The sequence below is a fragment of the Phaseolus vulgaris genome, chromosome 5 (genome assembly GCF_000499845.2).
Source record: "Phaseolus vulgaris cultivar G19833 chromosome 5, P. vulgaris v2.0, whole genome shotgun sequence".
NCBI classification, from domain to species: domain Eukaryota; kingdom Viridiplantae; phylum Streptophyta; class Magnoliopsida; order Fabales; family Fabaceae; genus Phaseolus; species Phaseolus vulgaris.
Window position 1 is genome coordinate 13,745,275 of NC_023755.2, and position 124,508 is coordinate 13,869,782.

At 46.5% G+C, this 124,508-nt stretch overlaps 3 protein-coding genes and 1 long non-coding RNA gene across 4 annotated transcripts in view; 3 read left to right on the forward strand and 1 right to left on the reverse strand.

Annotated features, from left to right (window-relative positions):
- The window catches only part of LOC137835199 (putative pentatricopeptide repeat-containing protein At3g15200), a 3,410-nt gene extending 2,135 nt beyond the window's left edge, over positions 1-1,275 (forward strand). The window contains exon 2 of the mRNA XM_068643587.1: positions 1-1,275. This exon is cut by the window's left edge and continues 139 nt beyond it. Coding sequence (XP_068499688.1) covers positions 1-696 — 696 coding nt within the window. The 3' untranslated portion in view covers positions 697-1,275.
- Positions 1,276-20,888: 19,613 nt separating this feature from the next.
- LOC137835200 (uncharacterized) lies at positions 20,889-23,821 on the forward strand. Its single transcript, XR_011085037.1, has 2 exons — positions 20,889-21,603; positions 23,286-23,821. It is a non-coding gene; the product is annotated as an uncharacterized lncRNA (long non-coding RNA).
- Positions 23,822-58,261: 34,440 nt separating this feature from the next.
- On the forward strand, positions 58,262-62,842 carry LOC137835201 (E3 SUMO-protein ligase MMS21-like). The gene is made up of 7 exons (XM_068643588.1): positions 58,262-58,474; positions 58,551-58,622; positions 58,708-58,818; positions 58,918-59,028; positions 60,680-60,819; positions 62,362-62,447; positions 62,531-62,842. The coding sequence occupies exons 1-7, from the start codon at positions 58,382-58,384 to the stop codon at positions 62,656-62,658; spliced, it is 741 nt and encodes a 246-aa protein (XP_068499689.1). The 5' UTR covers positions 58,262-58,381; the 3' UTR covers positions 62,659-62,842.
- A 14,625-nt stretch (positions 62,843-77,467) lies between these two features.
- LOC137833992 (uncharacterized) lies at positions 77,468-113,329 on the reverse strand. The gene is made up of 2 exons (XM_068642059.1): positions 112,982-113,329; positions 77,468-77,545 (listed from the first exon to the last, which is right to left on the reverse strand). Exons 1-2 carry the CDS (start codon positions 113,327-113,329, stop codon positions 77,468-77,470), a joined length of 426 nt encoding a protein of 141 aa, XP_068498160.1.
- Between the last annotated feature and the right edge of the window lie 11,179 nt (positions 113,330-124,508).

The window sequence follows — 124,508 nt, forward strand, 5'->3', positions numbered from 1 at the left end:
ACGTTCACCAAGAAAGGAAAACTTGGGATGGCACTGAGGTTGTTCCGTGGCATGTGGGACAAGGGTTGTAAGCCAAATGTTGTGATATGCAACTGCATCATTGATGCTCTTGGTTTCAAGAAGAGGATTCCTGAGGCGTTGGAGATTTTTCGTGACATGAGTGAGCGAGGTTGCGAACCTAATGTTGCTACTTACAATTCTCTTATTAAGTACATGTGCAAGATACGACGAATGGAGAAGGTATATGAACTGGTGGATGAGATGGAGAGGAGGAAAGGGAGTTGCTTGCCTAATCTTGTTACTTATTGTTGCTTGCTCAAGAGCTCGAAGGAGCCAGGGGAAGTTCACGAGGTTTTGGGGAGGATGGAGAGAAATGGGTGCAGCATGAATGATGATGTTTATAACTTGGTGTTGAGGTTGTACATGAAATGGAATTATGAGGATGGAGTTAGAAAAACGTGGGAAGAAATGGAGAGGAATGGATGGGGGCCAGATAGGAGATCATATACCATCATGATTCATGAGCACTTCGAAAAAGGGAGGGTAAAGGATGTTGTGCGTTATTTTGAGGAGATGGTAGCAAAAGGAATGGTGCCAGAGCCAAGGACAGAGAAGTTAGCAAGTTCCTTAAACATTCGGGTGAAGGGGAGGACTGAAAAACAGGAAGGTGTGGAAGAGGAGAGAACTACGCTTTGAGGTCTTGGAACTTGGTCCTATTGGAATTGGATATTCTCTCTACAATCTCTCTCCTGTAGTTTTATGTAGCGTTTTTTGTCTCATGTCATGGTTGCGACTAAAATTGGGTGGTATTCATTGCCAATTCTCCAACCCTCTACAACTTAATTTGCCATGTTTGTACATTGAAGTGCCTCAACCGAATGGCACCACCAACATGGTACTGCAACTGCCAGAGATTTTGCAAAATGAACGAGGGTTTCTGGCCTTGTGGATGACCCATTTTTGCCTCACTATCTGTTTGCAGAGGAATTGGTCCCCAGGTGGCAATGGGAGAAACAGGGCATTTTTTCAGAGTCAGTTGAGGCAACACGTTTGATTGCATCTTCCTATTCATTTACCTTTGCTGAAATTTGTTTGCAATGATATGGAGTTCTTGCTGTTATTCTCCTAATCACTATTCCAAGAGTCTCCAAATTGTAAGTGTTCTTTATTCCATAACTTGCTACTGAAAATTTCACAATATTGGATAACAGAAATTTCTTCTATGAAGTTGTGTTAGAGTATGCAGCTGAGAACCAATGAAAACATGTTTTTTAAGCATTGTGTTAATTGTGTTTTATCTCACTTGAAGGTGTTTAAAAACACTCAAGATTGTTAATGACAGTTAGTTAATGTCCTTTTAAGGGAATAGTTAGAAACTCAAATATAGTTAGCATTAACATTACCGATATGTATATGTATTTATCATTTAAGTAATTTTTATTTTTCAATTTTCACTTGGAATTGTTTTATTGCCTATCACATGTGAAATGTTTAGAATGACTGTGTAAACAAGGTCTTTATTTTAATTTTTTTTTTTTGCAATAATGGAAACCTTTTAAGGAAATACATATAATGTTACAAATATCACTTTGGCATCCAAGGTTTCATTTCCAGCCCAAGCAAGCAACCTACTCCACCAATTCGGTTCCATGATCCACGCAATCAAGTGACTAGGGTATTAAAGATGTTTATGTACAGTAATATATACTGTTAAAAGTTGCTATGTTAGAAAGTCAATGCAGTTGCAGACACCACTGATGGAACTTGAGATAACTAGCAGTTAAAAAAACTATAAATTGTTTACGGTACTCAATAATAACCATTAGTAAGAAAATCATTTATTAAGATTTTAATTAATTTTCAATTTTGATAAATATTTATTTGGTTTTATTACAATTTTTAAGTTAATTTTCTAATTAGTTCACTTTAAAAGATTCAAATCCTATTTGGTAGGGGTGACAAAACAAGTTAGTCCGGCCTGTTTTGGCTTGACTCGTCATTGACTTGTCAGTTATACGGACTGAAATTGGTAACTTGGCTCGTCATAGGGTGAGTTGGTAGGTTGACTTGCCACTTTTTTAAAAAATAAAAATAAAAATTCTTTTATTTCTTTTTACGTTTTGGATATATTTATTTGGTTGAATTCATTGATATCACTTTTTGGACAATAAAAATGTAAGGAATAGCAATAAAATTGAATCAAACTTTAATATTCTAATCAAAGAAGGTTTAATGTCTAACAAAATACCGTAAATATCAACAATACTTCAATTGATCAAATTATGTATAAAAAATAATCTAAATAAATTTCTATATTAAACATTGTTACCACCAATTTTAATTTCAAAAGCATAAGATTCCTTTTTATAAGTGCCAAAAATAAAGAATGGCGGATTGGCAGGCTAGCCCGCTTTGTTCTGCCTGTGGACCGTTGGATTGACGGGTGATCCTGCCGGCAACTCGAACGTGGAGGAATCGCTCCGTAGCACTCTCTGCCCTGTCTACGCGACTGCGTCTTCTGCAGAATCACCCTCAGAACCTTCTCTTGCTTCTCCAAACGTGGCCTGCAAAACACACAGACGGCGCCTCTAGCGGCCGTTTGCACTCCGACGATCAAGTTAGTCCACAGAACCACCAAAGACTAGAAAACTAGTAATGTGTGTGAAAAACTCTTGCTCTCTGTTTTTCGTCTCCTCCACTTCTCTCCTTGATTCCTCCTTTTATCTCTCTGTCTCTGTTTCTGGGCATAACAGAATTCTGTTATGCTTTTCTGGCATGTGTCAGAAACCTGTTACGCTTTTCAGAGACAGTGTACCTGCAGAATCAGAGAGTGTGGGTGTCTGTGCGTGTCCGCGCGTCTCTGCGCTGGGCTGCGCCTGTCTGTACCCTTAATGGTACGGAGTGCACTTTTGTCTGGACCGCACCCCTCTCAGATGGTGACACGTGGAGGCCTGCAACTCACATCTAACCACACACGTGTCATTTACTGGAAGGGCTCTAGCGCTTCTCTTTGTGTGCCTAAGTTACGCCCTCGCGGAGTAGCTTAGGATATTTCTCTTATCTGGGTAAATCGCATACTCTTAGGAGAACGTCGGGTGTGGCTGGTCTAGGCACACTCACTAAACGTTGCTCTCTGCGTAGGCGACTTACCCTTCACGATGCCACGCACGTAATGGGTTGAGGGAATCACCAATCACTGACTGGCTTACTAGTTCCCTCAGGCCACTCTCGTGCATGATTCCCTGAGGTGTGCTCATGCGAGATCCATGCGTAACGCTCTCGCTGGGAACCTCAGTCCCAGTTTAACTGCGTGTAACACGAGACCCCGATGACAATACACTCGATGACTGATCAGTGTTTATTCGCTTCTCGCGCTCTGCCTCCAGGCGCGAGTCTGGGAACTGGTTTGCTGGTGGCCACTTGGCTACTGACCACCGATCACCATTCTGGGTGATCTATCCCCCGACCTCTCTGCCGCCTGATCTGTCGGTGGTAACTTGGTTACTGACCACCGATCACCACTCTTGGCGATCGTCCCCCTGACCTCTCTGCCACCTGGTCCACGTGTCACCCTGCGAGTGGTCCACGTGGTTCTTTGTTGCTGACGTCATCGACTACCGATGACCGATCGGATCACAAGCCCCCCAGTCTCGAGTCGAGAACTCGTTCTCAGCGAAGAGACTAAGTGGTCGTGCCCTCAGTCCACGTGGCAAGTGGGGTCGCCTCACGTGCCACCTCACGTGCTGCGTCTTTAACGTTTGGACTTCTTCTCTTAATCTCGCGACACGTGGCCCCATCAACGGCCAGCGCTGTGCGTCGCTAGCGCTTCTCTTATTCAAATTGGCGCGCCCTTTCACTGTTCCTCCATCTTCTTCATTCGACTCCCAGACTCTCTGCGAACTTCTCCTCTGCGCACCCATCTTTCTTCAAATTTTTTGCTTCCCAAACTCTTGCGATCATCCAAAGGTATGGTTTTTCTTCTCCCTGGCCCCTTTTTGGTCATCTTTACCGATTGCATTTATCATTCTGGTTATCATGCATTCATCTTCTCTATTTCCCTCTCTCGAACCCGCGCTAGGGTTTTTCATGCCCTCGCTCTGGCTTCTGCTTCTTCTTCTTTCTCTTTTCACCTGGGCATCTCCTTCTCCTTTCCCCTCTCTGTTTTCACCGAAACATTCATCATTCCCTCTTCTTCCATTCATTCTGACCTTTTCGTTTTTTCTCCATTTGCAGCTATCTCACGATGGCTCGCTTAAAACAAACTACGCGCATCATTGCCCCATCCTCTGGTGCACAGCCTTCCGCGAGTGCGCCATCTTCTGGCGCACAGCCTTCCGCGAGTGCGCCAGCTCCACCACCGCCTGTGGCTACCTCCTACCACGACAATGCCAGAGTCTACGAATGGGCTCCCTTGGCATTGCTCGCTGAAACCTCCACCCTGCTGCCCAAGGGTCATCTCACGTCTCTGCTAAGTCGCAACCCCGATGAGCCTTCCTGCTCCATCGACAGGGAGAATGACTTCAACATCCAAATCCGCATTCCTCCCCAAGGAATGCCTATCTGCGCGGATGACAGGGCCACCAACGGGGTGCCCTTCGTCTTCATCTACTCCGCTATTTTCAAGAGGTTGAAGCTGCGCCTCCCTTTCACTTTCTTCGAAAAGGAGCTGATGATGGAGTTAAACGTCGCGCCCTGCCAACTCCATCCAAATGCCTGGGCCTTCATCCGGGCGTTTCAGATCCTCTGCAGCTATTTCGGGCACAACGCCTCCGTGGACGTGTTCCTCTACTTCTTCGAAGCGAAGAACCCTGGGGACAGGTCCTGGGTCAGCCTGAACGGGGTTGCTGGACGGGTGCTACTGGGCCTGTACCAGCAATCCTTCAAAGATTGGAAGGGCAGATTCTACATGATATCTGCTACCCCTCAAAGTCCAAATCTGCTCGAGGGGTACCCCCTCTACTAGGTTCCTGGAGTCGAATTCAAGAAATCCAGGGGCCTCGAAGCTATGGCTCCCTATGAGCGCGAGCTGTGCGGGCTGCTCCTGGGGGCCAAGTACAATTCTGCTCGTCTCATCAAAGACGAGTTCGATGTGGTGGCCTTGAAAAAGTATATAGGTAGCTCTTCATTCTCCTCTTAGGATACCTGCACCTTTCCATGCATGCTTTTATGTGTTTTTTAACTTACTTGCATACCTTGGTCAACTAACCCCTCCTTTTCTCGTCTATGCAGACTCAATGACGGGGAAAGACAGGAAGCTGGCCCTGCTGGAGCTTGCCAAACGTAGGGGAGCCAAGGGCACTAGCTCCTCTTCTTCTACAACTGAGCCCATTGCAGCCCCTCCACTCTCGGTCGCGCCAGCTGAAGGCCCCGAGCAAGGGAAGAAAAGGAAAAGGCTGGTGAAGGCTTCCACCTCAACTGCTGTTGCTGCTGCTGCTTCAACTGAAGAGGAGAGCTCAGGCTCTCCTCTTGTACACCGCCAGAGGAAGAGAGCAGCAGTTGAGGGGGGCTCATCTCTCCTGCCTGGAGAGATTGAGGTGGTGGAAGTAGAGGAAGGGTCTTCCCCTCCTCCCTGCGCTCAAACTGCCTCAGAGCCCATCAACCTTCCTTCTCCAGGCCAGCAGTTGCCTCCAACTACCAAACTGCCATCTTCCCCCCCAGCAGGCCAATCACCTGGTCCATCCGCTCATCCTGCTGGGGGTGCTTCTGCCCAAACTGGGGGTGCACCACCACCACTGCTGCCAATCCCTACCGCCACTGCTGAATGTGGTGGGTCTAGCTCGCGCCCAAGCGCTTCTGGGGCCACCCACGAGAATTTCAGCAGGGTCATCACCCTAGTTCGACAGCTCATAAGTAACCGGGAGCTTGTCGAGTGGAATGGTGATGAGGTTGACATGCACCTGGCAAGGCAGGTGGTGCTCTCTCTGGAATTCTCCACCTAGCATCGCAAACAAATAGCCCTGGAGAAGAGGGTGAAGGAGCTTGAGCACGACAAAGAGTCATTGCGAAGTGACTTCGAAGCTGCTCAAGGGTCCGTTGAACTGATGCGAGGCATGGTGGAGAAGGCTAGGAGGGAATACCTAGCGCAGGTCCCAGAGACCATCAAGACGGAGATCTTGATGGGGCAGATGGTGAGCTCTTTGGACTGCGAGGTGGTGGAGCTTAGGGCCGAGACTTCCTCCCTGCGCCAACAGAACACTCAGCTATTGGGGGAGCTCGAGTCCACCAAAGAAGCAGCTGCTGCTGGGGAGAAGAGACTCGAGGAGGTGGTAGGCAAACTGTCTGAAGCTGCCTCCTCCCTTGCTGCCGTCACCACTGAGAGAGATGCTGCGGAGGCTTCAAAGCAAGAACTGGAGGTGGAGAAGGCTGATTTGATGAACGTGGGTGCTGATGCCCTTACAGATGGATTCGAGCTAGCACTCGAGCAAATCAGATGCGTTCTCCCAGACCTGGACCTCTCGCAGTTCAGCATCTACCATGAAGTGGTGGATGGAAAGCTCATCCCTCCTGCCCCTTAAACCTTTCTCTTCTCTGTAAATTTAACTTCTGCACAATTTTTCTTTGTACTTTAAAATTGTATAAGACTTGGCTATGAATGTAATATCTCAATGCTTCTTTTCTTGCATCAGTTTCTTCCCTTGTATTTTCTTTGAACTTCACTTATCTTTATGTGCGCGACTAACTGTTAGCTAGCTTAGGTTCAGCGCGATCTTGGGCTTTACCTTTCCTTTCGCACACGACTAAGTGTTAACCAGCTTAGGCTTAGCGCGATCTGCTTCTCTCATTCTTTCGCTTCTACTTGATCACGACTGGCTATTCTCTCAACTTGGTGTTTAACAGTCCTCGTGCGCTGCTTTGCACCACTAGCCAATTACTGACGACTCATCAGTGATCGTTCTTTAGTCTTTACTTAGCTTTCTCTGTCGCTCTAGCGCTAAGTGCATAGAGGACTTTGACACCGATCGCTCAAGGTGATGCCTCGTCTTGGGGAAAGAAAAGTGTTTCTCGCTAACCCCTCTTACTTTCCCCAAGGTCATCACCCTTTGGCGGGTTGAGTCGCTCATTCCCTGCCTCACTCCTGGGGTGAGAAGGGTTTCGGACTAAGAGTCTTACTGGGCCAATATTGGTGTATGCCAAGTGGGTAAGGACGTTTTGTCAAAACCTTTACTTTCCCTTCCTTGGTCTTACTAGCACCCCTGGCTTTTCAAACCTTTAACTGCTTGCGCTCACACCTGGGGTGAGGAAGACTTAGATCGGTGCCAGTACTTGCGCCTAGGGCAAGTAGGGCCCAACCAATCACCTGCACTTGCACCTGGGGCAAGGAGGATTTTAACTTTAATACTTGAGCACACTTGATATGCTGGAAATTTTTCTTTAATTGGGTGGCCTCGTTAAAAACCCTCCTTAGGGAAAAGAGTGCCCCCTTGTCTGTTCAACTGTTTCCACCACATACAAAGCATGTATCTTTTAGCGCGAGAACGCCATTACTGTACAACTTTAACTGAAATAAAATTTTAAATGGGTGGCGTTCCACGTTCTGGGGATTGCTCCTCCCTCCAAAGTCTCTAGGCGATAGGCTCCGTTCTCCAATGTCTCCACCACTCTGTACGGGCCTGTCCACTTTGGGGATAACTTGTTCTGCATGTCATTCTGATGCGCCTTTCTCATCACCAGATCACCTTCCTGGAAGCGCCTGGGCCTCACTTTAGAGTTGTGCCTCCGCTCTACTCTTCTCTTCACAGCTTCAGCACTGACTCTGGCCTCTTCTCGCACTTCGTCTAGCAGATCCAGATTCACCTTACGCTCTTCATTGGACTCTTCAGCAACGAAGTTCAAGAATCTGGGGGAGCTCTCCTGTATCTCCACAGGAATCATGGCGTCTGTCCTATAGACAAGGCTGAAGGGTGTCTCATGGGTGCTGGACTGTGGGGTGGTGTGATAAGACCATACAATTCTGGGGACCTCCTCTGCCCAGCCTCCTTTGGCCTTGTCTAGTCTTCGCTTCAGCCCCCTGAGCAGCACTCGGTTTGCTGACTCCACCTGCCCATTGGTTTGTGGGTGCTCCACTGATGCGAAGACCTGTTGTATCTTTAACTCTTCACACATCTTCCTCAGCTGATGACTTGTGAACTGGGTGCCATTGTCGGAAACCAGCCTCTTGGGTATTCCGAAGCGGCAGACAATGTTCTTCCAGACGAAGTGTTCAACTTTCTGTGCGGTGATGTGTGCGACTGGCTCTGCCTCCACCCACTTGGTGAAATACTCAATGGCCACGATGAGGAACTTCATCTGCCTTGTCGCCAGGGGAAAGGGTCCTAAGATGTCAATCCCCCATGTATGGAATGGCCACGAGCTATGGATGGACCTCAACTCCTCAAGGGGTGCCTTGTGCCAGTCTGCATGCAGTTGACACTGTTTGCATCGCTGAGCAAACCTTATGCAATCTTCCTTCAGCTTTGGCCAGTAGTACCCCGCGTGGAGTACTCTACTTGCCAAAGCGCGACCACCTACGTGGCTTCCGCACACCCCCTCGTGCAGCTCAGACATGAGCCTGGTGCATTGCTCGCCGTGTACACAGATATGCACAGGGTGAGAGAATCCAAATCTAAATAGGCTTCCATCTATAAGAGTAAACTTACTTAAACCCCTCTTTATTCTTTTTGCCTCTGCCAGATCAAGCGGGAGTACGCCATCTTCTAAGTATAGCTGGTATGGCGTCATCAAGGTGTCGGGTTCCTTCTCCGCATGGACCTCCATCGACTCATCGGTCTTTGAGGGTCGCGACCTCACCCTCGGTGCTCTTAGCGTTTCTTGGGTCAACGACCGATGACCGATCGTTAGACGCTCCATTGACCTGTATACATGAAGCACCTGGTTGTCTGATACGAACGCGCGCGGCACCTTCAGGGTCTCCTGAATGACGGTCCTCTGCTTCCCCCCCTTGCCTGAGCTGGCCAGCTTGGCAAGCAGGTCTGCTCGGGCATTTTGCTCTCTTGGCACGTGCACTAACTCAAACTCGGCGAAGGACGTCTTCAGGAGCTGCACATACTCCAGGTAGGCTGCCATCTGGGGATCCTTTGCTTGGAACTCCCCCGCAACCTGCCCGGTGACCAGTAACGAATCGCTCTTGGCCAGCAGATTTCTTGCTCCCATTTCTCTTGCTAGCAACATTCCTGCGATCAGGGCCTCATACTCCGCCTGATTGTTGCTAGCTTTGAAGGCAAAACGGAGGGACTGCTCGATCAGTACCCCATTTGGTCCTTTCAGGATGACTCCAGCGCCGCTTCCCTGCTGATTAGAGGAGCCATCCACCGATAACACCCATCGGAAATCTAGCCCTTCTGCAGGTGTCGCGATTGATGATAGCTCGACTACAAAGTCCGCGAACACCTGCCCCTTGATCGGTCCTCGGGGCTCGTACTGAATATCAAATTCTGACAATTCTACTGCCCATTTGACCATCCTGCCTGCTACATCAGGTTTCTTCAATGCGTTCTGGATAGGCAGATCAGTCATTACCACCACTGTGAAGCTGTGGAAGTAATGCCTGAGTCTTCTGGCTGAAAACACCACCGCCAGAGCAGCCTTCTCGAGGGCTTGGTACCTCGTTTCAGGGCCTTGCAGCACTTTACTCACGAAGTAAACAGGCCTCTGGGCCTGGCTCTGCTCTTGCACCAGGACCGAGCTGACTGCTCTCTCCGTCACAGCAAAATATAGACGAAGAGGGATGCCTACCTGGGGTTTTCGCAAGACTGGTGGGCTCGCCAGGTACCCCTTTAACTTGATGACGGCCTCCTCGCACTCCTGTGTCCAGAGAAATCTGCTGTTGCGTTTGAGACACTGGAAGTATGGGTGGCCTTTCTCCCCTCCAGCGGACATAAACCGGGACAGAGCTGCCAAGCGACCGGTGAGCTGCGGCACCTCCTTCACCGTCGTTGGGCTCCTCATTGCCACGATCGCCGCACACTTCTCCGGGTTAGCTTCGATTCCCCGCTCTGTCAAGAGGAAACCCAAGAACTTCCCAGCCTCCACACCGAAGATGCATTTCTCAGGGTTGAGCTTCAGCCTGTACTTGGCAATGGTGGTGAATAGCTCTTCCAGATCAGCTGCATGATGCTTCTTCTCTACGGACGTAACCACCATATCATCTACATAGGCGTGTACGTTCCTTCCCAGCATGGGCGAGAGCACCCTGTCCATGAGCCGCTGGTAGGTAGCCCCTGCATTCTTTAACCCGAATGGCATGACCTTGTAGCAATAGCACGACCGTTCGGTCATAAACGCAGTCTTGCATTCATCCATTGGGTGCATCCTGATCTGGTTATACCCCGAGAAAGCGTCCAAGAAGCTGAGTAACTTTCCCCCGAGGCGCTATCAACTAGAGCATCTATGCTGGGTAAGGGGTAAGAATCCTTGGGGCACGCCTTGTTGAGGTCAGTGAAGTCCACGCACATTCTCCACTTGCCGCTTGCCTTTTGAACCAGTACCACATTCGCTAGCCACTCGGGGTACTGGATTTCTCTGATGTGCCCTGCGGCAAGGAGCTTCTGCGCTTCGTCGTGGATCACCTTCCTCTTTTCCTCGTTGAATTTCCTTCGCCTCTGTCGCACAGGTCGAACCATGGGGTCCATCGACAGACGATGGCAGAGGAAATCGGGGTCGATTCCTGGCATGTCGGATGCTGACCATGCAAAGGCATTCATGTGCTTCTCAATCACACCCATGATCAGCCTTCGCTCTTCTTCAGCGAGGGATCCCCCTATCTTGAACTTTCTTCCCCCGACGTCCACTTCGACCCATCCTTCAGCTGGATGGGGCCTTCTCTCGCTGGCGATGACCGCCCTCGCGATCCCTGACTCGCGAGGAGTGATCGCGCCTTCCTCTTCTTCTTCAACTTGGGCTACCTGGGAGCCCCCCACCGCAGCATCCTCCATCCTCCGAGCGCCCTGTGTCTCCCTGACCACCGATCGCTCTTCGCGCACGCCTGGTGGTGGTTTTGTGGTGACGTGGCACACACTTCTCTTTTGCTTCAAGCTGTTCTCATAACAGCGTCTTGCCTCAGCCTGATCCGACTTGATGGTTATCACGGTCCCCTCCATCGACGGCAGCTTCAACTTCATATGCCTTGTCGACGGTATCGCGCCCAGTCTATTGAGTGTTGGCCTTCCCAACAAGACATTGTACGCAGAAGGGGCGTTCACCACCAGGTACTTTATCTTTTCAGTGCGGGCTGTCGTTCCGTCAGTGAACGTTGTCCTCAGCTCGATGTATCCCCGCACCTCTACCTGATCTCCTGCAAAACCGTAGAGACAACCAATATACGGTCTTAACTGATCAGGGGACAACTGTAGCTTGTTGAATGTTGGCCAGAACATGACATCCGCCGAGCTTCCTTGATCTACGAGTACTCTATGCACTCGTCTTCCTGCTGTGATGAGAGAAATGACCACAGGGTCGTTGTCGTGCGGGACAACGTCCCGTAGGTCAGCTTTCCTGAAGATAATGTCCGCTTCAGGGTAATGACTCTCATTCACTGCATCTACCGCCATCACCGATCGAGCGTATCTCCTTCTTTGTGAAGCTGTGCATCCCCCACCAGAGAAGCCTCCCGCGATCGTCTGCACTTCCCCATGCACAGGGACTTCATGCTGTTGTTCTTCGATCTGGGATCCTGACGCGCGATCACCCTGCGGCTCACGTAGGTAATCTGCTAGGAAACCAGACTTCACCAACTCTGCCAGTTGGTGTCCCAGCGCCAAACAGGAATGAAGTGTATGGCCAAAGGCCTGATGAAACTCACACCATTCATTCTTCTTCCTTCCAAGTACCTTATTTGTCTTCTCTGGTACTCGTAGTCTTGCTGCTACAGCAGGAAGGGCGATGAGATCCGCCAATCCTACCATGAAGTTATATCTCGGGGGTGCGTTATTCTCCCTTGCACGCCCCCTGCTCTGGTCTTTGCCTGGTGCATAGGGACGAGGTTTTTCCCGCACCTTCTTCCCCTCCTTGGCCTCATGCACCCTTGCTTGCTGTGGCTTTCCTTGCCCTCAACGCGGTCTGGGTGGTGCAGCACTTCCCCTCTTCTCAGAAACCTCTGTTTCTGCCACTATGTGCGCCACCGCACGTCGTCGAATCTCTGCAAAGGTGCTGGGATGGCTCCTGATGAGAGACTCGCTGAAAGGGCCAGGCAGCACTCCCTTCTTAAACGCGTGCACCAGCATATCTTCATCTTTGCTGGGCAGTCTAACCACTTGTGCCCCAAAGCGGTTGAGGTAGTCCTTCAGCGACTCCCCCTGGTATTGGCGCACGTCGAACAGATCGTAGGACACCACTGCAGGTGCCTTGTTGACGATGTATTGTTCAGTGAAGAGCTTCGAGAACTGAGAGAAAGACGTGATATGTCCTTCTGGCAGGCTCACGAACCACTCCATGGCGATTCCGCTGAGCGTACTCATAAACATTTTGCAGTAGACAGCGTCTGAACCCCCAGACAACATCATCTGGGTGTGGAACGCCGTCAGATGTGCCTCCGGGTCTTCTACCCCCTTGAACGATGCTTTCACCCCCACCAGGTTGGGAGGCACCATGGTTCCCATGATCTCAGGGGAGAATGGCATGGGGAACGCTCTTGGAGGTGAGGGCTGCCTAGACACCCTTTCGTCAACCATGTGTTCCCTCTGCGCCTGCAGCGTCCTTCTCAACTCCTCGTTGACGCGATTCAGCTCGTCGTTCCTGCTTTACGACGCAGCTAGCTCCGTCTGCATCCTCTCTTGTTCAACCTTTGACGCTGCGGCGTTATCCTGCAGCGTGCGCACCATTTCCAGGACCTGCGCCATTGTCACAGCTCCTTCGTCAGCGGATGGCGCAGGTGATGGTTGTCTGTTTCTAGGCATCTTTCTCCATCAACGAAACTGATAAGACTCTGGTAAGTCTTTAACACTGCGGTATATATGGGACAACGATTCACTCGTGTCCCACCGTGGACGCCAAATGATCCTGCCAACAACTCGAACGTGGAGGAATCGCTCCGTAGCACTCTCTGCCCTGTCTACGCGACTGCGTCTTCTGCAGAATCACCCTCAGAACCTTCTCTTGCTTCTCCAAACGTGGCCTGCAAAACACACAGACGGCGCCTCTAGCGGCCGTTTGCACTCCGACGATCAAGTTAGTCCACAGAACCACCAAAGACTAGAAAACTAGTAATGTGTGTGAAAAACTCTTGCTCTCTGTTTTTCGTCTCCTCCACTTCTCTCCTTGATTCCTCCTTTTATCTCTCTGTCTCTGTTTCTGGGCATAACAGAATTCTGTTATGCTTTTCTGGCATGTGTCAGAAACCTGTTACGCTTTTCAGAGACAGTGTACCTGCAGAATCAGAGAGTGTGGGTGTCTGTGCGTGTCCGCGCGTCTCTGCGCTGGGCTGCGCCTGTCTGTACCCTTAATGGTACGGAGTGCACTTTTGTCTGGACCGCACCCCTCTCAGATGGTGACACGTGGAGGCCTGCAACTCACATCTAACCACACACGTGTCATTTACTGGAAGGGCTCTAGCGCTTCTCTTTGTGTGCCTAAGTTACGCCCTCGCGGAGTAGCTTAGGATATTTCTCTTATCTGGGTAAATCGCATACTCTTAGGAGAACGTCGGGTGTGGCTGGTCTAGGCACACTCACCAAACGTTGCTCTCTGCGTAGGCGACTTACCCTTCACGATGCCACGCACGTAATGGGTTGAGGGAATCACCAATCACTGACTGGCTTACTAGTTCCCTCAGGCCACTCTCGTGCATGATTCCCTGAGGTGTGCTCATGCGAGATCCATGCGTAACGCTCTCGCTGGGAACCTCAGTCCCAGTTTAACTGCGTGTAACACGAGACCCCGATGACAATACACCCGATGACTGATCAGTGTTTATTCGCTTCTCGCGCTCTGCCTCCAGGCGCGAGTCTGGGAACTGGTCTGCTGGTGGCCACTTGGCTACTGACCACCGATCACCATTCTGGGTGATCTATCCCCCGACCTCTCTGCCGCCTGATCTGTCGGTGGTAACTTGGTTACTGACCACCGATCACCACTCTTGGCGATCGTCCCCCTGACCTCTCTGCCACCTGGTCCACGTGTCACCCTGCGAGTGGTCCATGTGGTTCTCTGTTGCTGACGTCATCGACTATCGATGACCGATCGGATCAACGGGTTAGGTAGGTCGGGCCAATACGAGTTGACGAGTTGAAAAGGTTGACTTGCCTCGTCTAAATGAGGCTGACTGGTTGCCCAACCCATCGAACCCGACCCACATTGTCATCCCTATTATTTGGTATCTAATTCTAAAAAAGAGTTGTATCTTTCACTTAAAAAATGTCAGTTTTATTAGAAGCATGAACTACTAGGTTAACCTATAGATTCACTAAAAGAATAATCCTACGTGAACTTCAACCTACTTTTTCTGATAGCTTGAGCTCTTCATCTTGCGGTGTTTTGTAGTGGAATTGGCGGAAGCATCCATGGATTGAGGTGGAATAAGGCTCTCCTAAGAGTTGTGTAAGCCTTAGAGGTTCATGAAGAGTGTGAAAGTGAGAGAGGTTCGGCCAACTCTCTTTGAGGTGCAGTTTTGGAAGATTAAGACCTAAATCCTAAGAGATTTTAGGCAAGGAGTAAGAATGACACATTTTGGCAGCATTTCATTACTCAAAATAATCTTGTGAAAACATGAACCAAGCACCTCCTTATATAAGCTTGGAGGGCTGGAATTGGAAAAGCCAAATACAAATGAAATGAGAGCCAAATTCAAAGTGTTGGCACATGTGAAAAGTGGCGCCTATTTTCAACCCATGTGAGGTAAGATTCTAGAATGCTTCCATGTGCTAATTCATCTAGAACTTACGCTCATCTAGGGTCAAATTGGGTCGGTCCTAAGTTTAATTAGAATTTAGGAAATTCTAATTAAACTTAGGTTAGCTCCTTAGGTACCACTTTGCATGTTTCAACAAAAAAAAAAAAAACTATGCTAATTTTCACAAAAAAATGTAAAAATTATTCTTCAGTAGAGTTTATGACATGAAGAATGTGTCCTCTTGACCCCTCTTTGACTATGACTCTAGTGGTTGCCTCAATGTAGCTTTTTGGTGGCCTCTCTATGGGTTGGTGTTGGGGCCTCTTCCATCATCCCCTCCCTCTTGAAAAAGGATTTGTCCTCAAATCCATTGCTTCTTCTTCTTCATGGCTAGGGGGATGGATGTGGCTGGATGGTGTCCATCATCTCCTCCTTCTTGAGAAGATCTATCCTCAGATTTACAGATTTGATCTCGGATAGCAGCCTCTTGCTTCTTCAACTATGCTTGCCCTCCCGGATCGAACGTCCACCTATGGGAATCATCAAATAAAGCAAAGGTGTTAGTTTGAAAATCAATTTTACTATGTTTCCATTTCTCCTGTTTTTCTTTTGGCAACTTTTCACAAATATTTAAAGAGGAATACAAAAAAAAAAAATTCTAGGTGTTTCCTCTTTTGTTCTAAATTTTTATTAACTTCTTTAGGAATTTTTCTAAGTGTTCCTTTAACAAAACTTGAAGGTTGTTCAACAAGAATCATATTTTCAAACGTATTTTTAATGTTTTCTTCTTGTTGAATGACCTTTTCTATTTTTGTTATTTTTTCTTCCTTTTTTTTCATTTGTACTTATCCTCTATCACTTGTGAAGGTGATAAGGGATAAAGTATAAAATTCTTTTCTTGGTGAGTGAAAGTTATCTCATTAGTTAGACCATAGTGCAAGGTTTTTTTGTCAAATTGTCATGGTCTACCTAATAGAATGTGGCAAGCTTCCATAGGTACTACATCACATAAAACATTCTCTTGGTAGTTACCTATAGAAAACTTGACTTTCACTTGTTTATCTACAATTAGTTCCCCATCTTCATTTATCCATTGAAGCTTGTAAATTTTAGGATGAGGGACTACTTGTAGATTTAATTTTTCAACCAATCTAGTGCTACAACAATTGCAGCTTGAACCACTATCCACAATGAGAGAACATATGTTTTCTAAAACTTTACATCTTGTGTGAAAGATGTTCTCTCTTTGTGTTTCCATGGTTGCACTAGGTTGATTGTTGAGGGTTCTTTTAATCATCATTAATTCCCCCTCTAAAGGATACACTCTTTCTTCTTCTCCCCCTTCTTTTTTCTCACTAGGTTCGTCTTCACAACTAGTATATTCATCTTTTCCTTTCAAAAACAAGGTTCTTTGGTTTGGACATTGTGCTTGCACATGTTCTCTTCCAAAGCATTTAAAACATTTAACATCCCTAGTGTGAATGGGTGGAGTGAAGGTATCCTTGCCTAAGGGTTTAGGAGTCTCTTTTGGTGTTTCCGTAGATGTACTCTCCTCCCTTTTAAAATCTCTCTTGGGATAGAAGTTAGGATATGAATCTTCCCTTTGACTTGAAGTTTTCCTTAACTTTTGTTGTTCAACTTTGATACAAAGTTGAACCAAGTCATTCAAGTCTTGACAAGGTAGAAGTTCAACCCTATCTCTTATCTCAAGATTGAGCCCACTTAAGAATCTAGCTATGGTGGTGGTCTCATCCTCCCTAATGGAGGCTCTCATCATGTATAGCTCCATCTTTTGCCTATACTCCTCTACACTCATAGTTCTTTGTTGGAGTCTTTGGAGCTTGTCCATCAACTCCCTATTATAGTAAGAGGGTATATGGCGACGTCTTAGGGCTCCCCTAAGGTCATTCCAATACTCTATGGGAGGCTCCCTATGAAGACGCCTATCTCTTTCTAAAGATGTCCACCATTACATAGCATTTCCTTGAAAACTAAGAGTGGCTAGGGGCACTTTTCTTTCTTCACTCACTGTATGGCAAGCAAAAAGTTGTTCTACCTTCATTTCCCAATCTAAGTATACTTCTACATCTTCTTTTCCATGGAAATGGGGTAGGTCTACCCTAACCTCTCTTAGGCTCTCTTGTTCTCTTCTATCTCTTCTATGTCTCCTAGGGGGTGGTTGATAATACTCATTTATCCTAAGGCTTTCCTCCCCCAAGAGAATCATGATCTTTAGAGATAGATGCATGAGAATGCATTTTATTTTATTTTTGAGAATTCTCATCCTTTGCTTTAGTCAATTCATTAATTTTGGCCTCATTCTCCAATTGTCTATATGAAAGTATTTGAAAGTCCTTGGCAAGTTGTTTTAAAAGAGATTTAATGGACTTCATATCACTTTCATTAGATTTAGAGGAGTGAGAAGACATGACTAAAACTTTGTGTTTAAAAGTGTTTTACTTCAAGAAAGAAGAGGAAAGTTAGTGAAGGTAGCTTTCCAGGTAAGAGAGGTGAGTCACTTAGGACTTCTTAAGTACCAAGTCTCGCCTTTGCCAAAAACTATCCCTCAAAAACTTCACACAATTCTTTTTCTAAGTAAATTACTTGGAACACAATGAGGAATGAAAAATCAAATTTTATGCAAGGAAAAACAATGCAAAGCTATTTAACAAATAAAAAAATTAATCAAAGCTTAAACAAAAGATAAACGTAAGCAGTTTTAAGCAAAGCTAAACAAGGATTAACGTAACACAATCTAGCTAACACAATTAAAATTTGCTAATCTACAAAGCTTTAAACTAGTCGCTTCCCAGGTGAGGCTTCTTAGACACTTTGAGCCTTTGAAGACACACTCACCGTCTAATCGTGATTAATCCACTAATTAACAAAAGTGAAATGTAATTACAACTCAAGAAATGCAAAGAAATTGAATTGCACAAATTTAATTTCAGCTTGCTAATCTATGCACTCCTTTGGCTTGTTTTTGCTCTTCTTTGTTGTGTCCTTCAAAGTGTATGGTTTGTTTTTTGTATTTGTATTTGCTGCTGCTCCTTGCCTTGAACCTCTTATGATTTAAGCAATCAAATTCTCCAAAACAGTACCTACTAAGTAGAGCTAGACTCTCCTCAAGTCAATTTCCACTTAACAAGCCCCAATAGAAATTTATCCACCAACAATTTAGAGGTCAAGGAAAGAAAGCAAGAAACCAATTAAATTTTAAAAACAGTACCACAACAATTGGATTTAATGATATAACACAACTAGAAAGAGTTCAGAATAATATTGGACAAACAAATAAAAAAATAGGCACTCAACAAAGGATAACACACAAAAGGAACCTAAAGAATGAAACTAGAACTGATTTGAAAAACCAAAACAGCACTACTGGAAAATTAAGGTTCAGAAAGCGTGACTTCAAATATTTATGCTGAGCTGGATATTTTGAATTTGCTTCTGAAAATTTAAACACAAACGATTCAGTTTCTTAGCAAACTTTTGGCCCTGGAATCACACCAAAAACATGCACCAATTAATTGTGATACAATTTTCAAAATCACTGTCCAATTACCGCTAATTTTAGCTCCAGAATGCACACTTTTTTTGTGTGATTTATCTTTTTTTTTCTATTTTGCCTTTTCAACTAATTCTTTTTTTCTTCTTTTTCTAACACATCAAACCACTGAAATCCAGAGTCTCAGAATTTTTCTTCAACTTATTTAATTTTCATAACACAAAACAGCCAATACAAAATTTGTAAAAACAGAGGATCCTAATTTTGGAATTAAAAACAGAAAGAGAAACTTCAAAAACACAATGGAGTGAATGTTATATGAATTTATATGGATCTATAATACAAATATGAACTCAAACTAAAAGGAAAAATGCACCAAAGGATCAAATCAAGTCAGAATTCAAATTAAACACTCAAATCAAAACAAGAAACAAATGAATCAAGAAAAGTACTACTAAGGTTTGTTGACATTCTTGGAATTACATGACTAGCCAAAACATATAGATTCAGAAAATAAAATGACTCAAGAACATCATATTGCACCAAACAAAAATTCAAACAAGACTCAAGTAACCTAAAATCAAAACAGCAACACAATTCACCATAGATTCCTACACAAAATGTGAAAATAGGAAGCTCAAGAACAATTTGAACAATTTGTACCGATTGAAATGCTTGGAACAACATCTAAATCAAAATTAAAAATGTAAAAACAGCAAGACAACATGAACAAGAGATGAACAAAACGAAAATAAGAAGAACTCAAACAAAAAAATGAAAAGAGACACTTATCTCTTGAAGACCATAACTCTAGATACCAAATGATGGCTTGATCTCTTCATCTTGCGGTTTTTTGTGGTGGAATTGGCGGAAGCATCCATGGATTGAGGTGGAATAAGGCTCTCCTAAGAGTAGTGTAAGCCTTAGAGGGGCATGAAGAGTGTGAAAGTGAGAGAGGTTCGACCAACTCTCTTTGAGGTGCAGTTTTGGAAGATTAAGACCTAAATCCTAAGAGATTTTAGGCAAGGAGTAAGAATGACACATTTTGGCAGCATTTCATTACTCAAAATAATCTTGTGAAAACATGAACCAAGCACCTCCTTATATAGGCTTGGAGGGCTGGAATTAGAAGAGCCAAATACAAATGAAATGAGAGCCAAATTCAAAGTGTTGGCACATGTGAAAAGTGGCGCCTATTTTCAGCCCATGTGAGGTAAGATTCTAGAATGCTTCCATGTGCTAATTCATCTAGAACTTACGCTCATCTAGGGTCAAATTGGGCCGGTCCTAAGTTTAATTAGAATTTAGGAAATTCTAATTAAACTTAGGTTACACTTTGCATGTTTCAACAAAAATACAAAAAGAATTAAACTATGCTAATTTTCACAAAAAAATGTAAAAACTATTCTTCACTAGAGTTTATGACATGAAGAATGTGTACTCTTGACCCCTCTTTGACTATGACTCTAGTGATTGCCTCAATGTAGCTTTTTGGTGGCCTCTCTGAGGGTTGGTGCTGGGGCCTCTTCCATCATTTTCTAAGGCAAGGTAAAGCATTTCATACTTTACTAATGTTTGGACATCACCTAAATAGGTGATGTTTTGGGTTGAGAAGAGTGGTTTGGCTTTAAAGACCTATTACAAACATTAGACTAAAGGCAAATTCTCCCTTCACCTTTATACCTTCTCGTAACATCTCCATATTAATTGTAAAAAGTTAGTTTTAACCTTTTTTAAATTTTTGTTTAACCCTAAATGAAGTATAATCTCACTATTTTAAATAACTTGCACCCACACACCCTCATTCCTCCCTTCTAGACACATCACTTTCATTCTTCTCCAGCCGCAACGTTTGAGAGAGCAATTACATCATTTGATCGTGTGAGAGAGAGTTGACGAGAAAATTCGTTGTATTCGACATTCCTCAATGCGAATATACTTTTTCTTAGTTTTGTACTCCATTTTTACACATCATTGGGGTTTTTTTTGTGTTTTGTGGCTTCAAAAAAATGAAAAAACTAAGCAAACAAAAACACAACCACCACCACTAGTAAAATCATCACAAAACTTACTTCAACCACCAACGTTCACCCCAACCATCACCACCACTTGAAAATGAAGAAGGCACGACACTTTCCACCATACTCAGAAGAAAACAATACGAAAGAGCAGGGAGAATTTTCCGGAATAAAACATAAGATGACCTATCAAGGAACGTAGTCCTTCATCGGTTGTCCTTTCTACCTCTTGGGTCATGTTGTATCAATATCATCCGCTAGAGGAGAGACTTTGTCCACAAAGTGGAGAGAATGTGTGTTTTGGGTCGAGCTTGGGGTTTGTGACTGATTCGGTATGAGATTAAAGGTGGTATGAAGTGTTAGTGGAGGGTTCTGGAGTGCTAGGGAAGTGAGGGGCTCGAGGGACCAGTTCACGTGGGTCTCATGACGTGGATTTTAGGTATTTGTGGATTTGGGGGTTGGTTAGGTGAGAGTGAGTGTGTGTCAGTTGTTGGTTAACTTTCAGTAGGCAGAGAAGTGGAATTGGAGTTTAAGGAGTGTGAGGGTGGGGAGCCCCTGAAAGGTCAAAGAAGATAGACATGGAAAACGGGATGGATCCTCAAGTTTGCTGGCAACCGGAGTTCATATGCCACCGTGTCGATTCGGTGAAGGATTTGATACAACCTGGAGTAGAGTGGTGCGATCTTAGGAGATTATTGTCGCTCGATAGATTGTTGCTGGTACGGTTGGAGATGGAACATGAACCTTGGAAGACATGTTTATGCGATGATGATCTGCTTGCTCTCGCATAAGTTGGTGCGTGCGTTGGAGCTGTTGTTTCACTTCGTGTAAGATGATGGTGTGAGATGGTGGTTTCAGACCGTGATGTATGGAGCAATTCTAGGGTGGATTGTGGTGATCAGCTATAAAGCGCTGTGAAAGGCAAGGTACTGATGGCGGAGTGGTGAGAGATATTGTGCCACAGTTCCGCGAGATGGAGATAGTGATACCATGAGTTGGATGGTCACTAGTAAAACAACAAGATAAGCTTCTATTCCCCAATTTAAAACACAGGTTCCTTCAAAAGGTTCTAGTGAAGTTGAGGTCACGGTAAAAAATTATGGTCTTTGGGACTCCGTGAAGGTGAAAAACTTCACTAGAAAATCTGCATGCAAGGCTATGGGTTGTGTAGTGGGTTGGTAGGGCAAGGAAGTGAGCGTCTTTATTGAGGCTGTCAGAGATTACCCAAATGGTCGTGTGCCCTGAAAATGACGGTAAGTGAGAGATTAAATCTATGGAGATATCTTCTCATACTTAGGACTTACTATCCCTCAAAGATTTACCAAGAGCAACACACGTAACAAAGGACTTGAGAACCAACTGTTTTCACTTTTTTTTGTATTGCATTAGAGTAGGTATAAATAGCATAATCATGGGCTGCTTGTGGCCCAAGGTGGAGCTTCTAGATGACCTAAATGTGTCTCACATGTAGTCATGCTTTCAACATTAGAGTACATGCTTAAATGCTAAAAGTATGACCGACCTAGATCCATGATTAGTTGCATAGGATTAGAGAGTTAACCATATTTAGATTGAATTTGAATTTCCCTCCATGCACATAATCACACGACACCTCATCCTATAAATAAGTGGTCATCCCTCTTGTATTTCACACTTGATTTTGAGTAAAGAAACATTTTCTGAATATTTCTTTAGTGTTCTATTCTCTTGTGAGTCTTATCTTGAGAGTTCTTCAAGTGGTGACTCCTTCATTCACTCATCTTCCAACCTCCATCCTCCATGGACACCAAGTTCACTCCTTCAAATTAAATCATCTCTTCCTTGTTTCCACTTTCTCTTATTTTTATTATGTTATTCTTTACTTGTTGTTGAGTTCTTATTCTTCCTTAATTCAGCATACACCTTTCTTCTCTTGAGTTTGTTTTTTTTTTCTTTTGCTCTTTGAAGAGAACATTCACACTTACTTAACAACTTGGTTAAGTTCGTGTCTAGTGACAATCCTCGTTGAGTTTTCACCTTAATTGCTAATTCAATTCCTAACTCAAGTGAACTAATAAAACAATGTGTCTTTCTACTAATTAAACTTATATCATTTGATATTCAGAGAATGGTCTAATTCAAGTTTAATATGAGTTTAAAATAGTTTTTTTTACTTTTTCTCCATGTTCACTTGAGCTTATTTCAATTCGACAACTGCTTGTTTAATTTCAAGAGTTTAATTTCATCTCATGTCTTATTTAAATTTTCATAGCTTAGTTTGCTTGAGTCCTATGTTCTTTAAATGTTCTAGGCAAGTTTAGTTTTCGGCTCACTTGATTTTAATTGTGAAGAATTCAAAAGAAATATAAGTCATCTTAGTTAGAAGTTGATTTATTTTCAATCATAGAGTGCAAGTGTTCATATGACTTGAATCCATCTCAATTTGATTCTAAGTTTGAAAAGTGAATCTAAATGTGTATGAGCTGCATTTTGAGTTTTGATTCAAGAAAACAACAAAATGAAAAAATGAAGATGTATGCATTCACAATTCAAACTATTTTGTTCAAAGAAAAGGATTCTTGATGTGTAGCAAATTGTATTCATAACTTGTGAAGTTTTATCCTTCTATCTTTGGTAAAATTCTATTACTTCATAGTTGAATTTAAGTAAGTTTTTTTTAGTCTTAAAATATGCTTTATTGCTTGTCTTGTTTAAAGTTTTGTCTCCATCTTAATTCCACCTTGGTTTAGCCTTCTTGCTTTATTCCTTTTCTTGCTTGTCTTTAATCGACTAAGTTTTGTTTGCAATAGGATCCATTGATTTCTTTAAGTGAATAAAAGAGTTGTGTCCTATTTCATTTGAATAATTTTTCAAGATTTGAACTCATTGGATTTACCTCACACATACTTAAGTACCGATACTTTTAAAGTTAATGATTTGACTCCTTTTTTTGCAGGTGTTTCAAATTTGTGGTTGAATTCTCTCCAACTTGGGGAGCATGATAAAATCTCACAACACCTTCCAAGTCAGTCCAACCTTCTAAGAGGATGACCAGAAGCATGACACAGGACTCAGGGTTTGGTAAGACAAACCCTACAGTTAGTGACTCAAGACCTACTATCCCTCAAAGAATTACCAGGAGTAGAGCACAAAACAAAGGACTTGAGCACCAACTGTTTTCACTTTTTTGTATTGCATTAGAGTAGGTATAAATAGCACAATCATGGCCTTGCTTGTGGCCCAAGGTGGAGAATGTAACCCTAGCTTCTAGATGACCTAAATGTGTCACTCATGTAGTCATGTTTTTCACATTAGAGCACATGCTTAAATGCCAAAAGCATGACCGACCTAGATCCATGATTAGTGGCATAGGATTAGAGAGTTAACCATGTTTAGTTTGAATTTGAATTTCCCTCCATGCACATAATCACATGTCACTTTAACCTATAAATAGGTGGTCATCACTTTTGTATTGCACATTTGATTTTGAGTAAAGAAACTCTGTCTGAGTATTTCGTGATTGTTGTATTCTCTTGTGAGTCTTATCTTGAGAGTTCTTCAAGTGGCGACTCCTTCATTCACTCATCTTGGATTCCTCCTCTAACTGGTGTGAGCAACCTCCATGGACACCGAGTTCACTCGTTCTAACTAAGTCATCTCTTCATGTTTCCACTTTCTCTTATTTTCATCTATGTTATTCTTTACTTGTTGTTGAGTTCTTGTTCTTCCTTAATACCACATACACCTTCCTTCCCTTGAGTGTGGTTTTCTGCTTTTGCTCTTTGAAGAAAACATTCACACTTACTTAACCACTTGGTTAACTTCGTGTCCAATGACAATCCTTATTGAGTTTTCAACTTAATTGCTAATTCAATTCCTAAATCAAGTGAACTATTAAAATAATGTGTCTTTCTTCTAACTCAACTCATATCAATGTTGGTGGCAAGGAGTTGGCAAAAGTGATGGTAGGTAGCATGGGTTGGGTAAGGGTTGTCGTGGCTTTGAGAGTGATATGTTGATTTATGTGGGTGAAGGCTATGCTTAGAATAGATAAGACAGTTGTAATGGGGCATAAGGTGCGCAACCAATCTACCTGTAAAACTACATCAGATCATTCGATTGGCAGAAGGTATAAAGGAAGTGTGAAAATAGAGTTTTGGAGAGATATCTCCACTGAGGGACATATGCCCAAGCATATGATAAAGGCTCCATTTTCGACCATGACTGTAAAATGTGAGCTGGGTGAAATGGGTAGATGGAGTTGGTAGGCAACGTGGGGTTGCAAAATGTTGTGTGAGCGACCTAAATCTATTAGGATTGTGATTGAGAGGTTTTGAATAATTCCTATGAATTTTAGGGTTCGTGGTGATAGGTTACATGCGAGGGTCTGTGAGTATAGGTGGAAATGGATAATGACATCGGTAGTACTCAGTTCCAGGGTTTTTTCTTTGAAGTATTGATTACAATCTATGTTGTCAAGGAGCAACACAAATCTGGAGGTAGAACATTTGTGGTCTGGATAGAATTTCTCGTCGTAGCATAAACCTAAAACTCTGCGTTCCTGAGTTGTGTAGCTGTAAGACATTTAATGGGCAGGTTAGTGGTTGGTGGAGGAATGGGAATGGGATGATAAGTTGCCTCATTAGTGATAAGTTGTGTTCCTTAATTGTGGATGGGGGAAGTTGTGCAAATGTGGCAAGCACAAGAATGGTAGACAAACTTGGGTTACCTACCATCTCTCATGCAAAGCTCTATAAACTTCAATGGTTAAGTCAAGAGGGGGAAATAATAGTAACAAGCAAGTCCGCAGAGCCTTTTCTATTGGTAAATATAAGGATGCGGTCTTGTATGATGTTGTCCCCATGTAAGCTACACATATTCTCTTGGGTAGGCCATGACAATATGACAGGATGGCCTTACCAACAAAATCTCTTTCACCTTCCATGGGCATAAAATCACACTAAAATCTCTCTCACCAAAAGAAGTCCATGATGACCAACTTAAAATGAAAGAAAAGAGAGAAAAAGAGAAAGAAAAGATAAACCGAGGCACAAAATATCATCTTACGCAACTAAATCCACCGTGTTGACTCGTGCCATGCTACAAACTGCACCTCCAAGGTGTCCTTCTTCTTTGTCTTTTTCATTACCAAATAAATCTAATTACTTGACATCTTGGACAAAGAAAATTTAGGATAAACATCAAACACCTCCTAAGGGTTCTCACCTTTTGAGAGGATTTTTTCCATCAAGCCCTTTCATCTCCAAATATTTTTTCCCAACATGGCTTGTAAGAAGAGTTTACCCCTTTTGAACTCCCCAAGCTCAAAGAACATAAGTTTGTTTCACACCCACGCCCTGCACTATCTTATATCCGAACAAACTAACTATGTTATCTGCAAGAGTTCTAAATTTGAGGACGAATTCTTACCAACCTGAGGGGCATGATCCAAACCACAACAATCAGCAGAGGACTAAGGACACGTCAAACAATTCACAAAAAGGTCAGTCATCTCAGTATACAAATCTGAGCCCCACCAAACATCAAGAAAGCATCAGCAGAAGAAGAACCAGCTATAAACCAGAATATCAGAAGTTCTTCCTTCTGGTCTTTTTACAAGAGAAAAGTTATGTAAATAATTTGGGCTCATTTCAAGGGTCCAAAATAGCAAGATATGTTAGAATAGGTGCCTATAGCATAATAGAGGGGTGTAGTTATCATTTTAGCTTGTTTCTAGCCCTTTAGGAAGGAAATTTGACCTAGTTTCTAAAAAAATAAGCCTAGAGTGCGATTTTGACTTAGTCAAACCCTAAAGGCAGTCCCCTCACACACTTACCACCCTACCCTTGCCCTTCTTGCCCATCAAGGCACCCATTCCTATAAATAGGATGCCTTACTCTATGTATTTACATGTTAATTTTAAAGAGAAAAGTTACTTTGCACAAATTGTGTGAGAAGTTTATGAGGTTTGAGTCCTCTTGGCTAGGTCTTATCTTGAGTAGTGTGAGACTCTCAAGTGGTGACCCTTCACTCATCTTGGTGGCTACCACACCCAAGTGGCGTGAATCCCTTTCACAACCACTCTATAAGCTACTCTTCTTCCACTCTTTTCGTTTCATTTCAATTTCATATATGTCTTTGTTTTTCTTTTGCTAAATGTTTAGGTTCATCATTTGATTCGTCCATGAAAACCATTAATGTTTACCTTATTGCTATTTCCATTCTTCATTGCATTTTATCTATCACTTTGTATTGATTTTCATCTTTTCCTTTGTGAAGTGAACCTTCACACTTACTTAACCATTTGGTTAAGCTCGTGTCCAGTGGGAATCTTCCTTAAGTTTTCATCATAAATTTCTAAAATCCCAACTCTAAGTAAAGTGTCACCATAAAATAGAACCATCTAAAAACCAACTCACATTATGTGGTTATCAGAGCTTAGGTTCTTGAGCTTATTTTGATTTGAGTTGATTTGGCACTTTACTTTTCTTGCACCTTTAATTCTTTGTCTTTACTTATCTTGCACCTTTAATTCCTTGTCTTTACATTCAAGCACCTTTAATTTCTTGTCTTTACATTCAAGCACATTTAATTTCAGCCCTTTACTTTCTTGTTTTTCAATTCGACATTTATCTTATCAATTAGCTTTGTTTTCTCTTTTGGATGATAAATTGTGTCTTCTTTTGTTGTTGTCTCTTTTGCTTCGAGTCATATGTTATTTAGTGTTTTTGGAGTCCTTATATTTTGCATCTACTTACTTTGCTTTTAATTGTGAAAGTTTAAAAGTAATTCGAAATTTGTTTTAGTAGGAGTATATTTAAGTTCCAAACAAAAAAATTTCAAGTGATCAATTAAATTGAATCCTAAAATTTTGTGCTAATTGGTGGTCTATGAAAATATGCATGATCAAAACTATCGAAATCTTATTTCCATAATCCAAAAACAAGTTAAATATATATATATATATATATAAAAGAGAAGTGGAACAAGCTTTTGTTCCAATCTTTTCTGTTCCGTTCGGTTGACCGAGACGTCTTCGTGCGCAACCTCAACCGTCAGCTAGGGACTCCTTCCCACTGATTGCCTGTGGATTCCTGAAAAAAAGAGGACAAAGAGGCGCCCTAGCGGCCGTTTGCACTCCGACGCTCAAGTCAGCCAGCAAGAAACACCAAAACTATTCACCTCCGTCTCTGAGCACCGCGTATGGCACTCTGAAGGTGGTAAGAAATAACTGTGTACTGTGTATCTGTGTTCTCTCTTTCAGGCAAAAATATTCCCCAGTCCCTTGTTCGTAACTAATGAAGCACGAGCAAGCAACTAGAGAGCTCTGGTAAATTTGCAGAAAGTTCGAACCCTTTTTCCAACATTCTCTGCGCTATTTAAACTACCCAAGCATTTAAAGCGTCTTAAAGCGCTTTTAATCACAATCGTAACGCACTCATTAAAGCGCTTAATTAGAAAACGTAGTGCACTTAAGACGTTGAAACGCTCGGGAGCCATTATAGTACCTGAATGCTCGAAAGGGAAACTGTATTGAATGACTTTTAATTACCTGGCACCTGACTAAAGGGTGTTTCTATTCTGGCATGGCTGTCGTACACGTGGAGGGCCTCACGATGCCATGACCCCATCTGGGGGCGTTTCTGCCCATCTGGGGACGTCTCTACGTGTGAGTCCTCCTGCTTGGGAGTGCTACTGCGCTAGGGGTGACTTTTTGGGTGCCAACTCATGCACCCAAGTATCTAGTCACTTACTTCGAGAGCGTATCTGCCTTCCTTTTGTACTCTGCACCCGGTTGCCCTGGGCGTGACTTTCCTCTTGAGTCGTATCTGCCCCACAGGCGTCTCTGGGGCGAGAGGAGCACTTCACGAGTCAGGCTGCCCTACACTGGTACTATTACTATGGCCTTGAAGCCACATTTTCCTTCTCTTTATCGCTGCCCCGTGCTATTGGGACCTGAGGCCTTCCCACGGCGTCGCTCCCTCCATGGTCTTTCCTACCCATGGGTATCGGGGAACCACACCGTGATTGCCTTGCTTCAGCACTGTTTGATCTGGCGACGCCCTGGTTGGGCGACGCCTTTGCCTAGGCGACGCCTTGCCTTGGCGACGCTTCCTCTTGGCGTTTCTCCACCTAGGCGACGCCTTGCGTTGACTTTGACCCTCCAGCCGTTGACTTTGACTTTGACTTAGTCAACGCCCCGGATACGGGACGGTACACAAGCCCCCCAGTCTTAAGCTGAAGACTTGGCTTCAGCGTAAAGACTAAAGCCTCGCCCACGCCGTCCACGTGCCATCCTGATGACGTGTCATTCCCTGCTGACTCAACAATTCTCGAATTGTTGACGTGACGCTTTCTGTACCCTAGGAGCGCTCTTACTGATTGATTTGACCTCCTCTGAAACGAGGATGATAACACCTTTTGGGCTACCCTTGATCGCGCGCCACGTGGCCCATCGCGCGGCCATCCTCTAGAGACCTTTGCGTTTCCCTTGGGCAATTGATCCTCTGACGCGTGGCACGATCCCACGACCCTCAGTTAGCGCCTCTTGAGTTGCGAAATGTAACGTTTAAGTTACTCCAAACCCCACGCTCACCCTACTGTTACATTCATTCGCTCTGCAACTCCGCACTGTTCATCGCCTTCAAAACCCTTTTTCTCTGCAATTGCGATTCTCTCCTTCCTGCGCTCTTCTACTGCCTCCATACCAACAACAAAGGTACGATTTCGAGTATTCACGACTCTTCCCTTTCGTCGCATTATAGGATTTATTGAACTGCCTGGGACTGTTGTTATTCACGTATTACTGCATCTCTCCATTTCTTCTTCCTCCTCTGATTTTTCTCGCGTGGGTGACGCTTCCTGGGGCTCTTTCCCCTTCTTGCCATGGCTACACTTGCTAAACCCTTTTTCCTCTCTTCTTTCTCCAGCTATCTATTTTCACCATGACGCGCGCGAACGCGGAGCCTGATTCTTCCCCCACAACCCCCAAGTCCAACTACAAAGCCTTCTACCCCTGGGCCCCCGACGAGCTCCTGAGTGAATGCACCAGCCTGACTTCCTTCCAGGACCTGGAAGCTCACCGGGGGGATCCCCATTTGTACAACTTTAACGCCTTCTGCCGCACACACGACGCCCACATATCCGTCCGTCCCGGCAGGCCTGGGGAACCTGTTTGTTTGGACGACAGACCTAGAAAGGGGAAACCCTTCTTCTTCATGTACCAGACCGTGTTCAAGCGCGTAGGAGTGCGTCTCCCGTTCACTCCCTTCGAACGGGAGCTTCTCACTGAAATCAACACTGCCCCCGCCCAGCTTCATCCCAACAGCTGGGCATTCGTGAGGGGTTTTCAAATTCTTTATGGACACCTGGGCATCCCCCCTTCTGTAGATGACTTCCTGCATTTCTTTGAGGTGAAGAAGCAGGGGAAGAGCTTCTGGGTAAGCTTTTCCGGGATCGCAGACAGGATCCTCCTTTTCCTCTTCCAAAATTCTTATAAGAACTGGAAAGGGAAGTTCTTCAGGGTGTGCAGCGCCAAGCACGATCCCACAGCTTTGGATGGCTTCCCCCTTTACTGGACGGAGCGTCCTAAATTGCTCAGGGCCAAAACCCTGGAAGAGCTATCTCCCGCCGATAGGGAGGTAAGCAAAGCCTTGGCCGGGTTGGGGATCGTTTTTGATACCTTGAAGCTGGTCGCTAGCGAGTACAATGCTCACGCCCTGACCACCTACTTTGGTAAGGGGCTCTCCCCTCATCTTTTTTGTTGTGAACAGCCTGCTATCGAACGTTTGTTCCCCCGGGCTCTTATACTCATTTTATATTGTGCTATGTTACTTGCATTTCACGCCTCCATGTGTGTTGTAATTTTGTATAGCTGCTTTGGTCTTAATTCTTGCTGTTTGGTCTGTCTTGATGTAGGATCGGTGATGGGCGCTTCCAAGAGAATGATGCTGGCGAAGGCAATGAAGGAGGCACATGCCGCCAAGGCGGGCGCCTCCTCCACCCTTGCTGCTGATCCGGTTCCCCCACCGACTCTGTCGCCGCCTCCTCCGATCACCGCCGAGGCTATCTTGAGTTCACCTCACAGCCTTGCAGCACTTCAGACTCCTCACTCTCCTCTACCCATCGCCGCTGTTCCCCTAGCCGCGGCCTCGTCACCGGCTCCAACCCCCCTTGACAAAGGGAAACGGGTTTTGGAGATTCTATCAGATGATGAGGACTCAGAAGGCGTGGCTCCCTTCAGAAGAAGAAAATCTGCGCGGGTTCCTCTTTCGGTAGAGGCGTCGCCCCAGGGAGGGAACCCCTTCATGGATAACCCCCCGAGCGCGACCTCACTCCCTCCCATGACACTCCAAGAGGAAAGGGGCGAAGGCGCCGAATCTGCCTCGCCTCCGCCGCCGGCAGAAACCATTGTTTCCCCTGCTTCCGTCGCTGCCGCCCCTGACTTCATCGCCATCCCTCCTCCGATTATGCATCTAATGAGGGGCTTCAGCGGCGGGACTCTGCCAGAGGGCACCGACAGGAAGGAAGGCATGCTCTTCTACTTGGGGGCCTTCTTGGCGGTGGCCCTTGAATGGCGCGCCCAGGCCAGAAACGCGGTTATGCAAGCTCAAACTCTCCAAGCCTTGGAAACAAAGGCGACTACTCTGGAGGAGGAAATGAGGACCCTGGGGCGCCAGAACGAAACTTACCAAACCTCTCTGAAGCAAGCGCAAGAGTCCAAAGCAGAAACTGAGAGGCAACTGGCAGAGGAATTGGAGCTCCAGGCTGGCTTTTTTACTCGTGAAGTCGCCCTCCAAGTCCAGGTAATGGGCCTTCAGGAATTGCTCAAAGCTGATGCAGAAATTCAAAAGGACCTGAAGGACCGTTGCCGTGAGCAGGCTGACAAGACGGAGCGGATGGAGGGGGAAATGGCCACCCAGGCCAAAGCTATGGACCTTCTCCGGGCTGACTACGACAAACTACAGGTCGAGGTTAGTCGACTTCGCGTTGAGAAAGAGGCTCTGGAGAAGCAGGTGACCTCTGGGGATGCCGCCGTTGAGGAGCTGGAGAAGGAGAAAAAGTCCCTTATCCAGGAGATGGCGGGTACTTTCGAGGAGGGGTTCCAGGAGGCTCTGACCCAGGCGTCCTGTGAGAACCCTGGCATCAATATTTCGAACTGCGACCCCATGCACCATGTCGTCGACGGGAAGGTCGTGCCCATGGACGTGGATGACTGAACCGCTGCCTCTCAACCGCCACCTTCACTTTCAAGCTTAATTCCTTTATTCTTTACGCTTGCTTTTGACTTTCTCTGTTCAAACTTGTAATCCGTACTCTTGCTACAAATTTGGGTGTTCGTATGATCGCTTTTGTGTCTTTGCCATATACGATTCTGCTTGTGCGATCTTATTCTCATCTTTTGCCTTCTTATGCTTCGGTTGTTCTGTTTGTATCATATTCGCTTCTTTGCTTCGTCGGGATCGCGTGCCAACCCTCACGCCCATGGAGAGGCTCACCTAGTGACGCCGTATCGTCCACGGGGTGTCTCTAACACCGAAACGGTTCTCTCCCTGATTCTTAGCCTCCGGCGCCCACGCCTAAGGAGAGGCCTGCTACAGTAGTGTCGTATCGTCCCCGGGTGTCTAAAACGTCGAGTGCTTTGGGGGGGGGGGGTCGTTCCCTCTATGGTCTTTCCTTCCCATAGGTATCGGGGAACACCCTGCCAGCAATTAGCTGGCGTTTGGCGATCTTATCTCCCTCCACAGTCTTTCCTACCCGTGGGTATCGGGGAGATAACGCCAGCAACTAACTCTGCCTCCTTCACTTTCGTCTCCCTCCACAGTCTTTCCTACCTGTGGGTTTCGGGGAGGCGATCCTGCTGATATTTGGGTTGGTGACGCCCGCGACGTCTCATGCCGGCGTCGTCCTTTACGTCATTCCAGGCGACGCCTCGGGGTCTCACGCTAGTGTCGCCTCGGGCGTCGTCCCTAACTTGACATTTGACTTTGACCTTGGGCTTGGTCGATGTCTGGGGGCGACGAAGAGCTCAAGGCCCTTCCCGTATCTTCCACGAGGCGCTCCCTGTATAGCTGATGAGACGTTCAGTCATTCAACTTGATCCACGTGGCGCTTTCTGTATGGCTGATGGGACATTCAGTCATTTCACTGAGTTCTGACTCCTGCTGTGCCCCTGACCCACTTTCAACGGCGCATCGTACCCCTGGATACTCTATTGATACGACGCGCTTAGATCTTCACCAGTGGTGCCAGGGTCATCTTTTCATCTTGTGCCACGTGGATCAATCGTGCGGTGCATCCATTCGCGTCGTTTGGCGCTCTAACCGCTTTATTTAACTCTTCAAACTCTGAAACTATCCTCATCATTTTCCCACTCTTCATAACCTACTTACGTTCTCTCTTCTTGCACCCTTTCTTTCTCACGAAGGGTTGTTCCAGCAATCGCTCCCCTCGCTCGACTCTTGCATTTCCGGCAGTCCCCACACCCTTGAAACCCCTGATCTTGTTAAAGAATGTCTTCTCATGCTGCTTCGTCCAGGGTCAGTCCCAAGGATTTGTACCCCTGGGCTTCGAGTGAACTTCTTGATGAGTGTTCATGCTTACTCTCTACCAGGGCCATACGGGAGCACAAAGGGGAGTCGTGTTCTTATGACCACCGGGCCTTCGCAAGGAGGCACGATGACGATATCGCTGTGCTCCCTTGCACTCTAGGGGAGCCAGTATGTGGAGACGAACGGGGTCCCTTTCTTTTACTTTTACTAGGTGGTGTTCAAGACCATCGAAGTGCGCCTACCCTTCTCCTGGTTCGAGAAGGAACTGCTGTCTGAGATCAACGTTGCTCCGGCCCAGTTATACCCCAACAACTGGGCCTTTATCAAAGCCTTCGACATTCTCTTCGGGTTTCTAGGTTGTGCACCCTCGGTTGACCTCTTTCTTCACTTCTTCGAGGTGAAGAGGCAGAGACACAACCTCTGGGTAACTCTCAGTAATGTTCCCGGGAGAGTTCTCTTTACACCCTTCCAAAGCTCGTTCTCCGGGTGGAAAGGCCGGTTCTTCAAGATCTGTCGTACTGACCTGGTTCCCGACGCTCTGGATGGGTTTCCGTTGTACTGGGTGAGAGAGACGAGGACCCTCAAAACCAAGCCCTTCAAGAAGCTGGCTCCAAGTGGTCAAATAGCTTGCCAGATTCTTGCTGAGGCGGAAGGTTTTGACTCTGCCACTTTGATCAGCCTGGAGTCCAACGCTGGGACTCTCGAAAAGTACATAGGTGAGAGTCGTTGCCCTAGAAACTCCAGCCCTTGTTGTTCTCTGTACGTGCATGTCTTGCCTCATGGCGTCTCTGACACATTTATCTCCCTTGGCGCAGGTTCGAAAATAAACCGAGAAAGGAGGACACGACTTACCCGAGCTCTGCGGGCTGGGAAAGGGGCTTCGCCTTCCTCCAGTGCTGATTCTGATGACCACTGACAAGTGGCTCTTTTGTGATTTGCACGATTTGTAATATTCGCCCCATTTGAGCTACTTCAATTGTATTGATCACTGCTTGTAGCACCAACTTTTTCTATATCAATTGATTTTTTGCAACGTCACTTTACTCTGCATACCTTTCACATATTGCGCGCTTTCCTTCGCCCTGCTCATCAGCGGCGCCCGCCTCCATCCAGGCGACGCCCTCTTTCTTGACGACGCCTTGACCTAGGCGGCACCTTCTTTCTTGGCGACGCCTTCTTTCTTGGCGACGCCCTCTTTCTTGGCGACGCTTTCTTTCTTGGCGACGCCTTCTCTTGGCGACGCCTTTCCTTACTTCAAACGGAGAAAGATACAGGCTAAAAACCAAGGCACTTCTTTTTCTCAAATTGGTTTTACCTTTATTAGGGTGACCTCATTAAAAAACCCCCGAGAGGGAAAAAGAGCGTCCCCTTCAACTAAAAAGTTACATAACTGGTTACATAAGTCAACTGAAATAAAATTTTAAGTTGGCTGCATTCCAACTGCGCGGAATAGGACCTCCATCTAAAGTCTCCAGGTTGTACGAACCGTTGCCCTTAGCCTCAGTAACTCTGAAGGGTCCGGTCCACTTGGGAGACAGCTTATTCTCCAACTCGTATGGGTGAGCTTTCCTCATCACTAGGTCGCCGACCTGAAACTGTCGCGGCTTCACCTTAGAGCTATATTGTCGCTCTACTCTTCTCTTCGTCGCTTCAGCCTTTATTCTAGCTTCTTCCCTGGCCTCGTCTAGCAGATCCAGGTTTACCCACCTCTCTTCATTGGATTCCTCCGCCACAAAGTTTTGAAAACGTGGCGAGCTCTCATGTATTTCTACCGGGATCATCGCGTCCGACCCGTAAACCAAACTGAAAGGCGTCTCCATAGTAGAGGATTGGGGCGTGGTGTGATAGGCCCATACGATCCTTGGTACCTCTTCCGCCCACGCCCCTTTGGCTTTCTCCAACCTTCTTTTTAACCCCCTCAGCAGAACTCTGTTTGCCGATTCTACCTGCCCATTAGTCTGGGGGTGCTCAACTGATGCAAACACCTGTTTAATGCCTACCTCAGCACATAGGCTTCTCAACTGTTGACTGGCGAATTGGGTTCCGTTGTCGGATATCAGCCGCCTAGGTACGCCAAAACGGCACACGATGTTCTTCCACACAAAGTGTTGTACTTTGTGCGCTGTGATTTGTGCCACGGGCTTCGCCTCTATCCATTTGGTGAAGTATTCGATGGCAACGATCAAATACTTCATCTGCCTGATCGCCAGTGGAAAGGGGCCCAGGATGTCGATTCCCCATGTATGGAAAGGCCACGGGCTGTATATGGACCGCAACTCTTCTGGCGGCGCCTTGTGCCAGTCGGCGTGCTTTTGACATTGCCTACACCGCTGGGCGTGCCGTGCGCAGTCCTCTTTCACTGTTGGCCAGAAGAATCTTGCGCGTATTACCTTGGAGGCTAAGGATCTTCCCCCTACGTGGCTCCCGCAGATGCCTTCGTGTAGTTCCGCCATTATCCTGGTGCACTCGTCGCCACTGACGCATGTTAGGATAGGATGAGTGAAACCGTGCCTAAACAGCACCCCATCCACCAAAGTATATCTTGCGGCATTTCTTTTGACTTTTTTACCTTCTTCAGGCTCCACTGGGAGAGCCCCATCCGCCAGGTATCGCTTGTAGGGTGTCATCCAGGTGTCTCCCCTGGCCAGAACGCATACCTGCATCTGCACTTCCTCAGGCACACTCGCGTACATGCTGATGCGGGGTGCCCTCTGCGTATCCTGGGTCAAAGAGCAATGACTCCTTGGCCTTCCCCTGGATGTATGAATCTGGAGGACGCCCACCCTGTTGTCTTCCACAAATCTACGCGGGGCTTTGAGAGTCTCTTGGATCACTGTCCTCTGTCTACCCCCCTTGCCTGAGCTGGCCAGCTTTGCAAGCAGGTCAGCTCTGGCATTCTGCTCCCTCGGGACATGTATCAGCTCAAGAGCGTTGAATGCTCCTTTCAACAACTGGACGTATTTCAGATACGCCGCCATCTGTGGGTCCTTCGCCTGGAACTCACCCGACACCTGCCCCGTAATCAGCTAGGAGTCGCTCTTCACCAAGAGGTTATGCGCACCCATCTCCTTGGCTAGGAGCATACCTACTATCAGGGCTTCATATTCTGCCTGATTGTTGCTTGCCTTGAAAGCAAAGCGCAGGGCCTGCTCGATCAGTATGCCGTCGGGTCCCTCCAAGACTATTCCCGCACCGCTCCCTTGTTGGTTTGAAGAGCCATCAACCGAGAGCAGCCACTGCGAACTCGCTTCCACCTCTTGCTCACCTCCGGGCGAAAGTTCCGCTACGAAATCTGCGTACACCTGCCCTTTGATGGATCCTCTAGGCTCGTACTGGATGTCGAATTCTGACAGTTCCACCGCCCAGCGTACCATTCTTCCTGCCACATCAGGTTTCTGCAGCACTTTCTGTATAGGGAGGTTGGTCATCACCACCACCGTAAAGCTGTGGAAGTAATGACGGAGCCTCCTAGAAGAGAACACTACCGCCAGCGCCGCCTTCTCTAGTGCTTGGTACCTCGTCTCAGCCCCCTGTAAGGCCTTGCTTACGAAGTAGATGGGCTTCTGACTCTGGTCCTGCTCTTGGACCAACACGGAACTGATGGCCCGCTCCGTTACAGTAAAATATAACCGGAGGGGCACGCCCGCTACCGGCTTGCAGAGGACCGGTGGCGTCGCCAGGTACTCCTTCAGCTTAATGAAAGCCGCTTCGCATTCATCAGTCCATGCAAAGCGACTGTTTCTCTTGAGGCACTGGAAGTACGGGTGCCCCTTCTCTCCTCCGGCGGAAACAAACCTCGAGAGCGCCGCCATCCGCCCTGTCAGCTGTTGCACCTCCTTCACCGACGTCGGGCTCCGCATGGCGATAATAGCCGCACATTTGTCGGGGTTCGCCTCTATCCCCCTCTCGGTGAGCAGAAAACCCAAGAACTTACCGGCCTCTACCCCGAAAACACACTTCTCGGGGTTCAACTTGAGGCGGTACTTGGATATTGTGTTGAACAACTCCTCCAGGTCTACCATGTGCTGCACCCTATTCTGCGACGCGACCACCATGTCGTCTACATAGGCGTACACATTCCTCCCAAGCATTGGCGCCAGGACCTTGTCCATTAGCCTCTGGTACGTGGCGCCCGCATTTTTCAGCCCGAAGGGCATCACCTTATAGCAGTAACTGTATGTCTCAGTCATGAATGCAGTCTTGCTCTCGTCTCTTGGGTGCATCTTGATTTGGTTGTACCCTGAGAAGGCGTCCAGGAAACTTAGCACCTTGCTGCCGGACGCACTGTCTACCAAGGCGTCGATGCTGGGCAGCGAATACGAGTCCTTTGGGCATGCCTTGTTCAGGTCCGTGAAGTCAACACACATTCTCCACTTTCCGTTCGCCTTTTTCACCAAGACGATGTTGGCGAGCCATTCAGGGTACTGAATCTCCCTGATGTGGCCAGCACTCAGCAGCTTCTGCGTTTCGTCTTTCACCACCTGTTGTCGTTCCTCATTGAACTTTCTCCTTCTCTGACGCACAGGGCGGACCGTGGCGTCCATGCTGAGGTGGTGACACAGGAAATCGGGGTCGATGCCTGGCATATCCGAGGCGGACCATGCGAAGGCATCCAGGTGGCGTGAAATCACTTCTGCCACCCCTTCCTGTTCTTCTGGGCTTAGCGAACTTCCTAACTTGAAAGTCTTGCCGCCAATCTCCCTTTCTACGGCGTTAGCCGCAGGCTGCTCCCTGCTATCATCTTCGACGGGCGCCGCCTCTTCCACCGGCGTCGCCTCTTCCTCGGGCGCCGCCTCTTCCACGGGCGCCGCGTCGTCAGGGCCTTCCTCCATTGGCACATCTGCTTCGGGCATCGCCCTCTCCACTATGGCCTCTTCAGGCATCAACCCAGCGGGCGTCGCCTCAATCATCGTCGCGTCCGCGCTCGGCGGACGTTCATACACCATGAATACGCCTCTCTTCGTTTTCAGGCTGTTTTCATAGCATTTCCTCGCCTCCTCCTGGTCTGACCTGATGACTATCGCCTGGCCATTGAGGTCCGGCAGCTTCATCTTCATGTGGCGTGTGGAGGACACCGCGTTCAGACGGTTTAACGCCGGTCTGCCCAGCAAAATATTGTAGGCGGAGTTGGCGTTCACGACCAGGTACCGGATGCTTTCGGTACGGGAGGCCTCTCCGTCTGTGAACGTAGTCCTCAACTCCAGGTACCCCCAGACTTCCACCTGGTTATCCCCGAACCCATACAGGCACCCCGTATAGGGACTCAACAGATCGGGGGACAGCCGTAACTTGTTAAAGGTCGACAGAAACATGACGTCTGCCGAACTTCCTTGGTCGACAAGCACTCTGTGCACCTTCCTTCCGGCTGTGACGACTGAGATGACAACGGGGTCGTTGTCGTGGGGTACCACATCTCGGAGGTCTCTTCTCGTGAACACGATATCCGACTCCCACGGCTCCCCTGAGAGCCTCTCTTCAATCGAATTCACCCCCCTCGCGTATTTCTTCCGCTGGGAGGCGGTGGGTCCCCCGCCGGAAAAACCTCCAGCAATGGTGTGGACCTCGCCAAGCACAGGCATCTCGTGTGCTGGTTCTTCCGCCGGCGGCGGCAAGGTGGCGGTCGTTGTGGGATCTGCGACATAGTCCTTCAAAAACCCAGTCCTCACCAGCTCATCTAGCTGGTAGCCCAACGACAGGCAATTATCAATTTGGTGCCCGAAAGCCTCGTGGAATTCGCACCAAGAGTCTTTACAGGGCCCTAACACCTTGTCGGTCTTCGCCGGTCGCCTCAGCCTCTCAACTATGTTAGGCACGGCGATTAAATCCTTCAACTCAACCACGAAGTTGTACCTCGCCGGTCTTGCTCTTTCTCTGGCGGGGCGTTCGCCTCCTGCTGGACCCCGGGGCTGGGGCTTTCTGGCCTCGTAGGGGCGTCTCGCCTCTGGCTTCTTTCTCCCCGTCGTGGTCTCATTGACCCTGACGGGTTGAACTCGCCCGGTCCCCTCGGGCGTGAGGGCACGGCGCTGGTGCGCTTCACACATACCTCCCCTTCAGAAGCAATATGCTCTACCGCCCTACGCCGTAGTTCAGCGAAAGTCCTAAGGCGGTTGCGGATAATGGATTCTCCAAAGGGGCCGGGGCATACGCCTTTCACAAATGCGTACACGATCATAGGCTCCTCTGTTGTACCAACCTTCACGACCTGGGCCCCGAAGCGATTGATATACTCCTTCAGGGTCTCCCCCTGATACTGCTTCACATCAAACAGATTGTAGGAGACCGGCGGCGGGGCCTTGTTGGCTAAGTACTGTTCCCGGAACAATCGCGACAATTGGCGGAAAAATGTGATATGATCCTCTGGGAGGCTAATGAACCAGTCCATAGCCATCCCGGTCAGGGTGCTCATGAAGAGCTTGCACTTGGCAGCATCAGAACCGCCTATCAAGACCATCTGCGTCTGAAATGCAGCAAGGTGCGTCTCTGGGTCCTCCATCCCGGTGAAGATCACCTTGGGTCCCGCGAACGTGTTCGGGATCGCTGCGTCTAGGATCTCCTGTGAGAAAGGAGTGGAAAACTCCCTTGGTGGGGAATGGTTCTCCATCTCGTCATGCCCAGGCCGCCTCCGATCGTTTCTCAGGCCCTGGCGCAACTCCTCATTCACATGGTGGAGCTCTTCGTTCCGCTCATGCGAGGCATCGAGGTCTGCCTGCATGCGTTCCTGCTCCATTTTCGAATCCGCCATGTCCTGCTGCAACCCCCTCATTATCTCCAGGACCTGCTGCATGGATAGTTCTGCTGGGGCTGCGCGTGTTGTGCTTCGTCTGGTGGGGGCCATTGTCACTCCAACCTCCTTCAACGTTACTGTAACTTGGTAGATTTCCTCGAACTTGTGATGGGACTGATGTTTTATATCGGCCCCACGGTGGGCGCCAAAAGTTCCGTCCGGTTGACCGAGATGTCTTCGTGCGCGACCTCAACCGTCAGCTAGGGACTCCTTCCCACTGATTGCCTGTGGATTCCTGCAAAAAAGAGGACAAAGAGGCGCCCTAGCGGCCGTTTGCACTCCGACGCTCAAGTCAGCCAGCAAGAAACACCAAAACTATTCACCTCCGTCTCTGAGCACCGCGTATGGCACTCTGAAGGTGGTAAGAAATAACTGTGTACTGTGTATCTGTGTTCTCTCTTTCAGGCAAAAATATTCCCCAGTCCCTTGTTCGTAACTAATGAAGCACGAGCAAGCAACTAGAGAGCTCTGGTAAATTTGCAGAAAGTTCGAACCCTTTTTCCAACATTCTCTGTGCTATTTAAACTACCCAAGCATTTAAAGCGTCTTAAAGCGCTTTTAATCACAATCGTAACGCACTCATTAAAGCGCTTAATTAGAAAACGTAGCGCATTTAAGACGTTGAAACGCTCGGGAGCCATTATAGTACCTGAATGCTCGAAAGGGAAACTGTATTGAATGACTTTTAATTACCTGGCACCTGACTAAAGGGTGTTTCTATTCTGGCATGGCTGTCGTACACGTGGAGGGCCTCACGACGCCATGACCCCATCTGGGGGCGTTTCTGCCCATCTGGGGACGTCTCTACGTGTGAGTCCTCCTGCTTGGGAGTGCTACTGCGCTAGGGGTGACTTTTTGGGTGCCAACTCATGCACCCAAGTATCTAGTCACTTACTTCGAGAGCGTATCTGCCTTCCTTTTGTACTCTGCACCCGGTTGCCCTGGGCGTGACTTTCCTCTTGAGTTGTATCTGCCCCACAGGCGTCTCTGGGGCGGGAGGAGCACTTCACGAGTCAGGCTGCCCTACACTGGTACTATTACTATGGCCTTGAAGCCACCTTTTCCTTCTCTTTATCGCTGCCCCGTGCTATTGGGACCTGAGGCCTTCCCACGGCGTCGCTCCCTCCATGGTCTTTCCTACCCATGGGTATCGGGGAACCACACCGTGATTGCCTTGCTTCAGCACTGTTTGATCTGGCGACGCCCTGGTTGGGCGACGCCTTTGCCTAGGCGACGCCTTGCCTTGGCGACGCTTCCTCTTGGCGTTTCTCCACCTAGGCGACGCCTTGCGTTGACTTTGACCCTCCAGTCGTTGACTTTGACTTTGACTTAGTCAACGCCCCGGATACGGGACGGTACATTATCAATAGCAACATCTCAAAATAGTGGGTTCATTTTGATTGACAAATTGATTTCAACATTGTGGAATTTTTATCCTTTTGCTTTAACAATTTCTAAAGAAAGGAAGATTTCATTGTTAAAAGTTTAGTAAGTATCTTAAATTCTTTTTTTGTGCCTTTTCTTGCTTGTCTTTCTTTCAAAGTTTTGTCATACATCTTTTCTCAAACTTGGTTTAGCTTTCTTGTTTTGTGCTTTTCTTGTTTGTTCTTTCAAATTTCCTGAAGTTTTGTTGTGGTCCTATTGAGATCAAGTCATAAGGGCTTTGTCATTTTTCATTTGAGAGATTTCAACACCAAGATAGACCTTTGTTGAGGGGAAACTTTCTTTTTGAGTGCTTTGTGTCTTCTCCTCTTTGTTTTACACAGGAATGACGCAAGATTGAGGGAGAGTGATCTAACTTTTCTTTCACTAATTGTTTGTTCATTCTTTGTATTTTATGGTTCATCTTTCTTAAGGGGAATCATCAAAACCTCAAGGTCGCCAAAAGGCTTTCCTTATGGGTGAGTTGGCGGCGGCAAAAAGGTCCCTAACACAAAAGGAGGAAGAGATGAGGCAATTGGAGGAGAGACTCCAAAGGCTTGAAACCGCACAAGTAAGACAACGAAGGAGGTGGGAGCATAGGAGAGCTACAAGGAGCTTCATTCAATATGGCAGCCATGAGGAAGATGAAGATTGAAGAATGAATCAATTTGATGAAAGGCGCCAACATCAACACCATCAACACCATCGATGTCTACCTTATTGCTATTTCCATTCTACATTGCATTCCATCTATCACTTTGTATTGATTTTCATCTTTGCCTTTGTGAAGTGAGCCTTCACACTTACTTAACCATTTGGTTAAGTTCGTGTCCAGTGAGAATCTTCCTTAGGTTTCACCATAATTGCTAAAATCCCAACTCTAAGTAAAAGTGTCACCATAAAATGGGATCATCTAAAAATCAACTCACATCAGTAGTGGTGGTGGTTGGGTGTATGTTTGGTCTTGTGTAGGTAAAAGTGGGGAAGTAATAGGAAAAGGAAGAGAGGAAACTGGATCTATTAATGTGAAAGGGAATTTGGTAGAAGGCAAAGTATTGTTCAACTTGAAACAACTCATCCAAAGGGTTCATTCCTTAAAAAACAAGTTGTAATTTGGGTGGTTTGACGATGGGTAGTGGTGGTGGTTGCGTATATGTCAGGTCTTGAGTAGGTAAAACTAGGGAAGTAATAGGATAGGAAGAGAGGAAACCTGGTTTATTAAGGTGGTGAGTGAGGATTAGAGGATGTCATTTCTGGCCTTTATATTTGTCTGATGGGTTTTGGTGGCTTCCATTTGTGTTTGGATAACTTAGTGACGATCTTGAATGGCTTTAAAAATTTCTTTTAGGTCTTTAGACTGGGGGTTTGGGAGCCATGGGGGAAGGGGATAAAAGCACCATTGTTAGTTTAAGCTACAAATTCACAAAGAGAATAATCCTAGGTAAATTTCAGCATACTTTTTCTAGGGTAAGTTAAAACATTTAATACTTTATGCATGTTTGGAAAACACTTAAATAGGTGATGATTTGGGCTGACAAGAGTGGTTTGGGCTTTAAAGACCCTATTATAAGCATTAGAATAAAACATAATGTGATTTATTAAGGTCTTCATCCATTGTGGTTGTCCATTTTGCCTATTAAGTTTGCTAGTCATTGCTAGGCTACGCTATATGATAAATATTGTTGCAATTGGAAGACTTATTTTAGATGGTCCTGCTTGTCACACAAGTTCCCCCACAAATATTTGAATGAACGAGAGCTATATAACTCACACCTCTTTTGAATTGAATTTAAACTTGAATTTCGTACTTCTCAAAGGATAAGAAACAATGTTCACTTTAATATTTACCTCAACAATAAAAAATCAATAGTTAATGGGAAAGGTAAAAGGGACATGATGCATCTCATCTATCAACTCTAACAAAATCACATCATAATTGAAACCAATAAAAAATAGGAACAACAAAATTGAATTGACAACTTTGCTCTCAATTTTGCAATTGTAACCATTTAATTTCAGTTGTTAAATAGATATAACAGTTAATGAGTATGGAATCATGTCCCATTATATTATTGAATGTTTTTTCATGAATAAGTTAGGGACTTGTTTTGAATGGGTTGAGAAGGTCTGCTCTCACTTATCCTAGGACTCTCCTTTACTTGTTTAGGGATGTATTCATTGTAATGTTTCCTGATGGACGACTCAGATCTGGGATGGTGGGCGTGTATTTACATAAGGTTTTCTAATGCTCAAGTCAGATCTATTAGTTGAGAGTGATAAATGTTTTATAAATCATAATGCTTACCTATCTCATGCCAACTTATTTACATAGTTATATTGGGTATCTACATGGATGAGTCTTGATCATTGTGTATGGGGAAATTAACCTCGTATAAACCTAGTGGTATGTATATTTTTAACATGTTCTGATTATGGATTAGTGTCATTCATAATTACTTGTTACATTATATTTTTTTATATGTATTCAGTAAAATTAAGTAATTTTATGTTGCATTACATGTTCAAGATTCTCATAAAATTAAATAATTTCAATCACAATAACATTTCTAAGTGGGAAAGAGCTTTAATTATTTATTTCTCAGTTCAATAATTTGATTTAAATGCATAAATTAGTATTTCCACAATTTACACTTATCAGACTACTCGTTCTTTATAATCAATTCGAGTAGTGGTTAGCTGTAAAGGGATTGTTGTTATCCTAGGCTATGTTAAGACAATCCAATACCCATAAGATGCTCTCGTTAAATGAGTGTCTATATGTTTTGATGATAACAAACACTATAAGGTGTGTTGTGGTATAACAAAGTTCACCCATGTGTAGTATAAGTTAAGACAAAAACAATAGGGTATATGAACAAGACTCACTAGACGATACAACAACAGAAAAGGTTGGTAGACGAAATAATTGAACATGCTCACAACAAAAGAACGTAAGATGATCCACCCTTCGTATTTGTTCTCTAAGTAGATAACATATTCAAGGAGAACATTGTAAATAAAGAAGTTGCACATATAAGACGATCAAATGAAAAAGTTCACATATGACGAAGCTCTCATAAGAGAAAGGACATATCAGACAAATATTGTGAAAATCTCACATAATATGATGGATTAGATAATACAATTGAGAAAGATCATATTAGACGATCCTAGTGATGATGAACTTATTAGAAGATAATATCAAACAAACCCCTTGAGCAACACAAGGCATATCCACATGCTTACAAGCAATAAGCACAAGCTGAAGATTGCACATATCAGACGATGCAAGCATCTTCAACGCATCAGATGAATCATTGTGTTAGGGGATGTTCCCGCCAGTTGACTCCCTTCGCCGGTTGACTCTAACAGCAGCTTTGGCCCTTCAATCTTGCCTGAGAATCGCGCCTTCTTGATCAAAAAACCTCTCACCTGCAAAGACAAAGGGGTGCCCTAGTGGCCGTTTGCACTCCGATGCTCAAGTGAGTATTAGGGCAAAGAAACACCAAGGGTGTGTATTAGCTTCAGTCTTAGAAACTGTGTACCTTACTAGGGTTTTGGGCACCCTTTATATAGGCTGAAACTAGGGTTTATCTTTGCGTTGTTGCCCTTGACTAGGGTTCCTTGGAAAATGTTTACCTGTCTTTGCCAACATGTTTATAAAGTTGTATTAAGCCACTACAAGGATGGGCCTAGATAAGTATGGATTGGGCGATTAACAACATGTTTATAAAGTTGTATTAAGCCACTACAAGGATGGGCCTAGATAAGTATGGATTGGGCGATTAACCTTATATTAACCAGGTTGTACAAACGATTTAGCATGTTCTGATTAGGGATGAATGTCATTCTTAATTAGTTGTTGCATTAGATTTCCAATATATATTTATTAGTGTTTTCGAGATAATTTTAACTATATAGAACTAGGTTTACTTAAGTTTTGGTATCATTATTATCGGTATCTTGTATCAAGGTGGTCTTGGCTGCATATAACCATGATGACCTAATCCATATACGGTACAAGGACTAAATTAGAAAATGAATATTATAGAAATAAAATGTTTTAAAAATAATTTTGCAAAAGCTAAAACTAAAAATATATTTATAAAACTACAAACACATTTAAAGCTTTCTAATTTTTGTCTTCATTTGAACAAGTTCAACAAATTGGATATTGTTGATTATGGTTGGAGAATGATTCTATCCTGATATGTCTTGCTTTCTCTTTTATACACTTACATCTTATTTCTTGAACTATACGTAGTAGATGGAATAAATGTTAATCTTTCTATAAAAGAATTGAGTTTAAAGTTTCTTGTATTTTTAGGAAAGGTAATCATTGTATTGATAAACTTGTTTTTGTAGGTTTGCTTAATCAACTTGAGTTTCTTTAATATTCTAGTTTACCCTTTAATCTTTACTTATACTTTTTTTTATAATAATTATTAACTTCCTATGTATCGTTTTGTCTAGATAGAGAGATGTTTGAGTTTGGTCTAGTTCACCATATTTGTTTGTTTTCTTTTCTATTTAACAGATTATTTAATGGGATGGCAAATGATTGTTGAGATTTGGAATACCAACCTAGTTAATATTTAAGTTTCATAGTGATGTCTAATGTGTTTTCATTTCTTAGAATTGAATTTTTTTAATAAAACAATTAAAATTTTTACATTTGGATTTTTTTCTATGATTTTGGTTTTTTAAAATTTAATGTGTTAATTACAAAGAAATGTGATCCTGCCTGTTGACCAAAACGTTGGAGCTTTGCCTCGTCAAACTGGGATCGACGTGTGCGCCGCGTCAACCTCCGTCCTTCACCGCGATCCACCTCAAGAACCTGCAAAAGAACAGAACGGCGCCGCTGCGGCCGATCGCACTCCAACGCCCAAGTCAGTGACTGAACCACCAAATACTAAGAGTAACACTCAAGAACTCTCAAGGAACCGTGAACCAGTTCTCTCTCAGTATACTCAAGAACTCGCAAGCGTAAAGAAGACAATCTGAACGTGCGTACCTCAAAAGTTCGTTGGGAAACCCTTATATACCTGGGCACTTTCTCTCTCCTTGACTTGGGCGCTACTTCTGACTCTCCTTTGGCTAAGTTACTTATGCATGATACTACTCAGTGCATAGTTGTCTTGGAGCGCGATCTCTACTGGATTGGCGAGTTAGGGTGCCTTCGTACACACCTTCCCTGTGGTCTCGCCGGCCGCCTTCATGATCTGCACCACCTGTTTCACCGTGTATGCTTAAGCAAGCTATCCCCCAACCTCATCCTCTGGCCAGCTGGGGAATGTCTATCTGCCTTCATCTCCGGCGATGTCCTTGTTTCGGCGATCTCTGATCACTTGGTCGCCTGGGTTTACATCTGGCGACTTCATCTTTAACCCGGTGACCGCCGGTTCTGGTGTGCTGGAGATCGAAGCACGCCAACTTAATAACTGGCGACTACACGAGCCCCCGACTTCCTTCCCTTCTGCCAGCCAGGCGCCCCATCAACACGCCTTAGCTTGATGCCACGTCATCACTTCCGACCACCAGGGCGGTACACAAGCCCCCCAGTCTTAAGCGAAGACTTGTCCAGCGAAAAGACTAAAGGAGTCACGTCAATGCCGATCTACGTGGCGCTAGCGCAGAATTCCAAGCGGTTGTACTTTCTGCTTTCCTGACGCTCCACCAAACACGCCTCCAATCGCTCGACACATGGCTTCATCAACGGTTACCTTTAATTGCCGCTTGCGCTTCTCAAACCCATTCGAAAAACCCTTAAACCCATTTCACTTCACTGTTCCATCACTTCTTCGTTTTCTCAGACGCTTCAAGTTTCTTCTGCAAAAGCTCACGACATTCTTCAACCTCCTGAATCCTCAACTTTCTTCATCGTTCTTCCGATCATAAAAAGGTACTCCCTTTACTTCTTCTGCTGATTTTTCCTGCATTTTAACCGATTCGCATCATCCATTAACTGTCTGATGCATACGCTGTGGGCCGTTTCTTCTATTTCTCCTTTCTCGTAACTTAGGGCTTCGTCTTCGTTACAACGAACCTTCGTTCGTTCGTTTTTCACCCTTCCTTCACGATCGAGTCAGCCTCTGCGAACCCTGATCACCTTTTCTTTTTCTTTTTCCTTTGCAGCTTCCGCGATGGCTCGCTCAAAGATCACCCCAAATCCTCCTCCCTCGTCACGAAACCCTTCATCTCAAGCACACAACCCACCGCGAGCACCTGGTGCTTCTTCTTCTCAGGCTGAGAGGCCTGCACCCTCCCGCTCTAACCTGGCTCAGGCTACTCCACCTGTCGCCGGAGGAGCCTTCGTTCCTTCCCCAGACTTCAAAAAGTTATACCCATGGGCCACCCCGACTTTGCTGAAGGAAACCTCCTCAGTAAACTCTGCTGGGGCAGTTCTTCGATTGAAGAAAGGGGACGAGCCTCACCTGTCGTTCCACAAGGAGCATGACGACAAGATGACGGTGCTACCTTGCCCCCCCGACATGCCAGTGTGCACCGACGACAAAGGGAACAACGGCGGGTTGTTCTGCTTCGTATACACCACTCTGTTCAAGAAGGTGAAACTTAGGTTTCCCTTCACTCGCTTTGAAAGGGAGCTACTTACCGAGCTCGATATCGCCGCCGCCCAGCTCCATCCCAACAGCTGGGCGTTCGTGCGGGCGTTCCAAATCATGTGCGACCATCTGGGGCTGCCAGCGTCAGTGGACGTCTTTCTTTTCCTCTTCGAAGCCAAACACCCAGGAGATCGCCTGTGGGTGAGTTTGAACGAGATTGCTGGGAGGTCAATCCTCTCTATCTTCCAGCAATCCTACAAAGACTGGAAGGGCAAGTTTGTCCAGGTGCGCCCAAACGACAAGGACGCCTCACTGCTCGACGGCTTCCCCTTGTATTGGGTAAACAAGGGGACTAAAGAGTCCAAAGGCAGCTTCAGGAGGCCAAGGAGTCCTGACAGCATGGGTGCTTTGGACAAGGATCTGTGCTTCTTCTGGAAAAGCATGGCAGACGCCAACATTACCTTCCTCACCACCACGCTCATCTCCTTCGAGTTCTTCGAAGATCAACTCGAAGTTCGCATAGGTTAGAACTTACCTCAACGTCTAAGTCATCACCTTGACATTACCTCTGCTAACTGTTTCTGGGCGTCTTGTGTGTTGTGCACAAGACTTTGGTTTTATTTTCTGCACCACTTATGTGCTTTTGTTGCATACTCACTTATGCGTTTATCCTTCTCTCTGAGCTAACCCATGTACCTTTGCATCATGCAGATCGTATGTTGGGCCAGGGGAAACTTGCTGAACTGAGGGCGCTCGCCCGAGCCCACGGGTTGGCGTCGGGTTCCCAGACCGTGCCAAACTCAGTGGTGGAGATCGCCGCTGCACAGGGCAGATCGCCACCCAAAGGCCCAACTTCCTCCGAGGCCCAGCCCGCCAATCAGCGCAAAAAGCTTATCCTCAGGAAACCAAAGAGGAAAACCCCTCAAGTGGTTCACGAGGAAGAAGAAGAAGATGATGAGGCGACTGAAGATGGCCTTGTCACCAAGAGGAAAAGGGTGGCGCCTTCTTCACCATCTGCTCCACCTCCTCCTCCGACATCAACACCACCTTCCACGCCCGCTCCGCCTCCAACACTGCTTCCTCCACCAGCTCCCACCTCGCCAGTCCAAGCGGTTCCACTGGCGTCTGCACTTCCTGTGGTTGAGGCCGCCGAGCCCAACTTCATGGAGAACCCCCCGAGCGCCTCCACGCCCTATGTATCAGCTGGAGGGGGTCCTCCTTCAAACGCCTCAACCGCAAACGCCGCACCAGTCGGGGATGAGGGTGCTCACAACTCTCCAATCCTTATCACTGAATCCCCGACGTCGCAGCCACGCCAAGAAGCACTCATTGAACAGCCAACTCAAAAAGGTGGCGGCGAGAACCAACAACAAGCCCCCCCGGTGCCTCCACAAGCAAACCTCTCTCTTGAGGTCAAAAGGGTGTGGGAGCCCTTCTCAGAAAAACTGAAGATGATGGCGGAGGATTTCCCCTCCATCATATCTAAAGCTGTGGAGAGTTCCACCAAGAAGCTCCAGGATGACATCTTCACACTCCGAACCGAGAATCGCTCCATAAGGATTGAGGCGGAGAGGTTATCCTGCAACCTAACACTCGCCGAAATCAAACACTCCCGAGTTGAAGATGCTATGAGCACCGAGCTCCGGGTGGCATGCAAGGAGGCCACCGATCTACGCCATAAGGTGCAGCTCTTGGCTCAAGAGAAGATTGAGCTGGAGAGCAAGCTGGTACCTTATCGCGTCAAAGTGGCTGACCTGGAGGCGTTGATCAAAGCTGACGCCGCCAAGGTAAAGAATCTCGAGAAAAGGTCAGCCGATCGGGAGGTCTTCTTGGGGAAGGTGGAGAAGGAGAGAGACGACACCATGGCCAAGCTCGCCGAAGCCAACGAGGAAAACGGGAAGATCACCACCCAACTGGCCCAGGCGCAGGCGGAATCCAAGAAGGTTACTGAAGACCTTCTGCAAGCTCGGGAAACAATTGAAGAACTTAAGAAACAAGCTGAAGAGCTGAAGCAGCAGAACGAGGGGCTAAAGAAACAGATCGAAGAACTTGAGCTGAGCTCTGCCCAGATTCTTGCTGCTGGATTCGAGGCCGCCCGGGAGCAGTTCGCCTGCCTGTACCCCGACTTGGATCTTACCATGGTGTCTCTCAACAATGAGGTGGTGGACGGGAAGGTTGTTCCTTCTGAAGATTGATTGCTTCCCTCCATCCACGATTCTTATGCTTTCTCCTTACACATAATTGTAATAGACTTTCCCTTTTTCTGTATATGTACCTTGAACTAATGTTTACTTTATGATAAAGTCTTTGTACTTCTTCTTATAACTTCTCTGTCTGCTATAACTCTCCTAGTATAATTTACTTCAACGAAATTAACTTAGTAACTTCGTAAGCGCAACTGCATACTTAACTGCTTCGAACCACCGACTTTCGAACAATAACACTCTAACAACTTGTAACTTCAAGGTAACGAACCTTAGCGTAAAATCGCTCTTCAAACAACGAACTTCAACTCAACTAATGACTTAAGACACCGCTCATCTGATCTGCCTTATCAAACGGGTATTGATTTTCTCGCTATTGCTTGAATCTCCCCTGGTTGCCAAAGACTCTTGGCGATATCAGCTTCTTCCTGCCTTCACAACTTGGCCATTGTTCCTTTATCTGGGGGTAGAGGCGCCTTTCGGATCCTTCTCTACCTCCCTGAGCTTCAGAACAAGAGACCGGGTGGTTAGGCGTTCTCTTCGAACCTACCTTAGCCACCCTCCAAACTTCTTCCACCCTTCACACCATACCTGAACTCGTTCGAGACGAGAAGGATTTTATCTTGCCTGAACTCGCTAATCGGCGAGAAGGTCTTTAACTCGCCTGAACTCGCTCATTGGCGAGAAGGTCTTTAACTCGCCTGAACTCGCTCATCGGCGAGAAGGTCTTTATCTCGTGCCTCTACATTGCCCCAGGGGTTACATCTCCTCTCCCCCAGAAACACTGAGGACTTTTTACTGGTGCCTCTACATTGTCCCAGGGGTTACATCTCCTCTCCCCCAGAAACACTGAGGACTTTTCGCTGGTGCCTCTACATTGCCCCAAAGGCTACATCTTCTCTCCTCTAAAAGCACTGAGGACTTTTTACTCTTCCTCGCCTGCACTCGCTCGACGGCGAGGAGGTCTTTATCTCGCCTCAGGACGCGCGAGGGCGTTGAGGTCTTTTAACTGGTGCCTCCGATCGCCGAAAGACGATGAGGACTTTAACTTTAACTGATGCCGCCAATCGCCGATAGACGATGGGGACTTAGAAACTTTTTAGAAAGCATGCAATATATCTTTAACTTGCCTTAAATCACATATAAGTGACAAGGTCTTTCTTCAAAACTTTTGGAAAACAGCAAGCATGCAATCTGAAACACCTTAAACTTCGAAAACTCTTCTTTATTGGGCGGCCTCATTAAAAACCCTCCTTAGGGAAAAGAGTGCCCCCTCCAAACTATTTTAATAGAAACATTGTAATATAACTTCGTGTTTGTCTTTACTTACAAAGTTCTTAACTGTAATATAACTTGAGGTGCGTGGCGTTCCAAGTGCGAGGAATCGCCCCTCCTTCCAACGTCTCTAAGCGGTAGGCGCCGTTCCCGAGCGCCTCGGTTATTCTGAACGGTCCCGTCCACTTAGGCGACAGCTTATTTTCCATCTCGTACTGGTGGGCTTTCCTCATCACCAGGTCGCCCTCTCTGAACTGCCTTGGCATCACCTTCGAGTTATATCTTCGTTCAATCCTTCTCTTCACCACCTCAGCTTTCAATCTCGCCTCTTCCCTGACCTCATCCAGTAGATCCAGGTTCAACCTTCTCTCCTCATTCGAGTCTTCCTCCACGAAGTTCTGGAATCTCGGCGAGCTCTCCTTGATCTCCACTGGAATCATTGCGTCGCACCCATAGACCAAGCTGAACGGGGTCTCGTGGGTTCCTGACTGCTCGGTGGTATGGTATGCCCAGATTATGCGGGGTACCTCCTCAGCCCAGCTTCCTTTGGCTTTCTCTAGCCTTCTCTTCAAACCTCTTAGCAACACACGATTGGCTGACTCTACTTGGCCATTCGTCTGAGGGTGCTCGACGGATGCAAACACTTGTTGAATTCCCACCCCTTCGCACAGCTTCTTCAACAGGTGACTTGCAAACTGAGTCCCATTGTCCGACACCAGGCGCTTGGGCACACCAAACCGGCACACAATGTTCTTCCACACGAAACCTTCGATCTTGTGTGCGGTGATCTGGGCCACTGGTTCTGCTTCGATCCACTTGGTGAAATATTCAATCGCCACCACCAAGTACTTCATCTGCCTGATCGCCAGCGGGAATGGTCCCAGGATGTCGATTCCCCATGTATGAAACGGCCAAGGGCTGTAAATCGACTTCAACTCCTCGGGAGGCGCCTTGTGCCAGTCGGCGTGCTGCTGGCATTGCTTGCAGCACTGCGCATGCCTCTTGCAATCTTCTCTCATTGTTGGCCAGTAGTAACCTGCACGGAGAGTCCTTGCGGCCAGAGCTCGACCCCCGACGTGGCTTCCGCATATCCCTTCATGGAGCTCTGCCATAATTCTTGTACATTTCTCGCCATGCACACACTCCAGGAGTGGGTGAGTGAACCCAAACCTGTACAACTCGCCATCAATCATTGTGAACTTGCCAGAATTCTTCTTTATCTTCCTGGCCTCCGTCGGATCCAGCGGGAGAAGGCCATCCGCCAAGCATCGTTTGTACTGCGTCACCCAGGTGTCTGGCTCATGGGTCGTGTAGACCTGCGTCATGTTCACCCTCTCCCCCCGACATGCTCTTATTCTTGGCGACCTCAAGGTCTCTTGAGTCAGGGATCTGTGACTTCTCGCCGCTTTCTCCGTCGACTTGCTTATCTGAAGAACCAGGTGATCTGCTACAAATGCTCTCGGCGTCTTCAGAGTTTCTTGAATCACCGTCCTTTGCCTACCCCCCTTGCCTGAACTGGCGAGCTTAGCTAGCAAGTCAGCTCGGGCATTCTGCTCTCTGGGCACATGCACCACTTCAAAGGAGGCAAAGGAACTCTTCAATTCCTGTACATACTCCAGGTAAGCCGCCATTTGTGGATCTTTAGCCTGGAACTCGCCTGTTACTTGCCCCGTGACTAGCAACGAGTCACTCTTTGCCATCAGCACCCTAGCTCCCATTTCTTTGGCCAGCAAGATCCCGGCGATCAGCGCCTCATATTCTGCTTGATTGTTGCTGGCCTTGAAGGCAAACCTCAAAGATTGTTCAATCAGCACGCCGTTGGGCCCCTCCAAGATGACTCCAGCACCGCTACCCTGCTGGTTCGACGATCCGTCCACTGAAAGCACCCAACGGAAATCATCCCCTTCAACTCGTGTCGCTTCAGACGAGAGCTCGACCATGAAATCTGCGAAGATCTGCCCCTTGATCGGGCCTCGGGGCTCATACTTAATATCAAACTCCGACAGCTCCACCGCCCACTTCACCATCCTTCCCGCAACGTCGGGCTTCTTCAAGACCTTCTGGATGGGCAGGTCGGTCATCACCAATATCGTGAAGCTATGGAAATAATGGCGCAACCTCCTCGCCGAAAATACCACAGCCAGCGCAGCCTTCTCCAGGGCCTGATATCTCGTTTCGGGGCCCTGCAGCACCTTACTAACAAAATAAATAGGCTTCTGAGCCTGATCTTGGTCCTGGGCGAGCACCGCACTCACCGCCCTCTCAGTTACAGCAAAATACAACCTGGAAGGGGTTCCCACCAGCGGTTTGCACAAAACCGGCGGGCTCGCCAGATATTCCTTAAGCTTGACGAAGGCTTCCTCACACTCCTTCGTCCAGGTAAACTTGTTGTTCCGCCTTAAACACTGGAAATAGGGATGGCCCTTCTCTCCGCTAGCTGACACGAAGCGAGACAGGGCGGCCATCCGACCTGTAAGCTGTTGCACTTCCTTCACAGTGGTCGGGCTCCTCATCGCCAAGATGGCGGCACACTTATCAGGGTTGGCTTCTATTCCTCTCTCAGTTAAGAGGAAACCCAAGAACTTCCCAGCCTCCACGCCAAAGATGCACTTCTCCGGATTCAGCTTCAACCTAAACTTGGCGATCGTAGTAAACAATTCCTCCAAGTCCGCAACGTGCTTGCCTTTCTCTGGCGAGGTCACGACCATGTCATCCACGTACGCTTGCACATTCCTTCCCAGCATTGGTGCAAGTACTCGATCCATCAGCCTCTGGTACGTGGCCCCCGCGTTCTTCAGCCCAAACGACATCACCTTGTAGCAGTAGCACGATCTCTCGGTCATGAAGGCAGTCTTCTCTTCATCCATGGGATGCATCTTGATCTGGTTATACCCCGAGAAGGCATCCAGAAAACTCAACAACTTACACCCTGTAGCACTGTCCACCAGGGCGTCTATGCTTGGCAAAGGGTACGAATCCTTTGGGCAAGCCTTGTTCAAATCGGTGAAGTCGACGCACATGCGCCATTTTCCGTTGCTCTTCTTCACCAGCACGACATTGGCCAGCCACTCAGGGTACTGGACTTCCCTGATGTGGCCTGCAGCGAGGAGTTTCTGTCTTTCGTCCCTGATCGCCTGACTCCTCTCCTCATTGAACTTCCTTCTCCTCTGTCGTACTGGTCTCACCTGGTTGTCCATCGCCAAATGATGGCACAAGAAGTCGGGATCGATCCCGGGCATGTCCGAAGCGGACCATGCAAATGCATCCAGATGCCGTTCTATCACCTTGGCGATCTAGTCCTGGAGCTCGACCTCCAGGGATCTTCCCAGCTTGAAGATCTTTCCCCCGATCTCTCTCTCGAGCCACTGCTCGACGGGTTTTGGCCTGGTTTCTCTGGCGATCACTGCCCTGGCGATTCCCAGCTCCCTTGCTTCCTCAGGACGATTCCTCGCCTCTTCTTCCTCCAGACCGGCGTTCCCCTCCCCCAGCTCAGCATCCACCATCACCACGTCTCTTCCGGCGGTCTCTTCTATTACCGTCGATCTGGGCTTCACACCAGGAGGCGGGGTGGTTGTCACGTAACTCACCGACCTCTTGTTTTTCAGGCTATTCTCATAGCACTTCTTCGCTTCTTTCTGGTCGGACTTGATGGTGATCACCACCCCCTCCATAGACGGCAACTTCACCTTCATGTGCCGGGTCGACGGTATAGCGCCTATCCTGTTGAGCGTGGGCCTTCCCAACAGAATGTTGTATGCTGAAGGAGCGTTCACGACAAGGTACTTGATTTTTTCTGTTCTCGAACCCGCCTCATCTGTAAACGTAGTCCTCAACTCAATGTACCCCCTGACCTCTACCTGGTCGCCAGCGAAACCATACAAACACCCTCCATAGGGCCTCAGCTGGTCAAGGGGTAGCTCCAACTGCGTGAAAGTCGGCCAGAACATCACGTCTGCCGAGCTTCCTTGGTCCACCAGAACCCTGTGGACCTTTCTTTCTGCCGTGATCAACGAGATGACTATGGGATCGTTGTCATGAGGCACAACGTCCCGAAGATCTTGCTTGGTGAACGTAATGTCCATATCCGGCGAGTGGTCTTCAAACATATCCACCGTCATCACAGACCTCGCATACCTCTTCCTCTGTGATGCGGTGCATCCACCACCCGAGAAACCTCCCGCAATGGTGTGGATTTCCCCGTGAGTAGGCATCTCGTGCTGCTGAGCCTCACCGCCTGCTGGTTGGGAGCTCGACGCGCCCCCCGTCCTTCTATCCAGCAAATAGTCGTTTAGGAACCCGCTCTTGACCAGATCGTCGAGCTGGTATCCTAAAGCCAAGCACGAATCCACGGTGTGGCCAAAGCCCTGGTGAAACTCACACCAGGCGTCTGGCTTTGGTCCCAGCACCTTGTCGCCCACCTTCTCGGGCGCTTTCAACCTAGCTGATATATTGGGAATGGCGATCAGGTCCGCCAATCCCATGACAAACTTGTGCTTTGGCGGGCGATTATACTCCCGGCGTGCTGGTTGCGGGCGCCCTTGACCCCTGCCCTTGTTCTTCCTTGGATCATAAGGATGGCGAGTCCTCTGATCCCTCCTGGCCGCCGCTGTCTCCAGCACCCTCTGTGGCTGGATCCTGGTCTGGGCGCGTGGCCTGGCGGGAGCCACGCTTCCCCTCTTCTCGGCGACTTCAATCTCATCGGCGATGTGGGCTACCGCAAGTCGCCTGACCTCAGCAAACGTGGCAGGGTGAGCCCTGATCAATGCTTCGCAGAATGGTCCCGGCAGCACGCCCTTCTTAAATGCGTAGACCAGCATTTCTTCATCTTTGGCCGGCGATCGGACCATCTGCGCCCCAAAACGATTCAGGTAGTCCCTGAGGGACTCTCCCTGATACTGCCTTATGTCGAACAAGTCATAAAACACCCTGGGCGGTGCCTTGTTCACGATGTACTGCTCGACGAAGATCTTTGAAAACTGTTGGAAGTTGGTTATGTGACCTGTAGGCAGGCTCACGAACCATTCCAGTGCCGTTCCCTGGAGTGTGCTTACAAACATCTTGCAGTACACGGCGTCTGATCCTCCCGACAGCATCATCTGCGTATGGAACGTGGTGAGATGAGCCTCAGGATCCTCCACGCCGGTAAAAACAGCCTTCACAGGTACCACACTCGCAAAGATAGGCGTGTCGGTAATCGCCTGAGCGAAAGGCATAGGAAAAACACGAGGCGGCGTTGACGGCGCGATCTCTTCAGCGACTGGGCGCCCTCACTGCTCCTGAAGAGCTTGACGCAGTTCTTCAGTCACTTTGCTAAGCTCATCATTCCTGGCCCGAGAGGCGACCAGGTCCTCGTGCATTCTCGCCTGCTCTATGCGCGAGGCTTCCACATTCGCCTGCAACGAACGCATAATTTCCACCATCTGCGCCATAGTCATGGCGCCTTCAGCAGCAACGGGCGCAACTGGACTTGAACGGTTGCTTCTCATTTTTCTCATGAAAACTTGGCAAATCAGAAAGAGCAATGAACAACACCTTCTTCAGCGACGATCGATTCAGCGATCAATCGGTCAGAACTTCGCGAAACTTCGCAAGAAACCTCAAGAACACAGCGAACCTCCACCAGAAACCACCGCTTCTCCCACGAAAAACCAAACGAGCCAAAGAACTCAGATCTCACCGAACAAATCTCGCGTAAGCAGCAGAAACTTCACCTCACCGAACAAAAATCCAAACGAACGGTGGAAAACGCGAAATTACCGAACAAACCCTAGATGAACAGCGGACAATGGTTGCACCAGCACACAACCACACAGAAAACTGCAAAAACCTCCAAGAACTCACGCTGTGGATGGGAACAGGTTTTACACGGCCCCACGGTGGGCGCCTGATGATCCTGCCTGTTGACCAAAACGTTGGAGCTTTGCCTCGTCAAACTGGGATCGACGTGTGCGCCGCGTCAACCTCCGTCCTTCACCGCGATCCACCTCAAGAACCTGCAAAAGAACAGAACGGCGCCGCTGCGGCCGATCGCACTCCAACGCCCAAGTCAGTGACTGAACCACTAAATACTAAGAGTAACACTCAAGAACTCTCAAGGAACCGTGAACCAGTTCTCTCTCAGTATACTCAAGAACTCGCAAGCGTAAAGAAGACAATCTGAACGTGCGTACCTCAGAAGTTCGTTGGGAAACCCTTATATACCTGGGCACTTTCTCTCTCCTGGCAGTTACACACCTGGATACGTGGCTCGCATCCAGCCGTACACGTGCCATCATCTGGAGCCTCCTTGACTTGGGCGCTACTTCTGACTCTCCTTTGGCTAAGTTACTTATGCATGATACTACTCAGTGCATAGTTGTCTTGGAGCGCGATCTCTACTGGATTGGCGAGTTAGGGTGCCTTCGTACACACCTTCCCTGTGGTCTCGCCGGCCGCCTTCATGATCTGCACCACCTGTTTCACCGTGTATGCTTAAGCAAGCTATCCCCCGACCTCATCCTCTGGCCAGCTGGGGAATGTCTATCTGCCTTCATCTCCGGCGATGTCCTTGTTTCGGCGATCTCTGATCACTTGGTCGCCTGGGTTTACATCTGGCGACTTCATCTTTAACCCGGTGACCGCCGGTTCTGGTGTGCTGGAGATCGGAGCACGCCAACTTAATAACTGGCGACTACACGAGCCCCCAACTTCCTTCCCTTCTGCCAGCCAGGCGCCCCATCAACACGCCTATACAATAGCTTGATGCCACGTCATCACTTCCGACCACCAGAGCGGTACAAAATGTGTTGCAAGAAAAAAAAGCGCAACACTAATAAATCCGTGAGAGATTATTTGTAAAATAGTCTCATTCAGCCCTATCTCGCTTATAGAACTAAATTCTTTTATCTAACGGCGTTAACGAATTGTTAAACGGCGTTAATGAATTGCTGAATGAATAGATTAATAATTTTCTCTTGATTTTATGTTTTATTATTATTATTATAAAATCCAATAAGTCTCATATATATATATATATATATATTAATTTATGATTAAATAAAAAAATAAAAAATATTTCTCAATTTGATGCATTTAATTAGATTCTTTTAATGATATTGGAATAAAATGCTACACACTTGATAAATCGCTTTGTCACACTGAGAAAATAAATAAATAAATGCAATGGTCATAGCCTTGAAGAAACGCTGTGTTCTCGCGAACTTGAATTATTTAGCTTTCTCCCTCCAAAATTCCCTCCGTCCCCTCGGAGAATGGCGTCAACTTCACATGGCAGCGGTGGCGTCGCTGCACGAATGAAGAACGCCGCTTCCACCTTCTGCTCCGACTCTCAGCCGATCATCGCCGTAACTAACTCCAACCCTTCCCCTTTTCTTCACCGTTTCTCATTGCTCGTCACTTATTTTTCTAGGGTTTTTTCAGGATATCCGAAAAACCGTGCTTCTGATGAAGGACATAGCAGTTCAATTGGAGGAAGACAACCTCCCTGACAAGGTTTTTCTCTTTTTCAACCATTCAACTTCTTTCTGTTTGATAACATTATTTCATGAACTAGAGTGAAATGTGAAAATCATTTTAGGTGAAGGAGCTTGAAGATGCGGTTATTGAGTTAGTAGGGTTATCTGAACTAAGTGTGCAATTTTCATCCGCGGTTCAAGTTTTTACCAACAGATACCAGCCTGGAGAAGAGGTTCTCGACACCTTTTGTTTAGTTCCTCTTATTATTAGTATGTGCATGCTATTACTTATAATTTGGAATCTAACTATCTTATTCTTGTTCCAATTGCAGTTCACTAATTTTAGTACGTTGTTTGAGGATGAGCTTTCCGAGTTTAAGGCCAAACAATCTTCAGATCTTCCTAAACATCGTTTAATACGCCAGTTTAAGGAAGCTGTGTGGGTATGTTGCTTTGTTTTACCATGTGGATGAAATTAACTATCGCGTTTATTTTCTTATTTTTGGTTGGTAATCAGTGGACTTCCCTAATTTTATAGTGTAGTATCATTTCTTTTTAAATATCTTGTTCATGCAATCAGTAGTGGTGATTGGCAATGTTAGCGATATAACTGCTTTCTCTGGTAAGAATTCCCATTAATGTAACTTGCAGTCACAGGAGAGCTAGCAACACACATTCTAATCCATTCCTTCGAACACACTTTATCATTGGTTAAAATTAGTTGGAAAGTCATGAGTGGATCTTATTAAATAAGAAGTGGAACTTATAAAATTTCATAATTTTCTATAAATTTCGGTCAATAATAATTAGTATGTTCGAAACAGCATATTACTTTGACTTTTGCTAACATTTCTCTTTCAACGAATATTTTTGTCAACTTTTTCTTGACAGTGGTGGATCTTGACTATAATTATTTTGGGAGCCACTAGATACTAGTTAAAATTATCTAATCAAGCTTACACTATTCTTATATAATTTAATCAAAAGTTTTTCAAATAACGTACCAGTGTAAACTAACAGCAAATTATATAAAAGAAAAAATGTACTTGCATTTAAAGTGCTGCTCTTTGCTCCTTTAAATACTTTAATTGAAAGAACCTTTTAAAAAAAGACTGGGAAGTCATCAGTGAGAGAATCCGAACTAAACATTTCAGCAATTTCTTTCAACATAAATCACCATATTATTTGTGAGAAATTCGTCTTCTATCTTATTATGCAGTCTTATTTTTTATTATTTTCATTGCTGAAATGATCTTTTTGTAATAGATGTAGAAATTGGAAGAGTTGAGATAAAGCAAAATTACTTGTTCACTCAAGTTAGATGTGTTTGCCTTTGTTGTTTCTGCTAAAACTTCACACAATTCACACTTGGATGACAAGTTATTCAAATCTGAATAACCAACAAGATCAATAATAAAATTGTTGAAATTGAAATCTCAAATCAATCCTCTCTTGTTCTTAGAAATCCATAGGATAGAATTCATTTACAACTGCTCATATACCATCCACATTAAATGCTTCATAAACTAAACAAGGTCTAGTGTTTTATAAACATCTCAAAGAGCCAAAGATTCAGCTGACCGACCTCCTCTCTTCTATGCATTTTCACTTTTTTTCTTCTCTTTGTGATAATAGAATGATGTTAAAAACCATCAGCAATTTCCATTTTTTATGTTTAAGTTAGTGGGAGTCCAATCACTTATAGTGAAAATATAGTTTTATTGAGCCACTAAAATGTTTTAGGTACAAAACAATAGGTATAAGTTTTTTGAGTGAGCCAGGGCTTCCACTTCCTTAGATGGTCTGCCACTGCATGAGTGAATAGTTGCATTCTTTTTTTCTCATGCTCACACACACATATGCACCAGTATTTATGTACTGAGAGAGGAAGGAGAGAGAAGAAGTAAATACTGGTTTGTACTTTGCACATTTTAATATGCATTTCATTTTATAATATTATGCTTCCATGATCCTGTTTAATTTGTAACTTTTGTAACCTGCCTACTGGGACTCTACTAAGTTCCTTCTGCGAAGTATTGTTAGCTGGATTCCTGTAACAAATCTAATTTGCTTGCTATTTATCTGGATCCTTAGAATGTTCATCACACGGGACAGCCAATGCCAGGTGAAGAGCAAGAGGATATTGTAATGACCAGTACGCAGTCTAATATTTTAAATGTTACTTGTCCATTGACTGGAAAGCCTATCACTGAGCTTGTAGAGCCAGTTCGCTGGTAACATATGAACCATCCTGTTTCTGTTAATAATGTTTTCTTCTGTGTTAGTAGTTTGAGTTACAGCTTTTTTGTTTTTATTTTAATTAAAGTTTACATAATTTATTTGACTGAATTTTTTTTCCATCACAACTTTATTTTTTGACAAATGTGTTTATTTGCAATGTATGCATGTCATTTGCTAGGCAGAATATGTAAACAGGAAAAAAATCCTAGGTATGTGGTGAAAAAATTGATTGCAAAATTAAAAGTGCTACGTTTGGTAATTCTAGATTTAGTCTAAATTATCAGAAAATTCCTGTTGAAAGGATAACATATTGAGCATGTTAAGCCTGCTATCTGGTGGAATATGGTGCCATTAAGGTCTGTGCTGCTGATTTATCCAGGAGATAAAATGGGTTGACTTCAGGTTTAAGGCTGAAAAATCCACATGCAAATCATTAAGAAAGACTTGTTTGTATCTTTCTAATTTTCAATTTGCCGTGTTTTTTCTCAGCTGTGGCCTGAACCTAAATAAAATAACTGATGTTATAAAAAGAAAAACAATAATTTTCATTGTTACTTTTTTATCTGTGTACTTGTAATCGAAGGCATATTTTTAAACCTATAATGCATATTATACATCAGGTAGGCTCAGGCTTTATAGGTTTGTTAAAAGCTCATGTACAGCCTGTGTTGTGTTTGTTTGTTTGTTTGTGTATTCTACCACAAAATAAGCAACGATAAATAAGAAAATTTATGTATACTAATAATTTGTTTTACTTAGTAAATTTTAATCTTATTGATTTAATACTATACACTATTTACCTAACTCAATTTTTCGTAGAGTTGCTTTACTCTCTTCATTTTCTAGTATAATATGTACTCAACAAATACTAAATTAATAAACAAAAAAACCCTTAAAGGAAAATTTGATCTAGGAAAAGAAAACAATCAAGTTATAAATGAAATAATAAAGCTGAGCTCATTTTTTTGAACAAATCAATTTCAAGCTTTAAATTTTACCACTTTAATATATTATCAGAGTATGAGTAGCAATTTTATCACAATTAATGCTTGAGATACAACTTACAAGTTTTTGACTATGCTTGACTTGTTTATTCACCGTGAATTAGTATATATACTCTGCAGAGTTCGTATTTATTTAATCTTTAGCATCACTTGTCCATAAAGGTATATGCCACATCTCTGTATGTAGGAAAGTTCATTACAATTCCTGGAATCATGTAAATATGGAAATGAAAATTCAAAATTTAGCTGGCAAGAGTTTTCATTGTTTTAGTGGTGTCAAATAATGCTTTATGACATGGCTCACCAGCTACGTCTTAGATGCCCTTTATGTTAGCACCAAGGCACTTCATGACAAACAAGACGATTATCGATACTACAACATACTATTATTAAGAATTGACTATGAAGTCTTAAAATGGCTTATTTTGTTCTGAATTGTAACATCTCATTAAAAGAAAAAATATTGTTATGCCTTATTAAGATGATGATGATATAATATATGTAACTCATGTTTCCCTTTCAATGATGCAGCATGGAATGTAGGCACATTTATGAAAAGAAAGTAATTATGCAGTATTTGAAGTCAAAGCAACAACGTGGTCAATGCCCAATATCAGGTAGATCATTGTTGTCTTGTTTGAACCTTTACATGAATCTTATGCCACCATTGTGTTTTTCTTTAACCAAATATCTATGTCAGGTTGCCCAAAGATATTGCAGGCAGATAAGCTGGTGCAAGATCCGCTGTTATTAATTGAGATCGATGAAATGCGCAAAATGAATAAAGAAACTGAAGTAGAAGATTATACCATGCTGAATGAGGATTAGTGATTGATCAAACCTAGATTTTCTCTGTATAGTAAAGTACCTTTGGACATCCACTTACTCCTAATCCATTACTTTGTCAATATTTTTAGGTTGTGTACGTTCTATTCTAGGATAATTACAATATCTTGGTTGACATGCCAGATTGAGACTAGGTTGGTTAATTGAAGAGGTTTCAACTTGTAAATAGACTTGTCACTTTGGCCAAGCACAGAGGGCTTGACCCTAAACCACATGGGTAAGGGCCAAAAAGCCCACATAAGAAAAAACCCATAGGGCCAAAATGACAATAAAATCCCCATGGGTTAGGGCCAAACCCATGAACAATTTTTTTAAAGTAATAAACATTTAAAAAGAAAGTGAAAAAAAAAATCTTTATACACATGAAAAACATTTACTTAATGTAAATCCAAACTTAGTATGAACAAAGTTAGGTTGGACTTAGATCAGGTTAGGTTTGCAGCATTTCAAATTGGTTAACATGGGTTATGCTAGGTTGTGTTTAGGTCAAATTTAGACTAATTAGGTCTAGGTTGAGTAAGAACAGTTTGGTATGACTAAGTCTAAGTCAAGTTTAGTCCAGTTTTGGATAGGAGGTTGAGTTACGAATAACTAATTTGTCTGAGTCGATCCTAGGTCAAGATGGATAGGTTGGGTCAAACCCAAGTCAAGTAGGTCGATTGCGTTGGGCTTAGGTCATGTTGGTCCAGGTTAAGTCAAGATTGATAAGGTCCACGTCAAGCTGAGTTGAACTGAGTCAACGTTAGACTCGATCAAGTCATGTCAAGCTAAGCGAGCCGGGCTAACATCAAGCCTAGTCAAGTTAGGCACACCTTGGACCAAGTCAAGTTGGGCGCATCTTAGACCAAGTTGAGTAGGGTCCATGTCGGGCAAAGTCAAGTTTAGTCCATGTCGGGTTAAGTCCAGTCAAACCCACATTAGGCTAAGTCAAGTTGGGTCCACGTCATGCCAAGTAGAGTTAAGCCCATGTTGGATCGAGTCGAGTTATACCCATGTTGAGCTCATGTCAGGTCGAGTAATGTTGGACACCAACTTGAGTCAAGTCATTTCAGACACACCTTTCGTTAAGTTGAGTCGGGCATGCCTTAACCCAAGTGAATTCGTGCCCACCTCTAACTCAATTGAGTCGAGTTGAGTCAAGTTGGGTCCATGTTAGATTGAGTCGAGTCGGACCTGGGTTGGGTCTAGTTGGGTCAAGTCCACATGTAGTCTAAGTAGAGTCGGGCCCACATTTCCCCAAGTAGAGTTGTATTGAAGGTAGGTCATGTAGAGTTAGGTTCACATTACATCAAGTCACTTAAGCCCACATTGGATTGGGTCGAGTTGACACACCTTGGGTGGAGTTAGGTTTGACTCATTTCATGTTGAGTTGAGTGTGGTTCACATCAGACCGAGTCGAGTGGAACCCATAACAAGTTGAATTGAGTCATCCAACATCAAGTTGAGTTTTATCTAGTCCACATTAAGTTGAGTAAAATATTTAGAATATTTTAAGAACTCATGTAATCCTAAAAAGTATTTAAAAGTTAACTGAAGTGTTATAATAAACTAAACTCATTTTAGTTATGATGTAACCCATTTTATGTATTGGAGCTTTTTCCAACTTGCTCATTCAGTAGGCAAAAAAAGGAGTTTGATTTTAGGAGTGGGTTGGAGTTGATCAATTATGATTCATAGATAACTCTACTTGTAAATTTGTATATTATAGCATTTCTACATTCAATTACACTTCTTATCTCATCATACACACGAGTACTTTTAAGGACTAAAAAAATTACTTATAATTAACAAATAAAAAATATATTACGGGGAAATCAAATTTAATTTATAGCTAAAAAAATTGAACATGATGCATAGCTGACATTTTGATATAAAGGAATACTAAAGTCTCATCATTAGTAGTAGGTGGCGGAGGATTTAAGTGTATGGTTCTTTTTCCTTACTATTTAGTTTTTGAAGGTGAGTTTCTTAAGTGATTAAACAATTAGAATATTTTAATAATTAAAATTATAAGATTGCAAACTTTTTAAAAGTTAAGAATTTGAAATTTATTTACTCATTCCTTTTTTGGTGATAAAATGAGGTAGTTCACTCCTTGCCTCGGCAAAATATATTTGTAAACCAAATTCCAATTTTTTTTTAAATTTTTTAATAATATATTTTTAAATTTCATTTAATCATATAAATATTTTTTTAAATATTCTACAATAAAAAATTATTCAATTATAATTAATAATTGAAATTTAATTTTTAAATGTAATTTAAATTACAATTTTTATTTTATATTTGCATGCTTAAACAACACAATACAAATATATAGTAATTTAGTACATTAATTTTAATATTTTACACAATATATAAGAATACAAAATGTAAATAGGCTTGACAGTGAGTTTGCCCTATTCCTTTTGTGACACGGTGGGCTAATTAGGATGGGTCAAGGTAGTTAGTGGGCAAGATATGCTATCCCATCTTACTAGATTTGATCGTGTCTCACTCATGCAATCAATTCCACATCATGTTTTTTATCAAGTCAATTTAAGATTTTTTTTTTTCAACATAGTCGAAGTTTTTTTTTTTTTTTTTTCATTAGTAAATCAATGCCATTTCTCAATTGATGTTAGTTTAAGCTTTCTTAGTTAATATCAATAGTCTTTCTTAGTTGATGTTAAACCTGAGTATTTTAGTTGATGTTGAAATTAAACTATGAGTTAGAGTCTTACATTGTGTATAAATAAATAAAAAGATTAATGTATAAAAAAGAAAACACTCACAAATTTTTTGTCTTGAAATTTTGGATTAGAAGTAGTGTTTTAGTCTCATGTTAGAATTTACTTGTAACTCATTGGTACTAAAATGTATTTGTGATAAATTCTTAGGCTAGTGTGATGTTATGTAAGAGTAAGGTCTTTATTGAAGTACTCATGATTAAGAAATGTTTTTGCTTGACTGGTGAGAAGTGTATTAATGTCAAAAAAAAATTGTGAAGTAGATTGTTGAATTCAAGTTTGAGTTGGACATTGATTAAACTTGTTTTACTAAAGTAGGTTATGATTATTTCTAAATCAAATGTTATGTTGGTAGAGTATTTTTTATTGATTCCATTATAGTTACTTTTTAATTGATGTAAATAAGATTTTTATAGTAATTATGATTGAATTTGTTTTTTATGAATTTTAAATGAGAGTTTTTTAACCAACATTAGTTAAAAAGTCAATCAAAACACAATTTCAACCAACCTCAAGACAAAATAATAACAAATGACATTCAAAATAAAATGATATAATAACTTCGATCAAAATATCAATGGAGAAAATTTCCTCTAACTAAGAAAAATAATTTCAATCAACATTAGAAAAAAATATTATTAAGTAATTTTATAATATTTTAAAGGACGAGAAATTAATTTTTGTCCCTATCCCAAACTTTAGATCTCCTATGTATTTGTAGTAAGGAAACTATTAGTTGTTCTTCACAATTTATAGGGAAAAGTGGTATTCAGCTTAAACCTTTACAATTCGCCTCCTGTGTCACTTTGCCTTTACTTCACTTCCGCCACTTCTTTCTACTTCCGTCACTTCACTCTGTTTTCACTTCTTTACTTCGGCTTTACTTTTCCTTTTGTAATAATTTCACTTATCGGTAGTATGTAATGTTCGGATCACCTCTCGGTTTGTTAAGTACAAGGTGTGGTACCTACAAGAATTCTCCGAAGTTTAAGTCAGTTTTTGTTCATTAATGGCTCATAAAAATCTAACTATTGAATTAAATGTATTGTTATTTATACTACTCACTAATGGATCCATTATTTTCTCTTCACTTCAGAGTAGGTCCATTTGTTTATCTTTTCATAATTAATCCTTATTTTATAATTTTGTCGTTAATCATTAATTTATTTATTTATTTATTTATTATATCTACATGTCATTTTCTTAGGAAAAAGTATAGATTTGATCATTGCTTAAGACTTCTCTGGATCACTTTTCGGCTTCTCGGCCTACCAGTTCACTAGACCCCAGGATTAAGGAAATCCTTTGACGTAGAGTCGAAAACATAAGATAAAAAAATAGCCTTTAGAACTTGCTTTATTTGGTTTAATTATTCCCTACATGTGCAACCGTTTTCGTCCTTAAGCCATGTGCACACTAATGATACATTTTCAACGTGATTTGAAAGGTCTTGCATTCTGAGTCATTTGATGTTAAAAGATCTAACACTTGATTTGCTGAAGATTTTTTCTATTTTTATTCATGCTTGCTAATGGATGCACATGTAAGTTAGATGAATTTCAAATGGGCGTCCTTCGCGTTTTAATTGTGGCTCCAACTCAGTTGCATCCGAATAGTTGGGCAGTTGTTCAGACCTTTTGACTCATTTATAAATATTTGAATTTGAAGGAAATCCCAAGTTTTTCTTCATTTTTATAATATTCGTCCTAGTAAACGAGCGGGATGGTTATCTTTGATAAGTCGTGCTTAAGATACCCTTTTAACTCCCTTGGTTTTCATATAAGAACTTTAAGGGGGGTTCAAAGTCTTGGTTGAAAAGGATGGTAGAAAATGTTTTTATAATGACAATAAACCGAAATTTACCTTCTATTGGACTAACACTTCTTTAAAGTATAACTTTTGGCCTGTTATTTGATGAATGTCGACGACTTGGAAACGTTATCGGAAGCTCCCAACTTAGAGTCTTCTCCGCGTGTATCTTTCTCCTTGACTCAAGGATGACTTTTATGATATATGTTCTTTTTGGTTGTGCCTTTTATTATTGATGCTTTTTTTAACTTTGCTGAGTTTTTTCATACATTTTAGGCATCAAGTCTGCTGCTAACAAAAAGGGTAAAAATTACTTTCGTAATATTTCCTTGAGGAATGAGCAAGCCGATATAGCTCATGATATCAATAGAGAGCAATTTGATGTTGTAGTAACTGTGACTCCAATTACTAAAGGGAAGCTGCTCCTGAAGGCAATGCATCTCGAAAACATAAGAAAAAAAGATCATTCAAACTGTAGATCTCACTCTTCTAACCATTCTCCTAGGAAAGGCCGACATGTGGTTGGTGGACCTTCTGTGTCCCTTCCTGACGTCTCTTCAACTCTACTTTGCAACTTCAAAATCTCTTTCTTTTAGCCTTAGTAGTTCCAAAAGGGAGCTTTTTCATAATTCCTCTCTAACTGACCTGGCTAATATTGATGTCGAACTCTCAGCTTGTACCCTCTTTGTATGTAAAAGGTTAGGTGAAGAGGCTGGAAAGAGTGTATAGGCTTCAAAATTTGAGCACTTGAATAAAAAGTTGGTTATTCAACTTAAACTCTTAACGCAACTTTGAATGCTAACACAACACTTGGTGTAGTGCAACGGCGGTGACCAACGATGGTGGTGGAGCAGCGGTGCACGTCCAGGAAGCTGCGATCCAGTGTGGCGGAGAGCGCTAGTGCGGTGCGGAGCGTGAACAACGGCGATGCGCGTCCTGACAGTTGTGGTCCAGTGCGGCGGAGCGCCAGTGCAGTGGGGACTGCGACCAGGTTTGTTGTTGGTGGAAAATGCAAATTGAGGATTTGTTAGTTCTGTTACTAAGCACATCAATAAAAGGAATTATATCTTAGTCAGACTTACGTCAGTGGGCATTAAGTTCGACGATGAAGTTCAAGCTTTACTACTGATATCGTTATTACCTAATAGTTGGTCCATAACGATTATAGGAGTTACCAGTTCAGCGGGACCCGATGGATTCACTTTTGAGAAGATTCGTGATCTCATTCTTGGCGAGGATGTCAGAAGAAGGAGTTCTGGGGAATTATCTAGTGAATCGCTAAATGTCATCAGAGGTAAGAAATATCAGAGGTATTGGGAGCAAGATCAGAAGAAAGAGTCAGTCAAAGACTAAGGATTTCTCAAGTGTAACATGTTAAAACTGCAAGGAGGTGAGGCATTTCAAAAATCAATGCCCTAATGATAAACAAGCAACATTGCAGAAGACTCTGCGGACAAGGACCTCTTAGTCTGTTGCACGAATAGAAGTGAGGATTCCAGGTCATGGATTATAGTGCTTCATTTCATGGTACCCACAACAATGAAGCATTGCAAAATCTAGTTATGGTTGACTTTGGAAAGGTAAGACTAGCGGACAACAAAACTCTTGATGTTACAGGCATAGGTGACATAGTGTTGAAGATGGCAATCGATTTCTGGACTTTGAAGGATGTCAGAGTTGTTCCAAGCTTAACGAAAAGTTTGATTTTTGTTCGGCAGTTGGACGAACAATGTGAAGTTCGAAAATCAACAATGGAAGGTTGTCAAGAGAAATCTTGTCATAGCCCACGAAAGAAAAAAAAGGTTCACTGTATATGGTCGGATTACCGTCTGAGGGAGTGATCGTCCCAGTTCGGAAGATAAACAAAGTCTGGTTCAAAAAATCTCGTAGGCAGAAGAGGGTTGTCTTTACAAGAGAGAAACCTGGAGCCACATGTCAGATTTAGGATGAACGAGCATGGAAAGGTTCAGGTAGACCATTCAAAGGTACTTATGGCAGTGGGAGCATGGGTCGTGCTTCAGCTGAGGTTCCTAAACGACAGTGGGTTAGGAGAACCAGTATTTCAGTTGTTGAAATATCTCCAAAAAATTTCTTGTTGAGTATGTTTGTTCTCAAGCTATTCCAGAATTCAATAATTTGTGTATGTGGGACCGGTAGGAACAGAGGACGGGTCAGTGGTAGTTTCAGTCATGACGAACGTGTTGAAACTCAGGGGATTCGTGATTGTGTGTGTTGCTTCCACGTGTGTTTTTCCCATCAGGAAATTGAAAGAGTTGTCAGACACTCATTTTTGGTGTGGATCAGTTAAGCAATCTCTTGACGCATAAATTGAAGAATAATTGTTGAGCTAAGACCGAGTCCGAGAAGAAATGGAAAATGTTCAGCGAGAACTATCAAGAATGACAATCTCTCATCATGCTAAGCAAACCCGCCAAGAGAAAGCCAAAGAAGAGGTTGAAAAAGCTCAATGATATGTGTTGGAGCAACGTAAGCTTGGTTTTTCTAAAGCTCTTTAACACGTTGAGTATTTTTACAAAATTTCTATCAATGAAGGGAATTTTGATGTGATGAAAAACTTTTACAAAGGACAACTCGTGCCAGTTAGGGATATTCCGAATGATGAAGACAATCCTGCCAAAAATAACGAGAATTGTGAAGATTATGAGACTATTGAACTTGATTAGTCTTGTATTATTGTATTTTTTTATTTTATTTTTAAATCCAATGTATCTTTTGGTAGGCCGTTTAATACACTAAAACTTTTATAAACGCTCTCGGTTTGTTTTTTTTGTGTGTTCTTTTATTTGGTAAGAACTTACTTTAAAGCTCTTGGTAACTTAATAGTAATTGAACCTCGATGAGTATTTTGTTTGATAGTAAAACTTCTTAAACCAAGAATAACTTAAGCATTCGGTATACTTTTACTTACCGAGAACTTATCATAAAACTCTTTAAACCAAAGTTTAGTACTCGACAGAGATTTACTTTGACATGAAAACTTCCTTAACCGATAAAATTTTTAGTATTCGATAGAAATTCACTTAACGTGAAAATTTCGTTAACCGATAAGATTTTTAACATCCAATATGGATTCACTTAATCGAGAAAACTTCCTTAACCGAGAAGATATTTTGTATTCAATAGGGATTCACTTAACGTGAAAACTTCCTAAATCAAGAGAAAATTTGATTGCTTGAGATAACTATTATTTCTTGAGACTTGCAAAGAAATGCTTTATTGATTAGCTTTGTACAATACACTTTCAAGTAAAGTAATATTTCAAATGACTAGCATTCCAATTACGTGATATTTGCTTTTTGCTTAGTTGCTTAAGTTGGTATGCTCCATTTCCTAAGTTTTCAGTAACTCAGAATGGTCCTTCCCAATTGGATGCGAATTTACCATATGTTGCATCATTTTGTGCTTTCGTCCTTATTCTCCATACTAAATCATTTTTATTAAAAGCTCTTGGCACCACCTTAGAATTATATCTCCTAATCGCATTTCTTTGAACCGCTTTCTCCCTTATCCTTGCTTTATCTCTCAACTCCTCGAGCAAGTCAAGCTCGGTTTTAAGACATTCTTCATTTACTTTTAAATCTTGTAGTTGGTGACGAATTGTCAATTCTCCAATTTTTACTGGTATCATGGTGTCCATCCCATATGTATGGTTGAAAGATGTTTCACCAATTTTATTTGAGGTGTGTATCTATAGGCCCATAACATTTCCAGGAACTTGTCGGCTCATTGTCTTTTTGAGCTTCCTTCCTAAACGTTTCTAAAATTGTATCAATATGACTTTGTTGACAGATTCTACTAGCCCATTTGTTTGTGATGCTCAACTGAAATGCTTGTATGCTTGATTCCCAAATTAATATAGAATTTTGCTTGTTTTTTGTCAACAAATTGCTTTCCATTATCATTTATTATGGTGTTCAATATTCTAAACTGCTATATTCTATTCCTCCATACAAAATTCTCAACTTGTTGGGTAGTGATTTTTGTTAGTGACTCTACTTCTATCTACTTAGTAAAATAATCAATAGCAATAATGAGAAACTTATTTTGTCCTCGGCTTGACGAAAATGACCCTACAATATCCATTCCCTATTTAGCAAACGACCATGGTGCATGTATTCCTTGTAGCTTATGTGGGGGGAGATGTTTGAAGTTCCTAAATTCTTGACATTTCTTGCATTTTTGAATAAGAATCTTGCAGTCTTCTTAAATTGTTAGCTAATAATACCATGCTCTCAAAATCCGTGATGTCATGGCCTGAGCACCTGAATGATATCCACATATACCTTCATGTAATTCCCAAAGAACATAATCATCTTGGTCTTGCGTCATAGATTTCAACAATGGTGTCGAATAACCTCATTGATACAAGTCTCTGCCAATAATAGCATATTTAGCAACTTTCTTAGCCAAACTCAACTCTCCCACTTCAACCTTCTCTTGTGACGATATGAATCTCTTAATTGGTGCCATCCAGTCATCTCCACTTACTGACATCGCCAAGCATTCATTAACGATTATAGTTGGAAAATGTAATGTTTGTTGGATAAAAAAATTATGATGTGCTTGCTTCTTGCAACTTGCTAACTTGGATAAAGAATAAACCTTGATATTCTTCTCTCTCGGGATGTGTGTATCTTGACCATACTAAACTGCTGCATAATATTTTTGACTTTATGGTAATATTGCATTAACAAATGATCTTTCACCTGATATTCTCATTTAATATGTCCTACCATCAACTTTGAATCATTTATGCATAACAACCTTATTCCTCCCATATCTTTGGCTAACACTAACCCTACTATCAAAGCTTCATATGCCATCCAGTCATCTCCACTTACTGACATCGCCAAGCATTCATTAACGATTATAGTTGGAAAATGTAATGTTTGTTGGATAAAAAAATTATGATGTGCTTGCTTCTTGCAACTTGCTAACTTGGATAAAGAATAAACCTTGATATTCTTCTCTCTCGGGATGTGTCTATCTTGACCATACTAAACTGCTACATAATATTTTTGACTTTATGGTAATATTGCATTAACAAATGATCTTTCACCTGATATTCTCATTTAATATGTCCTACCATCAACTTTGAATCGTTTTTGCATAACAACCTTATTCCTCCCATATCTTTGGCTAACATTAACCCTACTATCAAAGCTTCATATGCACTTGATTATTTGACATCTTGAAATCAAATATTAAAGCTTGTTCCACTCTAAATACTTTTAGTCCTTCCAACACAACTCTATCTCCACTGTTTTTTTTATCTGAAGATTGTGACATACAAAATCCACATTTATTCTTTCGGTAATTCTGCCTCCGAGAGTTTTGCTAGAAAATTTGCCAATCATTATGCTTTTATTGGACATAGCGGTCCATATTATATCCCAAATTCTTATAATTCTATTGACCATGACACCATTTTTCAACCAACTCTGGCTTTCTTAGGATTTTCGATATCGGACAATTAGATCTAACAACAACTTGATGACTTTGAAAGTATTGTCGAAGTCTTCTCGTTGTTTAAACAAGTGCTAACATGACCTTCTCCACCAACTGATATCTCATCTTTGTATTTTGCTCCGAAAAATCTTGCACCAAGGCAACCCCTATCACTTTTGCTGTTACTACTAAGTAAAAAATTGTCTCTTTTTCTTTCTCTGACTTCGTGAGCACAAGTGGCATATTAAGAAAATTCTTTAGCTCCGAAAAAGCTTGCTCGCACTCATCACTCCAATTGAAAGACTTTGTCTTTCTTAAAAGTTAGATTATCGGCCTAGCCTTCGTGGCTAATGCAGGCAAAAATCTAGATAAGGTCGTGAGCTTTCTAATAAGCCTCTACATTTCCTTCAGGTTTCTCAGATTTCTCATTTGTACAATGGCCTAACAATTATCAGGATTGACTTTAATCCTTTTGTCTGTCAACATAAACCCCCAAAACTTCCATCCTTTAGCTCCAAAAACACACTTCTTGAGATTTAACCTGATGTTGTACTTTTGAATTTGAGCAAAGACTTCCATCCTTTAGCTCCAAAAACACACTTCTTGAGATTTAACCTGATGTTGTACTTTTGAATTTGAGCAAAGACTTCCTCCAAGTCATGTACATGAGTTTCCACTGCCATAGACTTGACCACCATGTCATTCACATACACCTCCATTTTCTTTCCAATATGCTCTCAGAAAATTTCATTCATCAACCTCTAGTAGGTTTCTCTTACATTTTTTAACCCGAAAGGGATTACCCGATAACAAATAATTGATATTTAAGTATTAAATGTTGTCTTCAGTATGTTGGCATTATTCATCGGTATCTGATTATATCAAAGTACGCATCAAGAAAGCTTAACATATGTTTGATAAATGATAAGAATCTTTTAGGCATGCCTTATTCAAATATGTATAATATGTACACTTCTCCACTTTCCGTTTGATTTTTTAACTAGCACCACATTTTCCAACCATGTTGTGTATTTTATATTTTCAATGAAGCCCGCGTGCGACAACTTCTTCGTTTCTTCTATCGCAACTAGCATTTCATCCCTCCTCAACCTTTTCCTTTCTATGCAACAAGTTTTGTTAGCTGACAAATTGATAAACTTGTGTGTGCTTACATCTGGATGAATGTCAGGCATGTCGATCGCACTCTATGCAAAAAAATCTTTGTTTTTCTGCATGACTTTTATCAAAACTCCGATATGTTTTTTCAAAACTGAGCTTCCCATATAAGTGTAATGGTTTTTGTTATCCAACATACACCTTACAGTCTCCTCTTTCAACTTTATTCTTTCTTCATCAGACCTTCGATCAAGATCTATCATTGATCATTCCACTCCCGACGCTTGCTTTATACCAACTTTGCAACATTGGCACCACCTTAAGGCTTGCCAAATTATATTCTTTAGCCGTACGTTGATCTACATAAACTGTTACTACTTCTCTTTTGCTAGTTGGAAAATTCATGGCTAAATGAGGCATGGATACAATGGTCCCAAGTTTATTTAAAGATGGCTTGGCCAATAATGTTGAAGATGAATGTTGCCCCTTCAAGACAAAGTGTTTGATGAAGCTAAATGTGTATTTTTCCTTAGTGTTTGTATTTTCTTTAAGGATGTCTTAGGTATAGATTAGAGGTTGGTTAAAGTAGGCTTTTCCCCCTGACCATGTGATAAGAGCAAGCACAAGTTTTATGAAAATGTTTTTCACATGTTTTGCAAAAATATCCTCTACTGCATAGAAAATGAATATGTTCTTCTCTAAATGAATAGATTCTTTTCTTAAACTGATGCCTTGATTAAGTGTTTTTGAAAATCATGTTTTATGCATAAAGTATCTTAACTAAGTTTTCATTCCATCAAAACGACTGTGTTTCACTTGTTAAAAAGTTCCTGTTATCGTTTTGAAAATGAATTTGTTCTTCTGTAAATGAATAAATTCTTTTTAGTTTGGTGTCATGGTTCTCTTAAAAGGTTTTTCACGTTTTATCCTTGAACCAGGGAGTTTGACTAAGTCTCCTACATATAACAAAATCTCTCACTACCTTTGAAAATAAATCTGTTCATTTTATTTTCAATCTGTTCATTTTATTTTCAAACTGTTTTTTGAAAGTTTGTTATAAAATGTTTCCTATAAAAAGAGAGTTTGTTCTGGCTTTAAAATGTTGTTGATATAGTTTGGAAAACTGGTTTTTACAACAAAGACAAAAGAGATTTCAGAGGATTGGCACGGGTTCTTCAAAGATTTTTCAAATCACAAAGTGTGCTTGTTCTTGGTTGGTTCTAAGGCTTGGTTAGAGGTGTTGTCATTGTGTGAGCAATCTATTCTACTGGTCTAAGGCAAATTTATGCATTATCTATCAGGTGTATTCGTTTCATATCTCAATTTCTTGTAAAGTGTGTTTGTAAGACACTTCTTGATAGGGTTTCTTGAAGAGTTGTGTGTGCTGGAATAGTGTTTTTCAGCAAGGTGTGTCATGTTCTTGTAGGGTTCAAGAACAGTGGTTTTGTAATTGTGGTTTAGTGGATTTCACCTTGGATTAGGTGAAGACTAGATGTACCTCAATTGGTGAACCAATATAATTGTTTTGTGTTCATTCTCTCTTAATCCTTGCACTCAATAACTGCTGAATAAACTGATCTGTCAAGAAATAAATCTATTCAATTGTGTTTGAATCTGTTCTTTCTGGGTACATTTATATTGTTCTTGTTTTTCTGGAAAACCTTATGAAGAACTTCTGCGTAAATCTGTATGAGTTGTGAAACATAATTGGAATTCGTGTTTTGTGAAAGTGAATTCAATCTGTTAATTGGTTTAAAAATAAGAATTGATTTTAGATTCAAGGGTTGTGATTGCCTGCAGAACATCTAGCTCAACCTTAAAATAAAAGTCACTCAACTGATATAAACGTATTAATACATAAGCAGTATAAAAATAATTTTGTTCATTGGTAAATAATTCGATTTATTTTCTTTGTATTGTGCTAAAAACTGAATCTATGCGAAAGTTTTAAAAGCTCAATTCACCCCCCCCTCTTGAACTTTGACACTATTGAACCCAGCAAATAAGACATTGTAGGACGTCTTAGCTTCTATCACCAGATACCGAACATCAATAACATGAGTCAACCTTCCAATTCCAAACCTCATCTTCAAATCAACATACCCTTTGGTGCTTATTCTTTCTCCAGAAAAGCCCATTATTTTTTCATAGTGTGGTCGAATATCGTCTTCTAACAACTTCAACTTCAGAAAGGTATCCCAATCTAAAATATCAAACAAAGCTTCCTTGATCAACTAATGTCTTCATTACCACAAAACCTGCTACTTCAACTGTAATTACCATTGGATCATCTTGATTAGGATCAATATTTTGAAAATCCTTACTAGTAAATGTTATTGGTTGTATACTTCTTTTTTGGATTGAATGTGTTGTTCTAAATGACTTAACATGTTTATTCTTTGCCAATGATAATACTTTTCCTCCTGCAAACCCTCCGAATTTGGTGTTACTTACTCCCCTTATCGGGTTTCTCCTTTCTCTCCTCATTGGACTTCTTTCTCGATCTCGCCTTTCATCATTATGATGCCTTCTTCCCCTTGGTTCACGGTTCCGCTCCATTCCTTCCTCCCGGTTTCCATCCCTGTTTTGCTCCTAACTTCGCTCCCTATTATGATCCCAACCTCGCTCTCTTGATTCAAACCTTACATCATTCCTCTGCACATAATGTTTAAGATGTTCTGTTTGAATAAGCTTTTCAATAAGGTCTGGCAGTCCAACACATTCCTCTTTAATATGGCCAAAATTCTTGTGATATCAACAATGCTTACTATAATCAACATTATTGAGAGTGGGAATCTTCCTTAGCAATGGAATCAATTCAGTATTAAGGGTTTCCTCCATAATTTTATCTCGATTAGTGTTGAGAGGTGCATATTGTGTAAATATCGATCCTCGACAAGCTTCTTTCGGTTTCTTCCACCTTACCTCCTCCTTATTCCTTCTATCAACTCCTTCTTCCGCTCTTATTTGACTCTTAAAACATAGCAATTCTTCCAGTTGCATAAATTTTGTCGCTCTTTCCCTTAATTCATCAAGATTGGCAGCAGGCCGCTTACATAAACTGTTGACAAATGGTCCAAGCCTTAATGCAGTAACCATATGATGCATAGCTACTTCAGAGATTAAGTTGCGTATGCTGAGTGCTACCCTTCCAAATCTCTCCATAAAAGTTCTCAAAGATTCTCCCTTCTCCTATCGGATCTTAACTAGTGCAATGGAAGTTAAATGGTGTGGTTGGCTTGTGGAGAACAGAGTTCCAAACTTCATCACCACAGTATTAAAGGAATCAATGGAATAAGGCGACAATCGCATGAACCAACTTAAAGCAGCTCCCTTAAACGTAGTTGGAATACTTTACACAAAATGGCATCATCTGAGGTATACAAGCTAACTTGAGTTATATATCTGACAACGTGCTCGCCTGGATCAGTGGTTCCGTCATACTTGGCTAATGTCAGATTCTTCAAGTTATCGGGTAATGATACTTCCATACTTCCTTCAGAAAAAGGATGCTTTCTGATTCAAGTCTCGTAAACATCATGGGACATTGTGGTTTGTCTTCTTTATGACGCACCAAAGCTATCGATTGTGCTTTGAGGTGATCGTGTACTTGATCGGGCATAATCTCGTGTTTGAATAATTGGGATAATATCATCTTCTTTGAGCTTCTATTTCTTATGTATATTTTTGGCCTTCAACGCTTCAATCTCATCAGAGCTTTTCTGCTTCAATACTTCTAGTTCTTTCTGCAATTTGACCAACATAACCATAGTTGGATCTTGATGACCATCCTCCAAGCTTTCCACGTGACTCTTTTCCCTTGTAACTACCATCTTCTCTTTGCTCACTCTCGCCCCACGATGGGCGCCAAAATTTTCTTACACAATTTATAAGGGAGTGGTTTTCGGCTTAAACCTTCACAATTCGCCTACTACGTCACTTCGTCTTTACTTCACTTTCACCACTTCTCTCTACTTCCATATTCACTTCACCTTTACTTCTTTTCCTTTTGTTGTAATTTCACTTCTCAACAATACGTAATGTTCAGATCACCTCTCGGTATGGCAAGCACAGGGTGTGGTACCTGCAAGAATTCTCCGAAGCTTAAGTCACTTTTTGTTCATTAATGGTTCATTAAAATCTAACTACTAAATTAAATCTACTGCTATTTATACTACTCACTAATGGATCTAATGAGCCCATTATTTTCTCTTCACTTCAGAGTAGGTCCATTTGTTTAACTTTTCATAATTAAAACTTATTTTATAATTTTTTCCTTAATCATTAATTTATTTATTTATTTTATTTATGTGTATTTTTTTAGGAAAAAATATAGATTTGATCATTGCTTAAGAGTTTTCTTGATCACTTTTCGATCTTTCAGCTTCTCGACCTATCAGTTCATCGGTGTTTCTTTTTAACGTAACAAATGAATTCTCATACCTCGTATCCTTGGAGTGTTTCTTTATTTAAAGTGGCAACTTAGGGCTTTTGGTTATACATATGATTAAGTCGACCCAATTCGGTTTAATTTCTTCACAATCATAATTTGTGGTGCTTAGCGTGTGATTTATCAACTAATGATGTTTTTGGGTTGTAGTTGGGATAGAAATGATGTGATATGTCGAGAGGTCAAAAGACTGGGTAAGTACGCGATCTCTCGATTCTCGAATTCACAGTAGTACACTTTTCCCCAAAGCTTAAAGGTAGCGAAGAGTCTTTAAAAAAATCCTCTTTAACCTGTCTAGGTGTGGCCGGGATTACACAACTAAAAGAAAAATGGCTTCCTTAAAAAATACAAGGTTATGTTTTTTTATATAAAAAATATTATAGTTGAAAGTTAATAACTCGTTAAGAGATAGAAATTTAATTAATTATATGGGAAGATTAGTTGATCCATAATAATAGCAGAAGGAAATCAAAAGTTACCCAAACCAATGTAAAAATACAATTATATTATCGAAGTTATTAAAAGGTGTAAAACGTGGTTTATAAGGTTATTTGCTGCCTTGTTGTATAAATAAAACGTGTACATGAGTGTTCAAAAATCCATAACCAATCAATTTAACATTTATATTAACCTACAACCATTTTTATCATATTTTATTACTTTAGTTTTATTTTTTCATCATTGCAAATAAGGAAATTTTACAAAATATAATGTAATTTTATGAAAATTGATAATTTTTTTAAAAAATACATAAATAAATAAACAAGTCGTGTTCTAAGATTGGCACTTCATTATTCTAAAGTCGCCATAACAAAATATGACTTCCGCTTGATTGAAAATTTTATGAAGTCGCCATGGCACCTCATGATTTAAGTTCATTTTGATTGAGGTTTAATTGTTGTTGAAGAATTTTTTAAAGTGAAGTTGTCAAGTAAAAAAAAATAGACAAAAGTCGTGATAAGTGATGGAAACTTTTGTATGTTGTTTTTTACATTATAGTCATCACATCATGTGACGACATTGGTTCAATTATTTTTTTTTTTATAAAATTATAATTTGTTTGCTTTAAAAAATGAATGTATGTAAAAAATTTATGGTGGCATAAATTACAAATATTTTATTTCATAAATGATACATTGTTTAAAAATATTAAATTAAATGTTTGAAGTAGGACTTAAGTAAAACAAGTAGGATTTATATATTTATAAATAAAACAAATAGGATTTATAGATTAATTAAACTATAGAAATGTAGTCATAATGTGGGCAATAAAATTATTATTACATAACAAAGAAGAATCATATGTGCGATGTCACGCTTTAAAGTTTTAATCATAGATTCTTGTACTATAATCATAAAGCTTGGCTATAACGGTTATTTGTGCTAATCTTGTTTTATACCAGTAGATGGTCTAATAAGAGTGTTGATAGATGATTTGAAGGAGTGTTGATCCTGCCTGTTGACCAGAACGTTGGAACTTGTCTCGTCAAACGTGGATCGACGTGCGCACCGCTTCAACCTCCGTCCTTCGTCACGATCCACCTCAAGAACCTGCAAAAGAACAAAGCGGCGCCGCTGCGGCCGATCGCACTCCAACGCCCAAGTCAGTGACTGAACCACCAAATACTTCAAGAGCAAACACTCAAGAACTCTCAAGGAACCGTGCAATGTTCTCTCTCACAGTATGCTCAAGAACTCGCAAGCGTAAAGAAGACAATCTGAACGTGCGTACCTTGAAAGTTCGTTGGGAAACCCTTTTATACCTGGTCACTTTCTCTCTCTCGGCAGTTACGCACCTGGACACGTGGCTCGCATCCAGTCGTACACGTGCCATCATCTGGAGCCTCCTTGACTTGGGCGCTGCTTCTGACTCTCTTTTGGCTAAGTTACTTATGCATGGTACTGCCCAGTGCATAGCTAACTTGGGAGCGCGATCTCTACTGGAATTGGCGAGTTAGGGTGCCTTCGTACACCTTCCCTGTGGTCTCGCCGGCCGCCTTCATAATCTGCACCACCTTCATCTTCGACGATGTGCTTGCTCTGGCGATCTCCAATCACTTGGTCGCCTGAGTTTACATCTGGAGGTTCTAGTATGCTGGTGATCGGAGAACGCCAACTTAAGAACTGGCGACTTCATGAGCCCCCCGACTTCTTTCCCTTCTGCCAACCTGGCGTCTCGTCAACACGCCGATACTGTAGCTTGGTGCCACATCATCATTTCCGACTACCAGGACGGTACACAAGCCCCCCAGTCTTAAGCGAAGACTTGTCCAGCGAAAAGACTAAAAGAGTCACGTCAATACCGATCTACGTGGCATGGCGCAGAATTTCAAGCGGTTGTACTTTCTGCTTCTCTGACGCTCTACCAAACACCTCACCCATCGCTCGACACGTGGCTTCATCAACGGTTACCTTCAGTTAACGTTTGCGCTTCCCAAACCCATTTCGAAAAACCCTTAAACCCATTTCGCTCCACTGTTCCATCACTTTCTTCGTATTCTCAGACGCTCCAACTCTCTTCTGCAAAAAAGCTCTCAACGTTCTTCAACTTCCTGAATCACCAACTTCCTTCATCACTCTTCCGATCACAAAAAGGTACTTCCTTTCCTTCTTCTGCTGGTTTTTCCTGCATTTTAACCGATTCGCATCATCCTTTAACTGTCTGGTGCATACGTTGTGGGTTGTTTTTTCCATTTCTCCTTTCTCGTAACTTAGGGCTTCGTCAACGTCACAACGAACCTACGTTCGTTCGTTTTTCACCCTTCTTCCATGATCGAGTCAGCCTCTGCGAACCCTGATCATTTTTCCTTTTCTTTTTCCTCTGCAGCTTCCGCAATGACTCGCTCAAAGATCACCCCAAATCCTCCTCCTTCATCACGAAACCCCTCCTCACAAGCACACGACCCACCGCGAGCACGTGGTGTTTCGTCTTCTCAGGCTGAGAGGCCTGCACCCTCCCGCCCCAACTTGGCTCAGGCTACCCCCCCTGTCGCCGGAGGAGCCTCTGTTCCCTCCCAGACTTCAAAAAACTGTACCCATGGGCCACCTCGACTTTGTTGAGGGAAACATCTTCTGTAAATTCTGCTGGGGCAGTTCTACGATTGAAGAAAGGGGACGAGCCTCACCAATCATTCCATGAGGAGCACGACGAAAAGATGACGGTGCTACCTTGCCCTCCCGACATGCCGGTGTGTGTTGACGATAAGGGGAACACCGGCGGGTTGTTCTGCCTCATCTACACTACCCTGTTCAAGAAGGTGAAACTTAGGTTTCCCTTCACCCGTTTTGAAAGGGAGCTTCTCACCGAGCTCGATATCGCCGCCGCCCAGCTCCATCCCAACAGCTGGGCGTTCGTACGGGCTTTCCAAATAATGTGCGACCACTTGGGGCTGCCAGCATCAGTGGACGTTTTCTTATTTCTCTTTGAAGCCAAGCACCCAGGAGATCGCCTATGGGTAAGCTTGAATGGGATTGCTGGGAGGTCGATCCTCTCTATCTTCCAGCAATCCTACAAAGACTGGAAGGGCAAGTTTGTCCAGGTGCGCCCCAACGAGAAGGACGCTTCGTTGCTCGACGGTTTCCCCTTGTATTGGGTAAACAAGGGAAACAAAGAGTCCAAGAGTAGCTTCAGGAGGCCAAGAAGTCCTGATAGCATGGGTGCCTTGGACAGAGACCTCTGCTTCTTCTGGAAGAGCGTGGCAGATGCCAACATCACCTTCCTCACCACCACGCTCATCTGCTTCGAATTCTTCGAGGACCAACTCGAAATTCGCATAGGTTAGAACGTCTAAGTCTTTATTCTAACATTACCTCTGTTAACTATTTCTGGGCGTCTTGTGCGTTGTGCGCAAGACTTTGGTTTTATTTTCTGCACCATTTATCTGCTTTGCTGCATACTGTCTTATGCATTTATTTTCTCTCTGAGCTAACCCATGCATTTTTGCTCTATGCAGATAATATGTTGGGCCAGGGCAAGCTCGCTGAACTGAGGGCGCTCGCCCGAACCCACGGGTTGGCATCGGGTTCACAAACCGTGCCAAACTCGGTGGTGGAGATCGCCGCCGCACAGGGCCGATCGCCACCCAAAGGCCCAACTCCTCCCGATGTCCAACCCGCCAACCAACGCAAAAAGCTTGTCCTCAGGAAACCTAAGAGGAAAGCCCCCCAAGTAGTCCACGAGGAGGAAGAGGAAGACGACGAGGCAACTGAAGATGGCCTCGTCACGAAGAGGAAGAGGTTGGCACCTTCTTCACCATCTGCTCCACCCCCTCTTCCAACATCAACACCACCATCTACACCTGCTCCGCCTCCAACATTGCCGCCCCCACCGGCTCCTGCCTCACCAGTCCAAGCAATTCCATTGGCGTCTGCGCCACCTGCGGTTGAGGCCCCCGAGCCAAACTTCATGGAGGACCCCCCGAGCGCCTCCACGCCTTATGTATCAGCTGGAGGGGGTCCTCCTTCAAATGCCTCAACCGCAAACGTTGCTCCAATCGGGGATGAGGTTGCCCACAACTCTCCGATTCTGATTACCGAATCCCCAACGTCGCCACCACGCCAAGAAGCACCTGCTGAGCAACCAACTAAAGAAGGTGGCGGCGAGAGCCAACAACGAGCCCACCCGGTGCCTCCACAAGCAAACCTCTCTCTCGAGGTCACGAGGATGTGGGAGCCTTTCTCGGCCAAACTGAAGATGATGGCAGAGGACTTCCCCACCATTATCTCTAGAGCTGTGGAGAGCTCCACCAGGAAGCTCCAGGACGACCTCTACGCCCTTCGAACTGAGAACAGCACTATAAGGATTGAGGCGGAGAAGTTGTCCTGCAATCTGACACTCGCGGAGATTGAACACTCCCGAGTAGAAGATGCAATGAGCACCGAGCTCCGGGTGGCGCGCAAGGAGGCCACCGATCTTCGCCATAAGGTACAGCTCTTGGCTCAAGAGAAGATCGAGCTAGAGAGCAAGCTGGTGCCTTATCGCGTGAAAGTGGCTGACCTGGAGGCCTTGATCAAAGCTGATGCCGCCAAGGTGAAGAAACTGGAGCAAAGGTCAGCCGATCGGGAGGTCTTCCTGGGGGCGGTGGAAAAAGAAAGGGACGACACCATGGCGAAGCTTGCTGAAGCCAACACAGAGAAGGGGAAAATCGCTGCTGAATTGGGCCAGGTGCAGGCAGAATCCAAGAAGGTTGCTGAAGACCTTCTTCAAGCTCAGGAAACCATCGAAAAACTCAAGAAGCAAGCTGAAGAGCTGGAGCAGCAGAACAAGGGGCTGGAGGAACAAACTGAAGAACTCAAGAAACAGATTGAAGAACTTAATTTGAGTTCTGCCCAAATTCTGGCTGCTGGATTCGAGGCCGCACGGGAACAGTTCGCCTGCTTGTTCCCCGATCTAGATCTCAGCATGGTGTCCCTCAACAACGAGGTGGTGGATGGGAAGGTGGTTCCCGCTGAAGACTGATCAATTCCCTCCATCCACTACCTTTACGCTTTCCCTTTGCATATAATTGTAATGAACTTTTTTCTTTTTCTGTATATGTGCCCCGAGCTGATATTTACTTAATGACAAGACCTTTGTATTTCTTCTTGTAACTTCTTTGTCTGCTTTAACTTTCCTTGCGTGATTTACTTCAAAGAAAAAGACTTAGTAACCTCGTAAGCGCAATCGTGTACTTAACTGCTTCGAACCACCGATCTTCGGACAGTAACGCTTTAACAACTTGTAATCTCAAGGCAATGAACCTTAACGTAAAACCATACTTCAAACAACGAACTTTAACTCAACTACTGGCTTAAAACATCGCTTCACCCGATCCGCTTCATCAAAAATGGGTCTTTAACTTTCTCGCCACTGTTTGAACTCTTCCTGGTCGCCAAAGACTCTTGGCGATATCAGCTTCTTTCTGGCTTCATGCCTTGGCCATTGTTCTTTTATCTGGGGGTAGAGGCGCCTTTCGGATCCTTCTCTACCTCCTTGAGCTTCAGAACAAGAGACCGGGTGGCTAGGCGCTCTCTTCGATCCTACCTTAGCCACCTTCCAAACTTCTTCCGCCCTCTACACCATACCTGAACTCGTTCGAGACGAGAAGGATTTTATCTTGCCTGAACTCGCTCATCGGCGAGAAGGTCTTTAACTCGCCTGAACTCGCTCATAGGCGAGAAGGTCTTTAACTCGCCTGAACTCGCTCATAGGCGAGAAGGTCTTTAAATCGTGCCTCTACATTGCCCCAGGGGTTACATCTCCTCCCCCCCAGAAACAGTGAGGACTTTCGCTGGTGCCTCTACATTGCCCCAGGGGTTACATCTTCTCGCCCCCAGAAACACTGAGGACTTTTCACTGGTGCCTCTACATTGCCCCAGGGGTTACATCTTCTCGCCCCCAGAAACACTGAGGACTTTTCATTGGTGCCTCTACATTGCCCCAGGGGTTACATCTTCTCGCCCCCAGAAACACTGAGGACTTTTTACTCTTCCTCACCTGCACTCGCTCGACGGCGAGGAGGTCTTTTATCTCGCCTCAGGATGCGCGAGGGCGTTAAGGTCTTTTAACTCGTGCCTCCGATCGCCGAAAGACGATGAGGACTTTAATTTTAACTTTAACTGATGCCTCCGATCGCCGAAAGACGATGAGGACTTAAACTTTAACTGATGCCTTCGATCGCCGAAAGACGATGAGGACTTAAAACCTTTTAGAAAGCATGCAATATATCTTTAACTTGCCTTAAGTCACGTATAAGTGACAAGGTCTTTCTTCAAAACTTTCTGAAAACAACAAGCATGCAATCTAAAAACAACTTAAACTTTGAAAACTTCTCTTTATTGGGTGGCCTCGTTAAAAACCCTCCTTAGGGAAAAAAGAGTGCCCCCTTCAAACTGTTTGACAGAGACATTGTAATATAACTTCGTGTTTGTCTTTACTTACAAAGCTCTTAACTGTAATATAATTTGAGGTGCGTGGCGTTCCAAGTGCGAGGAATCGCCCCTCCTTCCAATGTCTCCAAGCGATAGGCGCCGTTCCCGAGCGCCTCGGTTATTCTGAACGGTCCCGTCCACTTGGGCGACAGTTTATTCTCCATCTCGTACTGGTGGGCTTTCCTCATCACCAGGTCGCCTTCTCTAAACTGCCTCGGCATCACCTTTGAGTTATATCTTCGTTCAATCCTTCTCTTCACCGCCTCAGCCTTCAATCTTGCCTCTTCCCTGACCTCATCCAGTAGATCCAGGTTCAACCTTCTCTCCTCATTCGAGTCTTCCTTTACGAAGTTCTGGAATCTCGGCGAGCTCTCCTGGATTTCTACGGGAATCATTGCATCACACCCATAGACCAAGCTGAACGGGGTCTCATGGGTTCCTGACTGCTCGGTGGTGTGGTACGCCCAAACTATGCAGGGTACCTCCTCAGCCCAGCTTCCTTTGGCTTTCTCTAGCCTTCTCTTCAAACCTCTCAGCAACACCCGATTTAGCTGACTCTACTTGGCCATTTGTCTGAGGGTGCTCGACGGATGCAAACGCTTGTTGAATTCCCACCCCTTCGCAAAGCTTCTTCAACAGGTGGCTTGCAAATTGAGTCCCATTGTCCGACACCAGGCGCTTGGGCACACCAAACCGGCACACAATGTTCTTCCACACGAAACCTTCGATCTTGTGTGCGGTGATCTGGGCCACTGGTTCTGCTTCAATCCACTTGGTGAAATACTCAATCGCCACCACCAAGTACTTCATCTGCCTGATTGCCAGCGGGAATGGTCCCAGGATGTCGATTCCCCAAGTATGAAACGGCCAAAGGCTGTAAATCGACATCAACTCCTCGGGAGGCGCCTTGTGCCAATCGGCGTGCTGTTGGCATTGTTTGCAACACTGCGCGTACTTCTTGCAGTCTTCTCTCATCGATGGCCAGTAGTACCCTGCACGGAGAGTCCTTGCGGCCAGAGCTCGACCCCCGACGTGGCTTCCGCATATCCCTTCGTGGAGCTCTGCCATGATTCTCGTGCACTTCTCGCCATGCACACATTCCAGGAGTGGGTGAGTGAACCCAAACCTGTACAACTCGCCATCAATCAATGTGAACTTGCTAGAATTCTGCTTTATCTTCCTAGCCTCTGTCGGATCCAGCGGGAGAAGGCCATCTGCTAGGCACCGCTTGTACTGTGTTATCCAGGTGTTTGGCTCATGGGTAGCACAGACCTGCGTCATGTTCACCTTCTCTCCTCGACATGCTTTAATTCTCGGCGATCTCAATGTTTCTTGCGTCAAAGACTTGTGACTTCTTGCCGCTTTTTCCGTCGACCTCCTTATCTGAAGAACCAGGTGATCTCCTACAAATGCTCTCGGCGTCTTCAGAGTTTCTTGAATCACCGTCCTCTGTCTACCCCCCTTGCCTGAACTGGCGAGCTTAGCTAGCAAGTCAGCTCGGGCATTCTGCTCTCTGGGCACATGCACCACTTCAAAGGAGGCAAAGGAACTCTTCAATTCCCGCACATACTCAAGGTAAGCCGCCATTTGTGGATCTTTAGCCTGGAACTCGCCTGTTACTTGCCCTGTGACTAGCAGCGAGTCACTCTTAGCCATCAACACCCTCGCTCCCATCTCCTTTGCCAGCAAAATCCCGGCGATCAGGGCCTCATATTCTGCTTGATTGTTGCTGGCTTTGAAGGCAAACCTCAAAGATTGTTCGATCAGCACGCCGTTGGGTCCTTCCAAAATGACTCCAGCACCGCTACCCTGCTGGTTCGACGATCCATCCACCGAGAGCACCCAACGGAAATCGTCCCCTTCAACTCGTGTCGCCTCAGATGAGAGCTCGACCACGAAATCTGCGAAGATTTGCCCCTTAATCGGGCCTCGGGGTTCGTACTTGATATCAAACTCTGACAGCTCTACTGCCCACTTCACCATCCTTCCCGCAACGTCGGGCTTCTTCAAGACCTTCTGGATGGGCAGGTCAGTCATCACCAGAACTGTGAAGCTATGGAAGTAGTGGCGCAACCTCCTCGCCGAAAACACCACAGCCAGCGCAGCCTTCTCAAGGGCCTGATATCTCGTTTCGGGGCTCTGCAGCACCTTACTAACAAAATAAATAGGCTTTTGAGCCTGATCTTGATCCTGGGCGAGCACCGCACTCACCGCCCTCTCAGTTACAGCAAAATACAACCTGAGAGGGGTTCCCACCAGCGGTTTACACAAGACCGGCGGGTTCGCCAGATACTCCTTCAGCTTGACGAAGGCTTCCTCGCACTCCTTCGTCCAAGCAAACTTGTTATTCCTCCTTAAGCACTGAAAATAGGGATGTCCCTTCTCTCCGCTAGCTGACACGAAGCGAGACAGGGCGGCCATCCGACCTGTTAGCTGTTGTACTTCCTTCACGGTAGCTGGGCTCCTCATCGCCAAGTTGGCGGCACACTTATCTGTGTTTGCTTCTATTCCCCTTTCAGTTAAGAGGAAACCCAAAAACTTTCCAGCCTCCACGCCGAAAATGCATTTCTCTGGATTCAGCTTTAATTTGAACTTGGCGATCGTCGTGAACAATTCCTCCAAGTCTGCAACGTGCTTGCTTTTTTCTGGCGAGGTCACGACCATGTCATCGACGTACGCTTGCACATTCCTTCCCAGCATCGGTGCAAGTAATCGATCCATCAACCTCTGGTACGTGGCCCCCGCGTTCTTCAGCCCAAACGGCATCACTTTGTAGCAGTAGCACGATCTCTCGGTCATCAAGGCAGTCTTCTCTTCATCCATGGGATGCATCTTGATCTGATTATATCCCGAGAAGGCATCCAGGAAGCTCAACAACTTACACCCTGCAGCACTATCCACCAGGGCGTCTATGCTTGGTAAGGGATATGAATCCTTTGGGCAAGCCTTGTTCAGATCAGTGAAATCAACGCACATGCGCCATTTCCCATTACTCTTCTTCACCAGCACGACATTTGCCAACCATTCAGGGTACTGAACTTCCCTGATGTGGCCTGCAGCGAGGAGTTTCTGTGTTTCGTCCCTAATTGCCTGCCTCCTCTCCTCGTTGAACTTTCTTCTTCTTTGTCGCACTGGTCTCACCAAGTTGTCCATCGCCAGATGATGGCACAAGAAGTCGGGATCGATCCCGGGCATGTCCGAAGCAGACCATGCAAACGCATCCAAATGCCGTTCTATCACCTTGGCAATCTGGTCCTGGAGTTCAACCTCCAGGGATCTTCCCAGCTTGAAGATTTTTCCCCCGATCTCTCTCTCGAGCCACTGCTCGACGGGTTTTGGTCTGATTTCTCTGGCGATCACCGCCCTGGCGATTCCCAGTTCTCTCGCTTCCTCAGGGCGATTCCTTGCCTCTTCTTCCTCCAGACCGGCATTCCCCTCCCCTAGCTCAGCATCCACCATCTCCACGTCTCTTCCGGCGGTCTCTTCTATTACCGTCGATCTGGGCTTCACACCGGGAGGCGGGGTGGTCGTTACGTAACTCACCGATCTTTTGTTTTTCAGGCTATTCTCATAGCACTTCTTTGCTTCTTTCTGATCGGATTTGATGGTGATCACCACCCCCTCCATAGATGGCAACTTCACCTTCATGTGCCGAGTCGACGGTATGGCACCTATCCTGTTGAGCGTGGGCCTTCCCAACAGGATGTTGTAGGCTGAAGGAGCGTTTACAACAAGGTATTTGATTTTCTCCGTTCTCGAACCCGCCTCGTCTGTAAACGTAGTCCTCAACTCTATGTACCCCCTGACCTCCACCTGGTCACCAGCGAAACCATACAAACACCCTCCATAGGGCCTCAGCTGGTCAAGGGGCAGCTCCAACTGCGTGAAAGTCGGCCAGAACATCACGTCTGCCGAGCTTCCCTGGTCCACCAGAACCCTGTGGACCTTTCTTCCCGCTGTGATCAACGAGATGACTATGGGATCGTTGTCATGAGGCACAACGTCCCCAAGATCCTGCTTGGTGAATGTAATGTCCACTTCCGGCGAGTGGTCTTCAAACATATCCACCGTCATCACAGACCTCGCGTACCTCTTCCTCTGTGATGCGGTGCATCCACCTCCTGAGAAACCCCCTGCAATGGTGTGGATTTCCCCGTGCGTAGGCATCTCGTGCTGCTGGGCTTCTCCACCTGCTGGTTGGGAGCTCGACGCGCCCCCCGTCCTTCTGTCCAGCAAATAGTCATTTAGGAACCCGCTCTTTACCAGATCGTCGAGCTGGTATCCTAAAGCTAAACACGAATCCACTGTATGGCCAAAGCCCTGGTGAAACTCACACCAGGCGTCTGGCTTTGGTCCCAACACCTTGTCGCCCACCTTCTCTGGCGCTTTCAACCTAGCAGATATATTGGGAATGGCGATCAGGTCCGCCAATCCCATGACAAACTTGTGCTTAGGCGGGCGATTGTATTCCCGGCGTGTTGGTTGCTGGCGCCCTTGGCCCCTGCCCTTGTTCTTCCTTGGAGCATAAGGATGGCGAGTCCTCTGACCGCCGCCGTCTCCAAAACCCTCTGTGGGTGGATCCTGGTCTGGGCGCGTGGCCTAGCGGGAGCCACGCTTCCCTTCTTCTCGGCGACTTCACTCTCGTCGGCGATGTGGGCCACCGCAAGTCGCCTAACCTCAGCAAACGTGGCGGGGTGAGCCCTGATCAATGCCTCGCAGAATGGTCCCGGCAGCACGCCCTTCTGAAATGCGTAAACTAGCATTTCTTCATCTTTAGCCGGCGATCTGACCATCTGCGCCCCAAAGCGATTCAAGTAGTCCCTGAGGGACTCTCCCTGATATTGCCTTATATCAAACAAATCGTAAGACACCCTGGGCAGTGCCTTATTCATGATGTACTGCTCGACGAAAATCTTCGAGAACTGTTGGAAATTGGTTATGTGACCGTTAGGCAGGCTCACAAACCACTCCAACGCCGTTCCCTGGAGCGTGCTCACGAACATCTTGCAGTATACGGCGTCTGATCCTCCTGACAGCATCATCTGCGTATGGAACGTGGTGAGATGAGCCTCAGGATCCTCCACGCCGGTAAAAACAGCCTTGACAGGTACCACACTCGCAGGAATAGGCGTGTCAGTAATCGCTTGAGCGAAAGGCATGGGAAAAACACGAGGCGGCGTTGACGGCGCGACCTCTTCAGCAATAGGACGCCCTTGCTGCTCCTGAAGAGCTTGACGCAGCTCTTCAGTCACCTTGCTAAGCTCATCATTCCTGGCCCGAGAGGCGGCCAGGTCCTCATGCATTCTCGCCTGTTCTATGCGTGAGGCTTCCACGGTTGCCTGCAACGAGCGCATAATCTCTACCATCTGTGCCATGGTCATGGCGGCGGCGCCTTCAGCAGCAACGGGCGCAACTGGACTTGAACGGTTGCTTCTCATTTTTCTCATGAAACTTGACGAATCACAGAATGCAGCGAACAACACTTACTTCAGCTACGATCGATTCAGCGATCAATCGGTCAAAACTGCGCGAAACTCCGCAAGAAGACTCAAGAACACAGCGAACCTCCACAGAGACCTGCAACTCCACCAGAAACCATCGCTTCTCCCACGACAAACCAAACGAGCCAAAGAACTCAAACTACACCGAACAAATCTCGCGTAAACAGCAGAAAACTTCACTTCACCGAACAAAAACCCAAACGATCGGCGGAAAACGCGAAATCACCGAACAAATCTCAAACGAACAGCGAACGATGGTTGCACCAGCACACAACCACGCAGGAAACTACGAAAACCTCCAAGAACTCACGCTGTGGATGGGAACAGGTTTTACACGGCCCCACAGTGGGCGCCTGATGATCCTGCCTGTTGACCAGAACGTTGGAATTTGCCTCGTCAAACGTGGATCGACGTGCGCACTGCTTCAACCTCCGTCCTTCGTCACGATCCACCTCAAGAACCTGCAAAAGAACAGAGCGGCGCCGCTGCGGCCGATCGCACTCCAACGCCCAAGTCAGTGACTGAACCACCAAATACTTCAAGAGCAAACACTCAAGAACTCTCAAGGAACCGTGCAATGTTCTCTCTCACAGTATGCTCAAGAACTCGCAAGTGTAAAGAAGACAATCTGAACGTGCGTACCTTGAAAGTTCGTTGGGAAACCCTTTTATACCTGGTCACTTTCTCTCTCCCGGCAGTTATGCACCTGGACACGTGGCTCGCATCCAGTCGTACACGTGCCATCATCTGGAGCCTCCTTGACTTGGGCGCTGCTTCTGACTCTCTTTTGGCTAAGTTACTTATGCATGGTACTGCCCAGTGCATAGCTAACTTGGGAGCGCGATCTCTACTGGAATTGGCGAGTTAGGGTGCCTTCGTACACCTTCCCTGTGGTCTCGCCGGCCGCCTTCATAATCTGCACCACCTTCATCTTCGGCGATGTGCTTGCTCTGGCGATCTCCAATCACTTGGTCGCCTGAGTTTACATCTGGCGGTTCTGGTATGCTGGTGATCGGAGAACGCCAACTTAAGAACTGGCGACTTCACGAGCCCCCCGACTTCTTTCCCTTCTGCCAACCTGGCGTCTCGTCAACACGCCGATACTATAGCTTGGTGCCACGTCATCATTTCCGACTACCAGGGCGGTACAAGTGTCTTCCACTTCGAGTGGGTCGAATCACGCGAAAGTCCAAGTTACTTATTTGAATCAAAATGAAAATGGAATATGAGAAGAAGAATTAGAGAATAAAATTTACAATATCTTAAAAATAGAAATATAAGCAAATCTTCTGCAAAAATACGAAGAGACAGAGTTTGCATCAAAATAGGAAATAAAATTTGAAAAATCTAGAAAGTTAGAAATTGAGAAACTATGGAATATATCTGAACTAAAATATATTTATGAGATCCTTAAAGAAAATAAACTTATAAAAAGATGCAAGCTTCAACAATAAAGGATGAAGCTTGGAAGCTTCAAAGCGGCGTTCGGAAAATAGAGCATTAGAGTTTCCTTAGTTTTCTTTAATGTCTTCATTGTAATTCTTTCATTTACCTTTGTATGGAAGGTTAAACTCCTTTGGGTTGATTCTCTTGTAATTTGAAAATAAATTATGAGGTTCTTTGCATTCAATTTTTGTTCTTCAATATCTTATTGTGTTAAATGTATGGTCTTTCTTAGTTTAATTATTTTTTGGGAATTGTTTTTGAATGCATGTTGATAATTTAATTATGTCTTTAATTCAACTATTGTTTATTTTTTTGAACAATCTCTTGGATGCATGATTCAAGACGTAAAAGATTAAAAAGCTTATGAGTAGACGCTTGAAGATGATTAAAGTACTGGATAAATTTGTGGACACATGCTTCATTAATGAGATTCGGTTGTCTTATGTTGACACATGTTTGGTAAATGTAATTTTGTTTAGATGATTGAATGAATGATATATTTATCAACTAATGAAGAATTTATTATTGCAAAAGCTTAAGAGCCAACCTTTTTCCTTTACTTTTTTTATCATCCACTTTACATTTTTGCACAACAATTTAAAACCCCCATTTTTACTTTCTTGTTATTGCTAATCTTACTATTTGCAGATAGGTTCTGAACATTGTTTGATTGATTTCACTATTGAATTCATTGGGAGACGACTTGTGGTCATCTGACTTTATCTATATTTTCATCTCTTTAGTGTTAGACGGTCTAACACTGCGTTAGACGGTCTACACTAAAATTGTTTTAATTTGACTGCTAAACAATAACTATCAATGGTCTTTGATCCGATCGGTCATCGATGGTCGATGACGTCAGTAGCAGAGGACCACGTGGACCACTCGCAGGGTGACACGTGGACCAGGTGACAGAGAGATCAGGGAGACGATCTCCAAGAGCGGTGATCGGGGGGTCCGTAACCAAGGGACCACCGACAGATCAGGCGGCAGAGAGGTCAGGGGACAGATCACCCAGTGCGGTGATCGGTGGTCATTAACCGAGTGGCCACCAACAGACCAGTTCCCATACGAACGCCTGGGGGCAGAACGCGAGAAGCAATAGAGCACTGATCAGTCATCGGGGTCTCGTGTTACACGCAGTTAAACTGGGACTGAGGTTCCCAGCGAGAGCGTTACGCATGGACCTCGCATGAGCACATCTCAGGGAATCATGCACGAGAGTGGCCTGAGGGAACTAGTAAACCAGTCAGTGATTGGTGATTCCCTCAACCCATTACGTGCGTGACACCGTGAAGGGTAAGCCGTTTACGCAGAGAGCAACGCTTGGTGAGTGTGCCTAGACCAGCCACACCTGGCGTTCTCTTAAGAGTATGCGTTTTACCCAGATGGGAGAAATATCCTAAGTTACTCGGCAAGGGCGTAACTTAGGCACACAAAGAGAAGCGCTAGAGCCCTTCCAGTAAGTGACACGTGTGTGGTTAGATGTGAGTTGCAGGCCTCCACGTGTCATCATCTGAGAGGGGTGCGGTCCAGATAAAAGTGCACTCCGTACCACTAAGGGTACAGCCAGGCGCAGCCAAGCGCAGAGACGCGCAGACACGCACAGACTCTCACGCTCTCACTCTACTGATTCTAGAGGTACGTTGTCGCAGAAAAGCATAACAGGGTTTTGACACATGCCAAAAAGCATAACAAAATTCTGTTAGGCCCAGATACAGAGAGAGACATAAAATAGAATCAGAGAGATTGAGAGGGAATACGAGAAAAAAGAGAGCAAGAGTTTTACACACACACTACTAGTTTTCTCATTTGGTGGTTCTGTGGTCTAACTTGATCGTCGGAGTGCAAACGGCCGCTAGAGGCGCTGTCTGTGTGTTTTGCAGGTCACGTTTGGAGATCCAAGAGAAGGTTCTGAGGGTGATTTTGCAGAGAACACAGTCGCGTAGACGGGACAGAGAGTGCTACAAAGCGATTCCTCCACGTTCGAGTTTTCGGCAGGATCATTTGGCGCCCACCGTGGGGCTCGAGTGAATCGTGGTCCCATATACACCACAGTTTTTGAAGCTTACTGTACAGCCCTGGTAGTCGGAAGTGATGACGTGGCACCAAGCTACAGTATAGGCGTGTTGACGAGACGCCAGGTTGGCAGAAGGGAAGGAAGTCGGGGGGCTCGTGTAGTCGCCAGTTATGAAGTTGGCGTGCTCCGATCTCCAGCATACCAAAACCGGCGGTCACCGGGTGAAAGATGAAGTCGCCAGATGTAAACTCAGGCGACCAAGTGATTAGAGATCGCCGGAGCAAGCACATCGCCGAAGATGAAGGTGGTGCAGATTATGAAGGCGGCCGGCGAGACCACAGGGAAGGTGTACGAAGGCACCCTAACTCGCCAATCCTAGTAGAGATCGCGCTCCAAGTTAGCTATGCACTGGGCAGCACCATGCATAAGTAACTTAGCCAAAAGAGAGTCAGAAGCAGCGCCCAAGTCAAGGAGGCTCCAGATGATGGCACGTGTACGACTGGATGCGAGCCACGTGTCCAGGTGCGTAACTGCCAGGAGAGAGAAAGTGACCAGGTATATAAGGGTTTCCCAACGAACTTCTGAGGTACGCACGTTCAGATTGTATTCTTTACGCTTGCGAGTTCTTGAGCATACTGTGAGAGAGAATTGGTTCACGGTTCCTTGAGAGTTCTTGAGTGTTGCTCTTGAAGTATTTGGTGGTTCAGTCACTGACTTGGGCGTTGGAGTGCGATCGGCCGCAGCGGCGCCGCTCTGTTCTTTTGCAGGTTCTTGAGGTGGATCGTGACGAAGGACGGAGGTTGAAGCGGTGCACACGTCGATCCAAGTTTGACGAGGCAAGTTCCAACGTTTTGGTCAACAGGCAGGATCATCAAGCGCCCACCGTGGGGCCGTGTAAAACCTGTTCCCATCCACAGCGTGAGTTCTTGGAGGTTTTCGTAGTTTTCTGTGTGGTTGTGTGCTGGTGCAACCGCTGTTCGCTGTTCATCTAAGTTTTGTTCGGTGTTTTCGCGTTTTCCACCGTTCGTTTGGGTTCTTGTTCGGTGAAGTGAAGTTTTCTGCTGCTTACGCGAGATTTGTTCGGTGAGATTTGAGTTCTTTGGCTCGTTTGGTTTGTCATGGGAGAAGCGGTGGTTTCTGGTGGACTTGCAGGTTTCTGTGGAGGTTCGCTGTGTTCTTGAGTTTTCTTGCGGAGTTTCGCGCAGGTTTGACCGATTGATCGCTGAATCGATCGTCGCTGAAGGAAGTGTTGTTCACTACTCTCTGTGATTTGCTGAGTTTTCATGAGAAAAATGAGAAGCAACCGTTCAAGTCCAGTTGCGCCCGTTGTTGCTGAAGGCGCCGCCGCCATGACCATGGCGCAGATGGTAGAGATTATGCGCTCGTTGCAGGCAATTGTGGAAGCCTCGCGCATAGAACAGGCGAGAATGCATGAGGACCTGGCCGCCTCTCGGGCCAGGAATGATGAGCTTAGCAAAGTGACTGAGGAGCTGCGTCAAGCTCTTCAGGAGCAGCAAGGGCGTCCTATTGCTGAAGAGGTCGCACCGTCAACGCCGCCTCGTGTTTTCCCTTTGCCTTTCGCTCAGGCGATTACTGACACGCCTATTCCTGCGAGTGTGGTACCTGTTAAGGCTGTTTTTACCGACGTGGAGGATCCTGAGGCTCATCTCACCACGTTCCATACGCAGATGATGCTGTCAAGAGGGTCAGACGCCGTGTACTGTAAGATGTTCGTGAGCACACTCCAGGGAACGGCGCTGGAATGGTTTGTGAGCCTGCCTACCGGTCACATTACTAACTTCCAACAGTTTTCAAAGATTTTCGTCGAGCAGTACATCGTGAATAAGGCACCGCCCAGGGTGTCTTACGATTTGTTTGATATAAGGCAATATCAGGGAGAGTCCCTCAGGGACTACTTGAATCGTTTTGGGGCGTAGATGGTCAGATCGCCGGCCAAAGATGAGGAAATGCTGGTCTACGCATTTAAAAAGGGCGTGCTGCCGGGACCATTCTGCGAGGCATTGATCAGGGCTCACCCCGCCACGTTTGCTGAGGTTAGGCGACTTGCGGTGGCCCACATCGCCGACGAGAGTGAAGTCGCCGAGAAGAGAGGAAGCGTGGCTCCCGCTAGGCCACGCGCCCAGACCAGGATCCAGCCACAGAGGGTTTTGGAGACAGCGGCGGCCAGGAGGGATCAGAGGACTCGCCATCCTTATGATCCAAGGAAGAATAAGGGCAGGGGCCAAGGTCGCCCGCAACCAGCACGCTGGGAATACAATCGCCCGCTTAAGCACAAGTTTGTCATGGGATTGGCAGACCTGATCGCCATTCCCAACATATCAGCTAGGTTGAAAGCGCCCGAGAAGGTAGGCGACAAGGTGCTGGGACCAAAGCCAGACGCCTGGTGTGAGTTTCACCAGGGCTTTGGCCATACAGTGGATTCGTGCTTGGCTTTAGGATACCAGCTCGACGATCTGGTTAAGAGCGGGTTCCTAAATGACTATTTGCTGGATAAAAGGACGGGGGGCGCGTCGAGCTCCCAACCAGCAGGTGGAGAGGCTCAACAGCACGAGATGCCCACACACGGGGAAATCCACACCATTGCAGGAGGTTTCTCGGGTGGTGGATGCACCGCATCACAGAGGAAGAAGTACGCGAGGTCTGTGATGACGGTGGATATGTTTGAAGACCACTCGCCGGAAGTGGACATTACATTCACCAAGCAAGATCTTCGGGACGTTGTGCCTCATGACAACGATCCCATAGTCATCTCGTTGATCACAACAGGAAGAAAGGTCCACCGGGTTCTGGTGGACCAAGGAAGCTCGGCAGACGTGATGTTCTGGCCGACTTTCACGCAGTTGGAGCTGCCCCTTGACCAACTGAGGCCCTATGGAGGGTGTTTGTATGGTTTCGTTGGTGACCAGGTGGAGGTCAGGGGGTACATAGAATTGAGGACTACGTTTACAGATGAGGCGGGTTCAAGAACGGAGAAAATCAAATACCTTGTCGTGAACGCTCCTTCAGCCTACAACATCCTGTTGGGAAGGCCCACGCTCAACCGGATAGGCGCTATACCGTCGACCCGACACATGAAGGTGAAGTTGCCGTCTGTGGAGGGGGTGGTGATCACCATCAAATCCGATCAGAAAGAAGCGAAGAAGTGCTATGAGAATAGCCTGAAAAACAAGAGATCGGTGAGTTACGTGACAACCACCCCGCCTCCTGGTGTGAAGCCCAGATCGACGGTAGTAGAAGGGACCACCGGAAGAGACGTGGAGATGGTGGATGCTGAGCTAGGGGAGGGGAACGCCGGTCTGGAGGAAGAAGAGGCGAGGAATCGCCCTGAGGAAGCGAGAGAGCTGGGAATCGCCAGGGCGGTGATCGCCAGAGAGACCAGGCCAAAACCCGTCGAGCAGTGGCTCGAGAGAGAGATCGGGGGAAAGATCTTCAAGCTGGGAAGATCTCTGGAGGTCGAGCTCCAGGACCAGATTGCTAAGGTGATAGAACGGCATCTGGATGCCTTTGCATGGTCCGCTTCGGACATGCCCGGGATCGACCCCGACTTCTTGTGCCATCATCTGGCGATGGACAACTTGGTGAGACCAGTGCGACAAAGGAGAAGAAAGTTCAACGAGGAGAGGAGGCAGGCGATTAGGGACGAAACACAAAAACTCCTCGCTGCATTCCACATCAGGGAAGTTCAGTACCCTGAATGGCTGGCAAATGTCGTGCTGGTGAAGAAGAGTAATGGGAAATGGCGCATGTGCGTCGATTTCACTGATCTGAACAAGGCTTGCCCAAAGGATTCATATCCTTTACCAAGCATAGACGCCCTGGTGGATAGTGCTGCAGGGTGTAAGTTGTTGAGCTTTCTGGATGCCTTCTCGGGGTATAACCAGATCAAGATGCATCCCATGGATGAAGAGAAGACTGCCTTCATGACCGAGAGATCGTGCTACTGCTACAAGGTGATGCCGTTTGGGCTGAAGAACGCGGGGGCCACGTACCAGAGGTTGATGGATTGAGTACTTGCACCGATGCTGGGAAGGAATGTGCAAGCGTACGTCGATGACATGGTCGTGACCTCGCCAGAAAAAAGCAAGCACGTTGCAGACTTGGAGGAATTGTTCACGACGATCGCCAAGTTCAAGTTGAAGTTGAATCCAGAGAAATGCATCTTTGGCGTGGAGGCTGGAAAGTTTTTGGGTTTCCTCTTAACTGAAAGAGGAATAGAGGCCAACCCGGAAAAGTGCGCCGCCATCTTGGCGATGAGGAGCCCGACCACCGTGAAGGAAGTACAACAGCTCACAGGTCGGATGGCCGCCCTATCCCGCTTCGTGTCAGCTAGTGGAGAGAAGGGCCACCCATATTTTCAGTGCTTAAGGAGGAATAACAAGTTTGCCTGGACGAAGGAGTGTGAGGAAGCCTTCGTCAAGCTGAAAGAGTATCTGGCGAGCCCGCCGGTTTTGTGCAAACCGCTGGTGGGAACCCCTCTCAGGTTGTATTTTGCTGTAACTGAGAGGGCGGTAATTGCGGTGCTCGCCCAGGACCAAGATCAGGCTCAGAAGCCTATTTATTTTGTTAGTAAGGTGCTGCAGGGCCCCGAAACGAGATATCAGGCCCTGGAGAAGGCTGCACTGGCAGTGGTATTTTCGGCGAGGAGGTTGCGGCACTACTTCCATAGCTTCACGATACTGGTGATGACTAACCTGCCCATCCAGAAAGTTTTGAAGAAGCCCGACGTTGCGGGAAGGATGGTGAAGTGGGCAGTGGAGCTGTCGGAGTTTGACATTAAGTATGAACCCCGAGGCCCGATCAAGGGGCAAATCTTCGCAGATTTCGTGGTCGAGCTCTCATATGAGGCGACACGAGTTGAAGGGGACGATTTCCGTTGGGTGCTCTCGGTGGATGGATCGTCGAACCAGCAGGGTAGCGGTGCTGGAGTCATCTTGGAGGGACCCAACGGCGTGCTGATCGAGCAATCTTTGAGGTTTGCCTTCAAAGCCAGCAACAATCAAGCAGAATATGAGGCGCTGATCGCCGGGATCTTGCTGGCAAAAGAGAAGGGAGCGAGGGTGTTGATGGCCAAGAGTGACTCGCTGCTAGTCACGGGGCAAGTAACAGGCGAGTTCCAGGCCAAAGATCCACAAATGGCGGCTTACCTGGAGTATGTGCAGGAATTGAAGAGTTCCTTTGCCTCCTTTGAAGTGGTGCATGTGCCCAGAGAGCAGAATGCCCGAGCTGACTTGCTGGCTAAGCTCGCCAGTTCAGGCAAGGGGGGTAGGCAGAGGACGGTGATTCAAGAAACTCTGAAGACGCCGAGAGCATTTGTAGCAGATCACCTGGTTCTTCAGATAAGCAGGTCGACGGAAAAAGCGGCAAGAAGTCACAGGTCTTTGACGCAAGGAACATTGAGATCGCCGAGAATTAGAGCATGTCGAGAAGAGAAGGTGAACATGACGCAGGTCTGCGCTACCCATGAGCCAGACACCTGGATAACACAGTACAAGCGGTGCCTGGCAGATGGCCTTCTCCCGCTGGATCCGACAGAGGCTAGGAAGATAAAGAAGAATTCTAGCAAGTACACAATGATTGATGGCGAGTTGTACAGGTTTGGGTTCACTCACCCACTCCTGGAATGTGTGCATGGCGAGAAATGCACGAGGATTATGGCAGAGCTCCACGAAGGGATATGCGGAAGCCACGTCGGGGGTCGAGCTCTGGCCGCGAGAACTCTCCGTGCAGGGTATTACTGGCCAACGATGAGAGAAGATTGCAAGAGGTATGCACAATGTTGCAAACAATGCCAACAGCACGCCGATTGGCACAAGGTGCCTCCCGAGGAGTTGATGTCGATTTACAGCCCTTGGCCGTTTCATACTTGGGGAATCGACATCCTGGGACCATTCCCGCTGGCGATCAGGCAGATGAAGTACTTGGTGGTGGCGATTGAGTATTTCACCAAGTGGATCGAAGCAGAACCAGTGGCCCAGATCACCGCACACAAGATCGAAGGTTTCGTGTGGAAGAACATTGTGTGCCGGTTTGGTGTTCCCAAGCGCCTGGTGTCGGACAATGGGACTCAGTTTGCAAGCCACCTGTTGAAGAAGCTGTGCGAAGGGGTGGGAATTCAACAAGTGTTTGCATCCGTCGAGCACCCTCAGACAAATGGCCAAGTAGAGTCAGCTAATTGGGTGTTGCTAAGAGGTTTGAAGAGAAGGCTGGAGAAAGCCAAAGGAAGCTGGGCTGAGGAGGTACCCCGTATAGTCTGGGCGTACCACACCACCGAGCAGTCAGGAACCCATGAGACCCCGTTCAGCTTGGTCTATGGGTGCGACGCAATGATTCCAGTGGAGATCCAGGAGAGCTCGCCGAGATTCCAAAACTTCGTAGAGGAAGACTCGAATGAGAAGAGAAGGTTGAACCTGGATCTACTGGATGAGGTCAGGGAAGAGGCGAGATTAAAAGCTGAGGCGGTGAAGAAAAGGATTGAACGAAGATATAACTCGAAGGTGATGCGGAGACAGTTTAGAGAAGGCGACCTGGTGATGAGGAAAGCCCACCAGTACGAGATGGAGAATAAACTGTCGCCCAAGTGGACGGGACCGTTCAGAATAACCGAGGCGCTCGGGAACGGCGCCTACCGCTTAGAGACGTTGGAAAGAGGGGCGATTCCTCGCACTTGGAACGCCACGCACCTCAAGTTATATTACAGTTAAGAACTTTGTAAGTAAAGACAAACACAAAGTTATATTACAATGTCTCTGTTAAAACAGTTTGAAGGGGGCACTCTTTTTTCCCTAAGGAGGGTTTTTAACGAGGCCACCCAATAAAGAGGAGTTTTCGAAGTTTAAGTTGTTTTAGATTGCATGCTTGCTGTTTTCCGAAAGTTTTGAAGAAAGACCTTGTCACTTAAACGTGATTTAAGGCAAGTTAAAGATATGTTGCATGCTTTCTAAAAAGTTTCTAAGTCCTCATCGTCTTTCGGCGATCAGAGGCATCAGTTAAAGTTAAAGTCCTCATCGTCTTTCAGCGATCGGAGGCACCAGTTAAAGTTAAAGTCCTCATCGTCTTTCGGCGATCGGAGGCACCAGTTAAAAGACCTCAACGCCCTCGCGCGTTCTGAGGCGAGATAAAGACCTCCTCGCCGTCGAGCGAGTGCAGGCGAGGAAGAGTGAAAAGTCCTCAGTGTTTCTGGGGGCGAGAAGATGTAACCCCTGGGGCAATGTAGAGGCACCAGTGAAAAGTCCTCAGTGCTTCTGAGGGCGAGAAGATGTAACCCTTGGGGCAATGTAGAGGCACCAGTGAAAAGTCCTCAGTGTTTCTGGGGGCGAGAAGATATAACCCCTGGGGCAATGTAGAGGCACCAGCGAAAGTCCTCAGTGTTTCTGGGGGGAGGAGATGTAACCCCTGGGGCAATGTAGAGGCACGATTTAAAGACCTTCTCGCCTATGAGCGAGTTCAGGCGAGTTAAAAGACCTTCTCGCCTATGAGCGAGTTCAGGCGAGTTAAAGACCTTCTCGCCTATGAGAGAGTTCAGGCGAGTTAAGGACCTTCTCGCCGATGAGCGAGTTCAGGCAAGATAAAGTCCTTCTCGTCTCGAACGAGTTCAGGTATGGTGTAAAGGGTGGAAGAAGTTTGGAGGATGGCTAAGGTAGGTTCGAAGAGAACGCCTAGTCACCCGGTCTTTTGTTCTGAAGTTCAGGAAGGTAGAGAAGGATCCGAAAGGCGCCTCTACCCCCAGATGAAGGAACAATGGCCAAGTTGTGAAGGCAGGAAGAAGCTGATATCGCCAAGAGTCTTTGGCGACCAGGAAAAGTTTAAGCAGTGGCAAGAAAGTTAAAGACCCGTTTTGATGAAGCAGGTCGGGTGAGCGATGTCTTAAGCCATTAGTTGAGTTAAAGTTCGTTGTTCGAAGAGCGATTTTACGCTAAGGTTCATTGCCTTGAGATTACAAGTTGTTAGAGTGATCGTTATTCGAAATCGAAGTGGTTCAAAGCAGTTAAGTGTATAATCGCGCTTACGAAATTGCTAAGTTAATTTCTTGAAGTAAATTGTGCAAGGAAAGTTAAAGCAGCCAAAGGAGTTGCAAGAGGAAATACAAAGACTTTATCATTAAAGTAAATATCAGTTCGAGGCACATGTACAGGAAAATATGAAGTTTATTACAATTATATGCAAGGGGAAAGCATAAAGGTAGTGGATGGAGGGAATCAATCAGTCTTCAGCAGGAACAACCTTCCCATCCACCACCTCGTTGTTGAGGGACACCATGCTGAGATCTAGATCGGGGAACAAGCAGGCGAACTGTTCCCGGGCGGCCTCGAATCCAGCAGCAAGAATCTGGGCAGAACTCAGATTAAGTTCTTCGATCTGTTTCTTAAGTTCTTCAGTTTGTTTCTTCAGCCCCTCGTTCTGTTGCTCCAGCTCTTCAGCTTGCTTCTTGAGTTTTTCGATGGTTTCCTGAGCTTGAAGAAGGTCTTCAGCAACCTTCTTGGATTCTGCCTGCACCTGGCCCAATTCAGCGGCAATCTTCCCTTTTTCTTCGTTGGCTTCGGCAAGCTTAGCCATGGTGTCGTCCCTCTCCTTCTCCACCTTTCCTAGGAAGACCTCCCGATCGGCTGACCTTTGTTCCAGCTTCTTCACCTTGGCAGCGTCAGTTTTAATCAAGGCCTCCAGGTCAGGTACTTTGACGCGATAAGGCACCAGCTTGCTCTCTAGCTCAATCTTCTCTTGAGCCAAGAGCTGTACCTTATGGCGGAGATCGGTGGCCTCCTTGCGCGCCACCCGGAGCTCGGTGCTCATTGCATCTTCTACTCGGGAGTGTTCAATCTCGGCGAGTGTCAGATTGCAGGATAACTTCTCCGCCTCAATCCTTATAGTGCTATTCTCAGTTCGAAGGGCGAAGAGGTCATCCTGGAGCTTCCTGGTGGAGCTCTCCACAGCTTTAGATATAATGGCGGGAAAATCCTCCGCCATCATCTTTAGTTTTGCTGAGAAGGGCTCCCACATCCTCATGACCTCAAGAGAGAGGTTTGCTTGTGGAGGCACCGGGTGGGCTCGTTGTTGGTTTTCGCCGCCACCTTCTTGAGTTGGTTGCTCAGCGGGTGCTTCTTGGCGTGGTGGCGACGTCGGGGATTCAGTAATCAGAATCGGAGAGTTGTGGGCACCCTCATCCCCGGTTGGTGCAACGTTTGCGGTTGAGGCATTTGAAGGAGGACCCCCTCCAGCTGATACATAAGGCGTGGAGGCGCTCGGGGGGTCCTCCATGAAGTTAGGCTCGGCGGCCTCAACCACAGGAGGCGCAGATGCCAAAGGGATCGCTTGGACTGGCGAGGCGGGAGCTGGTGGAGGAGGCAATGTTGGAGGCGGGGCAGGTGTGGATGGTGGTGTTGATGTTGGAAGAGGGGGTGGAGCAGATGGTGAAGAAGGTGCCACCCTCTTCCTCTTCGTGACGAGGCCATCTTCAGTCGCCTCGTCGTCTTCTTCTTCCTCCTCATGGACTACTTGGGGGGCTTTCCTCTTTGGTTTCCTGAGGACAAGCTTTTTGCGTTGGTTGGCGGGTTGGACATCGGGAGGAGTTGGGCCTTTTGGTGGCGATCGGCCCTGTGCGGCGGCGATCTCCACCACCGAGTTTGGCACGGTTTGGGAACCCGATGCCAACCCATGGGATCGGGCGAGCGCCCTCAGCTCAGCGAGCTTGCCCTGGCCCAACATACGATCTGCACAAAGCAAAAATGCATGGGTTAGCTCAGAGAGGGAAATAAATGCATAAGGCAGTATGCAGCAAAGCAGATAAATGGTGCAGAAAATAAAACCAAAGTCTTGCGCACAACGCACAAGACGCCCAGAAACAGTTAAAAGAGATAATGTCAAGGAAATAACTTAAACGTTGAGGTGAGTTCTAACCTATGCGAATTTCGAGTTGATCTTCGAAGAACTCGAAGCAGATGAGCTTGGTGGTGAGGAAGGTGATGTTGGCATCTGCCACACTCTTCCAGAAGAAGCATAGGTCCCTGTCCAAGGCACCCATGCTATCAGGACTCCTTGGCCTCCTGAAGCTGCTTTTGGACTCTTTGTTCCCCTTGTTTACCCAATACAAGGGGAAACCGTTGAGCAAAGAAGCGTCCTTGTCATTGGGGCGCACCTGGACGAACTTGCCCTTCCAGTCTTTGTAGGATTGCTGGAAGATAGAGAGGATCGACCTCCCAGCAATCCCGTTCAAGCTTACCCACAGGCGATCTCCTGGGTGCTTGGCTTCGAAAAGAAAGAGGAAGATGTCCACTGACGCTGGCAGCCCCAAGTGGTCGCACATTATTTGGAAAGCCCGTACGAACGCCCAGCTGTTGGGATGGAGCTGGGCGGCGGCGATGTCGAGCTCGGTGAGAAGCTCCCTTTCAAAGCGAGTGAAGGGAAACCTAAGTTTCACCTTCTTGAACAGGGTGGTGTAGACGAAGCAGAACAACCCGCCGTTGTTCCCCTTGTCGTCGGCGCACACGGGCAGGTCGGGAGGGCAAGGTAGCACCGTCATTCTGTCATCATGCTCCTTGTGAAACGATTGGTGAGGCTCATCCCCTTTCGTCAGTCGAAGAACCGCCCCAGCAGAGTTTACTGAGGAGGTTTCCTTCAGCAAGGTCGAGGTGGCCCATGGGTACAGTTTTTTGAAATCTGGAGAAGGCACGGAGGCTCCTCCGGCGACGGGTGGAGTGGCCTGAGCCAAGTTGGGGCGGGAGGGTGCAGGCCTCTCAGCCTGAGAAGAAGAAGCACCACGTGCTCGCGGTGGGTTGTGTGTTTGTGAGGAGGGGTTTCGTGACGAAGGAGGAGGATTTGGGGTGATCTTTGAGCGAGTCATTGCGGAAGCTGCAAAGGAAGAAGAAAAGAAAAGGAGATCAGGACTCGCAGAGGCTGACTCGATCAGGAACGAAGGGTGAAAAAACGAACGAACGAAGGTTCGTTGTAACGAAGACGAAGCCCTAAGTTACGAAGAAGGAGAAATAGAAAAAACAACCCACAACGTATGCACCAGACAGTTAAAGGATGATGCGAATCGGTTAAAATGCAGGAAAACCCAGCAGAAGAAGGAAAGGAAGTACCTTTTTGTGATCGGAAGAGTGATGAAGGAAGTTGGTGATTCGGGAGGTTGAAGAACGTTGAAAGCTTTTTGCAGAAGAGAGTTGGAGTGTCTGAGAATACGAAGAAAGTGATGGAACAGTGGAGCGAAATGGGTTTAAGGGTTTTTCGAAATGGGTTTGGGAAGCGCAAACGTTAACTGAAGGTAACCGTTGATGAAGCCACGTGTCGAACGATGGGAGGAGTGTTTGGTGGAGCGTCAGAGAAGCAGAAAGTACAACCGCTTGGAATTCTGCGCCAGTGCCACGTAGATCGGTATTGACGTGACTCCTTTAGTCTTTTCGCTGGACAAGTCTTCGCTTAAGACTGGGGGGCTTGTGTACCGCCCTGGTAGTCGGAAGTGATGACGTGGCACCAAGCTACAATATAGGCATGTTGACGAGACGCCAGGTTGGCAGAAGGGAAGGAAGTCGGGGGGCTCGTGTAGTCGCCAGTTATGAAGTTGGCGTGCTCCGATCTCTAGCATACCAAAACCGGCGGTCACCGGGTGAAAGATGAAGTCGCCAGATGTAAACTCAGGCGACCAAGTGATTAGAGACCGCCGGAGCAAGCACATCGCCGAAGATGAAGGTGGTGCAGATTATGAAGGCGGCCGGCGAGACCACAGGGAAGGTGTACGAAGGCACCCTAACTCGCCAATCCCAGTAGAGATCGCGCTCCAAGTTAGCTATGCACTGGGCAGCACCATGCATAAGTAACTTAGCCAAAAGAGAGTCAGAAGCAGCGCCCAAGTCAAGGAGGCTCCAGATGATGGCACGTGTACGACTGGATGCGAGCCACGTGTCCAGGTGCGTAACTGCCAGGAGAGAGAAAGTGACCAGGTATATAAGGGTTTCCCAACGAACTTCTGAGGTACGCACGTTCAGATTGTATTCTTTACGCTTGCGAGTTCTTGAGCATACTGTGAGAGAGAATTGGTTCACGGTTCCTTGAGAGTTCTTGAGTGTTGCTCTTGAAGTATTTGGTGGTTCAGTCACTGACTTGGGCGTTGGAGTGCGATCGGCCGCAGCGGCGCCGCTCTGTTCTTTTGCAGGTTCTTGAGGTGGATCGTGACGAAGGACGGAGGTTGAAGCGGTGCACACGTCGATCCAAGTTTGACGAGGCAAGTTCCAATGTTTTGGTCAACAGGCAGGATCACTTACCAAGTTCTTTGCTAGTGAAAGATGCCAAGAAACAGACAACCATCACCTGCGCCATCTGCTGATGAAGGAGCTGTGAGAATGGCGCAGGTCCTGGAGATGGTGCATACGCTGCAGGATAACGCCGCAGCGTCAAAAGCTGAACAAGAAAGGATGCAGACGGAGTTGGCCGCGTCGCAAAGCAGGAACGACGAGCTGAATCGCGTCAATGAAGAGTTGAGGAGGACGCTGCAGGCGTAGAGGGAACACGTGGTTGACGAAAGGATGTCTAGGCAGCCGTCACCTCCAAGAGCGTTCCCCATGCCATTCTCCCCTGAAATCATGGGAACCATGGTGCCTCCCAACCTGGTGGGGGTGAAGGCGTCGTTCAAGGGGGTAGAAGACCCAGAGGCGCATCTGACGGCGTTCCACACCCAGATGATGTTGTCTGGGGGCTCAGACGCTGTGTACTGCAAAATGTTCATGAGCACGCTAAGCGGAATCGCCATGGAGTGGTTCGTGAGCTTACCAGAAGGGCATATCACGTCTTTCTCTCAGTTTTCAAAGCTCTTCACTGAGCAATACATCGTCAACAAAGCACCTGCAGTGGTGTCATACGATTTGTTCGACGTGCGTCAGTACCAAGGCGAGTCGCTGAAGGACTACCTCAACCGCTTTGGAGCACAAGTGGTTAGACTGCCCAGCAAAGACGAAGATATGCTGGTGCACGCGTTTAAGAAGGGAGTGCTGCCTGGCCCCTTCAGCGAGTCTCTCATCAGGAGCCATCCCAGCACCTTTGCAGATATCCGACGACGCGCGGTGGCGCACATAGTGGCAGAAACAGAGGTTTCTGAGAAAAGAGGAAGTGCTACACCACCAAGACCGCGTGGAGGGCAAGGGAAACCGCAGCAAGCAAGGGTGCATGAGGCCAAGGAGGGGAAAAAGGTGCGGGAAAAATCTCGTCGCTATGCACCAGGCAAAGATCAGAGCAGGGGGCGTGCGAGGGAGAACAACGCGCCCCCAAGATACAATTTCATGGTGGGATTGGCGGATCTCATCGCCCTTCCTGCTGTAGCAGCAAGACTACGCGTACCGGAGAAGACTGATAAGGTACTTGGTAGAAAGAAGAATGAGTGGTGTGAGTTTCACCAGGCCTTTGGCCACACACTTCACTCCTGTTTGGCGTTGGGACACCAACTGGCAGAGTTGAAGTCTGGGTTCCTAGCAGATTACCTGCATGAGCCGCAGGGTGATCGTGCGTCGGGATCCCAGGCTGGAGAACAGCAGCATGAAGTCCCTGTGCACGGGGAAGTGCAAACAATCGCGGGAGGCTTCTCTGGTGGGGGATGCACAACGTCACAGAGAAGGAGGTACGCTCGGTCGGTGATGGTGGTAGATGCGGTAAATGAGAGTCATTACCCTGAAGTAGATATTGTCTTCAGGAAAGCTGATTTACGGGACGTTGTCCCGCACGACTACGACCCTGTGGTCATCTCCCTTATCACGGCTGGAAGACGAGTGCACCGAGTGCTCGTAGATCAAGGAAGCTCGGCAGACGTCATGTTCTGGCCGACGTTTAACAAGTTGCAGTTGTCCCCTGATCAACTGAGGCCGTATACCGGGTGTCTTTACGGTTTCGCAGGAGATCAGGTAGAGGTGCGGGGATACATTGAGCTGAGGACAACGTTCACTGATGGGACGACAGCCCGCACCGAAAGGATAAAGTACTTGGTGGTGAACGCCCCTTCTGCGTACAACGTCTTGTTGGGGAGGCCAACACTCAATAGGTTGGGCGCGATACCATCAATGAGACACATGAAGTTGAAACTGCCGTCGATGGAGGGAACCGTGATAACCATCAAGTCGGATCAGGCTGAGGCAAGACGCTGTTATGAGAACAGCCTGAAGCAGAAGAGAAGTGTATGCCACGTCACCACGACACCACCACCAGGTGTGCGCGAAGAGCGATCGGTGGTTAGGGAGACACAGGGTGCTCAGAGGATGGAGGACGCTGCGGTGGAGGGCTCCCAGGTAGCCCAAGTTGAAGAAGAAGAGGAAGGCGCGATCGCTCCTCGCGAGTCAGGAATCGCGAGGGCGGTCATCGCCAGCGAAAGAAGGCCCCACCTAGCTGAAGGATGGGTCGAAGTAGACATTAGGGGGAAGAAGTTCAAATTGGGGGGATCCCTCGTTGAAGAAGAACGAAAGCTGATCGTTGGTGTGATCGAGAAGCACATGGGTGCCTTTGCATGGTCAGCGTCCGACATGCCAGGAATCGACCCCGACTTCCTTTGCCATCGTCTGTCGATGGACCCTAAGGTTCGACCTGTGCGACAAAGGCGAAGGAAATTCAACGAGGAGAAGAGGAAGGTGATCCATGACGAAGCGCAGAAGCTCCTTGCCGCAGGGCACATCAGAGAGATCTAGTATCCCGAGTGGCTGGCGAACGTGGTGCTGGTTCAGAAGGCAAGTGGCAAGTGGAGAATGTGCGTGGATTTCACTGACCTCAACAAAGCGTGCCCCAAAGATTCTTACCCCTTACCCAGTATAGACGCCCTAGTTGATAGCGCATCAGGGGGGAAGTTACTCAGCTTCTTGGACGCTTTCTCGGGGTATAACCAGATCAGGATGCACCCCATGGATGAATGCAAGACCGCGTTCATGACGGAACGGTCTTGCTACTGCTACAAGGTCATGCCATTCGGATTAAAGAACGCAGGGGCTACCTACCAGCGGCTCATGGATAGGGTGCTCTCGCCCATGCTGGGAAGGAATGTGCATGCATACGTAGATGACATGGTGGTCACGTCCCAAGAAAAGAGGCATCATGCAACCGATCTGGAAGAACTATTCACCACCATCGCCAAGTACAGACTGAAGCTCAACCCTGAGAAGTGTATTTTTGGCGTGGAGGCTGGAAAGTTCGTGGGTTTCCTCTTAACAGAGCGGGGAATCGAAGCTAACCCAGAGAAGTGTGCAGCAATCGTGGCAATGAGGAGCCCGACAACGGTGAAGGAAGTGCAGCAGCTCACCGGTCGCTTGGCAGCTCTGTCCCGGTTTATGTCCGCTGGAGGGGAGAAAGGTCATCCGTACTTCCAGTGTCTCAAACGCAACAGCAGATTCCTTTGGACACAGGAGTGCGAGGAGGCCTTCATCAAGCTGAAGGAGTATCTGGCGAGCCCACCAGTCTTGCGAAAACCTCAGGTAGGCATCCCCCTTTGTCTATATTTTGCTGTGACGGAGAGAGCAGTTAGCTCAGTCCTGGTGCAAGAGCAAGACCAGACCTAGAGGCCTGTTTACTTCGTGAGTAAGGTGCTGCAAGGCCCTGAAACAAGGTACCAGGCCCTCGAGAAGGCTGCCCTGGCGGTGGTGTTTTCAGCCAGAAGACTCAGGCATTACTTCCACAGCTTCACAGTGGTGGTGATGACTGATCTGCCTATCCAAAACGTGCTGAAGAAACCTGATGTAGCAGGCAGGATGGTCAAGTGGGCGGTGGAATTGTCAGAATTTGACATTCAGTACGAGCCTCGAGGACCGATCAAGGGGCAGGTGTTCGCGGACTTTGTAGTCGAGCTGCCGTCGATCGCGACACCTGCAGAAGGTTTAGGTTGCCGATGGGTGTTATCGGTGGATGGCTCCTCTAATCAGCAGGGGAGCGGTGCTGGAGTCATTCTAGAAGGCCCAAACGGGGTACTAATCGAGCAGTCCCTCCGTTTTGCCTTCAAGGCTAGCAACAATCAGGCGGAGTATGAAGCTCTGATCGCAGGAATGTTGCTAGCAAGAGAAATGGGAGCAAGAAACCTGCTGGCCAAAAGCGACTCTTTGCTAGTCACCGGGCAGGTTACAGGGGAGTTCCAGGCAAAGGATCCCCAGATGGCAGCCTACCTGGAGTATGTACAGCTCCTGAAGACGTCCTTCGCCGAGTTCGAATTGGTGCACGTGCCAAGAGAGCAAAATGCCAGAGCAGACCTGCTTGCCAAGCTGGCCAGCTCAGGCAAGGGGGGGAAGCAGAGGACCGTCATTCAGGAGAGCTTGAAGGTACCGCGAGCGTTTGTGTCAGACAACCAGGTACTTCATGTGTGCAAATCAATGGAGCGTCTGACGATTGGTCATCGGTCGTTGACTCAAGAAACGTTGAAAGCACCAAGGGTGAGAGCGCGACCGTCGAAGATAGATGAGTCGACGGAGGTCCGCGCGGTGAAGGAACCCGACACCTGGATAACGCCATACCAGTTATACTTGGAAGATGGTGTACTCCCACTCGACGTGGCAGAGGCAAAAAGGATAAAGAGGAGTTCAAGTAAGTTTACTCTAATAGATGGAAACCTCTTTAGATTCGGATTTTCTCACCCTGTGCAGATCTGTGTGCACGGCGAGCAATGCACCAGACTCATGTCTGAGCTGCACGAGGGGGTGCGCGGAAGCCACGTAGGTGGTCGCGCTTTGGCAAGTAGGGTGCTCCGCGCGGGGTACTACTGGCCAAAGCTGAAGGAAGACTGCGTGAGGTTTGCTCAACGTTGCAAACAGTGTCAACTTCATGCGGACTGGCACAAGGCACCTCCTGAGGAGTTGAGGTCCATCCATAGCCCGTGGCCATTCCACACATGGGGGATCGACATCCTAGGACCTTTTCCCCTGGCGATAAGGCAGATGAAGTTCCTCATCGTGGCCATCGAGTACTTCACCATGTGGGTGGAGGCAGAACCAGTCGCACACATCACCGCGCAGAAAGTCTAGCACTTCGTCTGGAAGAACATCGTCTGCCGTTTCGGAATACCCAAGAGGTTGGTCTCCGACAATGGCACCCAGTTCACGAGTCATCAGCTGAGAAAGATGTGTGAAGAGTTGAAGATACAGCAGGTTTTCGCTTCAGTGGAACACCCACAAACCAATGGGCAGGTGGAGTCGGCCAATCGAGTACTGCTCAGGAGGCTGAAGCGAAGACTAGACAAGGCTAAAGGAGGCTGGGAAGAGGAGGTCCCCAGAATTGTATGGTCTTATCATACCACCCCACAGTCCAGCACCCATGAGACACCCTTCAGCCTTGTCTACGGGACAGACACCATGATTCCTGTGGAAATACAGGAGAGCTCCCCCAGATTCTTGAATTTCATTGCTGAAGAGTCCAATGAAGAACGAAAGGTGAATCTCGACCTGCTGGACGAAGTGCGAGAAGAAGCCAGAGTCAGTGCTGAAGCCGTAAAGAGAAGAGTAGAGCGGAGGCACAACTCTAAGGTGAGGCCCAGGCGCTTCCAGGAAGGTGATCTGGTGATGAGAAAGGCGCATCAGAATGAGGTGGAGAACAAGTTGTCTCCAAAGTGGATAGGCCCGTACAGAGTGGTTGAGACGTTGGAGAACGGAGCCTATCGGCTAGAAACTCTGGAGGGAGGAGCAATCCCCAGAACGTGGAACGCCACCCATTTAAAATTTTACTTCAGTTAAGTTGTAAAGTAGTTGCGTTCTCGCGCTAAAAGATACATGCTTTGTATGTGGTGGAAACAGTTGAACAGACAAGGGGCACTCTTTTCCCTAAGGAGGGTTTTTAACGAGGCCACCCAATTAAAGAAAAAATTTCCAGCATGTCAAGTGTGCGCAAGAATTAAAGTTGAAATCCTCCTTGCCCCAGGTGCAAGTGCAGGTGATCGGTTAGGCCTTACTTGCCCTAGGCGCAAGTACTGGCACCGATCTAAGTCTTCCTCACCCCAGGTGTGAGCGCAGGCAGCTAAGGGTTTGAAAAGCCAAGGGTGCTAGTAAAACCAAGGGAGGGAAAGGAAAGATTTTGACAAATGTCCTTACCCACTTGGCGTACACCAATATTGGCCCAGTAAGGCTCTTAGTCCGAAACCCTCTTCACCCCAGGAGTGAGGCAGGGAATGAACGACTCAATCCGCCGAAGGGTGATGACCTTGGGGAAAGTAAGAGGGGTTAGCGAGAAATACTTTTCTTTCCCCAAAATGAGGCATCACCTCGAGCGATCGATGTCAAAGTCCTCTATGCACTTAACACTAGAGCGACAGAGAAGCTAAGTGAAGACCAAAGAACGATCACTGATGAGTCGTCAGTGATTGGTTAGTGGTGCAAAGCAGCGCACAAGAACTGTTAAACACAAAGCTAAGGGAGTAGCTAGTCATGATCAAGTAGAGGCCAAGATCAAAGGAGGCAGATCGCGCTAGGCCTAAGCTGGTTAACACTTAGTCGCGCGCAAAGGGAAAGACAAAGCTTAAGATCGCGCTAGGCCTAAGCTGGTTAACACTTAGTCGCGCGCAAAGGGAAAGAGAAAGCTTAAGATCGCGCTAAACCTAAGCTAGCTAACAGTTAGTCGTGTGCATAAAGAAAGGTGAAGCTCAAGAAAAATACAAGAGAAGAAGCTTATACAAATTGAGAGTATGTATTCACAACCAAGTCTTATACAAATTCTGAGTACTAAGAAAAGTTGTGCAGAAGTAAAAATTTACAAGAAAGAGAAGAGATCAAAGGGGAGGAGGGGTGAGCTTCCCATCTACCACTTCGTGATAAATGCTAAATTGCGAGAGGTCCAAGTCTGGGAGAACGCATCGGATTTGCTCGAGTGCCAGCTCGAATCCGTCAGTAAGGGCATCAGCACCCACGTTCATCAGATCAGCTTTCTCCGCCTCCAGTTTTTGCTTCGAGGCCTCCGCAGCATTTCTCTCAGTGGTAAGGGCAGCAAGGGAGGAGGCAGCTTCTTCCAGTTGGCCCTTGGCTTCAGACAGTTTGCCCACCACCTCCTCAAGCCTCTTCTCTCCAGCAGCGGCCGCTTCCTTGTTGGACTCGAGCTCCCCCACTAGTTGAGAGTTCAGTTGGCGTAGGGAGGAGGTCTCGGCCCGTAGCTGCACCACCTCGCAGTCCAGTGAGCTAACAGTTTGCCCCATCAAGATCTCCGTCTTGATGGTCTCTTGGACCTGTGCTAGGTACTCCCTCCTAGCCTTTTCCACCATGCCCCGCATCAGCTCTACAGACCCTTGGGCAGCTTCGAAGTCACTCCGCAGTGACTCCTTGTCGTGCTCAAGCTCCTTCACCCTCTTCTCCAGGGCTACTTGCTTGCGGTGCTGGGTGGAAAACTCCAAAGAGAGAACCATCTGCCTGGCCAGGTGCATGTCCACCTCATCACCGTTCCATTCGACGAGCTCTCGGTTGCTGATAAGCTGTCGAACCAAGGTGATGACCCTGCTAAAGTTCTCGTGGCTAGCTCCAGAGGCGCTTGGTCGCGAGCTGGAGCCACCACATTCAGCAGTCGCAGTGGAGGTTGGCAGTGGTGGCGGGAGACCCCCCGGATGAGCGGAAGCGCCCCCAGCAGGAGGAGCAGATGGACCAAGAGATTGGCCTGCTGGGGGGGGGGAGATGACGGTCGAGAAGCTGGAAGCGGCTGTTGGCAGGGAGAAGGAAGGCATGTGGGCTCTGGGGCAGGTTGAGTAGGGGGAGGAGGGGGTGGACCTTCCTCTACCTCCACCACCTCGATCTCCCCAGGCTGGAGAGATGAGGCCCCCTCAGCCGCGGGCAATTTCCTCTGGCGGTGTATAAGAGGAGAGCCAGAGCTTTCCTCTTCGGTTGAGGGTGCAGCAGCAGCAGCGGCAACAGATGAAGTAGAGGCCTTCACCAATCTTCTTTTCTTCCTTCCCTGCTCAGGGCCTCCAGCTGGCGCGACCGAGAGAGGGGGGCTGCAATGGGCTCAGTGGTAGAAGAAGAGGAGCCAGTTCCCTTGGTCCCCCGAAGCTTGGCAAGCTCCAGCAAGGCTTGCCTCCTGTCTTTCCCTGACATTGAATCTACATAGATGAGAAAAGGAAAAGTTAGATGGCCAAGTTACGCAAGTAAGTCAAAATATATACAAGCATGTAGGAGAAGGTGCAAGTATCCTAAGAGGTGGAAGAAAAAGAGCTACCTATGTATTTTTCAGAGCCACCACATCAAACTCCTCTTTGATGAGGCGAGCAGAGTTGTACTTGGCCCCCAGGAACAGCCCACATAGCTCGCGTTCGTAGGGGGCCATGACTTCAAGGTCCCTGGGTTTCTTGAATTCAACCCCAGGAACCCAGTAGAGGGGGTACCCCTCGAGCAGGTTGGGACTTTGTGGGGTGGCAGATATCATGTAGAACCTACCTTTCCAGTCTTTGAAGGATTGCTGGTATAGGCCCAGGAGCACCCGTCCAGCAACCCCGTTCAGGCTAACCCAGGACCTGTCCCCAGGATTCTTCGCCTCGAAGAAATAGAGGAACACATCCACGGAGGCGTTGTGCCCGAAGTAGTTACAAAGAATTTGGAATGCCCGGATGAAAGCCCAGGCATTTGGATGGAGTTGGCAGGGCGCGACGTTCAACTCCATCATCAACTCCTTCTCGAAAAAGGTGAATGGCAGGCGTAGCTTCAACCTTTGAAGATGGCGGAGTAGATGAAGACGAAGGGCACCCCATTGGTGGCCCTATCGTCCGCGCAAATGGGCATCCCTCGAGGAGGAATGCGGACTTGGATGTTGAAGTCGTTTTCCCTGTCTATGGCGCACGAAGGTTCATCCGGGTCATGGCTCAGAAGGGAAGTGAGATGACCCTGCGGTAGTAGGGTGGATGTTTCGGCCAGCAACGCCAGGGGGGCCCCAGTCGTAGACCCTGGCGTTGTCATGGTAGGAGGTGGCAACAGGCGATGGTGGAGCTGGCGCACTCGCGGAAGGCTGTGCACCAGAAGATGACGCAATAATACACGCGGTTTGTTTCAAGCGAGCCATCGCGAGATAGCTGCAAATGGAGGAAAAACGAAAGGTCAGAATGAATGGAAGAAGAGGGAATGATGAATGGTTCGGTGAAAACAGAGAAGGGGAAGGAGAAAGAGATGCCCAAGTGAAAAAAGGAAGAAGGAGAAGCAGAAATCAGGGCAAGAGCGCGAAAAACCCTAGCGCGGGTTGAGAGAGGGAAAACAGGGAAGATGAATGCATGATAACGAGAAAGGTAAATGCAATCGGTAAAGATAACCTAAATAGACCCAGGAAGAAGAAAAACCATACCTTTGGGTGATCGCGAGAGGTTTGGAAGCAGAAAACTGAAGAAGGATGGGTGCGCAGAGAGAGAGTTCGCAGGAAGTCTAAGAGTCGATTGAAGAAGATGAAGGAACAGTGAAGGCGCGCGCCAATTTGAATAAGAGAAGCGCTAGCGGCACACCACGCTGGCCGTCGATGGGGCCACGTTTCGCCAGATTAAGGAAGGAAGTCCAAACGTTAAAGAAGCAGCACGTGAGGTGGCACGTGATGCGGTCCCACTTGCCACGTGGACTGAGGGCACGACCACTTAGTCTCTTCGCCGAGAACGAGTTCACGACTCGAGACTGGGGGCTTGTGATCCGATCGGTCATCGGTGGTCGATGACGTCAGCAGCAGAGGACACGTGGACCACTCGCAGGGTGACACGTGGACCAGGTGACAGAGAGATCAGGGAGACGATCGCCAAGAGCGTGATCGGTGGTCAGTAACTGATCCTGCCGGCAACTTGAACGCGGGTGAATCGCTTCGTAACACTTTCTGCCCTGTCTTCCGCGACTGCGTCTCCTGAAGAATCACCTTCTGAACTCTCTCTCTCTCAGATGTCTTCAAAATGTGACCTGCAAAATACACAGACGGTGCCTCTAGCGGCCGTTTGCACTCCGACGATCAAGTTAGTTCAACAGACCACCAGAAACTGGAAACTTAGCAAAAATGTGTGTGTAGAAAAACTTGCACTCTGTTTTTCCTCTATCTCCCTCACTCTCACTCTGATTCTGCCTTTTATCTCTCTTTCCCTGCTTCTGGGCATAACAGAATTCTGTTATGCTTTTCTGGCATGTGTCAGAACCCTGTCATGCTTTTCAGAGAAAGCGTACCTTCAGAATCAGCAATGGGGAGCGTGAGAGTCTGCGCATGTCTGCGCTTGGCTGCGCCTGTCTGTACCTTTAGCGGTACGGAGTGCTCTTTTGTCTGGACCGCACCCCTCTCAGATGGTGACACGTGGAGGCCTGCAACTCACATCTAACCACACACGTGTCACTTACTGGAAGGGCTCTAGCGCCTCTTTGCCGCCTAAGCTACGCCCTTGCGGAGTAACTTAGGATGCTTCTCTTATCTGGGTAAATTGCACACTCTTAGGAGTGGACGTCGGGTGTGGCTGGTCTAGGCGCACTCACCGAACGTTACTCTCTGTGTAGGCGACTTACCCTTCTGGATGACACGCACGTAATGGGTTGAGGGAATCACCAATCACTGACTGGCTTACTAGTTCCCTCAGGCCACTCTCGTGCATGATTCCTTGAGGTGTGCTCATGCGAGGTCCATGCGTAACGCTCTCGCTGGGAACCTTAGTCCCAGTTTAACTGCGTGTAACACGAGACCCGATGACAATACACCCGATGACTGATCAGTGTTTATTCGCTACTCGCGCTCTGCCTCCAGGCGCGAGTCTGGGAACTGGTCTGCTGGTGGTCACTTGGCTACTGACCACCGATCACCATTCTGGGTGATCTATCCCCCGACCTCTCTGCCGCCTGATCTGTCGGTGGTAACTTGGTTACTGACCACCGATCACCTCTCTTGGCGATCGTCCCCCTACCTCTCTGCCACCTGGTCCACGTGTCACCCTGCGAGTGGTCCACGTTTCTCTGATGCTGACGTCATCGACTACCGATGACCGATCGGATCACAAGCCCCCAGTCTCGAGTCGAGAACTCGTTCTCAGCGAAGAGACTAAGTGGTCGTGCCCTCAGTCCACGTGGCAAGTGGGGCCGCCTCACGTGCCACCTCACGTGCTGCTTCTTTAACGTTTGGACTTCCTTTCTTAATCTCGCGACACGTGGCCCATCAACGGCCAGCGTGTGCGTCGCTAGCGCTTCTTTCATTCAAATTGGCGCGCCCTTCCACTGTTCCTTCATCTTCTTCATTTGACTCCCAACTCTCTGCGAACCTTCTCTTCTGCGCACCCATCTTTCTTCAAATTCTCTGTGATCCTAACTCTTACGATCATTCAAAGGTATGGTTTTTCTTTTCCCTGGCCCCTTTTTGGTCATCTTTACCGATTGCATTTATCATTCTAGTTATCATGCATCCATCATCTTCCCTGTTTTTCTTCTTCTCAACCCGCGCTAGGGTTTTTCTCTGTTTCCGCTTTGACTTCTGCCTCCCCTTCTTTCTCCTTTACCTGGGCATTTCTTCCTCATTCCCTCTCTCTGTTTTTCACCGAACCATCCATCACTCTCTCCCTTTCTATTTCTGACCCTTCGTTTTCCTCCATTGCAGCTATCTCGATGGCTCGCTTGAAGCAGACCGCTCGCTTCTTGCCTCTTCTTCTGGTGCACAGCCCTCCGCGAGTGCACCAGCTTCGCCACCGCCTGTTGTCACCTCATTCCATGACAACGCCAAAGTCTATGACTGGGCCCCTCTGGCGTTGCTATCTGAAACGTCCATCTTGCTACCTGAGGACCATCTTAACTCTTCTGAGCCACGACCCGGACGAACCCTCGTGTTCCATAGACAGGGAAAACGACTTCCACATCCGAGTCCGCATCCCTCCCCGAGGGATGCCCATTTGCGCTGACGACAGGGCCACCAATGGGGTGCCCTTCGTTTTTGTTTACTCCGCGATCTTCAAAAGGTTGAGGCTGCGACTCCCCTTCACCTTCTTCGAGAAAGAGCTGATGATGGAGTTGAACGTCGCGCCCTGCCAACTCCACCCCAACGCCTGGGCCTTCATCCGGGCGTTTCAGATCCTGTGCAACACTTTGGGCACAACGCCTCGGTGGAGGTGTTCCTTTACTTCTTTGAGGCGAAGAAACCAGGGGATAGGTTTTGGGTCAGCCTGAACGGGGTTGCTGGACGGGTGCTTCTGGGCCTGTACCAGCAGTCCTTCAAAGACTGGAAGGGCAGATTTTATATGATATCCGCCACCCACAAAGCCCTCATCTGCTCGAGGGGTACCCCCTCTACTGGGTTCCCCAGGTTCAATTTAAAAACCCAAGGATCTCGAGACCATGGCCCCCTACGAGCGCGAGCTGTGTGGGCTGCTCCTGGGGGCTAAGTATGACTCCGCTCGCCTCATCAAGGATGAGTTTGATGTGGTTTCCCTGAAGAAATATATAGGTAGTTCTTTCTCTGCCGCCCCTTAGGACATTTATACCTCCTCATGCATGCTCTTATACTTTCACCTTGCTTGCGTCTCTTAGCTGTCTAATTTTCCCTCTTTCTTGCCTATGCAGATTCAATGTCAGGGAAAGATAGGAGGTTGGCGGTGTTGGAGCTCGCTAAACGCCGAGCGGCCAAAGGGACTGGCTCTTCCTCTTCCACCACTGAGCCAATCGAAGCCCCTCCGCTCTCGGTCGCGCCAGCCGAAGGCCCCGAGCAAGGGAAGAAAAGGAAAAGACTGGTGAAGGCTTCTTCGCTGGTACCTGCTGCTGCTGCCTCAGTGGAAGAGGAAAGCTCAGGCTCCCCCTCATTCACCGCCAGAGGAAGAAACAGTGGTTGGGGGTCTCGTCTCTCCAGCCTGGAGGGATCGAGGTGGTAGAGGTAGAGGAAGGTTCACCACCTCCCCTCCCTCTACTCGACCTGCCCCAGAGCCCGCATGCCCACCTTCTCCTGGCCAAAAATCGCCCCCAATCTCTCAACCGCCAACTTCCCCCCCAGCAGGCCAATCACCTGGTCCATCCGCTCACCCTGCTGGGGTGTTTCTGCTCAAAACGGTGTGCCCCGCCCCAATACAATCTCCACCGCCAATGCTGAACATGGTGGTCTGGCTCGCGCCCAAGCAACACTGGAGCCAACCATGAGAACTTCAGCAGAGTTATCTCCATGGTGCGACAGCACATCAGCAATGGAGCTCGTCGACTGGAGCGGGGAGGAGATAGACGCACACCTTGCCAAGCAGGTGGTGCTCCGCTGGAGTTCCACCCAGCATCGCAAGCAGAAAGCCCTGGAGAAAAGGGTGAAGGAACTGAGCACGACAATGAGTCGCTGCACAGTGACTTGAAGCCGCTCAGGGGTCTGTCGAGCTGATGCGAGGCATGGTGGAGAAGGCCAGGAGGGAGTACTTGCTGCAGGTCCAGGAGACCATCAGATGGAGATCTTGATGGGCAGACTGTGGTCCTCTGGACTGCAAGGTGGCAGAGCACAGGCTGAGAATTCTCTTGCTCGAACGGAGTCAGATGGTGGAGGAGTTACAGCTGAGAACGCCTCCCTACGCCAACAGGATTCTCAGCGGGTGGAATGCCCAAGGCCGCCAAGGAGCAACTGCTGCTGCCGAAAAGAAGCTGAGGAGGCAGTGGGCAACTGTCTGAGGCTGCCTCCTCCCTTGCTACCCTTACCACGCAGAGGGATGCTGCAGAGGCTTCGAGGCGAAGTCTGGAGGCGGAGAAAGGACTTGATGAACGTGGGCGCCGATTCCCTCATTGATGGATTCGAGCTGGCGCTCGAGCAAGTCCGCTGCGTCCTCCCAGAACTGGACCTTGCGCAATTTAGCATTCATCACTCGGGTAGATGGAAACTTAGGCCTCCACTCCCTGAATCTCTTCCTTTGTAATTTTGACTTCTCTGTACAAGTTCATTCTGTAACCTTATGTTTCTGCACCATTCAACTCTTTGTAACTGACAATTGTATGAACATCTCTGGTGATATACCTTGGTTTCAATTGCTCAATTCTCTTTGTATTTTCTTTGGACTCCACTTATCTTTATGTGCGCGACTAACGTTAGCTAGTTTAGGTTCAGCGCGATCTTGGCTTTACCTTTCCTTTCGCACACGACAAGTGTTAACCAGCTTAGGCTTAGCGCGATCTGCTTCTCTTACTCTTTGCGCGCGACTAAGTGTTAACCAACTCAGGCTTAGCGCGATCTGCTTCTCTTACTCTTTGCGCGCGACTAAGTGTTAACCAACTCAGGCTTAGCGCGATCTGCTTCTCTTACTCTTTGCGCACGACTAAGTGTTAACCAACTCAGGCTTAGCGCGATCTGCTTGATCACGACTGGCTATTCCCTCAGCTTGGTGTTTAACAGTCCTCGTGCGCTGCTTTGTACTACTAGCCAATTACCGACAACTCATCAGTGATCGCTCTTTAGTCCTTACTTAGCTTTCTCTGTCGCTCTAGCGCTAAGTGCATAAAGGACCTTGACATCGATCGCTCAAAGTGAGGCCTCGTCTTGGGGAAAAGGAAGTGTTTCTCGCTAACCCCTTTCCCTTTCCCCGAGGTCATCACCCTTTGGCGGGTTGAGTCGCTCACTCCCTGTCTCACTCCTGGGGTGAGAAAGGTTTTCTGACTGAGAGTCTTACTGGGCCAATATTGGTGCATGCCAAGTGGGTAAGGACGTTTTGTCAAAACCTTTCCTTTCCCTCTCTTGGTCTTACTAGCACCCCTGGCTTTTCAAACCTTTCTGCTTGCGCTCACACCTGGGGTGAGGAAGACTTAGATCGGTGCCAGTACTTGCGCCTAGGGCAAGTAGGGCCTAACCAATCACCTGCACTTGCACCTGGGGCAAGGAGGATTTTAACTTTAATACTTGAGCACACTTATATGCTGGAAATTTTCTTATTGGGTGGCCTCGTTAAAAACCCTCTTTAGGGAAAAGAGTGCCCCCTTGTCTGTTCAACTGTTTCACCACAAACAAAGCATGTGTCTTTTAGCGTGAGAACGCCATTGTACAATTTTAACTGAAATAAAATTTTAAATGGGTGGCGTTCCACGTTCTGGGGATTGCTCCTCCTCCAAAGTCTCTAGGCGATAGGCTCCGTTCTCTAATGTCTCCACCACTCTGTACGGGCCTGTCCACTTCGGGGATAACTTATTCTGCATGTCATTCTGATGCGCCTTTCTCATCACCAGATCACCTTCCTGGAAGCGCCTGGGCCTCACTTTAGAGTTGTGCCTCCGCTCTACTCTTCTCTTCACAGCTTCAGCACTGACTCTGGCCTCTCTCGCACTTCGTCTAGCAGATCCAGATTCACCTTACGCTCTTCATTGGACTCTTCAGCAACGAAGTTCAAGAATCTGGGGGAGCTCTCCTGTATCTCTACAGGAATCATGGCGTCTGTCCCATAGACAAGGCTGAAGGGTGTCTCATGGGTGCTGGACTGTGGGGTGGTGTGATAAGACCACACAATTCTGGGACCTCCTCTGCCCAGCCTCCTTTGGCCTTGTCTAGCCTTCGCTTCAGCCCCCTGAGCAGCACTCGATTTGCTGACTCCACCTGCCCATTTGTTTGTGGGTGCTCCACTGAAGCGAAAACCTGTTGTATCTTTAGCTCTTCACACATCTTCCTCAACTGATGACTGGTGAACTGGGTGCCATTGTCGGAAACCAGCCTCTTGGGTATTCCGAAGCGGCAGACAATGTTCTTCCAGACGAAGTGTTCGACTTTCTGTGCGGTGATGTGTGCAACTGGCTCTGCCTCCACCCACTTAGTGAAATATTCGATGGCCACAATGAGGAACTTCATCTGCCTTGTCGCCAGGGGAAAAGGTCCTAGGATGTCAATCCCCCATGTATGGAATGGCCACGGGCTATGGATGGACCTCAACTCCTCAGGGGTGCCTTGTGCCAATCTCATGCAGCTGACATTGTTTGCATCGCTGACAAACCTTATGCAATCTCCTTCAGCTTTGGCCAGTAGTACCCCGCGCGGAGTACTCTACTTGCCAAAGCGCGACCACTACATGGCTTCCGCAACCCCCCGTGCAGCTCAGACATGATCTGGTGCAATTGTCGCCGTGTACACAGATCTGCACAGGGTGAGAAAATCCAAATCTAAATAAGCTCCATCTATGAGAGTAAACTTACTTGAACCCCTCTTTATTCTTTTTGCCTCTGCCAGATCGAGCGGGAGTACACCATCTTCTAAGTATAGCCGGTATGGCGTCATCCAGGTGTGGGGTTCCTTCTCCGCGTGGACCTCCATCGACTCACCGATCTTTGAGGGTCGCGATCTCACCCTCGGCGCTCTCAGCGTCTCTTGAGTCAACGACCGATGACCGATCGTTAGACGCTCCATTGACTTGTATACATGAAGCACCTGGTTGTCTGACACAACGCGCGCGTGGCACCTTCAGGGTCTCCTGAATGACAGTCCTCTGCTTCCCCCTTTGCCTGAGCTGGCCAGCTTGGCAAGGTCTGCTCGGGCGTTCTGCTCTCTTGGTACATGCACTAACTCAAACTCGGCGAAAGACGTCTTCAGGAGCTGCACATACTCCAGGTAGGCTGCCATCTGGGGGTCCTTTGCTTGGAACTCCCCGTAACCTGCCCGGTGACCAGTAACGAATCGCTCTTGGCCAGCAGATTTCTTGCTCCCATTTCCCTTGCTAGCAACATTCCCGCGATCAGGGCCTCGTACTCCGCCTGATTGTTGCTAGCTTTGAAGGCGAAACGGAGGGACTGCTCGATCAGTACTCCGTTTGGCCCTTCCAGGATGACCCCAGCGCCGCTTCCTGCTGATTAGAGGAGCCATCCACCGATAACACCCATCGGAAATCTAGCCCTTCTGCAGGTGTCGCGATGGATGATAGCTCGACTACGAAGTCCGCGAACACCTGCCCCTTGATCGGTCCTCGGGGCTCGTACTGAATATCGAATTCCGACAATTCTACTGCCCACTTGACCATCCTTCCTGCCACATCAGGTTTCTTCAATACATTCTGGATAGGCAGATCAGTCATCACCACCACTGTGAAGCTGTGGAAATAATGCCTGAGTCTTCTGGCTGAGAATACCACCGCTAGAGCAGCCTTCTCGAGGGCCTGGTACCTGGTTTCAGGGCCTTGCAGCACCTTACTTACGAAGTAAACAGGCCTCTGGGCCTGGTCCTGCTCTTGCACCAGGACTGAACTGACTGCCCTCTCCGTAACAGCAAAGTATAGACGGAGAGGGATGCCTACCTGGGGCTTTCGCAAGACTGGTGGGCTTGCCAGATATCCCTTCAACTTAATGAAGGCCTCCTCGCACTCCTGCGTCCAGAGAAATCTGCTGTTGCGCTTGAGACACTGGAAGTATGGGTGACCTTTCTCCCCACCAGCAGACATAAATCGGGACAGTGCTGCCAAGCGACCGGTGAGCTGCTGCACCTCCTTCACCGTCGTTGGGCTCCTCATGCCACGATCGCGCACACTTCTCCGGGTTAGCTTCGATTCCTCGCTCTGTCAAGAGGAAACCCAAGAACTTCCCAGCCTCCACACCGAATATGCATTTCTCAGGGTTGAGCTTCAGCCTATACTTGGCAATGGTGGTGAATAGCTCTTCCAGATCAGCTGCATGATGCTTCTTCTCTTGGGACGTAACCACCATGTCATCTACATAGGCGTGTACGTTCCTTCCCAGCATGGGCGAGAGCACCCTATCCATGAGCCGCTGGTAGGTAGCCCCCGCATTCTTCAACCCAAATGGCATGACCTTGTAGCAGTAGCAAGACCGTTCCGTCATAAACGCGGTCTTGCATTCGTCCATTGGGTGCATCCTGATCTGATTATACCCTGAGAAAGCGTCCAAGAAGCTGAGTAGCTTTCCCCCCGAGGCGCTATCGACTAGAGCATCTATACTGGGTAAGGGGTAAGAATCCTTGGGGCACGCCTTATTGAGGTCAGTGAAGTCCACGCACATTCTCCACTTGCCGCTTGCCTTCCGCACCAGTACCACATTCGCTAGCCACTCGGGGTACTGGATTTCTCTGATATGCCCTGCGACAAGGAGCTTCTGCGCTTCGTCGTGGATCACCTTCCTCTTCTCCTCGTTGAATTTCCTTCTTCTCTGCCGCACCGGTCGAACCATGGGGTCCATTGATAGACGATGGCAGAGGAAATCGGGGTCGATTCCTGGCATGTCGGATGATGACCATGCAAAGGCATTCATGTGCTTCTCAATCACACCCATGATCAGCCTTCGCTCTTCTTCAATGAGGGATCCCCCAACTTGAATTTTCTTCCCCTGATGTCCACCTCGACCCATCCTTCAGCTGGGTGGGGCCTCCTCTCACTGGCAATGACCGCTCTCGCGATCCCCTGACTCGCGAGGAGTGATCGTGCCTTCCTCCTCTTCCTCGAAACTTGGGCACCTGGGAGCCCCCCACCGCAGCGTCTCCATCCTCTGAGCGCCTTGTGTTCCCTGACGCCAATCGCTCTTCGCGCACGCCTGGTGGTGGTT

Coding starts and splice junctions, on each gene's coding strand:
- LOC137835201 (XM_068643588.1), top strand. CDS start 58,382: ATGGCGTCAACTTCACATGGCAGCGGTGGCGTCGCTGCACGAATGAAG. Junction 58,819..58,917: donor GATACCAGCCTGGAGAAGAG/GTTCTCGACACC, acceptor TTCCAATTGCAG/TTCACTAATTTTAGTACGTT. Junction 60,820..62,361: donor CTTGTAGAGCCAGTTCGCTG/GTAACATATGAA, acceptor TCAATGATGCAG/CATGGAATGTAGGCACATTT.
- LOC137833992 (XM_068642059.1), bottom strand. CDS start 113,329: ATGGTGGAAAAGGCTAGGAGGGAGTACCTAGCACAGGTCCAAGAGACC. Junction 77,546..112,981: donor AGAAAGCTGATCTGATGAAC/GTGGGTGCTGAT, acceptor GTCAAATTGCAG/AAAGAACTAGAAGTATTGAA.